Source organism: Enhydra lutris, unplaced genomic scaffold (genome assembly GCF_002288905.1).
Source record: "Enhydra lutris kenyoni isolate GAN:26980312 unplaced genomic scaffold, ASM228890v2 scaffoldscaffold1, whole genome shotgun sequence".
Classification (NCBI taxonomy): domain Eukaryota; kingdom Metazoa; phylum Chordata; class Mammalia; order Carnivora; family Mustelidae; genus Enhydra; species Enhydra lutris.
In genome coordinates this window covers 55,259,622-55,403,800 of record NW_019154085.1, presented here as the reverse complement: position 1 = coordinate 55,403,800, position 144,179 = coordinate 55,259,622, and the positions used below count along the sequence as shown (strand labels likewise).

The window sequence follows — 144,179 nt, the reverse complement described above, 5'->3', positions numbered from 1 at the left end:
TTTCCCTCAGGTGGTTCTTTGCTTAAACTTTTCCCCTCATAGCTTAGAGCTACCGTATAAGGCTCCTAAATGCAAAGCTATTGGCTTCAAGGCCAAGTGTGTCAGAACCAATTGCCTGAGGAAAAAGATATATTCAACAGACAGTTCTTGTTTTAAATGGAAGAGCAACCTGAAGATTCAGTGGGTGGCTTCTTTTTGAGAAGGAGCTATGAGACTCCAGGTGGCACTTGATCAAGTATGTCTACAGTATGCCACTAAAAAGGGCTAGCTGTCTTTTTGAAGCTGGAAAAGCACAGCCTGGAGCCAGACTGTGGGATCCTGTCCTACTATTTCCAGTTACTAGCTATGTGGCATTAGGCTGGAAGTTAAATTGCTATCTGCCTCAGTTTCCATGACATCAAGTACAGATTAAAAAATGGTATATATTGTGGACATTGCTGTTACAAACATTGGGGTGCATGTGCTCCTTCTTTTCACTACATCTGTATCTTTGGGGTAAACACCCAGCAGTGCAATTGTCCACAATAGCCAAACTGTAGAAGGAGTTGAGATGCCCTTCAACAGATGAATGAATGACAAGATGTGGTTCATACACACGACAGAATATTACTCAGCCATCAGAAAGGACGAATACCCACCATTTGCACTGACATGGAGGAACTGGAGGGGATTATGCTAGGTGAGGTGAGTCAAGCAGAGAAAGACAATTATCATATGATTTGACTCATACGTGGAACATAAGCAATAGCATGGAGAACCAAAGGGGAAAAGAGGGAAAACTGAAGGGGGAGAAATCAGAGAGGGAGACAAATCATGAGAGACTATGGACCCCAGGAAACAAACTAGGGTTTCAGAGGGGAGGGGAATGAGGAGTTGGGTAACAGGGTGACAGATATTAAGGAGGGCACGTGTTGTGATGAGCATTGGGTATTATACACAACCAATGAATCACTGAGCACTATATCAAAAACTAATTATGTACTCTATGCTGGCTAACTGAACATAATAAAAAAATAAATAAAAAGGAAAAAAAGTGGTATCTACCTTAAAGGGCTGTTATGAATTTTAAATGAAATTAAAACATGTATGGTGCACATAAAACATAATATCAAGTGTTTTTGCCACTATAGTTATTGATAACATTCCTCTTCCCTTCCTTTCTTGTTTTGAAGTCACTTCAGTAAAAGGTGAGTGATCTCTAGGAAAGGACTGCCCGCCTACCCCCAGGACTTGCATGACAGCAGATGCCACATGGGACACTCGGAAGATCCATACACTCTTCAGCTCCGCTCCTGCCCCGGGCCCAGAATTGGCAGAGACATTGTTGGACCTGCGTTCTAGTTTGACTTCTCATTCTTTTTTTTTTTTTTAGGTTTGTTTTTTTTTTTGTCAGAGAGAGAGGGAGAGAGAGCAAGCACAGGCAGACAGAATGGCAGGCAGAGACAGAGGGAGAAGCAGGCTCCCCGCCAAGCAAGGAGCCTGATGTGGGACTCGATCCCAGGACGCTGGGATCATGACCTGAGCCGAAGGCAGCTGCTTAACCAACTGAGCCACCCAGGCGTCCCTTGACTTCTCATTCTGCCTAATCCTTTTTTTTTTCTCTCTCCCACAGAAATTGATTCTCAATAAGTACTCTGCACATAAACTCCAAATCAGCAGCTGGAGAGCTAACCCTACAAAAACTGATTTCTGAAAGATGTTAGTAACATATGATAGACTTTAGAAGCACTGACAACACATGAAAAACTGGAAAAGCATATAATCTCTCAAGATTTCCATATCTCTCTCAGTTTCCATATTTTAAAAATGAAGGTAGTTAACTGTAACTTGCAGAATGTCACAAGAATTCAACGAAATAGGGGCGACTGTGTGGCTCAGTGGGTTGAGCCTCTGCCTTCACTCAGGTCATGGTCTCAGGGTCCTGGGATCGAGCCCTGCATCGGGCTCCCTGCTCAGTAGGGGAGAGCTCTCTCTCTGCTTGTCTTTCTGCTTACTCGTGATCTCTGTCTGTCAAATAAATAAATAAAATCTTAAAAAAAAAAAAAAAGAATTCAAGGAAATAGAAAGGTACCAAGCCCATAGCAGTGAGTCCTGTAAGTTAATTTGAAGGACTCTTTTTACTCTCTTGTTTTCTTCAATTTTCTTTTCCCTAACTTGGTCATAACTTTTTTGCCTCTTATTTCACAAGTTTCTTTTCCTCTTCTTTTCTCTCTCTCCGTTTGTCACCCTTTTAAAATTTTAATTTAGTCTTATAAACAATGTTAAGGTATAATTTACATACAATAAAATACACACATTTTAACTATGGAAGTGATGAGTTTTGAAATATGCATACGCATGTGAATTCACACCACATTCACAATATAGAGCATTTCCATAATCCCAAAAAATAGCCTTGTACCTCTTTCCAGTCAATCCTCACCTGCAATCCAAGCCATTGAGCTGTTTTCTGTTCCCACAGATTGGATCTGTCTTTTCTAAAGTTTCATGTGAATCTAATCCTAGTGTATGTATTCTTTTCTCTCTGGCTTGTTTCTTGAGATTTTCTGTGTTGTTGTGAGCACCAGTAGGTTGTTCCTTTTTATTGCTATGCAATATCTTATTGTATGAATGTATTACAAATTCTTAATCCATTTACCATTTGTTAGACATCTGGTTGTTTCCAAATTTTGGCTATTATAAATCAGTCTACTCTGAACATTTATGTACAAGTCTTTATGTGGGTATATGTCTTTATTTCTGCTGCAGTAGAATTGTTGAGTCAAATGTTAAGTTTATGTTTAACTTCATAAGAACATGCGAATATCCCATTGTATTCCATCTAAAAAGTATGCAAGTTTCAGTTGCCCACATTCTTTCCAACACTCTGCATTGTCAGTCTTTTATTTTAGCTATCCTAGTAGGTGTGAAATGAAAGTATTTCATTGTGATTTAATTTGCATTTCCTTGATGACTAATGATGTTAACATTGCTTCATGCTTTAAGGACCTTTTGTGTATTTTTTCCCTATGGGTTTTGTTAAAATATTTTGCCCACTTTGTTTTCTTATTACAGAGTTGTATAAGTTTGGTATGTATTTTGGATGTAATGTCTTTCTTAGATATGTGAATTTTCTCCCAATTTGTGGCTTGCTTTATATTTTCTTTAGTTCATTTTTCAAGGAGAAGTTTTAAATATTTATGAAGGTTAATTTGTTACTTTTTCTTTTATCATGCTTTCTGTGTCCTATCTAAGAAATCCTTGCCTACTCCAACATTACAAAGATTCTCATATATTTTTCCTAAGAAGTAGTATACTTTTAGTTTTTGCATTTAGGCCTATAGTCCATTTCAAATTAATTTTTTCACGTGATGTGCGGTGCAAGTCTCATTTTTATCCATAGAGATACCCAGTTCTAGTACCATCTGTCGAAAAGTCTTTCTTTTTCTCCACTGAATTACTTTAGCACCTTGGTCAAAAATCATCTGACCATATATATGTGTGTTCTATCTCTATTCCATTATCTATGTGTTCATTCTTACACCAATAGCAAGCTCTCTTGATTATTGTGGCTTTACAGTAAGTCTTAAAGTCAGGTGTATGTCAGCCTTCAAACTTTTTGGGTTTTTTCCCCCAATATAGTCTTCTGGCTACTTTAGGTCCATTGCATTTCCATATGAATTTTACAATCTGCTTGCCAATTTCTAAAAACAAAAAATGCCTGCTGTGATTTTCATTGGGATTACATTGAATCTATTTGGGGAAAATTGGCATCTTAACAATATTGAATCTTTCTATCTAAGCATGCTATATCTCTTCATTTATCTGGATCTTATTAATTTCTTTTAGTGATATAATTGAGTTTTTAGTATAGATATCATGCATAACTCCTGAAAAATTTTCTCCTAAATGTTTTAGATGTTATTTTTTTAAAGGATTTTACATCTTAATTGTTTATTGCTGGAATATAGAAATATAATTGACTTTTGTGTATTAATAATGTTTCCTGAGATGTTGCTAAATTTATTTATTACACGCAGGAGATTTTTATTACCATTCTTTTAATATGTATACATAGATAATACTATCATCTGCAAATAAAGGCAGTTTTACTTTTTCTTTTCTAATACATATGCTTTTATTTATTTTTCTTGCCTTACTGCACTGGCTAGGACCTCTAGTGTAATAATTGAACAGAATTGGTAAGAATGGTATTTGTCTTATTCCTAATCTTAGAGAGAAAGCATTCAGTCTCTTAACATTAAGTTAGCTGTAGGTTGTTTGCAAATGCCTTTTATTTAGCTCCAAAACTCCTTTCTATTTTAGATTGTTGATTTTTTATTGTGAATGGTTATTAAGATTTATCAAATGTTTGTTTTCATATCTAGTGACAAGATTGTATGTTTGTTTACTTTATTCTATTAATACAGTTATTTGTGTCAAATGTTCTGCATTTCTGAAGTGAATTTGTGTAATAATACCACTCAGTCATGGTGCATTATCCTGTTTACATATTGCTTGATTCAATTTAATAATATTTTCTGTTTAGAGAGGTTTTAAATTGGAATTCAACTTTTTAACTGATACAAGGCTAGTTTTTAAAAATTTCTTCTCGAGTTGGTTTTGGTAATTTGTGCCTTTCAAAAAAGTTTTTAAAAAATTTTAAAACATTTTATTATTTATTTATTAGAAAGGGAGAGGGAAGGCAATAAGGGAGAAGGAAAGAGAATCTTAAGCAGGTTCCACGCCCAGCACAGAGTTGCACACAGGCTCAATCTTAGGACCCTGAGATCATGATCTGAGCCAAAGTCAAGAGTCAGATGCTTAACTGACTGAACCACCCAGGTGCCCCTCAAGGATTTTTCTTAATTTCCACGAGTTTATCAAATCTATTGGCATAAGTTTTTCATAATATTCCCTTATTATCCTTTTAATGTCTGCATGATCTATCATAAAGTCCCCTTTCATTTCCAATGTTGGTAAGTTGTATCTGCTCTCTTTTTACTTGTTTGGTTTATCTAGGAGTTTATCAATTTACTGGATCATTTTAAATGACCAGCTCTTGATTTCATTGACTTTTCTTTGTTTCCTAGTTCATTGATTTCTGCTCTTAACCTTTATTATTTCCTTTCTTCTACTTAGTTTGGGATTAATTTGCTGGGGTTTTTCCTAGTTTCTTAAAGAGTACTTTTAGATAATTGATTTTGGACATTTTGTTCTCCAAAATAATTATTTAATGATTGATCATTTCCTTTAAGACAGTGCTGGGCAATAGATCTTTTTGTGATGGCAGAAATATTCTATGTACTGTTCAATAAGGTGGCCATTAGCCTCAAAAGGTTATTGAGTTTTTAAAATATGGCTACTGTAACTCAGGAAATGAATTTTTGATTAATTCTAAATAATTAAAATTAAAATGTAAATAGTTAACATGTGGCTGGTGGCCACTGTATTAGATAGCACATCTCTATATATCACCATATCTCACAGATGTTGATATATATTTTCATTTTCATTTTCATTTAATTCAAAGTATTTTTTAATTTCTTTGTGATTTCTTCTTAAATTCATAGGCTATTTATAAATGTATTGTGTAATTTCCAAATTTGGGTATTTTTATTATTGAGTTCTAATTTAATAGCGTTTAACCTAGTAGTGTCTTTATATGAAGGGGAAATTTGCTGTAGAAAGCTTATCATTGAATCTTGCCTTTTTATCCAGTCCAACAATCTCTGAATTTTAATTGTAGAGTTTAAAATATTTATACTTAGTGTATTTAATGGTAAATTTGAAGTTAAATCTAACAATTTGCAACTTGTTTTTTTTTTCTATCCTGTTATTTCTTTTCCTGTCCTGTTATTTCTTTTCCTGTCTTCTTTTAGAATTCATTATTCTTGTTCTTCCATTTTATTTTCACTAGTGACTTATTAGCTATATTTCTGTTTCATCTTTTAAAGTGTTTTCTAAGCTTTACAGTATACATTTTAAACTTAACACAGTCTATCTTCAAATTACACAATAAAATTTCACAGATAATGTAGGATGCCTTGGTGGCTCAGTCAGTTGAGTGGCGGGTTCAGATCCTGATCTCAGAGTCCTGGGATCAAGCCCTGTGTTGGGCTTTGTGCTCAGCAGGGATTCTGCTTGAGGATTCTCTTTCTGCCCTCTCTCTCTGCCCCTTCCCCTGATCATGTGTACATTCTTTTTCTTTCTCTCTAAAATAAATAAATAACTCTTAAAAAAAAAAGTCTTCATGTATAATTAATGACTTCACAATGGTATAACTCATTTCCTCTCTTCTCATTTGTGGCATCATTGTCATACATTTTTACTTCTACATATATCATAAGACTCCAAATACATTGTTTTCATTATTATTTTAAATAGCTTGAAAAAATTTTAATGAGAAAACAATATCTTTTCGATTTATCTACTCATTTACCATTTCTAGTTCTATTTATTTAAGTTGTCTTCCGGTGTAATTTTTTGTTCTGTTGGCAATGCATTCACACAGCTTTCACTTATATGTAAGTGCTTTCATTTTTAAAAGATAAATTTTTCTGGTTATAGAAGTTTAGATTGAAAATTTCCCCCAGAACTTAAATATATTATTATTTTTTAATATTTTATTTATTTATTTGATAGAGAGAGAGAAATCACAAGTAGGCAGAGAGGCAGGCAGAGAGAGAAACAGGCGGAGAGAAAGAGACAGCCTCCCCGCTGAGCAGAGAGCCTGATGCGGGGCTTGATCCCAGGACTCTAAGACCATGACCTGAGCCAAAGGTAGAGGCTTAACCCACTGAGCCACCCAGGTGCCCCTTAAATATATTATTATATTAACTTCTGGATTTCATAGTTTTTGATGAGAAACTTGCTGTAATTTTTCTTTGTTCCACTTTTTATAATTGTCTTTCCTTTTCCTCTGGCTGCCTATAATATTTTCAACTTTATCACTATTTTTTAAACACTTTTATTATGATGTGTTGTGGTTTTCCTTATGCTTGTCCTGCTTGAGGATTATTAAGCTTCTTGAGTATTGGTTTATAGATAGAGAAAGAAAGTAAGTGGAAAGTGGGAGGGGCAGACGGAGAAGGAGACAGAGAGAATCTTGAGCAGGCTCCACACCCACTACAGAGTCTGATGACATGGGGCTCAATCTCATGACACTGAGATCATGATGTGAGCCAAAATCAAGGGTCAGACACTTAACTGACTGAGCCACCCAGGAATATGATTTATAGTCTTTCTAATTCTGGAAAAATTGTTGGCCACTATATTTTCATAAGTCTTCCCTCCCTCTCTTTTGTTTCTTTTCTCTTCCTGGAATTCCAGTCACATGTATGTCATGTTAGATTCCTTGATGTTATTCTATATATCACTGAGGATCTTCTTCTTCCTCCTCCTTCTTTAATTTTCATTCTCTTTATACTTCATTTTGGCAAATTCACATTGCATTGTATTTAAGTCCATTATCTTTTTCTTTTCATTTTCTATTGTGAACTCAAAATATTCCCAGTCATGTGTAAACCCTGGAACTGTTTGCAGCTCTCTGGCAATTGTTCTCCTCTTAGAAGTGGTTCTTTGCACAGACTTGTAGAATTTCACCCTATGCTTGTCCAGATTGATATTTAGCAAAACACTAAAGGGAACCCTCTGAATATTTCTGATGCTCTTTCTTTCTCTTCATTACTCTTTCCTGAACTTGCTAACTCCCTCAGCCTCCTTGAACTCAGAACTCTGTTTCCTCTACCCGAGGAGAATGAGGGGTTCCTTCTTTTGTACTGAGTTTTGGAAATTACCTCCAGGCATAACTCCTAGGCACTCACAGGATACACCTTACTAGTTCCCTATCACTCAGCCATCACAGGCCTGTGCTACCTTTTGTTCAATGTCTGAGAATTGTTGTTTTATATATTTTTCAGTTTTCTAGTTGATTATGAACTGACAGTAAGTCTAAACTTTGTTTATTCCTTATGTATGGAAGCAGAAATCTGCATTTTAATTTTTACCCACAGTTATACATGCACAGTTTAAAGAGCCAAAAATTTTTCAGTTGCTTTTATAAAGCAAAACAAAGCAATGCCAGTTCCCTGTTCTTGACCCAGTTGTTTACTTTCAAAGGAAATTACTTTCAATCTTGCTGTTAATTGTTCATATTTACTTCTATTTTGCTATTTCCTGAGTCTTTATATTTTAAACATTGACTTTGCATGAGAGAGTACAGCAATTTGGCTTTTTATTTATTCCCCACCATTACTCTATACATAAAATTTTCCCATATTCCATCTTTCCAATATCATCATACCATAATTTTGATTCGGTAAATATTCAATAATATCCGAGTATGTGAATATTTTTAGCTGGACCATATAATATGCTATTATTATTTATTGCATGCATTTTTTTAGTTTTCTTAGAGTTCACAACTACCTTGCCTTTTTTTTTTCATCTCCAAAATAACCTCTAGTTAAGTATTTCTCTTTTTATTATGTTTGAACACTTCAGGTATTCTATCTCTACCATCTTATTGAAGAAGTTTCTAGAGCCTAGAGGATCTAATCTGGTTTTGCTACCATCTGAGGTCTGTGTGCAACCTTCTTCCTGACATCTCTTTAATCATCATCTTAGGGTTACCTTTACCTGTCTCTTAGATTAGGTTCCCTGTTTCCTGCATCCCATGTTTTCTTTTTTTCTTAGTTTACCATTTCATTTTTTGGTGGAGCAAATCCTCTGGTAATTACCTGAGAAAGGATACATGAGAGGTATTCTTGTTTTGTTTTATTATTTACTTGCTTTTTGTAAAGTTGTCTTTGATTGATAGTTTTGAAAATTATATTTTATACCATATATATTTATATATTATAATTATATTATATTTTTATAAATATATTTTTAATATATCTTATTTGTTTGACAGAAAGCGAATGAGAGAGAGAGAGAGAGAGAGAGCACAAGCAGGGCAGAGAGAGAGAGGCAGATGTGGGGCTGGATTTCCGGACCCTGGGATCATGACCTAAGCTGAAGGCAGATGCTTAACTGATTGAGCCACCCAAGTGCCCCTATTTTTATAAATATTTTTATTTGACTAATAATATTTCCTCTTTTCCTTGTTTGGTAAGTTTTTTTCATAAATGGATGTTGAATTTAATCAAATGACTTTTGGCCTCTGTTTATAGATTTAAATATTGAAAAACTGTTTTCTCAGAACTTGGAAAGCTTTGCCTCACTCTCTTCTAGCTTTCTTCTGTTTTTGTTGTTATATTGATCCTTTGCATATGACCTACTTTTTTTTCTTTCCAGAAATCTTTAGGACTTTTTTTTTAATTTCTAGAGTTCTAAAATTTCATGATGATATATCTTAGTATGTTTTATATTGGTTTCCCAGAAAGTGAACTTGAAGCAAATGCTTATTTGCAGTTATTTTACTGGTAGTACAAGTCTAGAAATCATGGTGAGAGATAAGAGGAGTGAAGGAGAAAAGAAATATGGCCAATATGAAAATAAACTACTAATGGTTTAATATCATGCAACTATCCTCTTGGATTGAATGCATCTCAGGATCATCCATTTCAGGTAAGGGAAAGGAAAAAAGTTTTCCATGAGGTCCCATTTTTTACTGGTGAAAGGCTTGCTCTGAGCTTCAAAATAAGTATATGTGTGCATGTCAAATAGAGTTTGGGGCATCTCACTCTTTAGTGCCAGTGGAAAGCCTCGGGGCAGGAGTCAAGAAGCATGCAGTGCTGGCTTGGGTGAAACATATGTGAAGCTTGTGGGATCCTGGCAGAATCTTGCTGTTACAGCAGTGACTGAAATAAGAGACAAGGGAGACCAGGAAGATTTGATGTATTACCTAAGAGATGTCTGATAGAGTGTAGGTCTTTTTGCTTCCATCATGCTGAGTTTTTCATGAGCCCATTTAGTCTGGAAAATTATGTTGTTCAGTTTTGGAAATGTTCCTCAAATTATTTTTTCATAGTTATCTCTCCTCTTTTTTATGTTTTGTATTTTGTATTTATGTTTGTTTTGTATTCCCTTCCTGGGACACCTGTTAATCAGATTTTGGACCATCTGGCTTCTCCCTGAAATCTTGTTTTCTCGCTATTTCCATATTATGTCATAATGCTTGACTTTTGGAGAAAATTTCTCAACTCTACCTTTTGACTCTTTGAACTTTTTAATTTCTTCTGTCATTTAAATTTCCAAAGAACTTGAATTGTTGTTTCTGAATATATGTATGCATGTGTATATGCACATACACATATACACACACATGTGCACACACACACACACGCATGTTCCCATTCATATTCAATGGTTGCAGCATTTGTCTTTGAATTCTCTGGATATTAATTATAGCTCATGTATTGTTTTCTTTTCATGAAAATGAATCCCTTGTTTCCTCTATGTTTTCCTTCTTCTTGTTAGTTTTGACCTCTATATTCATATTAGAGTTGTTTTCCAGGTGTTTGCTGATTATATGTAAGAGTGGAACTCTGAGAAACCAACTGAAAGTTCTCTGTGTATGGGGTGAGCCATTTAATTAAACAGCTCCCAATGTCGTTATCTTGATGACTTTTCTTTCTAGCTGGTCAGATTCCTTAGAAAAAACTCTTATAATCTTTGACCGGGAGGGGGTATGACAGGCTGCCAATACTCAGGAATCCAAATGGTACAAAAGGCTAAGAGTCACAACATTTAATATGCAATCTTTTACACATCTGTTTTTTTCCTTTTTCAGGTTAAGACACCCGTTTTTAACTGTGCCAGAGTCCCCTAGCTAGACTTCCTCTTTAACCTTCTCCAGAGAATAAACCCTTATCTTCTGCCAACAGGGAGAGGGGATCTTGGAAGTAAATTATTTCTTGAACAGAACAGGAACCAACCATTCTGATTTTAACCCCACCTGCACACTACCTTAGAGGTACCTAGTGGATAGCCCCTGAGTCTTTGGGGATTTTGTAGTTTGAAACAAGTTACTTCTCTGCTCTCCTCACTACCAGTTTAAGACTTAGCTTCTTGGGTCCACTAGGTCATCCATCTGTTTTCCACCTTCTACAAATTTGTGGGTGGACTCTCCTCTCCTGTTCTCTTTGTGGTATTCTTTTCCAAATCTCTTTCTCAAGGAAAGTAAATGTACCCCTGAAAGTCTACTTTTCCTCCCACCATAACAAATAGAAACTTTGTCCAAATTAAGTCTAGAGGCAATTCTACTGTTCATTATATCTTGGAAAATTTATGTCTTCACCACGTATTTGTAGCACAATAGAATTTGTGTTTCATCTATCAACTCTGGCTTACTGAGACATTATAAGAGGTTGTACACTTAGTACAGTATATGAAATGAGACCTCATTCATGAATTTGTACTCCATCCAGAGTATAGTAGATCTGCAAGTCCTTCAATCGATTTGACTGTTTTTCTCTACACTTAACTTCTAGGTGAGAGAAACAAATTCAAATATAACAACGCTATCAGGAATTTAGTTAAAATAAAAATAAACATAGAGATGTGGGCCCACACTCTACACTTTGTTTGTAAATGACAAACAGAATTGATATTCCAAGTGATAACCTTAAGACACCACAGTATTTTCTTTCAGATAAAAATTATGTTCTATCCTTATAAGGTGGAACTTTAGACAGTTCAGAAAAGCTTTTAATGATGAGAGTGGAGCATTAAGAGATTTCAGGTTAACTGTAAGTCATTCATCAGAATGTTTGATTCTGCAAAGTTATTCTAGCTTTATGGCACAGAAGAAAATAAATGGACAATTGCCCAGAATATTTAACTAAGGAGTGTGCTTAGTTGGAAGAAGCTGAGTCTACAGAATTGTAAGCTTGAGCCCACATCAATAGCACCAAACTATTTTTCACTCAGATTCTGTTTTAGCAATCACTTTGCAGTTGCTGCTTATAATGAAACTTCCAGAATCACAATAAATAACTAAAGCAATTTTCTATGGAAAATTAATACTTTATGTGACAATTTTAAAAATCCCAAGAAAACAATTTCGAGACAGACCTTCATCCCTGAGGTTCTCTGGGGGAACTCAAAGTAGTGTGAAATGGAGTCCTTGTCCTTAAGAATCTTAAAATTTAGTCAAAGAGAAAGACATTACATACAAATTGTGAAGTAAGAGACTACCTGCCATGTAATGGTAGGGATGTTAGTGGCTTCGGGAGTAATATAACAGAGATAGGAAAACTTCATTCAAGAGGCAGGTGAAGACACCAGACCAGAGGAGGAATTAATTAAGATGGTTCTTGCTTTTTTGTTTCTTAGCTTATGCTTAGGTCTTAGGTATAAGAAACCCAGGCGAGTAGTTTAGATACAGCAAGTTGGAAGACAGTGGCAGCTCCAATGAGCATATTTTAATATATTTATATAAAATAATTTTATATACATATTTTTATATTTATATATGTTTTATATATTATAGATGATATATTTATATTTATAGAAACATTTTTATATAAATAATTTTTATGAAATGTATTTTAGTAAAATATAATATTTATTTTAATGTATAAAATTTGAGTTTCTCAAATTTTAAGGAGATCATAGGTCATATAAATAATATATATTAAATATATGTTGTATATAATAGGTTCCTTCTGTTCACGAAAATCCATCTGAAACTATTTTAAGCAAAAAAAAAAACATTCTATTGACTAATGTGACAATGTTAGGGATAGAATGGATCAGGTATGCATGGATTTAGAAAGCTCAGATAATGTCATCAGGCATTTATCTCTTTTTGTAGGAGTTATAGTCATTAACTTGGGTCTCTTGTGGCTAGCACAGCTTTCTATTTCAGATTAGAGAACCTTCATTATTAGTACCTAGACATAAGATGTGTCTGGGAAGGACTCCATGTTCTTACTTTGTGGACCAGTCATGATGAACAGAGGGTGACTGGCTGAGTCTTAATCACATGGGAAGCAAGGCTTGAGTCTAGTGCCTTAGACCACTTGACAATTTTAAGAATCTCACTTTTAATCACATGGGCTAAAGGAAGAACAGTTTTTCAGTGAAAAGGTGCCCTGGGAAGGAAGAGTCAAGAAGTGTTGTTACAGACCTGAAATGACTCATTTTGTATTAATTTACGCCAATAAACAAATGTGGCTGTTTCTTGAATTTCAGGTTGTATATAATAAGTTGGATTTGCACTACTAGACATGAGTGAAAGAATGGACGTTACAGTTGGGGATAGTATGCATCTTAGATATGAATTATCACATCTTTTAGGTATTTACCATCATCAAAGAACCCACTCTTGAGATATGTTATTCCTTTGGGACCCAGCCCCTATCGTGACCATTAAAAAATTTGGCACTCACAAGGATAAAATGGTAATGAAAGGGGTGAACAGTATATTCAGTAGAAACTCAGAATTCTTTCTGGGATTTTTTTGTTCATGTTTCACAGCATGAGCATTTAGACTTTTTTTTTTTTTTTTTTTTTTTTTTTTGCCTGAAGAGTCAGAAGCACAGGTAATTGTGCTTACTGAAGTGCAGTGGTAAGACCTTGGTAGCTTGAGAGATTTGATTTGAAGTAGATTTGAAGAATCAAATATTCTGAATACCATGTCATGAGAAGAAAAAATACTCATGAAGAGTAGTCTCTCAGGCTAGAGACCAAGACTTTGAGATGTACAAGAACTCAAAGGGCAGGGGAAACTTCAAGGCCTGGGGCCAAGAAAGACCTTGACAAGCGTTGTAGCTTTTCAGATTCAGATTTCATTAGGTGGTTCAGGTTTGTATGAGTGAGTGGGGCAATGTCTGGGAAAACAACTTGGAAGGCAGACCAATGGGCAATTAAATCCTGGTCATTAGAAATGCTGCTTAGCGGGTACCTGGGTGGCTCAGCTGGTTAAGTGACTGCCTGGGGAGTCTGCTTCTCCCTCTGACCTACCATCTCATGCTCTCTCTCACTCTCTCTCTCTCTCAAATAAACAAATAAAATCTTTTAAAAAAATAAATGCTGCTTAGGCTCATCTGGTTATTTAGTAACAACTATCTTGAGAATGTGTTGAAGTCTCAGAAGGTACAGGGAAGAGAGCTATAATTAGTTCAAAAGATCTGCCAGGGGCTGAGTATAGTAGGAGAAGTACAGCCCTAATAATTCCCTCAAAGACATTTGGTAGGATGGTCTAAGGAAGCATCTAGAACTCAAATTGCAACGTTATTTACAATAGACAAGATATGGAAACAACCAGTGTCCATCCATAGATGAACGGATAAAGAATATGTGGCATATATACAATGGAACATTAGTCGTAAAAGAATGAAACCTTGCCATTTGCAACAACATGGATGGACCTACGGGTATAATGTTAAGTGAAATAAGTCAGTCAGAGAAAGACAAATACCATATGATTTCCCTCATGTGTGGAATTTAAGAAACAAATGGACAAAGAAAAATAGAGACAAACAACAACAACAACAACAAAACAGACTCTTAAATACGGAGAACAAACTGGTGATTACTAGAGGGGAGGTGGATGGAGTGATGGGTGACATCGATGGAAGGGATTAAGAGCACACTTATTGTGATGAGCACTGAGAAATGGATAGAATTGTTGAATCACCACATTGTACACCTGAAACAAATATGACACTCTAGGGTGATTATGTTAGAATTTAAAAAACAGACTTTTAAAAAACACTAAACACAAATATTTGGATTGCTGCATGGAATAGGAAATCAGAATTATAAAATATTTTAATCTGTCAAGTACTGTAGAAATTAAAATGAGAAATATATTAATAGATTCCTCAAGATTATTGATGGGACTGGGGTTTGCAAGAACCTATGGAGGATTATGTTGAAAAAATTATGTCAATGACTTAAAAAATCACTTGTTTTTCTAAAAGGATTTGTGCTTGGTAACCAGACAAATTCAAGGGCTATTATAGCAGACTGCTTCTTAGCAACCAACCATTGCCTAATCTTGATGTACTTGTCAATTTCAGTTTCTTCACAATCAACTTAAGGATGCTACTTTATATACAAAATAACACAAAATTTCCAAGCACCTCTAAAAGTGTTTTCATTCCTTCAGCAATCAAATATGTTTTTAGCACCTACTGTATGCCAGGTATGCTAAGCTACGGGATACATGGCTAGTTATGACACATTTCCCCTTATGTAGGCTTAGAAATATAATATTTCAGTGTAATAAATGCTAACATAACTCATAACCACAGAACTGTAAGAACAGAGGAAGCAGAGATTCATCCAGCTTTGGGATTTAGGGAATACTTTGTAAAGGAAGTGACATTTGAGACAGGCTTTTAAGAATTGACTAAATGCTGTTGGTTCCATAATTTCTCCCAAATCACCTGTGGGCTTTAACATTATTTTTTCATAATTGCTTTAATTCTGAGCTTCTTTATAGATAAAGTATGATGAGGAGTTAAACAGAGGAAGAATGAGATAAAAAAGAGAATTTGCTTATTGTAGTTTAGCAGATTACTGAACATCAAAGGATGAGACAAAGCTTTGAGTAAATGGAATTATCTAATTATATGTTGTGTGATGACAGCTTCTTTCTCTTTTTTTATTACTGTGGTAAGAACATTGAACATGAAATCTATTCTTTTAACACATTTTAAGTGTACAATACACACTTTGTAAACTATAAACACAGTTGTACAGCAGATTTCTAGAAATTACTCATTTTGCGTAACTCAACCTTTATCCCTTTGTACGACAACTCTTCCTTTTCCTCTCCCTGCAGATCCCGACAACACTATTCTACTCTCTGGTTCAATGAGTTTAACTATTTTAGATACCTCATATAAATGGAATCATGCAATAGTTGTCTTTTGGTGACTGACTTATTTCACTTAGCATAACGACCTCTAGATTCATCCATGCTATTGTATATGGCAAGATTGTCTTCTTTTTATAGGCTGGATAGTATTCTATTGTATGGATATGCCATATTTTCTTTATTTATTCATTCATCAATAAACATTTAAGTTGTTTCCGTAGCCTGGATATTGTGAATAATGGTACAATGAACATGGAAGTGCAGAATTCAATTCTTTTAAATATATATCCAGAAATGGAACTGCTGGGTTGTCTAATAGTTCTATTTTTAACTTGAGAAAACTTCATACTATTTTCCTTAGCAGCTGAGCTATTTTCCTTTCCCACCAATGTGTGCAAGGCTTTCAATTTCTCCACATCATCACCAATACTTATTAATTTTTTTTAATAATAATCCTAGTAAGTGTGAGGTGATATCTTATTGTGGCTTTTATTTGCATTTCCCCATTGATTAGTAATGCTGACTATCTTTTCATATTCCTGTTAGTCATATGTATGTCTTCTTTGGAGAAAACTGCCTTATATATTTTGGACATTAATTCCTTATCCAAAATATGATTTGCAAATATTTTCTCCCATTCTGTATGTTATTTTTCACTTTGCTGACTATTTCCTTTGCTGTACAGAAGTTTTTTAGTTTGGTGTAGTCCCACTTGTCTATTTTTGCTTTTGTTGCTTGTGCTTTTGGTATCATGTCCTGTGTGTGCTTTAGTTAAATTGCCAAATACTGACTGCATATTTAGGAAGTACAATCTGGAGATCAAATGAAGACCTGAGTGTGGAAGAAGCATATCCAATGTTTTTCAATAAAAAGACAATATTATAGTTCTTAAGTAAATTTGGATTTCTTTGGAAATGGCCATTTTTGTTGAGAGACTATATAGTAAAGTGGTAAAAAGCACAGTGCTTGAGCCAATCTACCTAGATAGACTATATCTTAGACAAGGTACTGTGTCTCAATTTTTTTCATCTGTAATATGGAATAATAATACTACCTATATTCCAGGGTTATTGTAAAGATTAAATGACTTAATGCATGCTAAGTCCTATATTCCTCACCACATGGTAAGCACTTGGTAAATGTTAACTAGCACTATTATTTTTTTGAAGACCAAGAACGAAACTGTATTAATATCATTATTCAGACTTTATTTTTTCAGATGTGATAAATTTCCAGATTCTTGTAACTTTAGGCTTCTGGTTAATCAGGTGTGAGACATGAGTGTGTGTGTGTGGGGGTAGGGGCACATGGGGTATCACGGGTGATGAGATTTGCTTATTTTGTCAATAAAATGTAATTTAAACTTTTTATTTCTCCCACCAAATGCTTTCTCTGACAACGAAGAACAATTCTTTTTCTAAAAAAATTGAGGTCTAATTAACATGTAGCAAAATGCACAGCTCTTAAATGTTCAGCTTGAAGATATTTTTAATTTTTTTTTATTTTTTAATTTTTTATTTCAGTTTTTTTAACTTAAATTCTTGTTAGTTAACATGTATGGTAAAATTGGTTTCAGGTGTAGAATTTGTGATTCATCATTTACATATAATACCCAGTGCTCATCACAACAAGTGCTCTCCTTAATCCTCATCACCCATTTAGCCCATCCCCTGTCTACCTCCCTCTATCAATCCTTAGTTTGTTCTCTATAGTTAAGAATGTCTTATGGTTATGCTTCCCTCTCTCTTTTTTCCCCATCCTTCATTTTATAATTAAGGAAATTGAAACACTAATATGATATTCAGCTTGTCAAGGTCACAAGCTAGAATTGAGCCTGCAAGTCCCTGCTTATGAGATTCACAGGGACAATTTTGTTGTTTGAGGTGTATTTTTCTCAGCAGCATTTAATATTTAGTGTCCACTGGGTTTCTCTCCTACATAGTTGTTTTTTTCCTATGCACATCATATGATGTCCATCCTGATACCATATGCTATGACGTATGCCAGGGATTGGCACAACACTCTGAAACCAAAGGCTTCTTTAATTTAGCAAAATTGTTCTTTCCTACAAGTACAAGGACAAGGTTAGCAAAAACATAGCAGGAAGAACAATAAAGAAGAAGATAACATAAACATCCTTCTGTTCACCCATTCTCCCTTTGTGTAACAAATATTGAAGAAATCTTATTACCTATCAGGCACTATACTTGGCCTTGGCCACACCAGTGAATGAGTTGCAGTTCCTGCCATTGAAGACTTCCAGTTCATGGGGAAGATGGCAAGGAAATACATGATACAGTACAGAGTGGCAAGTGCTGGTATGGAATTACATTTGTGTTCTGGAAACAGATAACAGGGGGGTCTCCAATACAGACTGTTAAGAGGGAGAAAAGTTCCTAATTTTGTCTTGACAATCTCAGAGGTCACACTCATTTCTGGAAAAATGACCATTTTTTCACTATCTCTGTTAGTAGAAGTTCTAGGTTGAGCGTGGTTGGGTCCATTGCTAAGAATCATACATGGTCTGGTGTCTGCTGGCGTGAGATACAACAAGAAGACTGCTAAGTGCCAGGCTAGGCCAGTGCCTTTTGTAGAACATGCACTTAACAAATGGTTAACTATTTATAAAGGAACATACTCAACCAAGGTTGCTTATCTCAGTGGGAAGAAAATGTAATACAATGTTTCCCAAAATTAAGGAAGTTAATGTTTTTTCATGCTTTAATATAGGGCCTATAAAATTCTTATCTGCTCAGTCTTAGGCCTTTCTTTTTCTCATACTGCAAATTCTACATGGAAATTTATTATTTCAAATACTACTTACAAGGTGATGACCATCCAGTCATATCTCCAGCCTGATCTTTTCTCATGTGTTTCATATCCAAATATGTAGCCAATTGTCTACTGGACATTTCCATTAGGATAGTCCACAACCTCTCAAGCTTAGTATATACAAAAACTTCATTCATAATTATCCCACCAGGGGCGCCTGTGTGGCTCAGTCAGTTAAATAGATGCCTTTGGCTCAGGTCATGATCCCAGGGTCCTGAGATCAAGACCCGTGTCGGGCTCCCTGCTCAGTGGGGGGTCTGCTTCTCCCTCTCCTTCTGCCTGCTGTTCTGCTTACTTCTGCTCTCTCTTTATCTCTCTGTCAAATAAATAAATAGAATCTTTAAAAAAATAATTATCCCCCAGGTCTATAATGACTTCTACGCTTCCCAATGTTGAATGTTACTACTATGAATATATTTGCGTACAGTGGAGACCAAGAGTTCATCCTTGACTCCCCCTTTCCTCTTTCTCCTTGCTACCTCCCCCAGTGGCCAAACTAATCAATTTTGAGTCCTGCAGATTCTCAGTCCCCCGTAGCTCTTCCCTCCATTCACTTCTTTCTGATATCATGGCTCTAGTTGAGGATATCATTATCCCTCATATGGATATTGTAGTAGTTGCCTCATGATTGTCCTGCTTCCAATTTTGGTATAATGTGGCTGGAATAATTCTTTTGAGACACCAATATGGCTATATCACCATTTGTCCTAAATATTTAACAGTTTCCTATTGCACTTGGATACAAACCTATCTCCTTCATATGGTTTATTTATTTTTATTTTATTTTTTCCTTCATATGGTTGATAAGTAAGCTGACCATATATCCACTTTCCTGGAATAGTCTCAGTTTATGCTTGTTATTTCAACATAATTCACAGTCCTTCCTTTCACTCACAAATGTGTTCTGCTTTGATAGATTATAAGATCACCCTGCTTATAAGACTTTTTATTATTTGGGTTTTGCATACTTTTTCATCTTATCTCTCACTACCTCCTATTTATACTCTGTTTGTCTTACTAAATGCCTTTCATTTCTTCTGACATACATGGTTTCTTTTGCTTCCATACACTACTCTCCTCCTGAGCCTCCTTGCATCTTCTTTCAACTTTTGCTAACAGCTGCTCATTCTTCAGGTCACAGTTTAACTATGTGTCTGTCCTATTACTGCTCACAGCACCAGAATTCCTGCCCTCATAGTTCTCATCCCACTGAAGCTTAATTACATATATATTTGTCTGAAGCTACCACTACACCATTAACACTGAGGGTTAGGGTTAGGTCTTCCTTGTCCACGTTTCCTTCAGGATTACTGTTATCCCAGTTACAAAATTGATGCTCTGTTAATGTTTGAAGAGTGAATGAATTTGGGCATATGAGCATGCCTACTAGAGTGTCAACACATCTAGGTTTTCAGATGTGGAGTGGGTAAGTACAAGAGTCAGCAAGACAAAGGGGAGGGCCATCTGTGTTGCTTTTATAGTCAACTTACAGCATATTGGGAATATCTTTTCTCCTCCTGGCTGCCAAAAAAGATTTTTTTAAATGTGATTTTACCCGTATCGACAAAAGGCTGGTGGTAGGGGTATGAGCTCACAGGGCATAAGATTACTTTGTCTCTTTCCTACTCTTAGGTCTCTTATTCTGCTAGGGAAAACCCGAAATGAGCATGAAGCAAGTTACACGTTAACTTGTGAAGTGGTAAGTGGTTTGGTACACTTGTATCTCCATTTCTCATGTCCTGTCTGTTTAGAGCACTAGGCTAGGCTTCTGAAGGTGATTCCAAGTTTTCTATGAGGATATTAAAACACACGGTTTTGCTTCCTGGTTACTCTCTTGTTCTCATTCTGAAATTTTTTTTTTTCTTTGCCTTGATTAGGCATGGGTAGAGCAGGGGTCCACAAACCATGGCCTGTGGGCCAAATCTGTCCTGCTGCCTGTTTTTGTAAATAAGGTGTTTTTCAAATACTTTATTAATAGCCGTGCCTACTTACTTACATACAGGCTATGGATACTTTCTTATTATAATGGCCAAGTTGAATGGTTGCTGTGAAGAGCCTGTAGTCCACAGAACCTAAAATATTTACTATCAGTCCCTTTACAATAAAATATTGCTGACCCCTGGTCTTATGTCCCAATCTAGGAGACCTTGAGAAAAGTCTAGGAACTTGCTACTCCAAGTGGGGTCTACAGGTCAGCAGTAACTGTGTCTAGGGATGTATTATAAATACAGAAAATCCTGGGCCCAACCCTAGACCTAGAAAGTTTGGTTGGTGAGCTACTTTTTATGGGTTTCAAGAGTATTACTATGCTAACAAACCAAAGGTCGTAACCCCAAGGAATAAAACCTTAACAGTGGAATCTAAGGACTAAAGAAATTAACAAGGTAAACATTTGAGGGCCAGAGAGACTCCAAGTACTCCTCAAATGATACCATTAGGCAGCTACATAGTTTGACTGTCAAGGAGGAGGCCAACCTGAGTAGGTTTTGAATCTGAGAGTGGCTATGGGGGATTATGGTTCATTGGTTGAAATAACAAAAATACCCAGTCTCTCTTTGTCCTCCTCACTGTTTCTGATTTATTTCCCTCCATGGCTGCAGTTGGTTCTAATAGCTTTGACGGAGAGAAGTTTGGTAAGTTAAAAAAAAAAAAAAGTAGTTATTTGTTTTAGTGGCTGTAAAATGGAAAAAAAAAGAGTCATGCAAAACAAGGCTATTTTTCTATTGCTCTTGAGACATCACACTGGGCACAATTCCTGGAACCCTGTAAGAATCATACTGAACAGTGGGACAACATGATAGGGACTGTTCCAACACATAAAAAAGTTGATTACTATCAAAGAGTGCTTCTATGTGGATACCAGTAAGACCTGTAGAATATTTTGGAAATAATTTAGGTAGGGAAACAATGAATGTCTCCAACAGCACATGGTGTTACTCTTTAGGGCAGGAGAGGTGTTTACCCTCCCCAACAATCCAAAATAAAATCTGGAGGACACAGAGTGCTCTCTTGTTGTGGTAAATGAGTGGCTCCAGTGTATAATCCTGGGAAATTTAATCAATATCATCAGCTTTATCACCGTAACCTTTTGTCACAGTGAGAAGCATAAAAAGTTGGTTTCTCTGTTTTTGTTGCTGTTCCTTCGCTAAGATGTTTATTTCACTCACCTTTGGCTAGAGTCCTTTATAAAGGAGGAACACTTTATACACTCTAAATTTATTGGTTTATTAATTGGATAAAAGCATACTTTGACTTTTGTGAAACCTGAATAAAGTAGTCCTAGCCACTTTCAATTCACCACCATAATAGGGGACAGAGTTGCTTTAGAAACCACTGTTTTGATGTCTCCCTTTCCTGCCCACACTCAACCCATTACTATAGCTATTAAATAATAAGAGTGATGGATTTTGATATAATTTTCTTTATCTGACCTTACCATTTTCTTGATGCTGTTGCAAATGAGTCAGTTAAAATCAAAATTGTGCCTAATAGAAAAAAAGAGAAACAAGAGAGACATGGATACTCTGAAATGGATATTTAAGCCCTTAAAAATGAAACTGGTCATACAGATTCATCAAAGTCATCTCTTAGCTGAGCTGGGTTGGGGTCGCTTGCCCAAGGGGGCTTACAGATCGAAATTTCAATTGTGCCCTTAGAACTTCTGAATGAGGCTGTGCCCCGTAGCTCAGGGTACAATTATACAGACTTAGGATTCTGGTCTATTGCAAGTTGTTCTTACCAAATCCTTTGCTGTTACTAAATACGGTGTCCATAAATAGGGAATGGAGACTACCTACAAATATTCCCCACATTGAGGGAAAGTCCACCCCCCCTTCTTGTAACAAGTTGTTCTGACCTAAACGAACTCTCTGAATGGGTGAATGCATCCTCACTCTTTGCCTATTACCTTATTTTTAAAGTATCTAAGATTCCAGTTCAACAATTAGTACCTGCTCTAGGCCAGGTCCTGTATCAGCATGGGTCCTGCAATTACCCTCTTGATTATCTTGTAAGACTCAATTTACAGATGAGAAAAGAGACTCACGATGGGTATATATTCCAAACATTACACCGTGCTGCACTGTGTTATGTGTCTGTTAAAAAGACCTCCTTATCCACTCATTACGGACAAGTAATGATTAAGGCAACTACTATAGAACCTGCCAGACACTGTACTCAGTGTCGGGGGTAAAAAGGTAAATGAGTCACTATGTTTGCCCTTATAATGCTCTATGCCAAGCTGGAAGATAAGGATTTTATTTTTCATTACCAGTTAGAGTTGCTGGTGTTTTTAAAATCTCTTTTTATTGCTTTCACTTGGCATTCGGACTGTACTTGCTATATGGCCCATGCCTAGTAAGACCTGTGTGGAGTGGCTCCGGCAGAGTCTTTGCTCTTTCAGTGTTTCTATTTCATGACAGAAATGACATGACTAAATGAGATGACTAAGTGACTCTAAGGCAATGATACATGTGCTCATTAGGGACACCAGCTCACTAATCTAAGAATTTCAAATTTAGAAAAATATCATCCATCAGTAAGTAAAAATGAACCTCTAAGTTTCCAAAATAGAAGTCACTGAGTCTATTTACTAAGCTCATGTACTTTATTTGCAGGAAAACAATTCAGGCCCTCACTTTGAGCCAATTTCCTCTAATCTTGTACAAAATTTTAACCTGATTGGATATGTTTGCAATTTACAGTAAATTTAAAAAGGAACTTATGTATCCTTGGGCATTGGAAGGACAAAAGAAGAGATTAGATTACCCCCCCAAAAACTTATTAGAATTTTACTGAGGGCTGATTTTGTCCCCCTGAACTGGGAGATACTATAGAAAATGTATTTAAACAACACAAACACAGTTGGTTGGACTTTCCCACTGAGTGTGATTGACTTTAACAGTTTGTTTTTAAAACCACTGTACTTTTTCTTGAAAATAACTCCATCCTTAACCATGTTGCTCTATCTATCATCTCTCACTGGTTGGGGGCCACTGACATGGCTCTAGGACATTGCTAATAACTCCAGTCAGGTGCTAACTACAGTGTTTATGCAAACCAAAAGAGAGTGGTTTTCAATCTTACAACCCCTGCCTCACCCCCAGTTTCACAGGGACATGGACTGGAAGTAGAAAACATCAAGCTAGTTTCACCATCTTTTGGCAAAGCAGAACTTCCTGGAGGCTCACCTAAGTTGCTGCATGTTGTCAGTCACTAGACTAGGCTTCTCCAGGGAATGGCTGCATTGATGAGAAATGAGCCCCCATGAATCAGAAGAGAACAATGGACCAGCTAAATTCAGGAGTGAAACTGCTAGCCATCTGGGCAGAAGGATTATGGATTTAGGTATTAAGAATTTCCATTTCCAGGTGTCACATGGATTAATTTATTCACGTGTCAAGAGTCTTTTTCTGTAGCAGTATGGGACTAAATGTTTCTGAGAGTGGCTTTATAAAAGGCTGGTGGCTTGGAATGGTGACTCTGTTCTTAAGAGAGAAAAAAAAAAGGAAATGGAAAAGGGTACCAGGAACACTTCCTTTTCACATTTCAAAGAACTATAATATGTTTACCTAAGAAAAAGTAGATCTTAGAATCTAAAGATGAAATATCAGGTATAAATTCTTGTTTTTCTTTGAATGATGTAGAAAAAGGATGTATTGTGCTCTTATAACTTTTAAGAATGTCATCTGTGGACACAGAACCATTCAGAATCTTGACAGAGCAAGACAAAATGGAAAGAACAAGAAAGACACTGTTGATCTCTTGTTTTGCATGCACATGTTCTACATGCTAGTCCCATGTTTTTCTAACTCATTTGGATGAGTTGGCCATTCTGCACAGATTAACATCTCATGACCAAATGACTGAGAAACAAACATCTCTTGGCCAGGATGGTGAGAGAAGCATGGTCTGATGGATACCACTGGATGAGAATAAGACAAGGAATAATAGACTTGGATCACTCTCAGTGAGCCTCTATGTCTAACAGGAAACTTACATTTGACTGTTTTTGAGTCCCTATACTTGAAATCAAATATTTAAGTTTAATGTAGTTTGGTATTTGAAGAAATTAGTATAATTGGGGATTTATCTACCCGATGATTAAGTATCTAAGGCACAAGTTGCCTTAAAAAATGATGAATATATATGATACTTATATAACAAAGTTTCTCAACTGAACTTCTCCTTTGACTAATATATATCATCATATCTTGTATTTTCTGGGATTTTATAAAACTTGTAGCTGATCCAAATATTTGTACCTTACCTTCTCTCTTAATGCTCATTCCATAGAATCCTCACCATCACCAGCAGCAACACCACCATTCTCATCTTCATCATTACCATCATGATTATTGGGAGAGGGTTTGGTTCTTGACACATATTAACTCATGGATAACTACCAATAATCCAATGCAGTGTACATTATTATCCTTGTTTTCCGGATAAGGAACTGAAACACAAAAAGTTAATAATTTGCTCAGACTTACACAACCCATACATATCACTGAGGACGGTCTTTTAAACATTATTCTATATTGCCTTAGCCCTGGTGAGACCTTAGGGAAGGTTTAATGTTAACCCTCTATTTTGTAAAATGAGGAAACTAAGGACCATAGAGAAGAACTGACTTTCCTTTGGTGCTCAGCCTGTTCTTGAGAGAGATTTGACTAGAACTCACATTCCCTGATTTCTAGTACTGTGCTTTTTCTAATATTATAATTTTCTCTTGTTTTCTAGGTAGTATAATCTTCACCAGAATGTCCATTTCATAGGATAAAAAGAAAGAAACTGAAACTCTTCATTCTTCTATAAACAAAATATTTGCTAGGGATGGAGACTTGGGCTGGGAGTATTTTTACATTCATTGCTTACAATGAAGTCCTGGACATTTCATGTATGGCATAGAATATCATTGATCTTTTTGCCTCTTAGGAAAGCCTTTTTGTCACCAACGTACTTAATCATGCAGGGTATAGTCCAGTATTCTTAAACCCATTCTCTCTCTCTCTTTTAAAGATTTATTTGTTTGAGAGAGAGAAAAAAAATAAGAGACAGAGAGAGAGAGACAATGGAGGGAGGAGGGGCAGAGGGAAAGGGAGGGAGAGAACCTCAAGCAGACTCTGTGTTGAGCATGGAGACTAACATGGGTCTCATCTCACAACCCTGAGATCATGACCTGAGCTGAAACCAAAAGTTGCTTGCTTAACTGGTTGAGCCACCAAGGCGCCCCTACACCCATTTTCTTTACTGTCATTTGTAACCGAGTCATGTTGAGCTATGGTGCAAAAGCATATGTAGTATGCATTCTTCCTATCTAAAACAATAAAGTTAAATATCCACATCCCTAGAACAAAGTGGAACAGTACTTGAGAAACTCTGGACAGAACTTGATTTGCCTCGTTGAGTCCTTGGAGGGTTTAATTCCCAGCCAGGACTAGTTCTTTAGGCATATGGAAGATAAGTGACTTTTTTTTGAAAATGGAAAACTCATTGTTGGTTAATATCTGTTAAATACAGCTAAAGATTCACGTACACTAAAGAACACGTGGAAAACGTGCTTTCTGTGCATTAATAGCTGGCATTCTAAAAAAATCTGAAAGTGAAGGTCTTCCAGCGTTTTAGAGTGCCAGTGGTTTTAATTGTGAAGTCTGTTTAACATGGGCCTTCTTATAAACTTTGTTAATTACAGAACTGAAGTTCTGTATGAAATTGAATTCATTTTAATCCTTCTTTGTGGTGGGAAATTTAGATTATAAAGTACCCAAAGGACTTCATTAGGAGGTAACTTCACTTATAAGCAGGGCATCAATCTACCCATTTTACTTTGAGCAAGATTCAAACTTATGGGTAAAACGTTCCCTTGAGGTAAGGCAGACGCCTTGAGAAGTTGCATTAACAACTATTCAGAGTAACTGCTTATGATTCATGAGCTAAGTGAGGTTATTTTCCTGTGGCTTACCAGACCATCTGTAAATTGGCCTGACACAGGGCTTCAAAAGAATAAATACATAATAAGAAATTCAGAGTTAAAGTTGAGGTTGTTTTCTTTACTTAATTTGAAACCTCACTTTCTGTTTGTTTTTTTTTTTAACCCAATCAAGTAACTTTCTAGCTTTTTACCAAATACTTCTTCTTTTAAATTAACACATAATATATTATTTGTATTGGGGCACAGGTCTGTGATTCTTCAGTCTTACACCATACCAAACACGTCATTTTATTGAGCTCTCAGATGTTGATTATAGGTTAATTTCAGCATATAAACCTTAACATATTGTAAACAAGCACATATTTCTCATTTATATGTATTTCTCAATATTTGAGTATATCAAGTAGATAAAGTAGAAACTTCATGTCTGGGAAACTCAGAGGAAAATAATAAAATAACTTAGTATTATATAACCACCAGGTCCTTGACTTCTCTATCCTCCTTTTACAAATAAGCTCTCAATGACTTGATTTGTAAGATTAACAATAAGTGGAACACATGGCTTTGTACAGTTCAAACAACACAGAAGTGAATAAAAAATTAGAGCAATTACCCACTGCCACCCCTTATTTTCTAGGTATTTAAAAAATGTAAAAGTCTAGACCCTCTTTCACAAACACACCTAGATGTGTATATACACATACATATGCCTGGTTTTTGTCTTATAAATATTGGGATCAGATTACACTGATTGTATGTGTTTTTTAATGTTAAATGTAAACATTTATAAAGACTAAATTAATGTTTTCACAGCTGCACACTATTCCATGTACCACTTATAAAATTATTTTCTTGTTGATAGATATCAAGGTCATCTTCGATATCTTTTTTTCTGTAAAAAATGCTTCCTGATGAAGACATCCTTGTGAATTTCCCAATAATATTCATCATTTCATTCTTAATAGGTATCATTTATACTTGATTCAAAATTCAAAAGATGCACCCAAGCATATGGTGAAAAATAATTTTCACTCTAGCTCCTCTATTTCCCAACCATTCAGTTTTCTTCCTGTTCCTCTGAATCCTTCCAGAGATTTTCTCTCTGTGTGTGTGTGTGTGTGTGTGTGTGTGTGTGTGTGTGTTTACGTGTCTGTGTGTCAGGAAAGGGGGAAATGTATACAAAATTTCCCCCCCACAAATATTACCATAATCTATATACTCCTCTGTATTTTGGTTTTTAATTTAATAATAGAGTTGTCTGTTTAAGCTGCTTATTTCTTTTTACTGATTCTGAAGTATTTCCTTATATGAATATAGCACAATTTATTCATCCTTTAAATATTAAATAGTCTGTTATTAAGTTGTTTTCCATCTTTGCTATTATAATGTGGTGAATATCTTTATATGCATACCATTTTCATAGGTGATCATGTATCTGTAGCACCATACTTAAGTGTGGAATTGTTGGATCAAGGAGTATGTGCAATTTTATTTTTGGAAAATTAAAAGCTTTAAGCTTCTTCTAGAGTGATATACTAATATAGTTTTCAACCAACAATGTGTAAGAAATACACATTTTCATAATTTATTTTACCTAATGCATTTTCCCTTCAATTCTGCCGAACATAATCCCCCCCCTCTCCTCTTTTATCATGGCCAAACTGGTAAATGGAAATGAAACCTCATCATAATTCTGTTTATTATTTTTTAAAAATTATCAGTGAGGCCAAACAATAGTTCATGTGTCTAAGAACCAATTTTTAAAAAATATTTTCTATTAATGTTTGACTTCTGTTTTTTTTTTTCAGTTTGGTTCTTGGACTTTTCTTACTGAGTTACATAAGTTTAAGGCTTTTGTTCTTTTATTAGTGACATTGGTTGCAAATTCCTACCCGCTCTTTCCCCAAAGTTATCATTTGTTGTTTGAGTTTTGGTCATTTTTGCAACGCAGAAAGTTCTTATTTTTACATAGGAGAATCTAACATCGATTTTTAGTGGTTTCTGAGTTTTGTTTGATATTTAGAACATTTATTTCCTCTTCCAAATTATTTGAAAAATCACTTGATCTTTTTTAGTAGTTCTATGAATTAATTTTTTATCACATTTAGATCTTACATCCATCTGGAAATTATTCTATTTCTTTTTTCTCTGTCAACTCTTCATTCCACTTTTATAGATTGAACACTCAACTTAGATGACACAAACCCCTACTTACTAGGTTTGAGGACCTCAGCCACTTCATTAGTCTCCCTCAATTGTCTTTTGGATATGCTTAAAGGCTCATTTCATGAATCATCTAAGTATGAGGCAGGATAATTCCTTGGCTATAATCAGAGCTTCTGGAGTCAGACAGATTCATTTAAATTCTGGCTCTTATAGTTACTAGCTGTGGCACTTTCAGAAAATATGAGTATATGCTAATGGTCATAAGTAGCAGTAATGCCTACATCATAAGGTCTCTGAGAGTGTTAAATGAGATGACAAATGTCATCCCTGCTACATCGTAAGTGCTTGGCAATGTTAAACATGAAAATCATCATCATCACTATTAATGTAGTTATTAATAATTAATGATTTTGTTGTTATTAATATTATGACCATTAAAATCAGTTTGTTAGGTACAGTTCCATTGAGATAGCTGCCCTTGCTGGTCTGGAAAGGAGCCTGAGTGATGACAAAGGTATATAGAGTAGGAATGGCATTATCTCAGAGGCATTATCTCAGATGTGGACATGCCATTATCCCAGAGTTAAAAGATTTTGGTGCTGGATTAGGTTAAAAGGGAGGGAAAGGGCCTGTTTCTAATTGCACATTGCCACCTGGGCCCTGAAGAGTCTTGCTTATGCTCAGTGTCTTGCCACATTTCCCTAATTATGAAATTCAAACCCAGGTCAGTAGGCCTGGTGAGTAATATATATGGGAAAATAAAAGAGAGTATATTTATGACCCTCCAGAGGAAAAACCTTCCTGGGGATTCACAAAATTCATAAATTAGGAAGGAATTCATCAACTGATTTATATATTTAAAAGTGGAGAATTTTTGTTCAGACATCAAAAGCAGAGTTAAAAAACAATTGTCAACCTGACAAAAATTTTTGCTACATGTATACACAAAAAGATATCAGCCTAAGGTTTCTAAGGTTTCATGTATCTAAGGTTTCATGCAAATTAAGAAGGAAAAAAACAACTTAATACAAATCTTATAAAGTATAAATGGTTAGTAAACATGTTAAAAATGCTCAAACGCAATTTCAAATGGAGCCATATTTTTGCCTTTCAGAAAGACAAACCCTTAGAATATTTATGAGTCAAGAGGATGGGTACATTCCACATAGAAATGTAATTTGGGAATACCAAAAAAATTATACTGTAGATACACTTTGAACAGACAAATGCCACTTCTGGATATCTTTTTTACATACATAGGTGCACTAAGACATATGATTAAGAGAATTAAAATTACCACATCAGAAAGAAAAAGTAGAAATAATCAAAATATCTATTGATAGAAGAATGGTTGATATGGAGCATTATAGAATGGTTAAACATCATGTGGTTAAGTACCGATGAAAGGTTTCTCAAACATGTTATTATATAATAATAATTATATAATATTTAACAATATTATAAGCAAGTTGCAGAATAACATGCATAGTATAATTCCATAAATGATAAGAAATCCTTCAGACAAAAGTATATATCACATATCTAACTATATAGAAAAACGTCTGGAAAAAAAGTACACCTAAATGGTAATGGAGTGCTTCTGATAATGAGAGTGGGGTCCATGGTGGGGGGAGCAGTGGGGAGGTAAGAAAGTAAGAGAGAGTTACACTTTTATTCTCTACACCTCTCTCTTGTTTATTATTTTTTTAAGATTTATTTATTTATTTGAGAGAGAGAACTGCACGAGTTGGGGGAGGGGCAGAGGGAAAGAATCCTCCAGCGGACTCCCTGCTGAGCACGGAGCCCCATATGGTAGGCTGGATTCTACCACCCCAGGAGATCACAACCCAGCTGAAACGAAGAATCAGGTGCTCAGCGGACTCAGCCACCCAGGAGCCCCCTTCTCTATTTAAATGGGTTATGACTAGAATATATTCACTTGTACTTATATAACAAAAACAAAAACAAAAACAAAACAAACAAACAAAAAAACCCCACATCAAAGTTATCCTTAGACAGTCCTGCTTGCTATGAAGTTTACCAGAATGAGTACTTTCAAAATCTCACCCAAGGTAATTTATATTTTCACAATACAATTGGAAATTCAAATACAACATCACAAATAATCGGGACGTGTAGCAGGGTGATTCATAAAGCACTAAATTCAGGACTGGCTTGGGCACAGTACATATTTTAAGTTAATGCCGAGCGCCTCATTAGAGCAGGAGCCAGTTGGGTCGAGGTGGTTTTGCGGACACACCGCGTCCAGCCCCGTCACACTGAATGTCGTACTGCAGCAAAGAGTGTGACACTCTGAGATGGACCTTTCTCCTCTGCTGCGCTCTACTGAACTTTTGCTCTTTAACATATGAGAAAAACAGTGCAGAACGAAACTTCCCTGGTATTATTAAAATTGTGAAACGGACTTCAAACAGTTGTTTGGCAAAGTCGTTGCACAAGGACGTCGTTAATCTTTCTTGAAATTTCATGAGAAAGAGATTGATGCCCTAATATCCCTCAGTGTTCTGCCTCTAAGACTGACCTCTTTGGTCTGTCATTTGTTTTCCTGCTTTTGACTGACTGGAGTCCAAAAAATATTTCACTTTCCTCTTCTCTGTACACACTAGCCATAGAAGCAAAATAAAAGCGAAAACACGGCAGTAAACAGCGGTGTTTCTCTGCAGCAGCAGGAAGCGTCAAGGCAAGAGGAGGACTGGTTCGGAATAGTAAGTGTATGTGTGCCCCATCCCAGGGGGGCAGCTCCATTCCGCTCCCACTGGTAGTTTCCCTGTTGGAATAGAAATCCAGAGCTGCAGATGTTCTCATTGTCAAAGAGAAAAAAAAAAAAATCCTGATGATATGTGATTTTTACCAATTTTTAAATATTGAGAAGTAAAAAATAGAAATATAGGACATAACATATAAAAATCATTTAGCCATAAGACACACGAAAGCCAAATTTAGTGTATGGGCTGCCACTCTGTGATTTTGGATATATGTTGTTCTGTGTTCTGAATGTGCTGCATCACAGGTTTCCAAACAAGACAGTGGGTAAGAATTACCTGCGGAAGTTACAAAAAAAAATATAGATAGCAGGCCTCATTCAGTGTGCTAGATTTGAAACTATGTTTTTAACAAGCTCCCTTGTCTTCTGTAGACAGCTAGCCCAGTAAGACCTTCTGACTAGTGGCTCATCAGCCATAACTGGAATGGCAAATGGGATCCATAATGAATGCAAATCCAATCCCTTAATGGTGCACAGTTTAGGGCAGGGATTGGAGGAGGACTGCCACATTGTGACCAGATGCAGTGGGAAAGGATTGGTGATCTTTTAGTGATGCCTCCTTTGGGCATAGTGGGAGGGAAATGAGAACATGTGCAATTTCTTTGCTGACCATGACCCATGGGGTAGGAGTTACGGTTTCTAAAATATTTAAATTCCTCCATGATGTGACCCCACCTTCTTCTCTAGTTTCCTTATCCACTATATCCTGCCTCTTACGTGAGGTTCCAGCAACATACTTTTACTTCCCTGTGGCTTTGCTTTTGTGGGTTCCCTCACCCACCTTTCCCTTGCTAGCTGACTCCTATTCTCTGTTTAGGGCTCAGCTTGGACATCTACCTTCCAGAGGTGGATTTTTCTGATCTCTTCTTTCATTTCAGAATGGATTAAGTGCCTTGTGCTTCTTTGTAAAAGCATCCCAAGACTATCTCCATCATAGTGTGTGCCTCATATTATTAAAATGATCAGTTTTGGGGCACCTGGGTTGCTCAGTGGGTTAAAGCCTCTGCCTTCGGCTCAGGTCATGATCTCAGGGTCTTGGGGTCCAGCCCTGCATTGGGCTCTCTGCTCAGTGGGGAGTCTGCTTCCCTTCCTCTCTCTCTGCCTGCCTCTCTGCCTACTTGTGATCTCTTAAATAAATAAAATCTTAAAAAAAAAAGAAAGAAAACAAAATCAGTTTACACTTGCCATTTCCTCCCTAAACTGGAAGCTTTCCCATCTTGAATATCTTCCTCATACATGTGTGACTTCACAGAGTATTATCAATTGTATATCTAAACTACATATAGCACATTTGTAGTGCTCAATTAATACTTATTAAATTGAACTTTGCCATTTGTATTATATGTATAGCCCTGTAGTATATATATTTGCATTGAAGACACTTCTTGCTGAATTATATTTTGTTTAAGGACAAGGTATCTGGAAATGCAGATGTTAAAAAAATGTTAAAGCATAAAAGTCCCTTAGAAATTATCTTATCAATATGTTTTTCATGTAATTATGTCTAAGAGGTTTCAGGAATCAGACTGTCTGGGTTCAAATTCTGACTCTGCCACTTCCTAGCCATGTGCACTTAGATATAAATTCTAAGCTTCAGATTCTGATGTGAATATGAGGCCAATAATACTACCTACCTTATAGGGATAATACGTTGGTTCAATGAGAAAACCTACTTTCAGGGCTTGATAAAATTCTTATCATGTTGCAAAGATTGAATAAATGTTAGTTGTCATAATAAATTAAGTAATTTACCCTCAAAATAAGAGTCTTAGTGGAAGAGCCAGAAAGAGAACCCAGTTTGTTATTTTAAACAGTTTGATTGGACCTTGTTCCCTGGGGGACCCCACAGGTTTGTCCCACTGAGCAGGGCTCCAGCCAGACAACATACTGGATCCTCTCACAGGGCAGAGTTTGACATTCCCCTGGATGCACAGGGGACTGTTGCTAAGTCGGGGCAGAGGACTGGACCAGGAAAGGACACCTTTGGCCCAGGGAATCCTGGCCTGCACACTGCCCACAGCATTCTCGCTCATTGCTCACTGCCAGGTTGCAGGGGGTGGGGGCTTGACCAGAAGCCCCTCCACTGGCCGCATGGGCTTGAGCAATGTGTGTGCCTTTGGGAAGCTTCTGAGCATGCCCGCTGCACCCAGGCACTGTCCAGGTCTGTGCTGGGAGAGGCCTGGGAGTTGCATTCCTGGGTGGTGGGAGCCCAGCTTGTCAGGTCTGGTGAGTAGGAGTGGCGTCCCCAGGAGGAGAGGAGTACAGAAGAGGAAACCATCATCTTGTCCTGGAGTGGATCTCAATAGAGAATATCTCCAATAGTTGGTCTTGAGTATGAAGCAGGGAGCTGTGTTACTGCAGGCAGATATTGGAAGATAAACAGAAGGGGGAGGAAGTCTCCAGGATTCTGCCCCGTGTCAGTGCAAAAACCACCCAGGCTGGAGACTAGGCACAGACTTGCAGACCAGTAGTGGTGGAGAAAGGACTTTAGGGCAGCCCCCCAGACTGATGCTGGAGCTAGTGGGGGGCAGGTGTGTGAACTGGGGGCAGCTTGCAGTTTTAGGAGCACAAAGGGCAGAGACCTGCCTGGCCCTGGGAGTGTTGCTGGGAGGTGCACCCCTCAGGATGCTGTGGGTTTTAGCACCACAGACAGAAACAGAGGCAGTGTGGCCTGGAGAGCTCAGTGAAGAGCAGACTGTGATCTCTCTGTTCTGAGACAGAGATTTGGATATGGCCACTTCTGCTCTGACTCTTGGAAGAGATACAGAAAGCTGCCAGAGAAAAGAGCCCCCACAAAACCGGTTTTCACCGAGCCCATCCCCCTCCCACAGGGGGCAGGGCAACTCTGCCTAAACAGGGTTACCTAAGTAACAGCATGGCAGTCCCCTCCCCTAGAAGACAGGCTGGAAGAACAAGAAGCTGACAACCCTAAGATCCCTATAAAACAGGTGCATTTTGCTTGGGTTGTGGTCAATAATTTGGGCTCTGCACATTTCCTCAACCACCCCTCAACAGAATGACTAAGAGGAGGAACCCCCAACAAAAGAAAGAACCAGAGAATGTGGCCTCTGCCACAGAACAAATGGATATGGATATAACCAAGATGTTAGAAATGGGCTTTAGATTAATAATTAACAAGGCAAAATCTAAGTTTGAGAAAAATATTAATGACAATATAGAATCTCTAAGGGCAGAAATGAGACCTGATCAGGCCAAACTTAAAAATGCTATGAATGAAATGCAGTCTATACTGGATACTCTGACTGCCAGAATAAGCAAGACAAAAGAATGAATAGTGAGCTAGAGGATAAGATGATAGAAAAGAAGGAAACTGAAGCAACATGGGAAAAACAAATTAAAACACAAGGAATCAAACTGAGAGAGATTAGTGACTCAATGAAACATTCTAATATCAGAATTATTGGGATCCCTGAGGAGGTGGTGAGAGAGAGAGGTCTAGAAGATATATTTGAGCAAATAGTAGCTGACAACTTCCCTAATCTGGGGAAGGAAACAAGCATTCATATCCAAGAAACAGAGAGGACCTCCTCAAGATCAAGATCAATCAGGACAGACTGACATCATGACATAATAATAGAATTTACAAATCTTATATCCAAGGAAACAATCTTGAAAGTGGCAAGGGAGAAGAGATTACTTTTTTTTTTGAAGATTTTATTTATTTATTTATTTGATAGACAGAGATCACAAGTAGGCAGAGAGGCAGGCAAAGAGAGAGGGGTGGAAGCAGGCTTCCTGCTGAGCAAAGAGCCTGATGCAGGGCTAGATCCCAGGACCCTGATCATGATCTGAGCTGAAGGTGTAGGCTTAACCCACTGAGCCACCCAGGCACCCCAGGGAAGAGATTTCTTATGTACAGAGGGAAGAATATCAGAATAACGTCAGACCTGTCCACAGAGAACTGGCAAACCAGAAAAGGCTGGCAAAACATATTCAGGGTACTAAATGAGAGGAACATGCAGCCAAAGATACTTTATCCAGCAAGGCTGTCAATCAGAATGGATGGAGAGACACTTTCCAAGACCAGCAGAAACTGAAAGAATATGTGACCACAAAGCCGGCCCTGCAAGAAATATGAAGGGGGCTTCTATAAAAGGAGAAAGATCCCAAGAGTGATATAGAACAGAAATTTACAGAGAAAAATCTGTAGAAACAAGGACTTCACAGGCAACATAATGACAATAAAATCGTAACTTCAATAATCATTCTCAATGTGAATGGCCTAAATGCTCCCATAAAATAGCATAGAGTTGCAGATTGGATAAAAAGACTTCACCCACCCATATGCTGTTTATGAGAGATCATTCTGAACCTAAAGATACTTCTGGACTGTAAGTAAAGGGATGGAGAACCATTTTTCATACCAGTGGACCTCAAAAGAAAGCTGGGGTAGCAATTCTCATATCAGACAAATTAGATTTTATGCTAAAGACTCTAGTTAGAGATACTGAAGGACACTATATCGTTCTTAAAGGACCCTATCAGACAAATTAGATTTTATGCTAAAGACTCTAGTTAGAGATATAGAAAGACACTATATCATTCTTAAAGGGTCTATCCAACAAGAGGGTCTAACAATTGTAAATATCTGTGCCCCAACACGGGAACAGCCAACTACATAAGCCAACTGTTAATCAAAATAAAGAGACATATTGATAATAAGACCTTAATAGCAGGAGACCTCAACACTCCACTCTCAGCAATAGACAAATCATCTAAGCAGGAAATAAACAAAGAAACAAGAGCTTTGAATGACACACTGGACCAGATGGACCTCATAGATATATACAGAACATTCTGCCCTAAAACAACAGAACACGCAATCCTCTTGAATGCACATGGAACTCTCTCCAGAATAGATTACATACTGGATCACAAATTAGATTGGAAACTGTTTAAAAAAATAGAAACAGAAGGAAAACTTCCAAACTCATTCTATGAGGCCAGCATTACCTTGATCTCCAAACCAGGCAAAAACCCCATCAAAAAGGAGAATTACAGCCCAATATCCCTGGTGAATATGGATGCCAAAATTCTCAACCAAAGCCTAGCTAAGAGGATCCAACAGTACATTAAAAGGATTATGTATCACGACTAGGTGGGATTTATCCCTGGGATGCAAGGATGGTTCAACATTTGCAAATCAATCAGTGTGATAGAATACATTATTAAGAGAAGTGACAAGAACCATATGGTCCTCTCAACTGGTGCAGAAAAGGCATTTGACAAAAATACAGCATCTTTTCCTGACTAAAACTCTTCAGAGTGTAGGGATAGAGGGAATATTCCTCAACTTTATTTAAAAAAAAATCTATGAAAAGCCCACAGTGAATATCATTCTCAATGGGGAAAAAGCTGAGAGCATTCCCCTTAAGATCAGGCACATAACAAGGATGCTCACTTTCACCACTATTGTTCAACATAGTACTAGAAGTCCTAGCAACAGCAATCAGACAACAAAAAGAAATAAAATGTATTCAAATTGCCAAAGAAGAAGTCAAACTCTCTCTTTTCACAGATGACATGAATTTTTACGTGGAAAACCCAAAAGACTCCACCCCCAGATTACTAGAACTCATACAGCAATTTAGTGATGTGGCAGGATATAAAATCAATGAACAGAAATCAATTGCTTTCCTATACACTAACAATGTTACTGTAGTAAGAAAAATTGGGGAATTGATTCTATTTACAATAGCACCAAAAACCATAAGGTGTCTTGGAATAAACCTAACCAAAGTGGTAAAGGATCTATACTCTAGAAACTACATAACACTTATGAAAGAAATTGAAGAAGACACAAAAAGATGGAAAAACATTCCATGCTCATGGATCAGAATAATAAACATTGTTAAAATGTTTATGCTCCTCCTAGAAATCTATACTTTCAATGACATCCCTATCAAAATACCAATGACATTTTTCAAAGTGCTGAAACAAACAATCCTAAAATTTGTATGGAACTAGAAAAGACCCCAAATTGCCAACAAAATGTTTAAAAAGAAAAACAAAGTGGGGGGCATCACATTACTTGATTCCAAGCTCTATTACAAAACTGTGATCACCAAGACAGCATGTCAGTGGTACAAAAACAGACACATTGATCAATGGAACAGAATAGAGAGCCCAGATACTGACCTTCAACTCTATCATCAAATAATCATCGACAAAGCAGAAAAAAATATCCAGTAGAAAAATGACAGTCTCTTCAATAAATGGTCCTGGGAAAATTGGATAGCTATACACAGAAGAATGAAACTTGACCATTCTCTTACACCATACACAAAGATAAACTCAAAATGGTTGACTGACCTCAATGTGAGACAACAATCCATCAAAATCCTAGAGGAGAACATGGACAGTAACCTCTTTGACATCAGCCACAGCAACTTCTTTTAAGACACGTCTCCAAAGGAAAGAGAAACAAAAGAGAAAATGATCTTTTTGGACTTCATCAAGATAAAAAGCTTCTACACAACAAAGGAAACAGTCAACAAAACAAAGAGGCCCTAAGGAATGGAAGAAGATTTTTGCAAATAACACTACAGATAAGGGGCTGGTATCCAATATCTCTAAAGAACTTCTGAACCTCAATACCCTAAAATCAAATAATCAAGTCAAAAATGGGCAGAAGATATGAGCAGACACTTCTCCAAAGAAGACATAGAGATGGCTAACAGACACATGAAAAATGTTCAACATCATTTGTCATCAAGGAAATTCAAATCAAAACCAAATTGAGATATCACCTTACACTGGTTAGAATGGCAAAAATTGACAAGGCAAGAAACAACAAATGTTGGAGAGGTTGTGGAGAAAGGGGAACCCTCTTACACTGTTGGTGGGAATGCAAGATGGTGCAGCCACTTTGGAAAACAGTGTGGATGTTCCTCAAAAAGTTAAAAATAGAGCTACCCTATGACCCAGAAATTGCATTGCTGGGTATTTACCCCCAAAGATACAGATGTAGTGAAAAGAAGGGACACATGCACCCCAATGTTCATAGCAGCAATGACCATGACAGCCAAACCATGGAAGAGCCAAGATGCCCTTCAACAGATGGATAAAGAAGATGTGGTCCATATATGCAATGGAATATTACTCAGCTGTCAGAAAAGAATATTACTCAGTCATCCAACATTTGCATCAACATGGATGGAACTGGAGGAGATTATGCTAAGTGAACTAAGTCAAGCAGACAAAGATGATTGTCATATGGTTTCACTTATTCGTGGAACATAAGGAATAGCATGGAGGACATTAAGAGAAGGAAGGGAAAAATGAAGGGGGAGGATATCAGAGGGGGAGACAAACCATGAGAGACTATGGGCTCTGGGAAACAATCTGAGGGTTTGGAGGGGAGGGGGCTGGGAGTATAGGTGAGCCTGGTCATGGGTATTAAGGAGGGCATGTATTGTATGGAGCACTGGGAGTTTTAAGCAAACAATGAATCATGGAACATTACATCAAAAACTAATGATGTACTGTATGGTGACTAACATAACATAATAAAAAAATGAAAAAAAAAAAGAAAATGCCCTTGATACCCACAAATAAATAAACAAACGGTTTGATTGATTCTCTTCTATGGCAGACTAGATGTTCCCTAGTTCTGGCATTGGCTTGCCCCCAAGCGCCTAATACCTAGCATGTTTTCTCAGATGATGGCTTTTTGCTAAGGCTTTTTACTTTGACAAGTAAATTCTAGGTACTGGGAAAGTGTTCTCTACCAAAACCAAAATGAGACCAATAAAACAATTGGGACTGAGCGAATTGACAAATTCTTTTCCTCACATGTAATGTATTATGTAAAGCATGTACATAAGCTACTAAATACATTTGAATCAAGTTTGTTTATGATCTTTTTTAAAGTCATCCATTGTGAAATGTTGAGAAACATGTCTGACTGTGTCCTCTCAATGATGTTGTGCTTATAAAATGTCTAGCATATACAAGTCCTTGCTAAAATCATGACAAGTACTTAAATCCTAATCATTGTAAATAGTGAGAATAAATTATTCTTCTAAACATTGTCTGAAGCACTTCAAATTGTTGAAGTTCTTGTTTTTAAATCAACTGTTCAAGATTCTCATTAATCTGAAGAAACCAAAGAATTTTGTACCATTGCAGTGAGGCAACCAATTGTTTATCTCTTCAGCTTCATACAGGATGTTCTGTTTGACGAAGTTTCTGGCATCAATTTCCTTGTCTTGCTTATGAAATTCTCCATCTAGGCTTCTAGACATAATTTCATATTAGCTATACTCATTGGAAACTGATTAATTTGATCATATGTGTATAAACTAATATATGATGCATATCATATATGATCAAATTAGTCAGTTTTTAATACATATTATTTTTAAATTAATCAGTTTTAATAGCTATCAAATATCTTAGGATAATTCCAGCTTTGAAGCTGACAGAAGTTATTCTGTTTTTACTGTAAAAAATAATGCTTAATTATAGATTTAGATCAATGTATGGTAGGAACCTAAATCTTTTTATTTTTTTAAAGGGCATATGTTATTTGTGCAGAGTTGAAACTGACATGGAACTTTGGTTCTTGATGACAATGTGATCTACCAAATGAACACCAAGACTGCCTGTCTCCAATTTCCTTATTAATGAATAAGAACTGGGCTATATGCCTATCACTAGACTAATCATTGGCAGAGAGAGACTTGGGCCAATGATAAATCACCCTTGGGGCTGGACACATTGAAACAAACAATTCAGAAAGAAGGGGATAATGAGTGTTGAGAAAGTAACCATCATTGGGTGCTATATCACACATAGAAACTAATTCAAAGAACAGACCCTAGTGCTACAATGAAGAACATTATCTCACACCAAGGCTGGCATTCCTAACAATCAGGCATTCATGTTCATAAACAGCTTGGAGGAAAAAAGGTATGCAAAAGCAATAATTATTATGAATTTTGTTGTGGTAATAAAATGTACACTAATCTATCTAAAGACTGCTCTAGTATCTATGCATATTGCGGTATATTTAGGAAAACTTTTGTTATTTTAGGCCCATTAACTGGTGCTACTTAATAAAGAGGTTTTAGGTAATAAATAAGATTAATGTTATACCAAAAGGGTTAGTAATCACTAGTTGTAACCCAAACTGGTTATGAATCTGAATTACCTGGGCTTTAGAAATTCCAAGGTTCTATGGGATAAATGAAGAGCATTAGTGTGAAAAGTGGAACGGTCCAAGGTATTTGTGATTTGAGCAACAAAGATATTTGTAGACATTTTGTGACCTACAGAGTTTAAAGTGACAATATATAAAATAAACATGCCTGTTCTGAGCATATTAGTATTCTTAAAGGGTGAATAAAATGTAGTTAAGTGTGAGTAGAAACCTTTGTTAAAAAAAAAAAAAAAAAAGAAACAAGCCTACTTGTGTTTGCCTCTATCCAGTGGTTTTTTAACTTTCTTGGTTTGAGGGCCTCATTGAGAATCTGAACAAGATTATGGAACATTTCCCAGAGATTCACATTTGCATATTCATGTAATGTTTTGAATATTAATAACCCCTTCTCTAATGTTCTTCTTGATCCTATTAAAAAAACTGAAGCAACATAACTAACAACTAACAATAGATACCATTAATCCGGTCCTTACCAATTTTCCATGTTCCACCTAGATCTCCTGAATTAGAAGATTTGGGAGCTCAAAAATTCACAATTTTATAAAGTTCTTTCATAGGTTCTAATGAATTCAATTGGATCCCTCTTTATTAGCCAGAAAAACAAGGGCTTTAGAGTCAGACATACTTCATTAAAAATCAAAACCTTAGACTCGGGGCGCCTGGGTGCCTCAGTGGTTTAAGCCTCTGCCTTTGGATCAGGTCATGCTCTCATGGTCTCATGGTCTCAGGGTTCTGGGATCGAGCCCCGCATGGGGCTCTCTGCTCAGTAGGGAGCCTGCTTCCCCCTCTCTCTCTGCCTGCTTCTCTGCCTACTTGTGATCTCTGTCAAATAGATAAATAAAATCTTTAAAAAACCAACCAACCAACCAACCAACAAACAAAAAAACCTTAGAATTAGACTCATTGAGCTAGGGCAAGTCACTTAAAACCTTCTGAGCCTTAATTTATCCACCAATAAAATGGGAATGGTAGCTGTCCTCTCACCAGTGTGGCAAAGAACGTATGACAGCATCAGCGCACCCCTAGCGTATAGTAAATACCATAAATATCTGTTATTTATTGTGGGTATTCATAAAGGACCTGCTTCATTTGAGGTGAAGATATGGTCTATTAATCAATTATTTGAGCTAAGAGATTCATGGCTGCAATATTTGCAAATTGTAAAATTTGTAACTGTTAAGAACAGAAATTGGGATACTAAAATAAAGATAACCATAGCAATGGCATGAGCTAGAGAAGGCTTTTATTTGAGCCACATAATGTATAAACACATCAGCAAGTCAAAGGTCTCAGAAAACAAAGCTCACTGACCCTAGAACCACATGCTTCATCTTTAACCCTAATTTTGCAAGGCTTTTGGAAGTGTTCCACATCTTAAAGCTTTAAAATGTTCATTCCTATACAGTACATTCTTGATTGTATGGAAGGAGACTCTTTCAAGCATTCAAAATAGTTCTGAATTGGGAAAAAAATAAAACAAGCCGTGTTGTATGCCTAGCAACAACAACAACAAAAGAATCTTTGAGCGTGATGCAATGAACTGCAGAGAAGAGTTGAGATTTCTAGATTTACCCTGATTTGTTGTTTAGTCAACAGAAAGGCTATTATTACAAATGCTAGCTTTTAAAAGTACAAAATAGGAAGTCTGGGTTAGGAAAGAAAACAAATAAAAGGGCAGTAAAGGTACAAGGTGAAATTACTCAGGGAATGGGAGAAAGTTGTTCTAAACAGGAGAAGCAGTGACGATTGCTGGCAATTTTGGAGAGATTTTAAAGTAATTTTGTACTGCTCAGTAACTTACCTGGGAAGTTTTCTGTCATTTCTTATGTTAATGCATCCTTGACATATCCAAGGGACTGTGGGGTGGGTTAGGCATATTCAGGTCAATGACAGAGTGTCCAGAAATAGAATCAGATCAATAAAGGAGCTTAGTGACAGTTAGTGAGCCATGAGGCCACTATTATTTTTTAGAGAAACAGCTTATAAGATAAATATATTCTCAGAACTCATGAGTGTCCTGTTGAAATGGAGACTGGGGAAGAGTGATTGTGAGTCAGTACCTTCATAAAGAACCGAGCCAACTCATGTTTGCCTTTTTGCAGTAGTCTCCACATTTTTCATTCATGGACCTTATTGAAAATCTGAAAAATGATTCTATATACCCTTCCTAAGAAATAGTTTTCATTTACATATAAGCATAGTGTTTTGTAGATTGATTACCACTTCTCTAATGTTGTAGGTCTATTTTTTTTTAAGATTTATTAATTAATTTGTTTGAGAGAGAGAAAGAGGGAGAGTATGAGCAGGGGAAGAGGCAGAGGGAGAGGAAAAGGAGCAGACTCCCCCCCCCTTAGCCCGATTGAGGACTCCATCTCATGACCCTGAGATCATGACTTGAGTCAAAATCACGAGTTGGACGCTCAACTGACTAAGCCATCCAGGTTCCCATCTGATGTTCTTGGTCTTATGGGGAAATGGGAACAGTGTAACTAAAAATGATAGCTTCAATTCATTGATTAAATTGATTGATTAAACTAATGATAACTAATAGCTACTATTAGTTAAGTCCTTACTATGTTAGAGACATTATGCTAAGCCCTGTATATGCATTATCTCATTTAATCCTTACCTTGACCCTATGAAATAAAATATATTATCAGCCTCATTTTATAGATGGGAAAACGGAGGCATAGGGAAGTTACACAGCTTGCTCAAAGCTCTCCAGCCAGAAGGGGCAGAACCTGGAATTAAACTGAGTTCTGTTTGATCCCAGAGCATATACTTTTAAGCAGTTTCTCATATTACCTCTAATTATTTATGTAATTTTTTTTCACGTACTTCAGATCCTATATTACAACCTAGATTTGGAAAGATTAGTGAATTTTTTGAATTTACATGCTACTGTGTTTGTGTGTGTGCACACACATGTGTGTGCAATATTTGTTTTGCTGGAGACCCATAGTTTTAATCAGATTCCCTTAGGATAGCTCATCTAAACAGTTAAGAGTCAGTCATCCAGCTATACTACAGTTTAGCTATGGATTAAGTTAGGCCATCACAGAGCCACATATTTGGGGCACATGGGTCATCTCCCCTCTACTTTCTCATTTCACAGAATTACTGTTATGGGTTTGGTTTTGGAATTAGGTCCTAATCTTGAATTGAAGCATACTACTAGAAATAGTGGTACAAAATCTACTATTGCATTTTATTCTAGAGATATGTTTGAATGTATTTTTAAATATATTTTTGGGAGCCCTTTAGAGAAAACCTCAAGCAATAAATTACTTTTGGAAGAAAGAAAATATCTTTCTTGTGTATAATAAAGAATGTAACAATATATCCCTTTATTCAAAAGCCGAAATTTCAGACTCAAATCTGCAATCCAACCTTAGTACTTGTGCAGGGGTCTTTGGCCTATACATTTGCATTTTACCTTTTTCCCTCAGTAATAACCATCTGCTCCAATTTGTATTTTTCTATGTTTTGAATATATAGATTTCATATGTTATTGTAAGGCGTCTCAAATTCTTCATGGAACACAGAGAAATATAAATTAAAAATTTAACTTTTGTTACTTTTGCCTTTTCTATTACTCTATGCCTAAGAAGAGGCAGAGTTTTGAAATCTTGCAGAAATTTGTTCTTTAATACCTTAACCTTCACAGACATATGAAAATGATCCTCACTTAGGAAAACATAGCAGATTAAAATAATACCAAGACCTTCAATGGCAAACACTTTCTTACTGATAAACCTAGTAGAGGATTAGATCTTTTTTCCCTCTTCCCCTACAAGTACTTCTCTCAAACAAAAAAGAAGACTTTCATCCATGATTGAATTTTACAAGAAGTAGCTCTATTGTATGTATTTTGCATTGTGAATCAAGTGAAGGCCATATGCTTTAAACCCTAGATTCAAAGGGGGCAAAGTTCTTTCAGTTGTGTACACTTGGGTACACAAATGTGAAGTCTATCCCAGTCAAAAGATCAACACACCTACACAGGAATTGGCCAATATAGTGGTATCTATGCACAGAGTCAACATTTTTCTCAAGGAAAAATTTTGGATTTTCTTTAGTTGCAGCAATTGGTTGAGAGTCCATACCTTGGTGCCATAGAGCATAGCTCTTGGAAACATATTAAGTCAGGATGAACCAATCGAACTTTGCTGGGAGTCTATAAAAAATCAGGAAAAAACTCTAGACACTTTCACTGGATGTCTCATTTAAAAACATGTATCCAGAAAACCTTATCCACAGCCTTGGTTTTAATTACCTCTTGCATACCAGGAGAACTCTCAAAGTTTTGCTTCTAACCAAGACCAATATTCTGAACCCTAAAGCTATTTTTTCTAATTACTGCCTCCTCAGCTGCACTTGGGTGTTTCACATTCATTTTAAACTCAAAGTCCTTAGTGGAATTCATACATATCCAACCTGAATCTTCATAGTGTTCCTTTTTTAGTGAATGGAATCTTTGTTCACTCAGTGCAGAGATCAGAACCTTGGGGCATGCCTAGAACATTTCTCTCTTTTCCTGCCTACTCCTTCCTCAACAAATAACCCTCCTTTCCATCTCTCCTGCCCAAGTGGGTTCTTGACAAAAATCCTTTATCACCCACATGATTGAATAATCTTCCCAACTAGTGACTGAGATTTAACTTGTGCCTAGGCACAACCCATTCTCCATACTAGTATCTGTAAGTGATATTTTAATATTTCAGACTATGGCATTCTCTTTCTTGGAGTTTTTCAGTGACTTCCCATTACCTTAAAAATTGGGACCCAAATTCTTAATGTGGCCTAAAAGACACCCACCTGATCTAAATATTTCTTCTGACTCATCTCTAGTACTTTTCCATCTTGTCACATTGGCCTTATTCAGGTCCCTTTAAAACCACATGCCTTCTTGCCCGAGTCCTTAAGATCACACTCACACACAAACAACATCTAGCTAATTTCTGTTCTACTTTCAAGCCCTGGTCGACATACTTTGTACTACAAACTTTCCTTGCTACCTCCGACAGATCAACTTTATCTTCTTGTGTTTTATAGATACACAAGGATTAGCATCTCCCACGTTGTAGGTGTTCAGTAGTATTTTTAGACAGCTATGTTGATTTACTTAGACTCTTATTAACAAAAGGAGTGGCTGGACTCTAAGTCTGTTTGACTTCTATGTCAAGAAACCATTTCCATAATGGAGTGACATAATGGTCACTCCATTTCTGAAAGAATGAGGAAAAGACAGCTATTAGCAGTAGTGCTTTGATATATACACTAAAGATGTATTAATGGTTCAGAAAACTTAAAACTTAAAACTTGGGGGCTTTGTGGAAGTAATCTTAATCAAACCTAGATAGAAAACAGCAAGTTTTCTATCTGCTTCTTTGCCATGTGTTATCAGAAACTTTGACCTCTGAGGTTTATGAAAGCATCTAAAAACATTCTTGTTCTCCATTTCAATTATCCTAAGTCCATCAGAGCTTGCTAGATGTGTCTGTGCTATAGCATGACATGTTTCAGGAACTTGAAGAGGCAGATGACAACTAGTTGTCCACTTCCCTGTCCCTATCTTACTTTCTTAAGAGATAGCTGCAACAGGGTAACAGAACTGGCCACTCTCTTCAGGGAAACTTATCTTTGGTGCTTTTGATTTCAAGCTTGACTGCCAGTCATCCCCATAGAGTTAAATCTGGTGCTGCAGAGAATTGAGACCCTTGCTACTGTGTGTGTGTATGTGTGTGTGTGTGTGTGTGTGTGTGTGTGTGTGTATTGCACTCATGCATGTGTCTCTTTGGTGCTTTTTTGCTTTGGATTCTGATATGGTTATTCTGTGAAGTGATAAAGCCATGCCTATGTGGGTGGGAGGAGAGTGTACTTTCACTTTAAAGAGTTGGATTTTCCTGGGGTCAATGATGTGGTGAAGAGGAGGATTTGTGGAAAAGAATGAACATTGAGATGGTGGGCTTAAAAGTGCAAGAGGAAATACCTGTTGCTCTCTGGGGTCAGCCTCCATCTTGTTAAAGATGGCCCCTGCCAAATAGACCACAGGAAAAGGAGCCTGGAACTGTAGGATGAGGGAGAAAGGCCTCTCTAGAGACTACAGGATAAAATATGAGCAAATGATATTTTGCGAATTATGTTGCCTAGTTGTATGGTTTTGTTTTTATCTGGTTTGTTTCCCTTTTTATTATATCTGAGCTTTAAGTGGAATTTATTTAAGTATTCCATTCCTGTCAACTCTAGTACTAGAAATTTAGAGAACAGTTGTGTTCCACATTTGAGCCAGAGTATTATAGGTGAACATTTTCTTCTACTTGACTACCTCATGTCCTCTCTTGCTGGGACCATGTAGTGGTGTCAGAATTATTAGCTATCTATCCATCTACCTGTTCCCCACCTGACAATATTCTCTCCATTGAAATCACAGAAAATATTAGACTTAATTTATTGAGTACAATTCTGGTCTCCTTAGAGGAATATCTTTAGACTCTTCTTTACAGTAACATTTCAAGTTTCTTCATAGCCCTCAGATTTCTCCTGAATCAGGTTGCCGTTCTTTGAAAGTCGTTGAAGAAAAATACAAGTACTCAGCTATAGTAGTACCTGACAGATTTTTGTTCATTCTGAATTATTATGTATTGACCAATAAACACATGATTTCATAACATTTCTTGATTCAATGAGAGGAATGGGCCAAAAATAGAATCCTTTTGTACAGGGAAGAAGGAAATAAGAGAAGCTAGAAATATCAATGGCAAGCTGGGGTTACTTTGCCTTTTTTCTTGGAGTGAGGCATATTTACTTTCAACTAGATCTAGATAAAGGGCTGTGCTCTGAGTCCTTTTGCTCTACGGGGAATGTGATAAGCGATGAGCCAACCTGGTTTTGAGTGATGGGTCAAGTACTGGGTGAGTTTTTCCCCAACCACAGGAGTGTTTCTTAGGAAGAATCCAACTCCCAGAGAATGCATAATAAATAGAAGTTTAAAATTTTACATTTCTACATGACAGGAGGAGGGAACTACCGAGAAAATAATCTACCCCACTATCCCAAATGTCATAGTTTGCTATATAGTTAAAGGTCTTGATGTAAGAGTCATCTTAAAAGAAATAGGTGTGTTGATAATGGCTTATGAATTTCTAAGAGCAGAGACACATTTAGGGGACCTTACCACAAGACAAATACCCTAGTTTGGCAACAGAATGGTAAAAGCTATTGGGTCACATAGAAAATCTAATAGGAAACAGTTTGGATCCAAACACTATAAAACCTGTTGGGTTTTATTGAGATGGCCCACCATCCTTCTCCTCAGTCTCATACCTGCGCCTCTGCAGCTTCAGACAGCAGTGTTTTCCATCCTTGTTCTCTTCAGTTTTTTATTTTTATTTTTATTTTCTATTAGGTTCTAGAAGAAGCCCTCATTTCTGAGTTTAGGGATAAGTGGCTTAGTCCAAGGGAATAGAAAGTGATTCTTTTTGGGGTGTGTGTGTGAGTGTGTGTGTGTGTGTGTGTGTGTGTGTGTGTGGCTTTTGTCATTTGCAATCCTTTTTTTATTTTTTTACATTTTATGTTTTACATTTTGTTTTGAAAAGCATGGAGAACCAAGCCCCTGCCAGACAAAGAAACAGGCAAATAGGAACAAGAATAAATACACAGTCCTTTAATTTGGAAACAGGTCACTCATGCCAACCAATATTTGTACATAAACTTCATTTACCATCAAAACAGCAATGGTAGAAAAAGATCCAGTATTTTTCAAAGAATTTTAGCTACAATGTAACTTGCAATTTTTAGAACTACATTTAAGTATTCTACTCTTTTCTTTCTAACACAAGTGATTAAAAATCTGTTCCTTGTGTTTGTCCAACTCTTTTGGGAAATTCAAAAAGACTCCACAAGATCTTATCTCATTATCAACAGTTCTATGCAGGGGAAAATATTATCCCGATTTTGTGATAATGATATTATTACCACTTTATACTTGCATAGTAGTCTAAATAAACCTTGGAGGTACTTTTCCCATTTTATATAAGAGTATAAAATGTTGTAAAGCTGTCGCTACATAAAGCTTACAGGAAAATCCTCAATTTCTGACTGTAACTTTGGAAAGCTTAGGTAACTAGCCTAAATTCTGGAAAACTGAGACTAGAACCCTGGATTTCAGGATTCTAGCTTGTCATTCATTCCTTTTGGACCACCAGCACCTTCCAGTATTGATCCAGTTTGGGGGGAATTCCTGACTTTATGAATCCTTACTCCTCTATAAAAGCCTGATGCTTGGATCCCAAACCTCATTTGAAACTCCAGTTAGGGTGAAGAAAACTGGCTAGTGTCCAGATGTAGCAGTCGGAAATGCTTTAGCTGAATCATGCACTGTCCAGCCTCAGGGTGTTAATGGTGCAAGATGTACTGTCTGTGCTTTGTGAAGGAAGGGGGGCAGAGCATCTCTGAAACCAGGTCTATGGCGGGATGGGCATGTTGTCCCTGGCCCTGTAATTTCCAAGCCTCTTCCTTTCTTTTCTTTCTCTTTTCTTTTCTCTTTTCTTTTTTTCCTTTCCCTTCCTTTTCTTTTCTTTTCCTTTCTTTCTTTTCCTCTTCTTCTGTCTTTTTCCTTCCTTCCTTCCTTCCTTCCTTCCTTCCTTCCTTCCTTCCTTCCTTCTTTTCTTCCTTCCCTCCTTCTCTTCCTTCCTCTTTCTCTCTTTCTTTCTTTCCTTTCTTAAGATTTTGTGTATTTATTTGTGAGAGAGAGAGAAAAAGAAAAACCACAAGCAGTGGGGCGGTGGGTAGAGGCAGAGAGAGAAGCTGCAAGACTCCCTGCTTATCAGGGAACCTATCACAGGGCTCAATCCCAAGACCTGGAGATCATGACCTGAGCCAAATGCAGACCCCTAACCGACTGAACCACCCAGGTGCTCCTACATGGACTTTTCTAGAGAAGGTATGAGCTATTTAATATTCTTTAATAAGCTTAATTCCTGCTTAAACTTATTAGGATAGGTTTCTTTGCTTGCAACTAAAAGCTTTGACCAATATGCAGCTCAAGTTTCTTTTGTTGGGATGACTTAGACCACAAGCCAGATAGTCTTTAGTGAGCACTCTTTTGTCCTTTTTAATGTTTACTTGCTTTTAGCTTTGGCCTTCATTCTCATTATCTGTACTTTACCCAAATCACTGTCTCTGGTTTGGCAATATGAATATAAAGGGAGCAAATCTTTCATTATAAAAATGTTGCTGTTGTTCAACTAACTCATTTATTCAACAAACAGTGTCAGTGTGAGGGGAGCAGAGGGGAAGATGGACATACTCTTGGAAAAGCAGGTTTGGGACAATACAGTTGAGGATGTTAAATGTCATTTATTCATTCAACAAGTATTTATTGAGTACTTATTATGAGCTAAGCTGATTTTGAATGCCAGTGTTAGAATTTCTGGGGTTAGAAATGGCAACGTGTCTTAGATAGCTTTCAGTGCTGTGATCACATCTGTGCTATAAAAAGATTCCTCTGGGTGAAGGGTAGTGGGAATAGATTGGAGAAGAGTGAACCTCAAGGAAGGGAGATCAGTTAGAAGGCTTTTTGACATTTCAAGTAAAAGAAGATGGTTGATCTGAGGTAGGGTGGTGGCAGTGAAGTGGGAAGAAGTAAAAAAAAAAAATTGAGAAATATTTAAAAGAGTTAGAATCCATAGAAACTACTGATTAATTTGATGTGAAGGAGGAGAGAGAGAGGAGAGCTAAGGGAAAAAAGCAAGGTATCTGACTTGAGTGGTGACAATTACCAAGATAAATAAGACAGGAAGAGTAGGTTTGGGAGCAGGTTCTGTTTTATACATGTCAGTTTTGACCACCTTTGCACTATATAGGTAGAGATGACAGTAGCATATACAAATCTGGAGTTCATGGGCAAGGTCAAGGCTAGAGACAAGGACTTGGGAGTCTTGAGCACAAAAAAACAGAAATAAACATTGAAGTCATGGGAAAGGATTAGATCAGCAAGGGAGAGTGTAGAGAAATGAGCTAGTCCATAGGTCTCAAGGTACGGTTCAGGGAGACCTGTGGGTATTCAAGACCATTCTGGAGGGTCTATAAGGTAAAAATTTTGTCTGTAAGTCATGCTAAGATGTAATTTGTCTTTTCCAGTATCATTCTGACACAAAGATACAATGGAATTTTCCAGAAGCCACAAGATATGTATGACGTTATTGCTTTGGAGGCTAATAGAACATGTGCTTGTGTATGCCTGTGTTTTAAAATTTTTTCAATTTAAATTTATAATATGATAATGTTGATAGTTATAACCCACTTAAACATAAGCTCTCTGGGGTCCTCAGAATTTTTGAAGTGTAAAGGGATCATGATAATCAAAATGTCTGAGAACCAGTAGGCTAGAGAATTTAGCCTTGATTCTGTATGCAAGGGTGATCACTAAAGATTTGAGGGCAGGGGAAAACATAATCAGAGTCATGTTAATAAAAAGTTATTCTGATGGCAGTCTTGAGGAAATATGGAGATAACATGAAGTCTTGAGGACATGATGGGGATAACATGAAGTCATGGAGGTGACTTAGTTGGTAATTACAACTCAGGTAATGAAGATGTTAGGAGCTTGAACTTCGGAAATAACAGTGTGAATGACAAGGACAACACAAAAGGAAAATAAATGTGATTTTATTATTGACTGAATGTGAGTCATGACTGAAGAATGAAATGAGTAAAAGATAGCTGGTGTTGTAACTATGTGTCTGGAAGAAAGGTCTTGTTTCTCCTACCATTTTAAGTGCAGGAAAATTGACAGTTCCTTGACATCTGATGAAGATTCTTGAGGTAAAAACTGTCTAATAAAATTAGGATGGAAGCCATACACATAATTCTAGATTTCCTACTAGCATTTACAGGCAAAAGGGGTGAAATTAATTTTAATAATATATTTCATTTAACCCAATATACAAAATACTATCATGTCAACATGTAATTAACTTGAAAAATTATTGAGACTTTGGGGGTATTAAGTCTTTGAAGTCTTGTGTATATCTTACACTCACAGTACCTATGAGATCAGACTAGTCATATTTCACGTACTCAAGAGCCACAAGTGGTTAGTGGCTGCTGCCCTCAACAGAGCAGCTTTAGATTACTCTTTTGCTTGAGTCAAGGTCATCGGAACACCAGTGTTGATTTGGCTGGGATTGAAGTAACTGTGTTTTGGGTTTTTTTTTTTGTTTGTTTTGTTTTTGTTTTTAGTTATTTACTCAGGAGGGGATGGATTTGTACTGAGTCCTATAACTCTCTCACCTCCTTGTCACCTCACTCTGGTAGAGTATAATTAGTGGTCCTTCCTAAGGAAACGCTCCAGGTAGTAGTGGTCTGCTTACTTGGAACTGAATCTTTGACCTGCATTTTACAGAGCCTGTATTGAATGCAGCTAATAAGCCCAGCACACTGACATTAATCAGTAGAAGGGAAAACTGAGACAAAGTTTGAGTTATTTGGAAAGACCATATTAATAGTGTTAGGGATATTAATAGTAACAGGGATATGAAAACTCAGGGAAGGGATGCAGCCATTTTGGAAGGTGGTGAAAAGAGATAATGTAAGTACTTAAAGACTTTAAGCTTTTAGCAGTGGCAGTGGAAGAAAGAAACTGTTTGATGCCCCACTATCATGTCCACGGAGATGCCATTATTTTTCTTCTTTATGAGACTTGAACTGTCCTTGAGGTAGATGGATTAAAGGTACATACTATAGAACCTTAATAAAGGTCCTAAAACACATGACTATTTTCATGGAATGGAATGACCAATCAAAAGGAGAAGGAGGAGAATAGAAGTGAACCCGGGTTCTTTAATAGAAAGATTTCTGGGATTACAAGATGAGAGGAGTAGAAATGAGTTTATCATAGGCTCCTTTAGGGAGAATATGAGTTTAGGGAAGGAAAAATGCAGTAAAATAAGAACAGACTAGACCTTGATAGTATATAGCAAATTATTGTAGTATGCCTCCTCACCATATGCTCATTCCATGATAAGTTCATGTTCCAAGATGAAATGAAAAATTAAGATGCATGGCATGGGAGATTCTAGAAAGGATAACAAAAAAAGAAAAATGTATGATTAAAAAAAAATCCCAAACAACCATACCCAACAAGTAGTCATTTTCAAAGTTCAATTATTATACACATTTGTTTGCCTTATTAATTCAGAAAGTTAGTTTGCAAATGTGTCGAGTCATTCCAATTTAAACTTCCTATACTTGTTTTTCTTGGTTATGTAAGATTCATTCAACCAAAGTCTATTTCACTGGTGGGTTATGAACTCCTTGATTATTGCTGTTGTTTTCTTTTGATTATGAGGATCCAGGAGTCATGATGTAATGTTGCTATGGTAATGAATATGTACAAATAGATGATTAAGGGTGGGGGGGGAGGTTAAGTCCTGAGAAACGCATTTGCATATAAATTCTTTCCAGTGAATTAAAAAAATAAGTCACACATGAGTTTTTTTCTGTTATGTACAAAAAATATAAAAGATGTGTTATATCATATCATATATTCAACAATGCATTGTGTGGCTTATGTTGAATGATAGGAGTCACTCAATATTCTCCAAAGAATATTTTCTTAATAATAGTTCACACAAGGGGTGCCTGGGTGGCTCAGTGGGTTAAGGCCTCTGACTTTAGCTCAGGTCATGATCCCAGGGTCTTGGATCGAGCCCCGCATTGGGCTCTCTGCTCAGCAGGGAGCCTGCTTCCCCCCGGCTCTTTCTGCCTGTCTCTCTGCCTACTTGTGATCTCTGTCAAATAAATAAATAAAATCTTTAAAAAAAATAATAGTTCACACAAAAAGGTATTGGATTAAGACTGTATTAATTTCTATAGGGATGTGTGTGTGTGTGCAAATAAAATATACTCTTCTAAATAAAAATTGGGACACATTATGAGGATTGAATTCTTTTCTTGGTTGCCACGAAGTTGGTGTTAAGAACACAAGCATATCAGCAATATTTATAATTATCTAAGAAAATACTTTGCCAGCTTCAATACATTTAGAATGACTAACTCCTTACTTCAAAGCCTCTATAGTATTGGTGTTGGAAGGAGAACATGCACAAGAGCACAGAGGGAAATGGTGTTCGAAGATGAAGTTAAAAATACTTCTACAAATTACGTACTTAGCTTTTGACATACTAACCTTTTTGCGTGTGTGTATGTCACAGAACTTTGTGCCAAAATTCAAAAGATCCTGATTCCTTTATTGGCTGGTCATATGTTGACTGGCAAGGCACCCAACAACTCTATTTTTTTTTTTTTTTTTTTTTAGTACTCTGCCTAAGACCTTGCCATTGATGAGGATTCATTAGATCAGCACTGCCCAATAAACACATAATACAAGCCATATGTATTTTAAAAAATTTTTAGTAGGCATGTTAAAAAGTAAAAAGAAATAGGTAAAATTAACTTTAGTAATATATTTATCCCAATACTTTCAAAATATTATCATTTCAACATAAACAATAGAGAAGCTATTAATGATATATTTTACCTTCTATTTTTATATTAAGTCTTTGAGATCCAGCATGATTTGATACTTAGAGCATGTGTCAGTTCGGATTAGACACATTTCAAGTGCTCACTACCTACACGTGGCTAGTGGTACCCTAGCATGTGGCCAGTGGAAACTATAGTGGACAGGGCACAATTAGACGCAGAAGACAGTGTTGGGTTTGTTTAGAATATTAAAGTTACTCGATATTAGACTTCTTGGGTAATAACCTTGCTTTTTTTTATGTTGCTTACTGTATTCAAGAGACAAAATAAATATTGAAAGTAAATACCTGACATTAGTATAATGCCTGATGGCTTAACAGTGCTTTCACAGTCATTCCTCTTTTCAATCCCAGTCATGGTTTCGAGAAATAGGGAGGGATGAAGTTCCATTTACTTTTGAGGAAGCAGGCACAGACACTAAATCCTGTTCTTTCAGCTCCAAATCTCATGATCCAATGGTAGATCACAATCTAGGGTTCAGTTACCAAATAATGAGCCAGCCGAGTCAGCCAAAATATAATGTGTCCTAGCATTTTCTTGTCTTTTTTTTTTTAAGCATCTGCTTTGTGGGTGTCTGGAAGGGCTCAGTCTTGTCCCACATCTCCACTTTTTTTTTTTTTTTTTGCTTGGATCCCGAATAAAATTAGATCAAAGTCTTTTTACCCTTAGGAATGTTTTGATTCATCCAAGGTGGTGATGGTGGGGGTGAGATCCTGAGGACTGTCACCAAATCCAACAAACATCCCACCCCCATTACTGTGATCTTTTGGTGGTGAAATCAATTATATACATTATTTCACCAGAGGACTTTCATAAACCTCAGAAAGAACACTCTATTTAAAGCTGAAGGGGTGAGGAAGCAAGTAATATCTCTTACTCTCAAGCAATTAATATATATGACAATCGATTTTCAAGGAGCCCCCTAACAGTGGCAATAATACCATAATACCAATATCGGCTTTTGGGCTTTGTGTGTGGTTCAGGTTAAAATAATCCCATTCACTTTAACGTATAGGCTACATATATGAATTAAATTTGGGCTTTCTGTTAATTGGTAACTATGCCCTTAAATTTTCAATCACAACCCGCATGGGAAGCTCGCCCGTTTGATGAGGGGGCTCCAGGAATTAAATTCAAACAAGTTTCCAACACATTATTTTAAATGACTCTTCACCTTGCCTTAATCCTTGTGTACGATTCCCCTCTTCCGGCCCATATTTTCACTGCTGAAATTGTTGCAAGATTATCTTCCATAGCGCATAGGACGACGGGTCTTTTGCCTCCAAATGTGTCAGATAACCACACGGCCTGGCGCTGGTGGTCCGGCTTTGGTCGCCATTCTTGGGGGGGGTGAGGGTGGTCACCGGAATGCATCGAGTAAGAAAGTTTATTAAGCCCAAACTATGGGTAGCCAAGGCAGTTGGGGAATTGGTTATTTCCAGGGCTGAACAGAGAGGGCGCCCTTCTACAGACGCGCGCACAGCCAGGACATGGTGGTGGGACGAGCCCCGCGGGAACACCTAAGGGTGTCTCAAGGCTCAGTCTACTTAGAAAACCTTTAGCCCACGGGACTACAAACAAATGTCAAGAGATCTGGACGAGTGGCTCTTCTGTAGGAGGCTGTAGAGCGACCACCAGGAAGCAATTGCGGCAGGGTTTAAGTTTTCCTAAAGCCTCGGTGGGGCTCTTCCTCGCGTCCTGACTCTTTTCCCAGCTTTCGGGTCCTGTGGGTTCCGCGCTACCCAATCCCCTCTCTTGCCCCCAGCTCTGGGCGGTCTCACTGCCCGGCCTTTGGGCTCCCTTTGCCCGCCTGGCCGGCAACGCCAGGCCCCGGGCGGCTGGAAGAGGGCGCAGGGGGCGGAGGCGCGGCGGGGGCGGGCTCTGTCCCCCCCCCCCCCGCCTTCAGCGGGCTGCTGAGGCCGGTGGCAGGAGCGCCGCGCACCGCCAGCCGCGGGGGGCAAGGGATGGGGGAGGCACGAAAGGGGGGCGCCCGCATGGATTAGAGCCAACCGCGCTCTTTAAAAAGGTGACGGGGCTGTGCTTCCATCCCGCCCGCGCCCCGGGAACTTCAAAGCGGCCCGGGCGGCTCGGACCGTCTAGCTCCGCTCTGGGACCTCGCAGCCCCGGCGCGGCCGCCTGGTGGCCATGACCCGAGCGCAGTGCGCGACGCTCCGCCAGGCTTTCCTGTTGCTCGCCACCGCCGCCGCGCTCTCGACAGGTACAACGGGCCCTCCTTCTCCAGCGCAAGCGAGGGTGGGAGTCGGGGGAGGTCTGCGGGTGGGCACGCGGGTGGGGTAGAAGGTGCTGCGAGTACATTGACTTTCCACTGGGCGGAGTGGGAAGCGCCAGTTGGATCGAGAGGGCGCGGGATAGGGCGCAGCGTGGGCACCTGACGTCTGGTAGCCATAGGATTAGACAGGTGTGTTGGGGACGAAGCCACCAGGAGGAGCGAAAAAGCGACAGGGACGTGGGGGTAGTAGGGGTGAGGTGGGTGACAAATTTGGGGGCAGTTTGCAGCGGAGGGAGTGTGTTTGTGGGTGTGCGCTGGGCTGGGGAGTTGAGTGGCACCAGGAGTTCACTCTGAAGGGGCTTCGGGCACGCTCTGTACTGGGCTCGGGAGAGCTGAGCAAAGATTGTGGCGTGGTGGTGGTGGAAAGGTGGGGAATGGTGGTGGCGATTCGGTCTGAGTTTTAAGAGGCAAGGGATCTCTCAGAAGCCGCTGGTGCCAAGCTCTGTAGGCGGGAGAGGGAGCTTAGAACTGCGTGGTTTGCAACGCACATTGCTTTCGAGGTACGATCTTTACCAAGAGTTGCAGGAGAAAAAATTCTGGCAAGCGCCCCAGCGTTTTTAACAGGTCTGTGCCTTGATAGGCTAAATAGAGCCCTCGGCCCAAGCTGGAAACCAAACATTTCTTATAACGTTTACTAGAAACTGGGGCAAATGCATCTTCGGTAAAATCATAGTGTGCTATGATGAAAAACCCTTTAGCTCTAAAACTGTTTTCGTTATAACATTATCTTAGGCTATGGAGAACAGCGGCAGATTCCTTGCTAACTCGTTCTTTAAACATTTCAATCAGACATTTGAGACATTTGCACACAAAAACCTGGTATTTTTCCATAGAGCTGTACTTTGTCCGAAGCTGATTTTTATGCATTTTTGTTTTCCCAGATGACAATCTGTTTGACATTAATAGCTATACTCCAGGGTGGGTAGTTTTCCTTTTAGTGACATGTGCAGGGGAATGTTTTGAAGAGTATGATTTCTGTCAAGTGCAGATTTCATGTTTCAGATGGCCTGAGAGAATCACTTAATACAATATTCAAATGAAAATTGATTATTGGGAGTGATTAATACAATATGAGGATTAAAGCATTTTAGTTATCTTTGGAAAAGCACAGGCTTTTAGGAAAGCTATTACTTAGAGACTGTCCAGAGAATGATGGGATAAAGTGAAATATTTGCATTCAGAGTTAGTAAATTCATCAGTGGGAAGAAAACTGACAATGGGAAAGTCTTTATGAGACATGAGCAGAAATTCCACTAACTTGGAATACTCAAAGTACTCTTGATGAATTTAACAGAATTTAAAAAAAAAGAAGAAGAAGAATTAAATAACCTTCTAGTTATCACAGTTTTGATGAGGCACCTGTGAAATTACCTCCACAGATTGTCTGTACAATACTTTTTGTTTTAGGGAGCTAATAAATTTGCCACAGACATTTAAAAAAGATACTCAATTTTTTTTAATCTAACATATATTTTGTTATATGTCAGAATCTTCAGAAAATTTTAGAGACCCTGGGCATAGCAGTATTGATAAACATGCAAGGCTATGTTCTTTAAAAGGCATGGAATCTTTTGACATTGAAATGTACGAAAAAGAAAAAAAAATAGACCATCCATTCAAATTTTATTTTTCCCTCAAAATATGAAGGCTAAGAAAAATGACCGATATGGAGATAATGTGTTAGTAAAGAAGTACATACCAAAATTAAACTTTTACAATAAACTTTTCTATGTCAAATGCAATCATTTTCAAATCTCTTGTAAGAACTTTATCTCTCTTTGTGTCCCACAGAAACAATGTCTATTGCTGTCTACTTTCTTGAATTTTACTTTTATACCCATCTTTGATTATTTGGCAGAGGTGGTCAAAGTAGTTTTTTTTTAAACTTCATCTTTTAAATTGTTTTTCTCATGTGGTTACCTGTATCATTTTTTTTTTTTTTACCTGTATCACTTTTCTATCTAGTTACTTTTATAAATTACATGGTTCGTCATAATGGTCAATTTTGAAAATGTAGAAGTTGTTGCTGACACTATAACATGGCTGGGTGGCAGAAAATCCCACCTTCCAATCTGACTCCCCTGAGCACCAGGCCTATGACTTTAAATACCTGAAGACATCGCTAAACCAATAAACTCCTTTTGCTTGGCTGTTATTCCCCAGCATCTCTGTCCCCTAAAGCATGCCATGCATTAGCAGTAGAGTAGAAACCATTGCTCCTCGATGAGACTCTCAGAGGGTAACCATTGATGGAAAAAAATGAGAAAATATTTATTGGGCTGGGCTGGCTAAAAAATTAGGCTGCTCTGAGTTACACTAATTATCTAGTGTCTGGGTTCCTTGTTATTTGGTAAGAAAGACCTGAGATGATCCCACATTTATCAGGTATACTAAACAAAATGTTGGCACAAAATATCCTGGAGTTCTAGAGTTTGAACTCTAGAACTAGAGTTTGAACTCTGTGATTGGGATATTATATGGATTTACACATTGTGCGTTCTCTACTAATTTTATGAAACTCCTTGGTCTTCTGGTTGGGAATGGATTATTAAGAGTCTGGAAAGCTACAATAAATAAGTAAGTAAGTAAGTAAGTAAAAGTTCAGGGGCTACCTAGTTGGGTTAGTCAGTTAAGTGTCTGCCTTCAGCTCGGGTTATAATTCCAGGACCCTGGGATTCAGGCCCCCTTCTCCCCTCCCCTCCCCTGCCCAGGGCTGGGCTCACTCCTGAGTGGACAGCCTGCTTCTCCCTCTCCCTCTACAGTTCTTCCTGCTTGTGTTCTCTCTCAAATAGATAAATAAAATCTTTTAAAAAATAATAAAATAAAGAGACTGGAAAGCTAGATGCAGTTGCTCTAAGAGTGAGAAGATAACTTTTCATTTAATAAACAGGATAGGGGTTTCAGATAGGGAGATGTTTCCACTGCCACATTTGTTTCCACATTTTAAGGTGTGCTGGAAGTAAAAGTGAAAGCCTTGGGCTGGTTGAGGGTACAAATGCAGAAGACTTTGCCACCTCTGCCCTTCTTTAAGCAGGGTCATTTATTGGTTGGTTGACACACATGTGACAAGACACAGATGCTTCTAAGGAAGAGACTTCTTTGGCCCAGGAGAAACTGTGCAGAAGTCCTTGGCGGCATATATCTTCATTAACTGTAGTACCTCAACTTGTTATCTAGCCTCAAGTTTACAGAAGTATCAAATAGAGCTCCTCAAATAAATGTAAGTGTAAGAGAGGAATGAGGATGATTCCAAATTTTTGATTCGTGCAGTGGAGGAGTAGTACCGCGCTGTGGGGTCAGGTTGACAACCGCAGGAGGAGCAGATCTGGCCCCAGGTGGGGGTGGGGATGATGGCCCAGAGCTGGAACTAAGTTTCGGCGTGGAGAGCTTAAAATGCCTAGTACACACCGAAGTGGAGATACCAAGTAAGCAGTTGGTTTTTTGGGGCCTGGAACAAGTCTAGACTAACGCTAAAAAATCGAGAGTCAAAATAATTGGTGTTTGATTCCGATTTAACTGAGTGTTCTGTACTTTTAATGGCAGTCCTACATGAAAGAGATAATTGCGGTGAGCTAAGCTGCTCTTGTTTCCGGTATGCCCAGATCTTAGGTTAGAAAGAGAAGCACAGACCTCTTTTCTAGTCCTTTCTCTTACCACTTGTATTCTAACTCTGCCGCCATCCCTGTATGTGTCTCTGAATGGTCACCTCCAGCACTTGTGGTCATGCGTTGCGTGGCTCTACTGTTTCGGTGAACGGAGAGACAGCCTCTCCTAACCTTACATGGGTTCTTGACCTGAAAAGGTGGTGAGAAAGTTAGAGCTCTCTAGACTCCCTGGTCAGTGAAAGCAAGTGGTTTTGCCCAACTATTTTCTGAATGTGATTGTTATTTTCAAATGCATTTTTAGAGTATTTGCCTTTTGAATAAGCATTCCTAGGTTTCTCTTTTAGGAGAACTGCTTCCAGGCAGTAGCCAAGATGCAGTTCATTGTGTTTTTCTTGACAGTACTCGTATCTCTTATTGTAAATAAGAGACGGATAAGGGGAGTGGAGAATGGGCAGAGTCAGAGCCGGGGAGGGGGTACCCTCACAGGACCTGTTCATTGGAGGCATATTGAGGTTTAAGAGCAGGTGCCTACGAGAGGGACTGCTCATCCTTTGGGGAACAGACAGGGATACATTAATTTCAACTATGGACTTTTTAATTCTTGCTCTGAGCTAAGTCTTGGCCAGCTACTAAATGATTAGTATGGGCTTCATTTTGAGATTTGTAGAGGATGGTGGCCTTTAAATGAACAACTCTATGCATGGATCATTAACAAGATTAAACGGATATGTTCACATGTATATAAAGGGTTTATTTTAATAAGATGAGAGAGTTAATTTCCAAATATAAATGGAAAACAGAACTAAACGGGGAAAAAGAGGGAAAATTCTAAGCACCAAGAGTGTCTTCTATATTGTTCCTTATCACATATCTGTGAGGCCACCTCTGGGTTTTTCATTGTTTTGGCTGTCTCTATTTTAAATTTTTGTAGCCAATTCTCAGATCTCAAGTTTTATCCTTACCTTGTTTATGAAACTGGGATAATAAAGGGATATATTTGTAAGTGAGACAGATTTTCCCCTTTTCCTAGGAGAAATAGGAATACCCAGTACTGTCCTGTTGCAGCTGTGCCTCTCCAGTCTAAGAGGGGTCATTCAGGGAGATATCCAGAAAAGAGAGGCAAAATAAAGCAAAGTAACTGTTCTTTTGGTTACCTGGTACTTTGTCCCCTAATTGCATGGCAGAACTCTAACCTACTCCTCTTTGCAAATTTTGTAACAGTTAAACAGCCTAAGGATAAAGGGGAGGAGGCTGTGGTACCTCAGAATCCTGGATCCTGACACTGACTGAAAGGCTGCGTGATGCCTGCCAAGTGAAGCAGGACGGCGGAGTGGGGACCTCTTTCTCCATTACCTCACATTAGTCCCCAGCCTTCATGGTAGCTGACAAGTTTCAGGCGATAATATCAGGGGCTACTGCTCAGGCAGGAAAAGGTGGAGAGTCTGTGGAGAGAGATGGCTGGTTCTCTTCTATTAGGAAGCAGGTCCTGCCCTTCCCACATTTGTTACCTCTGTAGAAAACGGGACTGTGGTCATGAACCTGGTGCCTTTCACATTCTTTGGAAGCTGCGTCCCTAAAGCACATGATCCTCTTTGTTCCCTGGAAGGGGGACAGTAAAACCACTACTCCTCACATTTAGGAATCCAGTAAAAAGTAAAAGGGAGGGAGGAGGTGAGTAGGAGTGTGAAGCAGGCATGAGGAGACTTCATTTCCACAGAAGCCAGCACTCCCAATTGGGAGGGGTTGCACTTTGCTTTACCACATGGCTCTTGCATTCACTTGCTCTGATTGGCCAACGAGAATCATAAGGTTCTACTCTGTCCTCATTTTTTTGCTTTTTGTCCTCCAGAGTAATTTCCCTTTTCTGTTGTTCTCTGCTGTGTTTTAGAGTATGTGAATATACTTATGTTTCTTTGGAACTGTTTTAAATTAATCCCCTCAAGAATTCATGGGTGAATCATTCAGTATGACTCAAGAGCTTGGCTTATTATTTTTTTAAACAATTTAAATTTGCCAGTGACTTAAGGATCCCAAATTAGATCTATCTACTTTTTCATTAAACTTTTCACACCAAGAAAATGATTAGGATACTTTAGTTTTGGAAGCAAGACACGTATATTTTCTTCTAATTTGTTTTAAAATCCTTATCTCATGATAAGGTACAATGATTGAGAAAAGCACCATATCTCTGTATGTGGCTTGAGTTCTTTTTAAATATTTTGTTTAACACCATGATTGACTTGGTCAAAAACAAGATGAGAAATAAATCTAACCCATTATCGTCCAGACAATGAGCATTTTAATGCAAAATGTTTAGTTTCATAAATGCATGCTTATCCAAGAGATGTTAACTCAGAGGGTGGTAATCCAGATTAACACAGCTTTAAGGAACCAGATTGTTTTAAAACAGAGCCAAAATATATTGAAGAGTATTAATGCATCACATCTCATAATTTTATCTGATGACATTTTTCTGGACTGCTCCCCTAAAAGTGTGTTTATTTCTTTTCTTCATCCCCATTATTGCTTTTCAGGAGTATAAAAATCTGCTCTGTGAATATTTGTCTGTTCTAATAACCAAAGTGAGGCTTTGTTCTCACTCAAATTCCACCTATTACCTGTAGTCTATATTTCTCGGAAATAGATAATACATTGTAAATTTGAAACACTAAATAAAGAATAAATATAAGATTAGCAGAACGTTTCTTTTTTTTTTTTAAGATTTATTTATTTATTTATTTATTTATTTGAGTGAGAGAGACACAGGGAGAGAGGGAATACAAGCAGGAGGAGTGGGAGAGGGAGAAGCAGGCTTCCGCTGAGCAGGAAGCCAGATGTGGGGCTGGATCTCAAGACCCTGGGATCATGACCTGAGCTGAAGGCAGACACTTAACAGACTGAGCCACCCAGGCACCCCTAGTAGAACATTTCTTAAAGGATAATAAATGTGTAATTAAATGAATCTCTCTTTATTTTTTAATTTTTTCCCTACAGCTGTTCTCTAGCTGTATATTAACTACATTAAAAGGTATTACTTTTTGCACAGAGGAGAAAATTGATTTCATTAAGACAAATGGACTTTAAAGAATGAGATTTATTGTGTCAAATCACATGAAGATGCTCTTTTAGAATTGTTTTTACTGAACTCTGCTTTAGATATTGTCATTATCATAAAGTTTTTCCTAAATTCCTTTATTATGTTTTTAATATCTATAGGAGTTACAGTGCTGTCTCCTCTATATTTCTGAATTGGGAATTTGAATTTTCTTTCTTTTTCCCTTGATCGGTCGGAGTTTATCAATTTTATTAAATTCTTTCAAATAAATAACTTTGGCTTTATTGGTATTCAGTTTTTTTTCTTTAGTTGTTTTCTACTCTTAATATTTCCTTCCTCTACTTACTTTGAATTTAATTTATTCTTTTTTATTCTAGCTTCTTAAGTTGGTACTTTATTTCAACAGCAGGCAAACTTCTTCTTAAAGGATCAGATAATACATATTTTAGGCTTGTGGGCCAAACAGTCTGTGTTACAATTATTTGATTCAGCCATTTTCATGTAAAATCAACAATAGACAATGCATAAACAAATAGATTTTGCTTTATTTACAAATGGGACAGCCAATGGGCCATAGTTTGATGAGCTTTTCTTAAATCATTCATTTAAGACCTTTCTTCTTTTCTAATACAGGCATTTAAGGTTTCGCGTTTCCTCCTTGGCAATTATTTCAGCTCATCCATAAATTGTGCTATGTTGTATTTTAACTCTCAGTGAGTTCAGAATATTTTCTAGTTTTCTTTATGATTCTCTGGGACTTGTGGGTTTTTTAGATGTCTTTTGTTTCATTTCTAAATATTTTGGGAATTTTCAGGTTGTTTTTTGTTATTGACTTCTGATTTAAATACACTGGGAGTGAAAGAACATAATCTGTATAATTTTAATTTTTCTGAATTTATTGATTTGTTTTAGAGCCTAACATGTGTCTGACCAGGTAAATGTATTACATGTTCTTGAAAATAACGTATATTCTGCTGTTGTTGGGTGGAGTGTTCTATATATGCTCTTTGGTCAGGTTGTTTCTCAGCGTTATTCAAGGCTTCTCTATCTTTATTGATTTTCTACCTGCTTGTTTTTCAATTACCGAGAGAGGATTGTTGATATCTCCCACATACATGTGAATTTGTCTGCTCCTCTAAAGTTTTTCTGATTTTTGCTTCATGTGTTTGAAAATTTTGTTAATAGGTACATATACCTTAAAATTGTTATGTTCTCTTAATGCATGTTTATTGTTAGGAAATCTCCCACTTTACCCCTGGTGTTATTTATTCTTATGCCATGTCTCTCTTTATCACTTGTAATCTTCGCTTTAAAGTTTACTCTGTTAATATTAATATAGCCATTCCAGCTTTTTCATGGTTAATATTTTTGTATCTCTTTTTATATAGTTACTCCTGCTTTCTTTTGCTGATTGCCTGCATATCATAGATTTCTCTTACTCTAAACTTTTATTGTATCTATGTATGTATACATATATATATGTATATGTATATATATACTTATGTGTGTGGACACACACACACACACACAAATATATATATTTAAATTGGGCTTCTAGTAGAGAGCATATGGAAAGGTCCTGCTTTTTCATTCAGGCTTACATACCTGTCTTTTAACTGGAGAATTTAGACCATACACATTTAATGTATTTATCAATATGGTTGTGTTTAAATCTGTCACCTTATTGTTTTTATGTCTCTCCCTTTATTTCTTTCTACTTTTTGCCTTTGTTTGGTTTTATTGACAAAATGTTACTATTCTGTATTATTTCCACTATTGGTTTATAAGCTACATCTCTTTGTCTTATTTTTAGTGATTGTTCCAAGTTTTATAATATCCATCATTAAATTATCATAGTTTAATCTAAGAACCTTATTATCATATTCTTTCATTTTCTTCTTCTTGTCCCTTGTGTAATTAATCTCACATGTTATTTTATAGACCTTGAAAAAATAGTTCTTATTTTGGCTTAAATACTTAGTTACCTTTATATGAATTAAAAAATGAATGTAAGATTTTGCATTTACCCACCTATTTATCATTTCTTCTCATTGCTTTCCATTATTCTGTGTAGATGTGAATTTACATCTGGTGTCTTTTTCCTTAACCTGAAGAACATTTCTTCTGACAATGAATTCTAATGCATTTTTATTTTCTGGAAAAGATTTATTTCATTTTCCTTTTCCTCATCATTTAGTTAAACTTCTCATCAATTGACTATCTCACACCAGTCAGAATGGCTAAAATTAACTCAGGAAACAGTAGATGTTGGCAAGGATGTAGAGAAAGGGGAACCATCTTACACTGCTGGTGAGAATGAAAACTGGTACAGCCACTCTGGAAAACAGTATAGAGCTTCCTCAAAGGGTAAAAATAGAACTATCCTATGAGCCAGCAATTGCACTACTAGGTATTTATCCAAAGGATACAAACGTAGTGATTTGAAAGAGCAACCACACACCAGTGTTTATAGCAGCAATGTCCACAATAACCAAATAATGGAAAGAGCCCAGATGTCTATCAACAGATGAATGTATAAAGAAGGTGAGGTATATGTTAACAATGGAATATTACTCAGCCATCAAAAATAATGAAATCTTGCCATTTGTAATGATGAGGATGGAATTAGAGGGTATTATGCTAAGCAAACCACATCAGTCAGAGAAAGACAAATACCATATGATTTCATGCATATGTGGAATTTAAGAAACAAAACAGATGAACATAGGGAAAGAGAAGAAAATATAAAATAAGATGAAAATAGAGAGGGAGGCAAACCATAAGAGACTCTTAACTATAGGAAACAAACATGGTTGCTGGAGGGGAAGTGGTTGGGGGACTGGGGTAACTGACTAATGGGCTAAGTAGTGTACTTGATGTAGTAAGTCCTGGGTATTATATTGCAACTGATGAATCACTAAATCCTATCCCTGAAACTAATGATAATAATGAAAAAGAAACTTTTTATTAACTGGAATTGAAAGAAATTTAGTTCATTGATCCATATATCCATCAACTAGATCATACCATTATGCTTGCTTTATCATATATATCCGTTTATCTATTCCTCTACTCATCAAATACGGATTATTTTTATGTATTTCTAAATAAGTTACAAATATCATTACACTACCCTCTAAATACTTCATTATGCGTTTATACAAGTACAATATTTGCTAGCATTTTCCTCTTTTAATGAAACATTTATATATATTACATATAATAACATTCTCAAAGCTTATGTGTGCATTCATGGTGTTTTGAGAATTTCATTCCCTTAATCTTTTCAAGATGTTAATAATAAACACCATCACAATAAGTTTCCTCCTGTTTCTACCCAGTCTTTCCTGAGTTTGTATTTTATCCAGCATAGATTAGTTTTTTTTTAAATATTTTATTTATTTATTTATTTATTTATTTATTTTTTATAAACATATAATATATTTTTATCCCCAGGGGTACAGGTCTGTGAATTGCTAGGTTTACACACTTCACAGCACTCACCATATCACATACCCTCCCCAATGTCCATAACCCCACCCCCCCTCTCCCAATCCCCCTCCCCCCATAGACCCTCAGTTTGTTTTGTGAGATTAAGAGTCACTTATGGTTTGTCTCCCTCCCAATCCCATCTTGTTTCATTTACTCTTCTCCTACCCCCTTAACCCCCCATGTTGCATCTCCTCTCCCTCATATCAGGGAGATCATATGATAGTTGTCTTTCTCCGATTGACTTATTTCGCTAAGCATGATACCCTCTAGTTCCATCCACGTCGTCGCAAATGGCAAGATTTCATTTCTTTTGATGGCTGCATAGTATTCCATTGTGTATATATACCACATCTTCTTTATCCATTCGTCTGTTGATGGACATCTAGGTTCTTTCCATAGTTTGGCTATTGTAGACATTGCTGCTATAAACATTCGGGTGCACGTGCCCCTTCGGATCACTACGTTTGTATCTTTAGGGTAAATACCCAGCAGTGCAATTGCTGGGTCATAGGGTAGTTCTATTTTCAACATTTTGAGGAACCTCCATGCTGTTTTCCAGAGTGGTTGCACCAGCTTGCATTCCCACCAACAGTGTAGGAGGGTTCCCCTTTCTCCGCATCCTCGCCAGCATCTGTCATTTCCTGACTTGTTAATTTTAGCCATTCTGACTGGTGTGAGGTGGTATCTCATTGTGGTTTTGATTTGTATTTCCCTGATGCCGAGTGATGTGGAGCACTTTTTCATGTGTCTGTTGGCCATCTGGATGTCTTCTTTGCAGAAATGTCTGTTCATGTCTTCTGACCATTTCTTGATTGGATTATTTGTTCTTTGGGTGTTGAGTTTGCTAAGTTCTTTATAGATTTTGGACACTAGCCCTTTATCTGATATGTCGTTTGCAAATATCTTCTCCCATTCTGTCAGTTGTCTTTTGGTTTTGTTAACTGTTTCCTTTGCTGTGCAAAAGCTTTTGATCTTGATAAAATCCCAATAGTTCATTTTTGCCCTTGCTTCCCTTGCCTTTGGCAATGTTTCTAGGAAGATGTTGCTGCAGCTGAGGTCGAAGAGGTTGCTGCCTGTGTTCTCCTCAAGGATTTTGATGGATTCCTTTCTCACATTGAGGTCCTTCATCCATTTTGAGTCTATTTTCGTGTGTGGTGTAAGGAAATGGTCCAATTTCATTTTTCTGCATGTGGCTGTCCAATTTTCCCAACAGCATTTATTGAAGAGGCTGTCTTTTTTCCATTGGACATTCTTTCCTGCTTTGTCAAAGATTAGTTGACCATAGAGTTGAGGGTCTATTTCTGGGCTCTCTATTCTGTTCCACTGATCTATGTGTCTGTTTTTGTGCCAGTACCATGCTGTCTTGATGATGACAGCTTTGTAATAGAGCTTGAAGTCCGGGATTGTGATGCCACCAACTTTGGCTTTCTTTTTCAATATTCCTTTGGCTATTCGAGGTCTTTTCTGGTTCCATATAAATTTTAGGATTATTTGTTCCATTTCTTTGAAAAAAATGGATGGTACTTTAATAGGAATTGCATTAAATGTGTAGATTGCTTTAGGTAGCATAGACATTTTCACAATATTTATTCTTCCAATCCAGGAGCATGGAACATTTTTCCATTTCTTTGTGTCTTCCTCAATTTCTTTCATGAGTACTTTATAGTTTTCTGTGTATAGATTCTTAGTCTCTTTGGTTAGATTTATTCCTAGGTATCTTATAGTTTTGGGTGCAATTGTAAATGGGATGGACTCCTTAATTTCTCTTTCTTCTGTCTTGTTGTTGGTGTAGAGAAATGCAACTGATTTCTGTGCATTGATTTTATATCCTGACACTTTACTGAATTCCTGTACAAGTTCTAGCAGTTTTGGAGTGGAGTCTTTTGGGTTTTCCACATATAGTATCATATCATCTGCAAAGAGTGATAGTTTGACTTCTTCTTTGCCAATTTGGATGCCTTTAGTTTCCTTTTGTTGTCTGATTGCTGAGGCTAGGACTTCAAGTACTATGTTGAATAGCAGTGGTGATAACGGACATCCCTGTCGTGTTCCTGACCTTAGCGGAAAAGCTTTCAGTTTTTCTCCATTGAGAATGATATTTGCGGTGGGTTTTTCATAGATGGCTTTGATAATATTGAGGTATGTGCCCTCTATCCCTACACTTTGAAGAGTTTTGATCCGGAAGGGATGCTGTACTTTGTCAAATGCTTTTTCAGCATCTATGGAGAGTATCATATGGTTCTTGTTCTTTCTTTTATTAATGTGTTGTATCACATTGATTGATTTGCGGATGTTGAACCAACCTTGCAGCCCTGGAATAAATCCCACTTGGTCGTGGTGAATAATCCTTTTAATGTACTGTTGAATCCTATTGGCTAGTATTTTGGCGAGAATTTTTGCATCTGTGTTCATCAAGGATATTGGTCTGTAGTTCTCTTTTTTGATGGGATCCTTGTCTGGTTTTGGGATCAAGGTGATGCTGGCCTCATAAAATGAGTTTGGAAGTTTTCCTTCCATTTCTATTTTTTGGAACAGTTTCAGGAGAATAGGAATTAGTTCTTCTTTAAATGTTTGGTAGAATTCCCCCGGGAAGCCGTCTGGCCCTGGGCTTTTGTTTGTTTGGAGATTTTTGATGACTGTTTCAATCTCCTTACTGGTTATGGGTCTGTTCAGGCTTTCTATTTCTTCCTGGTTCAGTTGTGGTAGTTTATATGTCTCTAGGAATGCATCCATTTCTTCCAGATTGTCAAATTTGTTGGTGTAGAGTTGCTCATAGTATGCTCTTATAATTGTCTGTATTTCTTTGGTGTTAGTTGTGATCTCTCCTCTTTCATTCGTGATTTTATTTATTAGGGTCCTTTCTCTTTTCTTTTTGATAAGTCTGGCCAGGGGTTTATCAATCTTATTAATTCTTTCAAAGAACCAGCTCCTAGTTTCATTGATTTGTTCTATTTTTTTTTTGTTTTCTGTTTCTTTTTCATTGATTTCTGCTCTGATCTTTATGATTTCTCTTCTCCTGCTGGGTTTAGGGTTTCTTTGTTGTTCTTTCTCCAGCTCCTTTAGGTGTAGGGTTAGGTTGTGTACCTGAGACCTTTCTTGTTTCTTGAAAAAGGCTTGTACCGCTATATATTTTCCTCTCAGGACTGCCTTTGTTGTGTCCCACAGATTCTGAACCATTGTGTTTTCATTATCATTTGTTTCCATGAATTTTTTCAATTCTTCTTTAATTTCCTGGTTGACCCATTCATTCTTTAGAAGGATGCTGTTTAGTCTCCATGTATTTGGGTTCTTTCCAAATTTCCTCTTGTGATTTAGTTCTAGCTTCAGAGCATTGTGGTCTGAAAATATGCAGGGAATGATTCCAATCTTTTGATAACGGTTGAGACCTGATTTAGGACCAAGAATGTGATCTATTCTGGAGAATGTTCCATGTGCACTAGAGAAGAATGTGAGTTCTGTTGCTTTGGGATGAAATGTTCTGAATATATCTGTGATGTCCATCTGGTCCAGTGTGTCATTTAAGGCCTTGATTTCCTTGTTGATCTTTTGCTTGGATGATCTGTCCATTTCAGTGAGGGGAGTGTTAAAGTCCCCTACTATTATTGTATTATTGTCGATGTGTTTCTTTGATTTTGTTATTAATTGGTTTATATAGTTGGCTGCTCCCATGTTAGGGGCATAGATATTTAAAATTGTTAGATCTTCTTGTTGGACAGTTCCTTTGAGTATGATATAGTGTCCTTCCTCATCTCTTATTATAGTCTTTGGCTTAAAATCTAATTGATCTGATATAAGGATTGCCACTCCTGCTTTCTTCTGATTTCCATTAGCATGGTAAATTCTTTTCCACCCCCTCACTTTAAATCTGGAGGTGTCTTCAGGTTTAAGATGAGTTTCTTGTAGGCAACATATAGATGGGTTTTGTTTTTTTATCCATTCTGATACCCTGTGTCTTTTGATTGGGGCATTTAGCCCATTCACATTCAGGGTAAGTATTGAGAGATATGAATTTAGTGCCGTTGTATTGCCTGTAAGGTGACTGTTATTGTATATTGTCTCTGTTTCTTTCTGATCTACTACTTTTAGGGTCTCTCTTTGCTTAGAGGACCCCTTTCAATATTTCCTGTAGAGCTGGTTTGGTATTTGCAAATTCTTTTAGTTTTTGTTTGTCCTGGAAGCTTTTAATCTCTCCTTCTATTTTCAATGATAGCCTAGCTGGATATAGTATTCTTGGCTGCATGTTTTTCTCGTTTAGTACTCTGAATATATCATGCCAGCTCTTTCTGGCCTGCCAGGTCTCTGTGGATAAGTCTGCTGCCAATCTAATATTTTTACCATTGTATGTTACAGACTTCTTTTCCCGGGCTGCTTTCAGGATCTTCTCTTTGTCACTAAGACTTGTAAATTTTACTATTAGGTGATGGGGTGTGGACCTATTCTTATTGATTTTGAGGGGGGTTCTCTGAACCTCCTGGATTTTGATGCTTGTTCCCTTTGCCATATTGGGGAAATTCTCTCCAATAATTCTCTCCAATATACCTTCTGCTCCCCTCTCTGTTTCCTCTTCTTCTGGAATCCCAATTATTCTAATGTTGTTTCATCTTATGGTGTCACTTATCTCTCGAATTCTCCCCTCGTGGTCCAGTAGCTGTTTGTCCCTCTTTTGCTCAGCTTCTTTATTCTCTGTCATTTGGTCTTCTAGATCGCTAATTCTTTCTTCTGCTTTATTTATCCTAGCAGTGAGAGCCTCCATTTTTGATTGCACCTCATTAATAGCTTTTTTGATTTCAACTTGGTTAGATTTTAGTTCTTTTATTTCTCCAGAAAGGGCTTTTATATCTCCCGAGAGGGTTTCTCTAATATCTTCCATGCTTTTTTTGAGCCCGGCTAGAACCTTGAGAATCGTCATTCTGAACTCTAGATCTGACATATTACCAATGTCTGTATTGATTAGGTCCCTAGCCTTTGGTACTGCCTCTTGTTTTTTTTTTTTTTTTGTGGTGAATTTTTCCGCCTTTTCATTTTGTCCAGATAAGAGTATATGAAGGAGCAAGAAAAATACTAAAAGGGTGGCAACAACCCCAGGAAAATATGCTTTAGCCAAATCAGAAGAGATCCCAAATCGTGAGGGGGGAGAAAGGGGATAAAAAGAGGTTCAGAAAGAAAGAAAAAAAAAAAAAAGAAACAATTAAAAAAAGAAAACCAATAAAGAAAAAAATATAAAAAGGAAAAAAATATATATATATTAGATAAACTAGTTAAAAAACGTTAAAAATGAAAAGGGTAAAAGTTAAAAAAATTTAGAAGAAGAGAAAAAAAAATTGAAAAAGAAAAAAAAATTAAATTAACTGCAAGGCTAAAGAATCATGGGGAGAAAGCCATGAGTTCCGTGCTTTGCTTTCTCCTCCTCTGGAATTGCGCTGCTCTCCTTGGTATTGAAACTGCACTCCTTGGTAGGTGAACTTGGTCCTGGCTGGGTTTCTTGTTGATCTTCTGGGGGAGGGGCCTGTTGTAGTGATTCTCAAGTGTCTTTGCCCCAGGCGGAGTTGCACCGCCCTTACTCAGGGCCAGTCTGAGTAATCCTATCAGGTTTGCTTTCGGGAGCTTTTGTTCCCTGAGCGCTTTCCGTAGAGTTCCAGAGGGCGGGAATGAAGATGGCGGCCTCCCGGTCTCCGGCCTGGAGGAGCCATTAGCCCGGGGCCGCACTCCTCAGTGCGCCCTCAGAGAACAGCATCCAATTACTCTCTTCACCCTGGCCTCAGGCCGCGCTCCGAGCTGACCGAGCCTGCGATCAGTTCAAGGTAACCCCGAGCTTAGAGCTCACTCCTCGGCTCTGTCTCTGTAGCCGGCTTCCTCGTTCTAATACCTGTAAGCTCTGCGACCCTCAGACACCCCTGATCCTTCTGTGACCCTGCGGGACCTGAGGCCATGCTGACCCCGTGTGGGCTTCACCCCGGTTAAGCCTCTGGATCGATGTCCCTCAGCGGAACAGACTTTGAAAAGTCCTGATTTTTTGCTCCCTTGCTCCGCCGCTTGCCGGGAGCCGGCCCCTCCCCCCGCGGTCTATCTTCCCATCGCTTTGGATTCACTTCTCCGCCAGTCCTACCTTTCAGAAAGTGGTTGATTTTCTTTCTAGAGTTGCTGTTCTTCTTCTCTTCAATCTCCCATTGGATTTGTAGGTGTTTGCAATCTTTAGATAAGCTATCTAGCTGATATCCTGCTACCTGAAGTAGTCTCAGCCTGCTACTTCTCCGCTATCTTGACTCCTCCCCCCAGCATAGATTAGTTTTAACTGTTGAGTGTATTGCTTTGTAAATGCCAATTAGGTAAAGTTTGTTGATAATATTGTTCACATCATCTATATTTTTACTGAGAGGGGTATTGAAAATATCCAACTATACTTGTGGATTTAGCTTTCTCTCCCTTTAGTTCTGTCAGTTTTTATTTCATATATTTTGAAACTCTCTTACTAGGTACATACACATTTACAGTGGTCATGTCTTCCTGATGCAATGACCAATTATTATTAAATATTCCACTTCATCTCACTAATACTTTTGTCTTCATATCTACTCTGTGCAAAATTGTATATAACTATGCCAACATTTTTATGCTTCATATTTGCATGTTTGTTTTTCCCATACTTTTACTTACACCCCGTCTGTGTCTTTATCTTGGATGTGCAACTTTTGTACATGGCATATAGTTGGTTCTTGATTTTTATCCTTTAACTATATTACAATATCTGCCTTTAATTCAAGTGGTTAGATCATTAACATTTAGTATAATTATTGGTATGGATTCATGCCTACCCTGTTGCTATTTGTTTCTCTTTTTATTATTTCTCTGTCTCATTTTTTTGCCTTTTTTGGGGGGCTAGTCACTTTTTTTTGAGTATTCCATTTCATTTCCTTTATTGATTTCTTAAAACTCTCTTTTAATTATTTATTTTTTTATTTTTAAAAGATTTTGTTTATTTATTTGACAGATAGAAATCACAAGTAGACAAGAGAGGCAGGAGGAAGCAGGCTCCCTGCTGAGCAGAGAGCCTGATGCGGGGCTCAATCCCAGGACCCTGGGATCATGACCTGAGCCGAAGGCAGAGGCTTTAACCCACTGAGCCACCCAGGTGCCCCTCTTTTAATTATTTTTTTTAGTAGTTTTTCTAAGCTAACATGTATTTTTTCTTAATTTAATGTTCCTTTCGAGTCAATATTGTACTATATCATACATCACTCTTCACACTTAACGCTTCATTTTGCCAACTTCACGTCCCTTTTTATCCCATGACACCTCCTTTACACCTTCAGTGTAAAGACCTTTATAATTCTATGATTACATTTAACAGTTTTGTAATTATGTTGACATCAACCAAACATAATGAGACATTCAAATAATCAAGGAACTACCTTTCTCATAAGAGACAGGGCACTCATGATTTAGGTATGATGCAAATATTGGAACTTTCATATAGGAATTTAAAATAATTGTGATTAAAAACTGTAGTAGAAAAGGTGGAACATACACATGAAAATATGTGGCATATTAGAAAATATGTGGAATATTAGAAAATGTCAAATGGAAATGCTAGATATGAAAGCATGAGATGAAGAATACTCTTGATATGCTCATCAGTAGACTCAGCACAGCCAAAGAAAGAAATCATGTACTTGAAGATAGACAAACAGAAATTACCTTGTAATTATGTAATTATGGTATTACAAGATGATTACACTAAAATGGGAGGTGTCAGGAGATAAAAAGAAAAAGAGTGAAAAGGCCCAAAACAGAGCATCCAAGAAGTGTGAGAAAATATAAAGTGGTATAACATATGTGTAAATGGAATTATATATACAAAGGGACAGAATGGTATAGAAGAGATGCTTTTTTAAAGATTTTTATTTATTTATTTGACAGGGACAGAGACACAGCAAGAGGGGGAACAGATGCAGGGGGAGTGGGAGAGGGATAAGCGGGCTTCCTGTAGAGCAGAAGCCTGATGCAAGGCTCAATTCCAGGACCCTGGCTGGGATCATGACCTGAGCTGAAAGCAGATGCTTAATGACTGAGCCACCCAGGTGCCCCCAGAAGAAATATTTTAAGAGATATATTGGTTAACCATTTTCCAAATACAATGAAAGACATCAAATTACCAATCATAGAGGCTCAGAGAAGCCCAAGCAGGATAAATATCTCTTTTCCCAAACCCCACACTATTAGACACATCATATATGAACTGATAAAATTCAGAAGCAAACGAGTAAATGTTGAAGGCAGTCCAAATAAAATAGACCTATTACAGAGGAATAAAGTTAAGAATTACAGCAGACTTCTTATCAGAAACTGTGCAAACAAGAAAACAGTAAGGTGATAACTTTAAAGAGCAGAAGTGGAAAGCAACCAAGTGTTTCATACCACATGAAATTATCTTTTATTTTTTATAAAGATTTTATTTATTTATTTATTTATTTATTGAGAGAGTGCACAAGTGGGGGAGAGGCAGAGGGAGAGGGAGAAGCAGACTCCCTGCTTAGCAGGGAGTCAGATGTGGGGCTCAATCTCAGGACCCTGAGATAATAACCTAAGGTAAAGGCAGACATTTAACAGATTGAGCCACCCAAGCAGCCCTGACATTATCTTTTAAAATAAAAGGGGAAATGACATTTTTAATACATAAAAACTGAGAATTCATTACTTCTTGACCTGTACAGCAAAAAAATATTAAAGGAATGTTTTCAGACAGAAAATGTACAGTATCATAGACTTGAATACACACAGAGAAATAAATATCTCTGGAAATGGCTAAAATGAAGATAAATATAAAATATATTTTCCTTAATTTTAATCACCCTGAAGTATCATCAACTTTCTTTTTTCTTTTTTCTTTTTAAGATTTTATTTATTTATTTGACAGAGATCACAAGTAGACAGAGAGGCAAGCAGAGAGAGATGGAGAAGCAGGCTCCCCGCTGAGCAGAGAGCTGGATGTGCAGCTTGATCCCAGGACCCTGGGATCATGACCTGAGCCGAAGGCAGAGGCTTTAACCCACTGAGCCACCCAGGTGCCCTATCATCGACTTTCTTTCTTTTTTTTAAGATTTATTTATTTATTTATTTGACAGAGAGAGATCACAAGTAGGCAGAGAGGCAGGCAGAGAGAGGGGAAGGGAAGCAGGCTCCCTGCCGAGCAGAGAGCCCAATGCGGGGCTCCATCCCAGGATCCCGGGATCATGACCTGAGCCGAAGGCAGAGGCCCAACCCACTTAAGCAAAAATACTAACAGTGCTCTTTGAATGTATAGCATAGATATAGATAAAATATATGACAGCCTTAGCAAAAAGGATAGGAAGGAGGAATTGAGAATATACAATTGTTTAGTTTTTTATATTTTATGTGAAGGATTACAGTATTACTTGAAGTTATATTATGATTAAAGATGTATAATGTACAACCAAGAACAACCCTTGAACTATTGAGTTATAAATGCATAAATAAGAATATAATAAAGTACATGAAATGAAATAAAAATTTTGAATCCAAAAACATGATAAAATAACAAAGGTGTGGGGCACCTTGGTGGCTCAGTTGTTAAATGTCTGCCTTTGGCTAGGGTCATGATCCCAGGGTCCTGGGATGGAGCCCCACATCGGGCTCCCTGCTCAGCAGGAAGGCTGCTTCTCCCTCTCCCACTTCCCCTGCTTGTGTTCTCTCTCTCACTGTATCACTGTCTGTCAAATAAATAAATAAAATCTTTAAAAACAAATAGCAAACAAATACCAAACAGAGGTGAAACAAATAGAAAGGAACCAGTAAAATGGCAGATTTTAATTCAGCCATATCAATAATTACATTAAATGTGAGTCATTTAAATATACTAATTTAAAAACTGAGATTATAGCTCTAACTATATGCTGGCTCTAAGAAACACACTTGCAATATAAGAGATGCACTTTAACTATAAAGGCACAAATAGACTAAAACTAAAGTTAAGAGAAAAAGTTACTGATCATAAGAAACCTGGAGTGACTAGATTAATAACAGACAAAGTAGACTTCAGAAAATAGAATATTGCAGAGGATATTCCATAATGATAAAGGGCTCACTTCACCAAGAAGATGTGATAATCTTAAATGTTCAGGTACTTAATCATAGAGCTTCAAATGCATGAAACAGCGATTGATAGAACTGGAAGGACAAACAGACAAGTATATATTATATTTTGAGTCTCCAACACTACTCTTTCATAACTGATAGAATAAGTGGGCCAAAAATTAGTAAGGATATATAAGATATGAGAAACACTTTAAATCAGCTTGACTTAATTGACATTTATGTAACATTCCAACGACAACAGGATATACATTATTTTAAAGCACATGTAGTATGTTAAGATAAACCATAATGTGGGTCATAGAACAAACCTAATACATATAAAAATTTTTAAAGTAAACAGTGTATTTTCTCTGAACATATTGGAAATAAAGTAGAAATCAACAGGAGCTTATCTGGAAAATCACGATATTTCAAAATTAAGCAACAAATGTCTAAATACTCATGGATTAAAATAGAAGTATATATTACTTTTAAGGAAAGGAAAATGAAACTACAACAAAACAAAAATTGTGGAATACATCAAAAACAGTAATTAGAATGAAATTTATAGGAATAGCAAATGAACTCAAAGCAAATAGATGGAGTTAAATAATAAACTTAAGAAGAGAAATCAGTGAAGTTGAAAATAGGAAAACATTAAAGAATACCAAGATATTTTTTTAAGATCAATAAAATTGACTCACCTTTAGCTAGATTTACCAAGGAAAAGAGGAACAACCTGAAATACCAATGTCAACAGTCAAAGAGGGGATGTCATTGCACATACTACATATACAAAAATTAAAAATTAGGAAAACTTTCAAAATATCTTTATGCCCACAGTGAGAAAACTTAGGAAATGATCAAATTCCTTGAAAAGTATAAACCACCAAAGGCCCCTCAAGAAGTAATAAATAACATGGAAAATCTCTGTTAAAGAAGAATCCAATCCCAGATGGCTTTACTGGTGAATTCTGTCAAAAAATTTAGAAAGGGGGCACCTGGCTGGTACAACTAGTAGAGCAGGTGTCTCCTAATCTCAGGGTCATAAATTCAAGTCCCACATTGGCATATAGATTACTTTAAAAGAATTAGGAAGGAATAATATTTAGTCTACACAAACTCTTTCAGAATATGGAACTGGAGGGGATACTTATCATCTCATTTTATAAGATCAGCATTACCCTGAGACCAAAACTAGAAAAAGACATCTTAGTGAAAGAAAACTACAGACTAATATTTTCATGAAGATGCAAAAATCTGTAATAAAATACTATCAAATCAAATCTAAGAGTATAAACAGGATATTACAGGATTATACATCGTGATCAAGTGGAGTTTATTTTGGGGAATGCAAGACTGGCTCAACATTCAAAAATCTAATATTCCAATTTACCATTTCAGCAGACTAAAGAAGAAAAAAACATATGATAGTATCAATAGATGCATAAAAACCAGATGTCAGTACTCAATATCTTTGATAAAAATTCACTAAACTAAGAATGGAAGTGAACTTCTTTAACATGATAAAGAGCTTCTTCAGAAAACTTATAGCTAACACTACACTTACTTATGAAAGAGTGGCTGTTTCTCGCTACAGTTGAAAACAAGGCAAAGATGTCTGTTCTTACCAATTGTTATCAGTGCTGCATTGAAAGTCCTAGCCAATGCATTAAGATAAGAGAAATGTATAAAAGGCATATGGATTGGATAAGAATAACTAAAGTTTTCTCTATTCACAGATTATTTGGTTTTATGTAGAGAAAATGCCAAAGAATTTCCAAAAAAGGAATTAGAACTGAAATTCTAGTTCAAATTCAAGGTTGCAAGATACACATTAATACACAAAATCAATTGTATTTTTATATATACTAGCAACAGAAAATTAGAAATTAGGAAAAAAAGGAGCCATTTACAATAACACCTAAAAACCCATGAAATATGAAGGTGAAAAATCTAACAGGATGTATGGAAGGTCTGTATTGAAAGGAAGGATGTATTGAAAGCTCTAAAACACATTTGAAAGAGTTTAGACAAGACCTGAATAAATGGAACAGTGTACTATATTCACAGTATCAAAGTCACAATGTTGTTAATATGGCAGTTATCCCCCAATTTAGTTTATAGAGTTAGTTTGATACCAATCAATGTTCCAGTTAAAATTCCAGCAGGATTTTTGCAGAATTCACCAAGCTGTTTTTCAGATTTATGTGGAAAGGTAAAGGAACTAGAATAACCAAATCAATTTTGAAAAAAAAGATCAAAGTTGTCATATTTACAGTAACTTAAATTTGAAGTCTTATAAATCTACAGTAATTAAGATTGTGTTATTGGTAAAAGGAGTTGCACATTAATTAATGGAATAGAATAGAGAGAGCAGAAATAGACCTGTACATATATTGCCAGTTTTGTTTTTTTTTTTTTTAACTAAGGTACAAAGACAATGCTATGGTGAAAGGATAGTCTTTTCAAAAAACGATGATGCAGTGATTAGACATTGATACTCAAAAAAAAAAGAAAGAAAGAAAAGTACCTCAAAACATGCTTTGCCTGTGTGCAAGTATTAAAATAAATCATAGACCTAGATCATAGACCTGAAAATAAAATCTAAAACTTTAAAAAAACTTATTAAAGAAAACATAGAAGAAAATCTTTTGGTCTTGGGTTGAGCAATATTTCTTAAATGTGACCACCAAAAACACAATCCATAAAGGAAAATATTGATAAATTGGGTTTCATCAAAATTGAAAACTTAACATTTTTTTGAAAGATGTTGTTAAGAGAATTGAAAAGACAAGCCACAGCCTGGAAGAGATAGTGTTTGCATGACACATATTTAATAAAACACTTGAATCAGAGTATGTAAAGAATTCTCAAAACTCAATAACAAGAAAACAACCCAATAAGAAGTAGGCAAAAGAGTTGAATAGGTATAAAGAACATATATGAATGGAAATAAACACACCAAAACTGCCCTGTGTCATTAGTCATTGAGGAAATCCTTATTAAACCACAGGCAACTTTCCACTGCATATCTATTTGCATGACTAAAACAAACAACAACCAAAAAAAAGCTCAAGGAAACAAAGATGACAATACCAGTGTTGGTAGGAATCCTAAGTAACCAGAATTCTCATCCATTACCAGTCAATATTCAGTGGGATAGCCACTTTAGACAAAACACTTTGGCAATTTTATATAGATTTAAACATACATTTAATATAAAATATAATAATTTCACTCTAGACAGTTAGCAAAGAGAAATAAAACTGATTTCCAGCAAAGATCTGTATATTAATGTATATTGCAAGCTTATTCCTAATCGGCAAAAACTGGGGGAAAAAAACCCACATGGCTTTTAACTTGTGAATGGATAAACTGTTTTATGTCCATTTAATGAACACTGATGTATGCAACAACATGAATGAAGGCCTTAAGAAGTCAATGAAAGAAATCAGAATCAAAAGGCTGCATTCATTTTGACATTCTGGAGAAGGCAAACATCAGAAACACAAAGTATCATTGCTTGCCAGGGACTGGAGTGGCAGGAGGAGTTGTCTAAAAGAGAGCCTGAGAAAATCTGGGAAGAGGGGTAATTGAACTCAGTTGTCTAAACCCATAAAACTGTACACTAATAAGAATGAATGTTACTATATGTAAATTCAATCTTAATAAACCTGATCCTCCTCCCCAGTTTGGAGAGTATGTATGAGAACTAACAAATCTTGTATAAATCAAGAAGTTAGCCAATAATGTTTCAAATTGGTTAATTAAGAACAGCAGTGTATTTTTAGAGTTAATGTCCTATGATAATGTCCGAGAGAAAAACAACAAAAATCATTAAAAGTGCCTTTGTGAAGTGAGACTGGGGAGGAGTAGATAGAAGTGGGGTAGATGCTTTCTATTTTAATTCTTCCTATACTAATTTTTTTTTTTTTTTACCATATGCACTGATAGGGTTGGTTATAAAAACAAAAACTATTTTAAACTATTTTAAAATTACAAATAATTGACTTGTTTTCCCTATACAAATACGGGATTTCTGTTAAAATGTTTTTTTGTGTATATCTTCAGTCTGTAACATGGCATAAAGTAGAAAGAAATGAAATGAAGTTAGGATAAATTAGGCTGTGTTTAATTCATTAACCTGGAGTAGTAGTGATTACTTCTCTGGGCAAAGGAAACTGCAACTAAGGTACATCATCCATAGGTAGATAAAGCCCATTGTAAATGCAGCATTCCTCACCTGCTCTTTTAGGTGAAAGCATTTGGTTCGACTTGAAAGGTCATTTATCACCTACAAGGGAGCACTTACTGGCTGCTTGGCCTCTTTTTGTTGGTTTCGTAGAGCGTTAAACTTGCTTATGGAGAATTTTGCTTGCACCAGCAGTCTATACATGGGCTTATTAATGCATTAACAAACTTCATTTTGCTGAGCTAAATTAGAGGTAACCCTCGTTCAGTACAGTGTCATGCACACAGTGGGCAGTCAGCATTTTCTTGATTGTTCTCTACACAGTTAGGGAAAGTCACTATGGGTGTTTTGACCCTCTTCCAAGACAGACTTAAAGATGAGAGGTTAAGATTATGGAAGGATCATCAGGCTAGTGAGTCCATTGGTTTCCATTTCAGGATCAGGTAAATTTCCAGGGTTGAGTGGGAGTCATTGTATAATACTCATGCACCTGAATTTTCAGGGACAACGCTGCTTTCAAATATGCTAGCCTATTTTCAGATCACAAATTCCAATTTTTGGTCTGGAAAATAGAGTTGCTGTAAGCTGTGGGGTAACATGGCAGCGGGAATGTGGGTGTTCACCAGACTCCAGTATCAGTGTTCTTTTAAAGACCTATGCAGAATTGCTGACTGAAGATATCACTTTGATTCCCAAAACAAATCCCTGTGAATGAAATACTTCTACACAGTAAGACATGATTTTAACAAAATATGATGACTTGGGGCCCCTGGGTGGCTCAGTGGGTTAAAGCCTCTGCCTTCCGCTCAGGTCATGATCCCAGGGTCCTGGGATCGAACCCCGAATTGGGCTCTCTGCTCAGCAGGGAGCCTGCTTCCTCCTCTCTCTCTGCCTGCCTCTATGCTTACTTGTGATCTCTATCAATTAAATAAATAAAATCTTTAAATTAAAAAAAAATGATGACTTTAGTATCATAGTATTAATATGTGTTCTTTGTAGATTAGAGAAAAGTGTTGAAAATTGTAAATACATCTTTAGTTTTTAGTTCAGAGGAAACCACTATTAATATTTCGTTGTATTTCCTTCTAGTCTTACTTTCTATGCACATATATATGTAAATTGAAATCATATCCTATATAATTCTACTTTTCATTTAATAGCCACAGTGAGCCATTTCTATTCCCTTTAAATATTATTAAAAACAGGACATTATGCCATCATATGTTTTGTCAAAATTTACTCACCCGTTCTGATTTAGGGATATTTTGATTATTTCCAATTTTTATTTTTGTAAATAATAACTGCAATGGAAATTTAAAATAAATTTTATTTTCCTTTTATTTTATAAAGAGGAAGTGGAAATACAACCACAAAGAATATATTTTTAGGACTCCTAAGACAAACATTTCAGATTGTATTCCCAAAAGTTTGTACCAAACAATGTTCTACCAACTATGAATAAAGATGAAATTTCACTGATAACCCCTTGCCAATTCTGGGTGTTGTAATTTATGAAATCATTTCTTATTTGGCAAATGGAAATAATGTATTACCATTTACTCTGTTCATTTTTCCACGGACAACATAGTAACCAATATGAGAATTAACATTCTAGATACTTCCACTCTTTGATCATGCCCAGATGCTAAAGGCTTGGTTTTTTTTTTTAAAGAAAAATTTTCTATTTGTTTTGGAGCTGCCAATGTTATCACTTGAAGTGGCAATGTTACTACCAAAGGGAAGGTTAAAGCCAGAAATGGTTATCAGAAAACACTGAGAGTTGGTTTTAGGGAGTGTGGTTTGGGCCTTGAATGTTGAGCTGTCCATATAGCTTATAATTTGTAATAGCGGGAGCTTAATTTTTCGTTTTTGTTTTTAAACATCTGCTGTGCATGAAATGTTTTATCTAAAATATCTCTTAATTTCATAAAACCCTGTGAGATAGGGATTATTATCCATGTTTCAGTAGTGTGTAGTCATGTTTGGAGAGGTGTTACAACTCTGCAGGCCCTGAGGCTGTACCAGTGGGGACTCTGGATTTCAGCTACAGGCAGAGAGTCCTTGGATACACAGGATCCTTCCCCAACACCTTGCTGAAGTCTTATAACAGTAAACTCAAATGAAAAGAACTACAAAGATACAGTTTTTCTTTGTTTCTTTCCTGTGGTTTTATGTTGTTGTATTGTTTTATACTTGCTTAACATAAGAGAAGCAGCAAAATTGAGGCAAAACAATGTGTCTTAGACTTCCCTTTTGTTCTGGCTAGTATGAGTTCTTTGAGACTTCTCTGAGGTCCTCTAATTTCTTTTACTATTGCTTCACTTCTATGTCTTGAAATATATTAGTATAGCTGCAATAAAAACAGTTATTTTGTTTAATAATGCTTTGATAAACAAAAGAAAATGTAATTCCAGAGAAAGCCGTATGACCGACCTTCCAAACCAGCTATGATAATCCCAAGAAATCTGAGGTTTAGGTATATATTTTTAAATTACAGATTTAAAAATTTCATTTCCCATTGCTCAGCTCTTCCTCCCAGGTACCTTCTATGGATAGAGGGGCAGACGATGCTGCCTGTCTTATGCTTGCATAATACAAGTTTTCTTACTATCTAAGCCAATCCTTTGAGTTTTAGGGTCAGTGTCAGAAAGAGGACCAATTAGGATCAGCCTTTAAAAAAAAAAAAAAAAAGCTTTCCTTCTAAATTACTTGCCCTCCTTTTCCCCTTTCAACTCTTCACTTACCAATCTATTTTTAGTTAGATCATCTTACTTTGGATAGTTTTATTTCTAGATTGAGAATTATCTATTCCTTACCATATCTGATCATATAAATGAATAACTGTGGATCATGATAAAAATTTCTGACAAGTGAACCCCTGAGAACTCAAGGACTTTAACTTTTTAATTTTCTTTTCTACTTTCATTCCAAACTTCAGATAGTTTTGTCTCTTTTTCTTTCTGCGTGTTCTTTTAGCCCAATAGTTCCACTATTAACAATTGATTACTTGTTTCTTTACTGATTACTTAATTGCCTCCCTTAATCAACTCAGAGCTTCCTTAGCTTTAAAAACTTGTTTTTATCATTAACTTTTTGTGTTTTATTTCATCTCTCCGAAATAGATTGACCATGTTACGTGCTCCTGTTTTCCTTACATCACCAAGTTCTTTGTGATCCTCTCCCATTTGTTTTCCGTCTTTTCTACCTCATGGAGATTGGAAACACAAAACTAGATTTCTATGAATGAATGGACCCCCAACGTAGGAACTCAAGATTATTGACTTCTGTCCTTATCAGAATGAAAGAGTATTTTCCTGAACTATTTTCTTTGTGATCTCTGATTCCAGGACAACAACTTCTTTGTTCCCTGGATATCAAACACTCATATTGCTCTTTCTAATACGACATAGCAGCCCTTGATGCATTCATTTCTTTGGGTCATACAACTTTAGAACAATTGGTGATCATCAAATTGACTTCCTTCTTGGACAGATCAGTTGAGGACATAGATGTCCCAAAGGCCACATTAATAGAATCAGGATTAGAACTTCAGGTCTTTTAACTTGGACCCCAAATGCCCTAGACTGGATTAGAACTACTGCACTGTTCTTCTCTTTACCCAGGTTCATTTCGCCATGCAAAACGATAGCAATTTCTGCATATCAGTACAAGATGTTGCTGAAAATTGTATTTTATGAGATTTGGTTGTAATTAGTCACAATTTCTCATGAGAACAATACTAAAAATGGTATACTCCTGATCAAGACTGATGATGAAGTAAATCATAGATTTGACAAGCAGTATATTGAACACAGGTCTGTAATGATTCAAAAATTATATGTCATCCTCCAAGTCTTGTAAAATAGATCCTAATGTGTAGGCTGATTAAATATAGTGCTAAGCTCTGTGCCCCAGTACTGACGGAGGCATTGCCTAGAGTGAACTCGTTGAATTGAGGCCAAAAGACCCAGTAGCCCATTCACTAAACAAGTCCCTTATTAGCTAGACCACAGATCTGGGACTATTAGGTTTCTTGGTAGCTTGGGATGGGTGGCTGTTATTCAGCTTTTTCGGTTTTCCAGAATATCCATACTGAATAAAAATAGCACTGTGGAATGTTGCCTTTTCCATTCTAGAGAACATTCCTATATGGGTTGTGGCCGTTGATTGTGAACAAAACGAAGTACAGGAATAGGTTGGGCACTCCAGATTGACAATTTGTTTTGGAAAAAGACAAAAGAAATGTAACACTATGTGAAGTAATTATATTTTTCAACATTTGAAAATTTAAAAAAGTATCTGTGATCTTGGCAAAGTCAGCCTCTAGTTCCTTTATGTTCTTCCTTACTTGGTTGGTATTATTATAACCTTTCTTTTTTGAAATGATGATAATAGAGGGTGCTTCCCCTGGTCCCCAGTGTTCTCCCTTGGGGAAGGCAAAAATTTAATGCAACCCTGGTTGCGTCCTGAAACTATTTTTGAAATTTAACTGGTTGGTGAAATCCCCAAATCTGGTAACTACTGTTAAATATGATTTTGTGTGAATATCAACAACTATATGGCCAGAAGCTAGGTCTAGAATGCATTCATGCCAGTGCTTGGCTGAAAGCCTGAGGATCCCTGGTAACCCCAGCAGGGATTGGCACACAGGTCAGATGAAGAGGAAGTAGAAGCCCCGTGGCCCTATCTTGGGGAGGACTCTGAGCCTTATCCTGCAACTCCAGGGAAGGCTGGGCTTTTCCAACCAGCAGCTGAGTCCAGGGGCCCTATGAGGCTGTTCCTGGAATACTGATGCCTTTTGGGACTGTGGATGGAATTTCACGTGGGGGTGTGTTTAACAAGAACACATTGACAAAGTGGGAACAGGTTAAATCCTGTACATTTTAGCCCCACAACAGGAGACATTTCCCACCATATATTGGTTGAGGACTGCCTCAGTTTATCCAGGCTGGTGGGAGCTGGCTGGAGGATCTTTGATGACTGCTGAGAGGGTAGGATGGGACTATGGAGGAGGAGAATGGGTTGGGGATAGTGAGGAACAACTGTGTTCCTCAGGACTCACCTCAAAGAAAATTACCTGCCCGCTCCTGCCCCCTTTCCCCCAGGTTGGATTAAGCAGTTCTCAACCTTTGTTCCCTAACACATTGTGCATGCAACACTGACTGTCTTATCATGCTATCATAATGTGCTTTAACTCTGTAATTCCTTTAAGGAATGGTCTTTTTTTTCTTTTCTTTCCTTAGCTCTTACCATGATATTTGACATACAGTAAAAACATTTGTGAAGGTGAATTTTATATGTCAACTTGGTTAGGCCATAGTACCTGAATATTTGGTCAAACACCAGTCTGGATGTTGTTGTGAAGGTATTTTTTAGATGAGTTTAATATTTAAAGCAGTAGACTTTCAGTGACGCAGATTACCCTCCATAGTTGCCTGGGCCTCATCAAATCAGTTGAAAGCTTTAAGAGAAAACAAACTGAGGTTCCCAGAAGAAGAGAGAATTGTGCCTCCAGTCTTCAGACTTGAACTGCGATATCAACTCTACCCTGGAAATTTTTGAATTGTCAGGCTCCACAGTCCAGTAAGCCAGTTCCTTAAAATAAATTCTCAGTGTCTCTCTCTCTCTCTCTCTCTTCCCGTGTGCGTGTGTGTGTGTGGGTGTGTGTGTGTGTGTGTGTGTGCATGAATATATACATATACATCCTACTGGTTCTATTTTCTCTGGAGAACCATGGCTAATACAATATTCTTTAAATAATAATTTAAGGAAATTTTTAACATCCAGAAACTTACCGTAGAGCAATTCACTTATCACCTGCCAAAGAGATTTATTTATTAGATTTATTTATTATGTAACACCACCATCAAATTCACATAAATTTAGGGATTAGATGTATTAAAAAAGTCATAAACTGGATGGGGGATTTCCTAAGCTTGAAAGCAAAGGAAGGAGGTGCCAAGGAAAAGATTGATTGATTGATTGATACTATTTCCATCTGTCACATTAGTTTTTTTGATAGCTATAGTAAAGCTCCATAGAAAGGTATTTGGAGAGGATGTTAACATTAGTCATTTTGGTGATATGGGATTAGGAGTAATTAATTTTATTTTACTTCTTTATATTACATGTATTACTTGACTTCTTTTGACAAGAGCCAAGTATTTTTTTTTTTCAAAAACAATGAAGATGATACATTAGGAAGAAGCAAATAAATGTAAAAGTGGGAAAAATTTTATGTAACTATATGGCAAAGGATTTCTGTTCTTTATAATGAGCTCTTTGAAATTGAGAAGAAATTTAATACTTATCAAAGAGCTAAATGGCATGGACAAAAAATTCACCCAAGAGGAAATCCAGAGGAAATATTTGAAAAAGAAAAGTTCAACCCCAATCGTAGGGAAGTGCAAATTAAAATAGATGCAACGCCCATCCATCATTTTATTAAGATTTTAGTGAGAATATCTATTGCTGATAAGTGTATGTGAAATGGGTTCTTTCATATAGGGCCAATGGAAATCTTAATTGGTACAACTTTTCTGGAAAACTATTTGACAGTGTTTATCGAGAAAGTCTGGTGTTGTGATTCCACTTCTGGGACTCTAGCCTAGGAAACTAAATTTGGTTAAAGATGGATTAATCCACAGAAATATTCAACACAGTGTTATTTAATTGCAAAAATTGGAAACTTTTAAAAAGCCTGCCATACCTAAATGTTCTATAGCAAATATACTTCAAGATGAGCTTTAAAAAAAAAAAAAAGATTTCTACTGAGTGAATCAGGAACCATAAACTCTATAAAGGATTCTCATTGTACTTGTGATTGATAATTTACCCATTTATTTAGTCATTTATCCAATAAACATTTTTCAAATTCTATTTAAAAAAATGGAAACAAGAGAAATGCCTAAAAACAAGAAAATGCTGGATGTCATTCATTTACACTAATGGAGGGCCTATAAATGCCATTAAGTGACTATGAACAGGTGATTATAAAAGCTCATGATATAATACTGACAGAATAAAAAGGAAGCACATAAAGTTGTGTTTATAGGTAGATTTCTACTATGTAGAATATTTACTATGTAAAAACCTATATAGAAAAAAAGACTGGAAAATAATATACCACAGTGAGAATAGTTACAGGGTTGTGAGTCTTTTCATGTGTTTGATCATTTTCCATTCTTCCATATAGTTTTTTTAAAGATTTTATTTATTTATTTGACAGAGAGTGTGAGCGAGAGAGGGAACATAAGCAGGGGGAGTGGGAGAGGGAGAAGCAGACTCCCCGCTGGGCAGGGAGCCTGATATGTGGCTCATTCCCAGGACCCTGGGATCATGACCTGAGCCAAAGGCAGATGCTTAATGACTGAGCCACCCAGGTGCCCCCATATAGTTTTTTTTAATACTTTTTAATTTAATACATGTTTCTTAGTTTTTTAATTATCTGCCATACCCTATTGTAGGTATTGGGGATGCGATGATAGATGAGGCAGAAAGGGTCCCTGCCTTCATGTACTTTTCATTCTAGTGGGCCTGATACAATAAATTAGCTAACTGCAGATAGCAGTATATAGCGGAAAGGATGGGGAGAAGATCACTTATGGCGAGGAGTCTGAAGATTTCCCTGCAGTGGTGACATTTGAGCTAAGGCCCAAAAATTAGAAGGAGAGGAAGCACACTCCACACAAAGGGAGCAGCCAGGGGGGTTGAGGGGGTGGGAGAGAAAAAAAAAAAAAACACCTGTTAGGTGGGAAAAAACTTGTTATCTAGAGTTCTGAAAAGGAGACCAGTATGTCTGAAGGGCTGTGTGATAAGAAATGAGGTTCAAGAAGTGGGAAGGACCCAAGTTGGAGCAACTAGATTCCATTGAATTTAGCTCTCTTCTTAACTAGAAGACAAATAAAAAAAAAAAAAATCCCAAGACTGAGAGAACAGTTTGATGAGAAACCATTTAGGCTGGCAGCCCAAGAATAGAACTTCTTAAATTAAAGGAGAATGACATGGGAGGGTGGCAGAGGAAATGTGTCTTGTGATTAGGAACACCGTTCTTCTTTGACATGATGTTTTGATATGGGAGATCCCAAATGAGGTCCTTTTCTTCTGTCCACGGCTACCAAGTCTAAAGCTGGCCAGAGAGCTGCAGGAAGTGTGCCCTCCCTAAGGACACAAGCATATACTTGAAGGGATGTCACGCTAGTCCCAAAAGCAGTCATGAAACTGCCGCCCCTACCAGCCTGTTGCCAACTACTGCCTTGACTTCCAGAGGCAGGAAGGACAAGGCTGTCCTCCCCCCAGCTCAGAATTCTTCTGCATTTTCATGCTGTCACAGGAATATTTTAAGAGAATCCGCACAAATAATACCATCATCCCCCCTTTTTAGATCAGTTTAGATTAGTTTTTTAGATTAGATTAATTTAGATTAGATAACCTTTAAGTGTTGTCTTATTTTTGTATCATACTGCATGAGCTTAGGGGCTAATGTTATTAGTAGTAATTTTGGAAAAGCCCTTCTTTGACAAATGAACTTTTCAGTAACTATGTGGAGAAGCAAAAATGTTAAACTGATCATTTTTCTGTTAAGAAGTTTTTGAATTGCACAAATAGCTTTTCGAGATTATGCCATAGGACATGTCCTTTCTGTATCTAGTCCCCGTTTTGAGGCTATAAGTAAAGAAATAACTTAATCCTGGTCAGTTTTAAACTCCACTCTTTTTTTGTCAGCCATTTAAACATTACTGGGAAATGTTTTCACTTCTATTTAGTAGAATCAGATTTTGCTGTGGTGTGGTACTCTTGAATAGCTTTTGGTCTCACGTGCCATTTCTGTGTTGGTGTATATATCTGTGATTGAAGGATTAGGCAAGACTTTGAGTGTCTGGCCCAATTCAGAGAGGTGATGAACTTCCCCGTCTCCCTAAAAATATTGTGCCGATATTGGAAAAAGCTTTAGATTCTCATATGATACAGAACACGGTTAATAATCTTCAATGTTAACTGGAGAAATTTTGTTGGATTATAAAGTAGTAGGAGCCATTCATCCACTAAAATATCATTTTGGGAATTTGGGGGCATAAACCTATCCTTTGGGTGCTCTCTCTTTTCATTTATCATACCTAAGATAACCCCTGTAGTTAGTTGTACTGAGAATTGGGACATGGGCTCAGAGCAGGAAAAGACTATAAAACTGGGGTCTTTAAAAATCTTTTTATCTGCTTCCTGACCTTATATTTCAGGTGAGGCATCTAAGATGCAGCGATGTTGTAGTGTTGGGTGGTTTGCGGTGGAGATGGGCAGACACGTCCGGTTTCATCTAGTGTTGCCTGGGGAATGAGGATATTCAAAATGGCTAGTCCTATTATTCAAAATGTGCTGGACTCTTCCTAATCTGAGCCCTGCAGCTGGAAGTGAAAACAATTCCCTTGGATGGAATCCCTCCTGTGAGAGTGGTTCCTTTCTGAATGTCCTTGGATCAGCCTGGTAAACAGAATTTCTAAAAGTTGTATCTCTATTGAGAGCTCCTTTGGCCAAAAAGTTTACCCTCATACTGTCCGTATTTTAGTAATTCTGCTTTCTTTTTCTATCATATTTTTCCCTAACATGAAGGAAGAGAAATGATTTGAAATGACTCCATGATAAGAAAATCAAATGTTGAAAAGGAATAGAAGGGAAGCTCGGTCTTTGCCTGATTTCTTTTGACCTCTGTCTGGCTTTCCTTCACACACACTAGTGCTAGCTGTCCTGGTGTTCTTTTTATATTTAGCACATGGATGAGCTTGAATTGTTCCTTTGTTAACTCAGAAGTCTGCAAATGATGAAAAGATTATATATTCAGCAGGTCAAATTTGAGACCGTTTTCTGAATTTAAAAAAAAAAAAAATGTGTTCAGTAGCCTGCTCTAAAATTAGGGAAATTGAATCAACTGATGTCTGGAGAAGAGGAAAGGTAATATGTCAGAAATTTGTGTAAGGCACTGGTCAATGGATATTTTAGCATATAAAATGTAGGTAACCGATTTATTGCAAGTAGTATCTAATTCAAAACAACTAATATTTCCCAAGCAAATAGTTGGCTTTTTAACTCTTGTTAGCACATAAATACAAATTGATAAATTTGGTTATTTTTCTGCTGTCTGATGGATTTTACATTTCTGGACACCAGGGTTTGCTTGCCATCACATGAAAATATGGATGAAATTTTATTTTCTGGTTGATTAGGAATGTGCACATCCTTTGGTTTCATGTGGGTAACAGATGTCTTATGAGTAACAGATGTCTTGGCTTTTACACACTAATTGGCAAAAAGGGGGGAAAGGGGCTAATTAAAAGGGTGGGAGGAGATACAAGAAAAGTGCAATCTTTCTTGTGGGGAAACTCTAATAGACCTCCTTATTCTGGGTAATTACCTCCTTCTTCAACTTCATTTGCTATCCCTTTCCATATGACTCAAGTACATTATAATGGGAAAGTACAAAATAAAGAAACATAAGGCTGGACGACTGTCTGCTAACAGCCAGATTTATCCTGTCATGGAATATTCTAGTATAATTGACTCAATTAACATCAGTCTTTTAAAAAACAAAATATGAAAGCATAAGTCTAATCACTAAGGGCAACTTATGTTTTAATTGGCAGCACAAGGGCTCTATGTTGGGGGTGGTTGATATAAATATAATTTAATTATATACCAAATGTGACCATATAGTGGCTTGATGGGAAGTGAAAAATGCAAGACTGAATATGTTGCATGTTAGCTATACATCTTAGGTTCCTTTTAGTTTGCTGTTTGTTCTCCAGCAGGGCTATAGTACTGACAGTTGACCTGGAATAAATGAGAACATTTAAGCAGATGTTTGAAGCAATTATCAACACGTTCTCAGTTTTGTCACTGTTTTCCATTGTGTACCATGTAAAGCAAGGTGGCATTTACTGTGCCTTAACTATGTCACCTCGGACTGAATTAATCTTCTGATTGGTACCTTTTACTTAAAATAAAAGGAAATCTTTATAGCTCATTAAACATTCAGTGAGTATCCACATTATTCCTTGATAAGAGCAATTATATAGTCATTTTTATAAGGAGCTAGTAATATTTCCAAGAAAAAGTATCAGGTTAGATACTTAGAGGTTCACACTTAATACACAACTTAGACAACCTGAAAGGTAAGGTTATTTATGTAGATGCACACACATGATAATTTACTTTTATTTAACTACCTGTCTTCTCAGAAAATAAGTAGGTTTTTAAAAATATCAACTGTGTTTTGAAAGATAATTAGGATAATACAGATCAAAATCTCAATTGTCAATTATTAACTTCTTTCTGCTGTATTAGAGTTATATTTTATTCAATTGCTAGAAACTGGTGAGATAGGAAAATGTTTTATGGACTTGTCTTTTAAAAAAATAAAAAATATATATATCAGTTTTGGTAGGGTAGCAACATTGCTTGAGTAGTCTAATAACTTCTACATTAATTCAGTCACTTGATTTTTTTTTTGAATATTATTTCATTATCTATAAAATGGAGATAGGGACACCTAACTCCCACACTCGCACTGGGAATTATACATAAGTAATGATAAATACACATGAAACTAACATACGTTTAACTGTTGAGTGCTTTATGCTTGTCTTCCTTCAGTGGACCCATGTTCCATAGTTAGTTGCCTTGATTTCTAGGCTGGGCTTCTCTTGGAAATAGAAAATTCATGGAGACTTTGATGAGGTGTCTAGTAACAACTGGTTTGAGACTGTGTGTCAAAAGACTTATTCTTCCCAACTTCAGCCCCTTAAAATATGAGGGTAAAGAATAACCACAGTGGATTAAGTTTCTTCAGTGGTTTTCTGTATTTTGTAATTGTAAATTTCCATGAGTTATAAAATCATGGACTATTAAATGGTGGCACTCTATGAGGTTTCAGGATTTGGGGATCCACTGCCCTGACCCTGGTTTATTTCCCATTTTCAGAAGAAGCCACAGAGCCCCTGTAAGGTTAAATGTCTTCTCTAAAGTCAATGAACAAGTTAGTGACAGAGGTAGGACTGAGACCTCCTTTTCCTGAGGTCCTTATTTGGACCATGGCCAGACGCCACCCTGCTGTGTGACTATCTAGGTTCTAAACTGGTCTGTTAAAAGAAGGGGAGCACTCAACTCACTCCACAGGTAGAAAGGAATGAATTTCTTTGTTATGCTTATGTTGGACAGTGCCCCTTGGTCACTGTGTTACTGTATCCCAGCATTTCACCAGAGCTGTTGATTTAGGAATAGGCCAGTTGAATTTAAAAAGGTGGGGCTTAGACCATGGCTAAGAAAATTGCTTTAAAATACAGTAGCAACTGAATAAATTCACAAAAATACAAGCAATAGTAAATGAAGATTGGGCCACCGATTTAATAAAACCGGTGACTGAGGGGTAACAGAGAGCAGGAGCATATATTTATCCAGTGCTGTTCATTTAAACCCTTCCTCAATTTTCATTAAGATTGAATTCTTCTATTCAAGTATTAGGAAATGAATTTGCATGATATCTTATCATCTATATATCTATATCTATATATCTATATCTTAAAGCTTTCCGCCTTACACGTTCCAGGATTGAAGTGTGTATGTCTTCTGTGTGACTCTTCAAACTTTACCTGCCAAACTGAAGGAGCATGCTGGGCTTCAGTTATGTTGGCCAATGGAAAAGAGCAGGTGATCAAGTCCTGTGTCTCTCTCCCAGAACTGAACGCTCAAGTCTTCTGCCATAGTTCCAACAATGTTACCAAAACCGAATGCTGCTTCACAGACTTTTGCAACAACATAACACTGCACCTTCCAATGGGTAAGGCATTCCTCTTTGTTCATTCCACATTTAATTTTGCTAGGGGGAAATTATATAAGCATGCTAGAAATCAAGGTGTTGGTTGTTATCGTACATAGGAAAATCCGTTTTACAGTTCTCTCCGTTTTTTGACTGGTGGCATTCTCTAGAGCCTAGGTGAGGCTGATTTTTTGTTTTAATCACACAGGACTGTCAAAACATTGACAGCAGCATAATAATTGTGAAGACATTTGTCCATGTGAATTGTATTTTTTGAAGTGATTAATGGACCCAAAGTAAAATGCCAATGTGTATGGATTCTTGTAAAGGAAAGAAATTGAAATGTATACCAAGGGGAAAAAAAAAAGAGACTAAAGAGCAGAACTAAAAATAGTAGATTGCCACTTTTATGGAGACAAAACCTTTTTTTCATGGGCACCTTCTGGATAACTTCTTTGCCTCCCTGTGTAAGCCCTCAGGAGCAGAAAGATGGAAAATGGAGTGTAACTCTTCATTATTGTGCAGATAAATTCCTGCCTTGCCCCCAATTTCATGGTGTTTTATCCTAATTTACAAGACACTGAAAAGCTTAATCTCATTTTTTTATCAGTAATTTGGAATCTGAAACTTTGGGGGCAAGTAATTAAAATCACAAGCTGATTTATGACAAGAAATATTTTCTTTAACGTGTATTAATTTAGTAATAATTCAGTGCTTATTGCTATGTTACTATCTGCACACCGATACATAGTCTTCCTTACAAAGTAACATTTTAAGTTAGCGTTATCATCTCAGCTGCTCCCCTATCACCATATCGATATTCTACTGTAGTACTTTTAACCTATTATCTTTTCTGTAAATTCACTGTCCCCCTTTTTTCTGAAGAACATTTATTTTATGCAGAAACTGGGCATCACTACCACAAATGAAAAACCAGTTTACTTACCATAAGTAGAAGATGACTGTGTGCTTAAACAAACATAGCTACTGCATTCCAGTTAAGTATTTTATATTTTCTTTTTGTTTAAAAGACAGAAGAATGTGATGTTTAAGACATACTAGCACAAAATAAGGCTTTTTGGTTATCAGAGAAACTAAGAGAACTAGAAAAATAGTTATTATGTAATTCAATGTTATTTAAATCATGTTTGTTGACCATTCCAAATCATCTCAGGAACACTTCAAATCATTTTATGTGTCACCACTGAGACTTGTCCCAATCTTTGGGACATTACACTACCCATTGCAAACTCAGAAGTCATATCTGGCATATTTCATCCCCCAAGGTTACTTGCAGTTGTGGATGTTAGACCATACTTATGCTCTGTGTCTCAGATTCCATAGGCTTCCTTGGTTTGGTGCTGATCTGGCATTTATTCTGGATACTGTATTTTCTCCCATGGTTATCCGAAATAGCCTGAAGTGAAGCCTCCCTATATCTAATATTGGTCTTCCCATGACCAAGATCCAAAAATTAAGGAGGGGGAGATAGGTCTGCATTAGCCTGTGGCCATGACATCTTTGAGGTGGCTTCCTACATGCTGCCAGTCAGTATGGACACAAGATAGTGCTTTGACAGCAACAAAACGTCTTGGAGGGCAAAATGGTTCATATGCAGTTGGGCAAATTAAAGATACTTAGTGCAGCTAGACGGTGGGTCCTTTCCAGCCTAACTATACACTCTGAGAAGCTTATATTTTACCCTGAAGTCCACGTAGGAACCAGTCTTTTTTTAAAAATCAATTTTATTGAGGTGTAATTTAGCTATAATAAAATGCACACATTTTGAGTATATGGTTTGATAATTTTTGACACACACATACCCGGTGTAACCACCACCACTTTTCCATTGCCTCAGAATGTTCTCCTCAATCTATCTCCAGTCTGACCAGGGCTCGACCGATCTATTTTTCTGTCACTGTGGACTAGATTTACTTTCACAACATGGAGTTCTTATGGAAGATGTTATTTTGCATTTGACTTCTTCCAGTCAGGGTTTTTTGAGATTTATGCATGTTGTGGGTGTGGTAGTAGTTTGTTCCTTTCTTACTGCATGGTAGTGTCCCATTATATGGATATACTACAGCTGTTGCTGTTACCCATTCACCCACTGATGAGTCCTCACGTTGTTTCCATGTGAGGGCTCTTAACAAAGGTGCTATGAATGTCTATGTACAAGTTTTTGGATATATGTTTTTGTGTGTGTGTAAGAAAAATACCCAAGAGTGGAATTATAGGATCATATGATAAGTATCTATTTATTTTACAAATATAATCTCCCAAGTAATTTTCAAACTATACTGTTTTATATCCCCAACAGAAATGTATGATAGTCCCAGTTGGTCCATATTTTTATAGTCACCTTGTATAATCAGTTGTTTTTTTTTTTAATTGTAGCCATTCAAGTGATTATGTAATGGTATTTCATTATGGCTTTAGTTTGCATTTCCTTAATGATTAATGATGTCCAATTATTTTTATGTGCATATTGGACAGTGGTGTGTCTTGCTTTGTAAAGTGTCAAATCTTTTCACATTAAAAAAATTGAATTTAAAACTTCTTTATGTATTCTGAAGACAAGTCCTTTATCAGGTATGTGTATTATATTTTCTCCCATTCTGTAGATTGCCATTTTGTTTTCTTGAATGTGTCTTTTGCAGAGTAGATTAAAATTTGTGAAGTATGTATTTTTATTATTTTTTTAATGTGTCATGTCTTAACTGAGGAAGTCTTTATCTACAAAGGCCATAAATACTCTTATATTTTCTCCCAGAAATTTTAACATTTCAGCATTTCCATTTAGACCTATATTCAGTTTAAACTTAATTTTTGTTACTATGTGAGGTTTAGGTGAAATTTTATTTTGTATATGGATCTGAAGTTGTTCCAACATCATTTGTTGAAAAATCTATCCTTTCAATTACCTTGCCACTTTGACTGAACGCAAAGTGACCAAAAATATATGTGTGTATATTTCTGACCTCATAATTCTTTTTAAGTGTTCTGTATGTCTATATTAATGTCACTATACAACTTTCTTTATTATTGTAGCTTTATAGTAAGTATTAAAATCAGGTCATGTGACCTCTCCAACTTTGTTCTTTTTTAAAATTGTTTTGATTATTGTGAGGCCTTTGCATTTCTATTTAAATTTTAGAATTAGTTCAGCAGTTTTTGCAAAAACATGAGATTTTTTTGAGATTTTTGTTAGCTTGAGTTGAATATATAAACTATTTGAAGAAAATGGTCATTTTAACATTTTAGTATAGAATATAGTGTGTTTTCCCATTTATTTTTCTTCAGTTACTCTTAGCAATGTTTTGTAGTTGTCAGAGAACAGGTTTCATATGTATTTCCTGGAGTGTTTCTCTAAGTATTACCTGTTTTGGGATATTGTGAATGGTATTTTTAATTGGTCAACATTAATTGTTAGTATATGAAAATAAAATTAATTTTGTATAGTGACCTTATTTCCTACAAGCTTGCCAAAATCAATTTATTAGTTCTGTAGCTCTTTTAAAATTTTTTTGTCATTTTCTATATACACAATCATCTTATCTGTGAATACAGGCTATTTTATGTCTTCTATTCTGGTCTGTATATATTTTATTTCTTCTTGCATTTTGCACTGGCTGGGATTGCTAATACGATGATAAGTAGGAGTGGTAAGAGTGAAGATCCTTGCCTTTTTCCTGGTCCAAGAAGTGAGTGAATGCGCTCCCTCTTTTACCATTAAATATGATTTTAAGTCTAGTTTTTTATAGATTCCTGGTATCAATTGGTGAGATTTGCTTTTATTCCTAGTTGGGGGAAGGGTTTTTTTTTTTAATCCTATATGAATATTAAATTTTTTCAATTCTTTTCATGAATGTATTGAGATTATAGAATGCTTTTTCTTCTTCAGTCTATTGATATGATAGATTACAGTAATTGGTTTTCAAATATTACTTATAACAGGGAAGATATGTATTGTCTCGTCAGTAATCGCTATGTCTGCAGAAAATGCTATGGGACATTGAATTCAAATGTCTTTACTTGAACTAAGAATTTTTGTCCTTTAGTGACATTGTGTGGTCAGCTGACATGAAATTGAACAGGATTGCATGTGTAGTCATTTTGTGTCGGGTTGTTCTGTCTGTGAGGCAGTGCTTAATGGTTATTAGCTGTATTTGGAAGAGCAGCTGTTTGGGAAGGAACTCCAGGCTGAGCACTGACACAGTCGGAGCCAAGAACTCCACTGTTTTTGTGTCATCAGTGAGTGTGATCGCTATCCATTCCCTGCTCTGCCTAGTGGAGATTTATTCATTTCAAGTGTGGTTACATATATATGAAATCTATAAAAGCTCTCTGCAGAGTAAGCAGTGTGACATGTCTACAGTGTTAATGCTCTGCAATCACACTGATGGGCAGAATAGAGAAGAAAAGGGAGGGAGGTCACCAGAAGAGACTGGAGAAAATCTGGACTTCCCTTTTTGGTTCCTCTGAAAGCCAAGTAGACCCTGGGTCTTCGGCTTTTTCACCCACCACCCCAGACTGTGGGGCCGTGTCTGGGTAGTGACTTGATGGAAGTGGAGTAACCAAGGCTTGGGATGTGTTAGCTGACCCTCTTTGGTTCATAAGTCCTACGTGTAATGATTGGGCTCTTGCTTTGTTTCTTTGTGACAAAATTTCTACCTTGAGTACAGCTTGGGACTTTTTCTCTCCCTTCCTCTCTCTGCTAGTGCAATTGTAACTCAGCAATTGGATACTGTAGGCCCTCCCTCTTTCCCTCCTATAAATTCTTTTAAGTGTTTGGCTGTAATTCCTAAAGACTTAGACTAGTGGCTTTTATACAGATTTCCACTGAGACACACAGAAGAAGTACATTTTATACAATATCCCTCAACCTGCATGCATGCACAACTGAAATAATTGAATTTTTACAAAACATTCATACCCTTAAAATGTGCGAGACACCATATGAATTTTCCTTAATTAGGAATGCTGATTAGACCCCATTAATAGGTTGTTCACAGTTTGAGAAACCCTACTTTAGTCGATATTTAAAATGTGGTAATTTAAAATGGAGTAAGGACACTTATTATTTTAATTTACTGCACAAAACTCTGGTAAGACTCTAGTTACCATTTTAATCTGAAATGTTTTCTTTCTAAACAACCTTTAAAACCTTTTACCCATTCAGTTTTAATACTAAGTTGCATTAGATTTAAGTTGAATTAATTCAGATATTTGTAAGCAAGATTTGATTTAGATCACATTAAATTCAGTAATTTGCCCTTAAAAAAACATACTTTCTTCTTTGACATTGCACATGAGTTTAATTTTTAGGAGTTAATAATTTTTTGGATAGGAGCAATTTTATAGTTTGATAGAGATATAATATTAGAAAACTTGCTTCCTCCCCTGAAGCTTATTAAAGTTGGTATCTTTGTTGTCACTGGAATGACCTTCCAAGTTCAAGTATTATCACAAATATTTAGAAGTTTATTTTTCTTATGTAAAACTTGAAAGGCAATATCCATTTCCAAAAACAGCCATTTATTTGACTAGTACTTTGAGTTCACATTTCTACTAATAGCAAATATGTTACTATTTTCACACAACAAGTGTAGTACTGAATATTTAAAAATTGAATATAGACAATGCAAATCAGTTAAACAAGATAAACATATACTGTATGTAGTGTACCCTGTCTAATATATTCTTCCTGTTTATTTTTAGATCCTCAATTCCAAACATATCTGCCTTCCTTTCTGGGTGCTACTTTTCTTGCTCTGACTCCAGTCAGATTCCAGTTCTGACTTTAGTACTCCCAGGCTTAAGGAAACTACCTATGCAGTAACTCCTTCAGATTGCCCACTCTCAGCTTTCTTTGAATTTATGAGAGAAACCACTGAGTGGGAAAAATTTACCTTTAAAAGTAAATGATTAATTCTTAGCTCTTGAAGAATATTTCCATTTCAAAAAGAAAAGACTTACTTGCACAAATTGGTGTGCACTTGGTGGGGGGCTCAGGGATCAGGTAGGGTTAACAATAATAGGTCTTCACATTGGAAAGTATTTAGATGTGTCTCTATGACCGGTTCTGTCTGCGAGCTTTCTTTCTTTCTATTTTTTTAAATTTAATTTTATTTTTTCAGTGTTCAAGATTCATTGTTTATGCACCATACCCAGTGCTCCATGCAGTACATGCCCTCCTTAATACTCGCCACCGGGCTTACCCATCCCCCCAACTCCCTCCCTTCCAGAACCCTCAGTTTGTTTCTCAAAGTCCACAGTCTCTCGTGGTTTGTCTTCCCCTCCGATTTTCCCCAGGTCACTTTTCCTTTCCTTCTCCTAATGTCCTCCTTGTTATCCCTTATGTTCCACAAGTAAGTGAAACCATATGATAATTGACTTTCTCTGCTTGACTTATTTCACTCAGCATAATCTCCTCCAGTCCCGTCCATGTTGATACAAAAGTTGGGTATTCATCCTTTCTGATGGAGGCGTAATATTCTATTGTATATATGAACCATGTCTTCTTTATCCATTCATCCGTTGAAGGGCATCTTGGTTCTTTCCACATTTTGGTGATTGTGGCCATTGCTGCTATGAACATTGGGGTCCATATGGCCCTTCTTTTCACCGCATCTGTATCTTTGGGGTAAATACCCAGTAGTGCAATTGCAGAGTCATAAGGTAGCTCTATTTTTAATTTCTTAAGGAATATCCACACTGTTTTCCAAAGTATCTGCACCAACTTGCATCCCCACCAACAGTGTAAGAGGGTTCCCATTTCTACACATCCTCTCCAACACTACTTGTTTCTTATCTTGTTAATTTTGGCCGTTCTAAGTGGTATCTCAATGTGGTTTTGATTTGAATATCCCTGATGCCTAATGATGAACATTTTTTCATGTGTCTGTTAGCCATTTTTATGTCTTCTTTGGAGAAGTGTCTCTTCATGTCTTCTGCCCCATTTTTGTTGTGATTATCTGTTTTTTGGGTGTTGAGTTTGAGGAGTCTTTATAGATCTTAGATATCAGCTGTTTGTCTGTAGTGTCATTTGTGAATGTCTTCTCCCATTCTGTGGGTTGCCTCTTTGTTTTGTTGACATTTCCTTTACTGTGCAGAAGATTTTTATCTTGATGAAGTCCCAAAAGTTCATTTTCACTTTTGTTTCCTTGGCCTTTGGAGACACGTCTTGAAAGAAGTTGCTGTGGCCGATGTTGAAGAGGTTACTGTCTATGTTCTCTTCTAGGATTTTGGTAGATTCCTGCCTCACATTGAGGTCTTTTATCCATTTCAAGTTGTCTGTGAGCCTTCTAATAGGTTCTTGTTGGTTCTCACAATGCCTTCACTGAGTTTGTGCAAGCTGGGCCTTTGGCGTCTATTCTCTATATCTCTTAAAATCTTTCCTCCATATTTTCTAATGTTTGAATCTCTGATAATATTAATATCTACAGTTTATTTAAGTTTGAATGTGCTGTTTTTTATTTTGCTAACTCATATTTTCGTGGCTACCTACCTTGTGTTTTGTAATTTTTTAATGTGAGCTCATGTTTTTGGGAACTGTATCTGGAGGACACTTTTGAGACCAGTATTTAAAATATGTTCCTTCAGAGAAGATTTACTTTAGCTTCTGCTAAGTATCTGCTAAGTATCTGAAACCCATTCAGTGTTTTGATTAGCTTTATTTTGGCCAACATATAATGCAAATTCAGGCTCTAAGCCTGCCTATCGTATGCACTGGGGTGAGCAAGTCTTGAGGATTTTTTTTTTTTTTTGCTATATCAAAGTCAAGGTTGAGACAGACAAATAGACAAGTATATACCCTGTCTCTCTGTACAGAACATTTTCTGTTTTATTTTCAGTGTAATTCCACTCACAGTTGCCTGATTTAGATGAGGGTCTCTGATCTGGCCTTGCATTGTCTTAGGAACCATATTTTATCTCCTGATTTTGTGCTGAGGTCTGGTAAGCTAAGTGTGTAACCACCTGGAGCTGGCAGATGCCTCCAGGGTAAATAGCAGCCCCAGTGCTCAAGCACCTCTCTGGATTTTCACTTTATTTGTTGCTCCAAGCAATTCATTTCTTTTCCCACTAGCTTAATCATGTAATAGAAAAAAAAGTTTTTCATTTATATTTTATTCAGCATTTTTGCGTGTGCTGTACCAAGAAGGGCTTCTGTGGACATCTAAATTATAACTTGGCAGAAATGGAAATTCCAGGATAGTTTATTTTTGAAATGATGCTGGCATAATTATCTATCCATCTGGAAGAAAACAGGGCTGTACCACAGTGTCATACCATATACAAAAATAAATTACAGCTTGATTAAATATCTAATTGTGAAATATAAAACAATTTAAATGTCAGAGGAAAATTTAGAAAAAAAGATTTTTATGACTTTATAGTATGGAAGCTGTTTTTAAATAAGACAGGAAATCCAACTGTTATAAAAGGAAAAGAGATATAATTGCATGCAAACTAAAATAAAAATGAGTAATGAAAGATAACATAAATAAAACCAAAGATAAGTTAAATATGGGATAGAAATATTTGCAGCATGTGTGACTAGAGAAAAGTTAACTATGAGAAGGTAAGGAGCATCTTGCGTGTGTATGCTGCATGTATGTATGTATGCATGGCAAGAGAATGGAAAGAGAAGGAGAGGGGATGCTCAGTGAAAAAGTGGGCAAGAGACACAAACAGGAATTTTACGGAAGAGAATATTCTTTTTTTTAATTTATTCATTTTGGAAAGAGAGAGCACAAGCAGGGGGAAGGGGCAGAGAGAGAGAGAGAGAGAAGTAGACTCCCTGCTGAACAGGGAGCCTGATGTGTGACTCAGTCCCAGGACCCTGAGATCATGACCTGAGCTAAAGGCAGACGCTTAACTGACTGAGCTACCCAGGCACCCGGAAGAGAATATTCTATATGGCCAGAGTATTGAAAAGATGTTAAATATCACTAATAGCTGGAAGAATGCGAATTAAAACAACCATTTTTCTTTTCCACCCATTAGCTTTGCATATGTTAGAAGAGTGATGTATAGGTCAAGATATTTTCAAATAAAAGTATCAAAAACTTAGATAATAATGTCTTAATAAGGGAGTTCACTAACTCAACATGATTAGGAATCTGGAAGTAGATTCGTTCCATGATTTATTAACAAAGAGACTCAACAATATCACCAGGCTATTTCCAGAATTCTCATTACATGAATCGGTAAACACCCTTATTATTAAGATATTATTATGTAACTTTCTGGTACTTTTAGCTAAGACTCTTTTCCTCATGTGTGTCTGCTTTTTCTAATATGGAAAATGTTGGGTTTTATTATTAGGGATCTCAAGGTTGAAGGATGACGAAGGTCAAGAAACATGATTTGCTCAAATTGGATTGTCTAATAGAAGGCACCATGTTGAGCAGAGATATCAAAGGTCTCTTTGCATATTGCAAGCTTAAACAAGATACAAACCCATCTCCTTTTAACCCCAGGAAGGAGGTTTGGCCTTCTCACTAGGCAGAGAGGGAAAATGAAAGACAAACAAAAAACCTGTCCCTGAGAAGCTACGAATATAGCCTGGACAGGCCTATGTTCCCATTGCCTAAGTGGTACAAGGACTCTCCAGGGAACAAATGTTTTTTAAGGTAGTCCCAGACTGTTAGGCCCCCAAGTCTGCCAGAAGAAAGTACCAGCTCTCTAGAGGAAGGGACTTTAATGTTAGGTCTCAAGCAGATAAATCAGATGCTTATTCAAGGACGTGAGCAGTACATAGTGAAGAATAAGCTCCCAAGCACACAGGGGTGCAGGGCAGCATGCATGAGCCAGCAGAATAGAGCACAAAGGTTTCATATATCAGAATTATCAGAAAATAATTGTAGACCAACTATTATAAGTTTAAAAAAAATAAGGCAAATTTGGAAAATCTTTGTTTTTATTAATGTATAATGTATTATTTCTGGAGTACAGTCTGTGATTCACCAGTCTTACACAATTTACAGCACTCACCATAGCACATACTCTCCCCCATGTCCTCACCCAACCACCCCATACCTTTCACTCCCTTCCTCTCCAGCAGCCCTCAGTTTGTTTCCTGAGATCGAGAGTCTCTTATGGTTTGTCTCCCTCTCTGGTTTCTTCTTGTTTCATTTTTCCCTCCCTTCCCCTATAATCCTCTGTCTTGTTTCTCAAATTCCTCATATCAATGAGATCATATGATAATTATCTTTCTCTGATTGACTTAGTTTACTTAACATAGTACCCTCTAGTTCCATAGATGTTGTTGCAAATGGCAAGATTTTGGGTTTTTGATGGCTTCATAGTATTCCATTATATATATATATATCCTTTATCCATTCATCTGTTGATAGACATCTAGGTTCTTTCCATAGTTTGGCTATTGTGGACATTGCTGCTATAAACATTTGGGTACACGTGCCCCTTCGGATCACGACATTTGTATCTTTAGTGTAAATACCCAGTAGTGCGATTGTTGGGTCGTAGGGTAGCTCTATTTTCTACTTTTTGAGGAACCTCCATGCTGTTTTCCAGAGTGGCTGCACCAGCTTGCATTCCCACCAACAGTGTAGGAGGGTTCCCCTTTCTCTGCATCCTCGCCAACACCTGTCCTTTCCTGACTTGTTAATTTTAGCTATTCTGACTGGTGTGAGGTGGTATCTCATTGAGGTTTTGATTCATATTTCCCTGATGCCAAGTGATGTTGAGCACTTTTTCATGGGTCTGTTGGCAATTTGGTTGTCTTCTTTGCAGAGATGTCTGGAAATACTTTTAAAGAAGATATTATGAAAAAGTGACCTACCAGATTTGAACAGTAACAGAATAAAACTTTTTAAAAATTAAAAATATAATAACAAAAATTGAAAACTTAACAGATAGGTTTAATAGCAATTAGTATAAGGAGAGAATGAGGGATCTGAAATACAGGTCAGAAGTTTTTTTGTGTGGAGTAAGACAGAGAATACGTAATGGAAAATATAGAAGAGAGGATGACAAATAGAGGAACACATAAAAAGGTTTAACATGTGCTTTTACACAGTGGTCCATAGGAGAGGAGAGAAAGATTTGGGCCAAAGCAGACTCTGCAGAAGTAATAGCTCAGAATTTTCCAGAATTGATGAACACCAATCTAGAAATTCAATCAATATTAAGAGGAGAAATAAAAAGATAGCTAAACCTTTACATAGCACTGTAAAATTGCAGAACACCAAAAACAAAGTGAAACACTAAAAGCTGACAGACAAAAGGGTAAATGAAATTCAAAGGAATTACACAACAACTGACATTGTCTTTTCAATAACAAAAAGCAAAAAGAGAAAAGGTGGAATTACATCTTCAATATTCTAAAAGGAATTAACTGGTAACCCAGAATTCTACCCAGCAAAAATACCTTTAAAGAATGAGGTTAAGTAAAAGACATTGTCAAAGTAACACAAATAAGGGAGTTTCACATTATCAAAGTCTTTGATAAAGGTAATTCTAAAGATGTACTTCAGGCAAAACAAACAAGCAAAAAACAACAACAACAAAAAGCTATACCAAAGTTCTGGCATGCAAGGAGGAATGAAAAGAAAAAGAAGAGAGAGAGAGAGAGAGAAATATGTGACTAATTCTAAAGAATATTAATCTACAACAACAGCAATGTCTTATGGAGTTAAAAAAAGATAAAATGGTCATTCAGTATAAAAATAACATACTATACATGTCAAGAGAGGCATAAATGGAATTAAACTTTTCTAGGGGCCTTGTTTTGTCTAGGAGGAGGATAAAAATATTGTTAATCCTTATGCTTTCAAGTGTCCCTGTTGTCATATCTGAATTACTTCTAAAAGAGTGGTGACTATGTTCCTTCTCATCTACAGTTGGAAAAAATAGAATGATAAAAACTATCCAAAAAAAGTAAAAAAAAAAAGAAAAGGAGAGATAGAGTGAGAGAGAGGAAAAAGAAGCAAACAACAGACGTGACAAGAAGAAAATATCCAAATGTCAGTAATAATTAAACAAAAATAATTTAATGTAAATAGACTAAACAAAGATTACCAGATTGGAGAAAACAAATCCAATTAAATGTTGCTTTAAAAATGTCTTAAAAATGAAAGTTTACAGAAATGTTGAAGTGGTTTTTGATGGAAAAGATATACCATACATATTTTATTTTATTTTTTTAAAGATTTTATTTATTTATTTGACAGAGAGAGATCACAAGTAGGCAGAGAGGCAGGCAGAGAGAGAGGAGGAAGCAGGCTCCCTGCCAAGCAGAGAGCCTGATGCAGTACTCAATCCCAGGGCGCTGAGATCATAACCTGATCCAAAGGCAGAGGCTTAACCCACTGAGCAACCCAGGCGCCCCAACCATACATATTTTACAACAAAACAAAACAAAACAAGTCAGTTTATATTTAGAGCAGACAAAATTAACTTTGAGACAAAAAAAAATTCCTAGAGTTAAGAAGGGTCATTTTAGGGTGCCTGGGTGGCTCAGTGGGTTAAAGCCTCTGCCTTCAGCTCAGGTCATGATCCCAGGGTCCTGGGATAGAGACCCGCATCGGGCTCTCTGCTCAGCAGGGAGCCTGCTTCCTCCTCTCTCTCTGCCTGCCTCTCTGCCTGCTTGTGATCTCTGTCTGTCGAATAAATAAATAAATAAAATCTTAAAAAAAAAAAAAAAAAAAGAAGAAGGGTCATTTTATAATGATTAAAGTTTCAATTTACCAGGAATTTTTTTTTAAGGAATTCTTAATACATTTAAATTCCTGTATACTTAAGAATGGGACTCAAAAATAAAGAAAATATTTGAGATCTGTAAGGAGAAATACAGAAGTCCACAATCTCAGGGGGGAGATTTTAGTATCCACAATCTTGCTAACTGATAGAACAAGTGGATAAATAATTAGTGAAACTGTATAAGGTTGAAACCAGATGGCTTACAATCGAATTTTGTAGAAGATTGTAATTTACTAAATCTGAGTAGTATTATGATAATAAAGAATCTGAATCAGTAGTTTGAAAAAGGTAGGAAAAGTATATCCAGAAAGAAAATTTCAAAGCCCATTGAGGGCTATCAGAAAATTTTGATAAACTTCTAGGAACAGATAAATCTCACACAATCTCACACAAATCTCTGCCAAAATGCAGACAAAGAGGAAACACTCCTTCACTGATTTTATACATACTCTTGATACCAAAACCCAACAAAGATAGTATGAGAAAAGGAAATTACAAGCCACTCATATTTATGAACATGTATGCAAATATGCCAACTTGAACCTGGAACCATATAAGAAAAGGGATTCTGTGAACCACAGTACAAGGGTAAGGAAATCATTATTCCGCAAATCAGGATAAGTGTTACCCTTGGTTAAGAAATTAGGTTGTGACCATTTGGGGGTATCTCAGAGTAGGGGAGAAGGGGGAAGGGGGACAGGGAGAGGAGATGCATGGGAGTTTATCATTCTTTTTGTACTCAACCTATATAATCTGTGTACTTTTCTGTATATTCACTATATTTCACAACAAAAGAAGAACAAAACATCAAGTTTCAGGGTAATATTTGGGTTGAGGTTACACATTCTATGAACATCTGAGTTGGTGTTGGAGTGCTGAACAGTTGAGGACATTAGGTAACTCCTTTCTTATCAATTCTCGTACACTACTGTCTGATTTGTTTCTTCACACATATGTGCTTTTTCTAATGAGAAAATCTAATAGATTAAAGTTTATTATGCCTATAAATAAGTGTTTCAAAGACATATTGTTTCCTCCAAAACCGACTTTGTAGCAGGACCTAGCCTTTTGCTGATAATATAGCTGTCCCCCTAACAGACAATGTTTTCAGCTACCCTTACAGGTAAGTGTGGCCATGTGACTAGGTTCTGGCAAATGAGATGAATGTGAGTGTTTTGGAGTCCATTAGAACTGGCACATCCATCCCGATGCCTGGATGTGAAGGTGGTTTTAGTGGCTGCCTGTGGACCGTGAGGAGGCACCATGGGGGTGGCGATATGGGAACTGACAGGAGCCTGACTGAAAACTTCATGGACTCACCAGCTCACATTGGACTACTCATCTTCAAGTGTCGTTTCCATGACTGAGGAAACTTCTGTCCGGTTTCCTCTGTTATTTGTAGCTAAACCCAATTCTAATTATATAGAAACAACAAAACTTGTCATCCAGAGTTCTACCTGCTTATGGGTTATATCTGGTTCACAGGTTTTGTTTTGACCTATGGTTTCTGGAAAAGGAAAGAAACGGGAATTTCTTTACATTGTTAAAAATTCAGAGTCTTCATATGAAACTTCTCCATATCTGGCTTGTTTTGAAAAATCAGGGATGGCACCCTTGATGTCTTCCTTATTTATCTTTTCGTGGAAGCTGAGAAGTAATTCATTCTTCCTTAGTGGACACAGGCTTTCCCTGTTTATTCATTCAGGCAGTATCTCTAGCAAGCTTTTTTTTTTTTCTTTAAATATTTTATTTATTTATTTATCTATTTGAGAGAGAGAAAACAAGTGGGGGGAGGAGCAGAGGGAGGAGCAGAGGGAGAGGGATGAGCAGACTCCCCACTGAGTACAGAGCCCATTGGGGCTGGTTGTGGGACTGGGTGCAGGGCTTGATCTCAGGACCCCAAGACCATGACCTGAGCCAAAGGCAGAAGCTTAGCCACCTGAGCCACCCAGGATCCCTACTGGGTTAATTTTGATAGGAATTGCTATTTAGTTCAGGCTTGCACTAATTACCACCTTTCATATGGAAATCGGCTATTCAACAAAAACATCCAAGTTCCAGGTATCTTTGTTCCCATTTTGCTATCAAAACATACAGCGCTTGAAAAGGTAAATGTACTAATAATTTCCTTTCAGATTTCATACGCTATTTTAATAATGCTATTATATTTTGTGCTTTCCAAATAATTGGTTTTAGTAAAGAAAAGACATGCACAACATGAAAATATTGGGTGCTTTATTAACCTCAGTACAATTTCCACCTTCCTGTTCTGTTCTCAGTTGTGTAAAGAAAAAAAGGGAAAGTGATTATTTATATCAGTCAGGGTAGGTAAACAATGCATATTGATTAGGTACATGTCTAAATTAGACTTTCATTTAAACCAAACTGAAGGATTACATCTGAAGGAAGATAAACTGCCAAAACTTTACAATTAGATTTATCAAAAATTAATAATTTCAAAGGATGCTATAATTAGAAAAATTGCAGACTCTGATCGTATTATTCTTTTGGGACTTTAAATGTCTTGTGATCTACAATCCTTTAAAAAATTCATTGTTGTTTTCAAACTTTCTTATGGTTTTCTATTTTAAACCAATTCATTGCTCCAGTCAGTGTACGGTGACATCTACCTGCTGAGAAATACTCACGGGACCCCTTGTGGAATTATTCTGCCATCACAGGAGCAAATCCATTTATAGCTTATCCTCTGAGGATTCAGTGCACACCTGACAGGTGTGCCAGACAGGGCTCTTTTTTTCCCCTCCGTAAACTGCAAGGTGCTATGATTTTTATATTTGAGAAAATGCTATGAAATATAAGCATACAAAGAAGTCAAAAATGTGCCTTAAAGTCTAATATAGGAAGCATTTCCTATCTCGGGAAAGAAGTACACTGATTTCAATTACGAAATTTTGTTCAGAGGGATGTAATGGGAAATTGGAAGTAAAATTTATAACCAATTCTAAATTGAGGATTTCACACAATGTGAGCCTCTACTCTCTCAGTTATGTAAATACTATTACCTGTTTGCTGAAATACTTTTTGGGTGATTATCCTGTACGGGACATTAGGTTGGGTCAAAATAGGATGGCCTCACATCAGTCTTTTTTCCAAGTGAAAAACCTGCTTTGTGTGAGTATGTTTGCTGTGGGAGAATTTATAGTAGCAGGAATTTCAGGACAGAGAAGTGTAACTTCTTTCTCTTGGTCAATGTTTTGGTGTTTTTGTTTGTTTATTTGTTTTTAAATCTATTTGTCAGAGAGAGAGAGAGCGCACAAGCAGGCAGAGTGGCAGGCAGAGGCAGAGGGAGAAGTAGGGTTCCTGCTGAGCAAGGATACTGATGTGGGACTCAAGCCCGGGACCCAGGGATCATGACCCAAGCCGAAGGCAGCAGCTTAACCAACTGAGCCACCCTGGCACCCCATGGTCAATGTTTTTAAATGGCTTCCCTGAACAAGGCTTTGTTATGAGAGGGGAAACAGTGATAGGAGAGACTGGTGCTACTTCCAAAGGTCTTTCATTTTTTCCATGTAAAAGGTTGGCTTAAGAAAAAAAAAAGCAACAACACTGAAATATTCTTTGAGTAATTACTACCTAATTTCTATACAAATATGTATTATATCATATCATATGTGTTTTGATGATAGATAATAAACTAATCTCTGGGTGCATGCACTGAAGTAAAGAACAACTTTGGAGCTGATTTAAATCCTCCTTCTTACATTTTATTAGTTGCGGGGCTTGATCCCAGGACCCTGAGATCATGACCTGAGCCCAAGGTAGAGGCTTAACCCATTGAGCCACCCAGGGGCCCCTCCTTCTTACATTTTATTAATCTTATCTCCCCTGAAGTCAAAGTTCCACAGACCACATGCCAAAGTTGATATTCTTCAACTTCACATTCCTAATTCCTTAACATATTAAAACAATTTTATTCTAAATTCAGACAAAAGTGGACAAGAGAAGATTTGAAGATACCCAGTGTTCCTCACATATTCCCGGAAGCCCAGCAACACAAAGAGAACTTCCAGGAAATATGTTTATGTGTGGTGCGATCAGCATGCCATAAAATCATGAAATAATTCCAGGGGAAGATGGTGGATGGAAACAGCCATACGTAGACTGAGCACTGAACAATGGAATGGCCCCATCAATAGCTCATTGGATTCAGTTAAAAGGCAGAAATACTTCTCACGTTATTTCTGTCACCTTCATTGCTCTGCTGAATCTCCAGATTAGATGATATTCTCCCCTTGTTCTGTCCTTGAGGTTCCTGTTGATCATAAATAACCTGTTTAACATGATTATTCTTACTCCATGGAGAAGGGTGGCCATTTGCTGTTCCTTGTATTGGAGTAAGTTGGAGGGATCTAACTGAATTCACTTCTCATTGGATTATTCCTGATGACATTTATAAGGGTCACTGTGAAGAAGTAGGAAGCTATAAAAAGCTCCAGAGAGTGGGGAGCTGCCTGCAATTCGTGAATGTGGAATAATGTAAGAGTGTTAGACAAATAAAACCAGTATCTTTGACTTAGCAACAGAGACCCATTCACTTCCCACGTGTAAGTGCAGTTCCGTGTGGTTTTATATTGCACTGATCATGAATGGAATTCTTCATCATGATCTTTTTCTTATGTCCCACTTGCCTTGCTCTTATGTAAAGTTGTCTTTGTATTTTTACTGTAGAAATTGTTTTGGAATTTTTCCCTAGGCGGATCATATATTCCTTAGTAGAATTTAAGTTCCCTAAGGATGTGGACTGTGCCTCATTTTTGGGCATCTGCCCTAGAGAGTTGTTCTCAGTGCAGCGTTACACAAAGCAATCCATTTGGATCCAGTCTTTCAGTAGAGCAACAAGAAACCAATTCAAAATGTCTTTTCATTACCATCAAGCAGATGTTTGAAATGATGGTATCCACATTTAAGGATGATTTGAAATGGCAGGTTCAAAGAGGTTCATCATGAAGACTTGGGAGACTTCTCAGTGCTTTACATGTCTTTCTCTTTTTGGCAAAAGATATTATTCCTGTTGAGCTAATTAACAAGGTAGCTTTGAACATCTTAGAGGCAATGTATTCTCTTGTTTCAGCTACAGATATTACTTCCACGATTTCCCCCAGAACCCTATGAACTAAACTAAACAAAGACCCTTTCATTAATGTCACAGCCTGTGTCATAGAGGGTTTATAGGGTAGGTGGATGGATCACAGCATTCATTTGACCCTGGTGGCATTTCTTCGACATGCCAGGGCAGAAGCACACTCTTCAAAAGGCATCTCAAGCAGCATTGTCTGTTTCCGTTGGCTTACTACCTGAGAACGTGCTCCAAACTGGAAAAATAAATGCTTCCTCTTATGGGGAGAAGGGGAGGGGAGGCAATTGAAGACTTGATATTTATACATTCATGGTTACAATCTTGCAAGGTGGTATCTTTTCACTTGGGGCAAAACTTTTAATAAAAGGAATGTGAGTGGTTTTAATATTAAATTAGTCCGTGGTTTCTTTAGGGGTGTTTTGGATCCTCTTCAATTTCTATAGGTTATTTCCTATAACAGCTTTGGGAAGGAAGCACTAACCCTGCAAAGTTTTGTAAAAAATCATTTTGGATGGAGACCTCTGTTTTCTTTGGATTTGTTTTTCACCAGCTGTCTGGCCAGTACGTATGTCTTTAGTCATTCTCTGCTCAAAGAGTTTCTTTTTTCTTTTCTTTCTTTCTTTTTTTTTTTTTTTTTTAAAAGAGAGAGGGGAAGGAGGGGCAGAGGGAGAGGGAGAGAAAGAATCTTAAGCAGGCTCCATACCCAGCACAGAGCCCAACAGGGGAGTCCATCTCACAATTCTGAGACCATGACCTGAGCTGAAACCAAGAACTGGATGCTTAACTGACTGAGCCACCCAGATGTCCCTTCTCAGAGTTGCTATTCCTGACTCCATTGTAATGTCTTAGTTTGTAATCAGTTGAAAGGTGCTTAAATATAATGAAATGTGTCTTTACATGGAACATAGACATTTTCAAGATTTCCATACCAATAATCAATATGGGCTATTTGAAGCTATTGATCTAGTCCAGAGCTCCACTTAGTTCTGTCATCCTACTAATAGCATAAACTAAGGAGATATAAATTAATTAATTTAAAGGTCATATACATCTTGCAAACGTCAGTAATTATAAAAATGATTTTTAATGAGGAAAGAGAAGAGGTCAGCAGGGGAGGAAACATGGGGGTCATGGCCGTATTACCTTTTTCTTTTCATCTTCAGGATTGCTTCCCTAAAGCTGAAAGTAGGGAGTGGCAAGGAGGCGCTATCCTAGAAGAAGTTGAGGCATTGAAAATCGTTCTGAAATTTGAGCAGTGGCAATGATCATTGACTTTCACCATCAACAGTTCTACTTAGGTCTCTAGTGGAAGTTGCAAAGTTCACACACACACACACAAAACATTTTTTTAAAAAATTTACTCCTTTCTCCCTCCCTCCCTTCTTCCTTCCTTTCTTCCTTCCTCCCTTTTTTCCTTTTTGGTTCTTATTGTTTTGTCTTATCTTACTTTCTTACATTTGTCTGCCTTTCACATGACTCTCTTCAGCTGTCCAGAATCTTCCACCCCATTTGGGTCAGTGTGTCCTTCTCCCTGCCTCGTTAATACTTCCTTTCCTTGTGTTTTGTTTTTTTTTTTTTTTAAGATTTTATTTATTTATTTGACAGAGAGAGATCACAAGTAGAGAGGCAGGCAGAGAGAGAGAGGGAAGCAGGCTCCCTGCTGAGCAGAGAGCCCAATGCGGGACTCGATCCCAGGACCCTGAGATCATGACCTGAGCCAAAGGCAGCGGCTTAACCCACTGAGCCACCCAGGCGCCCTCCTTGTGTTGTTTTGGTTCAATGAGCTTATATAGGGGAGATCCTTGTGACCTAGGCTCTCACCTAGAGCTTTTCTCTGCCCCCTCCCCCCATCTATTTTGTTTAATTGCTGGAGAGTGAAATTACATGAATGAACAATGCAGCATTCCCCAGACCTCACTTTTGGGATTAACACATTCTCCCATGGAGCTGCTTATAATATGGAGGGTGCATTTCATTTGGCACAGGCAATCTCAGATTGAAAATTATTGAATAATGAGAGTTCTATGATGGAGAATGTAAAACCTGCTAGAAAAAATAATACATTCATCAAAGGTAACTTATTAAAATGTATTCTTAGCTGCACTGCTATCTCCTTTGCTATGACTCATTGGGTGGAGACTACAGTTTTTCTTCGTTTATCTCCTATAGAGATTACAATCAACATTTGGTTTAGAAGATAGTTTTACAAATGTTTGCTTTAAAAATTGCTCAGTGTGTAAGGAGCTCTTTCTGGATGTTGTTGCTAGCCTTTTTCTAGCTGAGTAATCTTTTTTTTATTACTAACTCCCATCAGTAAATTTGTTCACAAAAGTAGAAAAATTGCTCATCTGTAATAAATATCTCTGAGAGCAGTAACCTTCACTAGAGCAGTACAATTTTATAGAGAATATTCTATTTTCAGGGTTACTGACCTTTTGCCTCTTTATTGGTTGCCATAGTGATGATCTGAGCTCTGCTTAATAGAGCTACTAAAATGAAGACAATCAATAAGCTTTTTAACTCTAATGTTTATACTGGTAGCTCCTGATAACGTATATTGAAATAAGATATAGCCATATAAATGGATCTAATAGTGGAATTTTGTTTTTTAAATTTTATTTTTGTTTTAAAAACATATTTAAGTGTGGGGCACCTGGGTGGCTCAGTGGGTTGAGCCTCTGCCTTTGGCTCAGGTCATGATCTCGGGGTCCTGGGATCGAGTCCCACATCGGGATCTCTGCTCTGCGGGGAGCCTGCTTCCTCCTCTGTCTCTCTCTGCTTGCCTCTCTGGCCGCTTGTGATCTCTCTCTGTCAAGTGAATAAAATCTTTAAAAAAAAAAAAATTTCAAGTGAGATGTTTATGTAGGTTGCAAAAGATTAAGTGCTTTCTGTGGCTTTCATAGAATTCCTAGAATACCATCGTGAGGAGCTAGAGATACAGATACAACTTGAAGTGTGTGTTTGAAAGATCATTGTGAAATGAATAATAAAACCCTTTTATAATAGCAAATGGTAGAAGTTGCAGGTACTATGGTTAATGATTTCTAAAGCGAAGTCAAGTCAAAGACCTCTTTTAGCACCTTGTCATGAAAACATTCAAGGCCAAGTTCTTCTCATATGCACCTGGACACCTCCTGATGACTTTAGCGGAATCCTGAAAACACTCTGGAGAAGGAAAGTTGGTGATCTGCCAGAATTCCCAGGGCAAAGTAGAAGAGCATGGATAATGTTTGTTTCCAGAGTTCTCTTAACAGCTTTAATTCTTTTATTTATCAGTTTAAAAAAACAACAACTATTTTTAGGATTATAGTGATACTCGTATGAACACGTTTTTGAAGAATTCGATTCCTTTTCCTTGAGAATTAAATATTTGTTTTGCCTTTATACTTATATATTCCGGTTGACATATTGTAAGTAAAATGTAAATGCATTTAATCTAAGGAACTCTTCAGGATTGTCATTGAAAAGAAGGAAGTCTGAGGAATGGCTTAATTCACAAGGTCCATTATCACCGTCCTTTGTTTAGATTCTAAGGGGTAGTTGTTGTGCTGTTGCTTTCCATGCACATCTGCAACCCTCTCTCTGGGTATGCCTCGTCAGCTCAGGAAGGGTGTAGTGTGCTCAAGGCATTATAGCCACAGATGGAGAAAATGTCTGCTTACTTTTGCTTCTCTTTCTCCAAAGCCTGCGTTCTTCTATTTCTCCTTGATGTCTGAGAAGCTGAGACGCCAGAGTTCTGTTCCTATATCCTATCAAATACTTCCTAGAGTTTATTAAAAGCAAAAAATCATGATCCCTAATGATAGGATATGGGGATAAAATTAAATTGATGCTGAGGATGTCTAGTGAACGAAGGAAAAATGAACTATGTGCTCATTTCAAGTGTCAAAATAATTTCTTTGAAAAATACAGAAAATATCTGCCATCGTAGATTTTTCATGGATCACTATTTTCCCTAACTTAAAAAGATTTCTCAGGTGCAAGGACAGCTTTGGAAAAAAGTGGCTATCTGTGTTTTAATATTAGAGTCACAAATTATATCCTTATGTTACTTGGTTTCAATTATTAGGTTTATTTTTCCAAAACTAAAAATCTTATCCCTTACCTATTAAGAACAAAACTAGAAGAATTTTTAGTGGTTCTGCTATTCAAGAACTATTAATCATCTCCAGTTGTAAACACTGGGGATATAGTTGTGAAAAACAGGCAAAGTTCTTTCTCTCACCAAGCACACCTTCTTTGGAGGGAATCCAATAATAGATAAATAAATACATGAATATATGATGTGTCAGACAGTGATACAACCCAGGAATGAAAACAAAACAGTAAAGGGGTGTAGAGAATGAATGGGGACTGAGAAGGAAGTGTTCCTATTTCAGATTGAGTTCAGCCAAGACCATCCTGTCCCCTCCTGCCTGGATGATCTCATGGGTCTCTTCACTTTTACTCCTGTGCCCCTCTGCAGCCCTGCAGAATGGAAGTGAGATCACGTGGTTAGTCCGCCCGCTCCAAGTCCTGAGACAGCATCTGCTTGAAATAGAAGACACAGTCCTTCACTTAGCCTACCATAGCCCGCATGCTCTTTCCCTTGGTTGCCTCCTACTGTCTTCTGCCTTTCTCCTTGCTTACTGCACTCTAGGCAGAGATTGTTCCTGAGCAGCCCGAGTGGGCCTCATCTTGGGGTGTACACTTGCTTTCGTGTTGCCCAGAGCACACCTCCTTGGGCTCTTCCTGCTGTTCTCCCTAACCCCTCCCAGAGTAGCCTTTGGGAGCACTCTGTCTTAAGGGGCATCCCGGCGTCCTGCGCTTTCCCCTCTGCTTCATCATAACGCTGAGGGCCTCCTGCTTGGGTATCACATATCCATCTGCTTAGTGGGTGTATGAGAACATAAGCACCACGAGAGCAAGGATTTGGCTGTCATCCCCACTGTATCTCCAGCACCTGGAATAGTGGTGACATATTGCCGGAGCTCAGTAATTATTTGTGGCGTGAATGAATGAATGTGCTCTCAGGATGGACTGCTGAAAAATGGGAAGAAGATAGTAGGAAAATGTCAAATACCTTGGAGGATTTAAAAAGGATCCCACGCACTAGTGCTTTCTATGACCCTCATTCTGGCTCCCATCTTCACCTGGCATAATTATTCTGGGTGCATCCTGACCTCAACTCCCTTTCCCCATCTTTGCTTATCCCCCAGAGAATCTTTACCAACTCACCTAAGTGCATAGGGTGTAGTTCCACATCAAAGATGTGAGATTTTGGTGATCACATTTCCAATTTCCAGAGTACCTTAAATGGGTTGATGTATGGTCATGTTCTTTTTTTTTTTTTTTAACTGAAGCATCTCCAAATGCCCCCAAACTTGGACCCATGGAGTTGACCATTGTCATTACTGTGCCAGTCTGCCTCCTGTTCTTGGCCACAGTTCTGACCATCTGGGCATGCCAAGGTCGACCGTGCACAAACAGGAAGAAAAAGAGACAAAATGTGGAGGAACCCCTCTCCGAGTACAATCTGGTAAATGCTGGAAAAACTCTCAAAGATCTGATTTATGATGTGACTGCCTCTGGATCTGGCTCTGGTATGTGCCTGTTGTCCATTTTGTAGTAAGAAAACTCTTACTTAAAAAAGAAATAAAAACAATTTCTAACAAAAAGGGCCCCAATATTTTGAACTGGGTCATTTAGAATGCTTGATGTGGTACGGGTAAGTTCTGATATTAAAACTTGTTTTTGGATTTGATGAAGAGGGCCATCAGCTGTGGCCGAAAGAATTAAGTCCTCTCAGTTGCCTTTTCTGTCCTTAGGTATTCAGATTCTCATTTTTATATTCTTTCAGAATGTACTTCTGAATCGATAAAGAGTTTCTCTTCTCTCCCTCCACCCCCCACCATTATGGTTAGTAATAATCATTGTTGCTCTCTTTGTAATGTTTCATGGGCACAAAAGTTACTGTATTTGAGGAGCTGAGTTCTGAGGAGGATGTTAGTTGAGCGAAGTGGTATTCTTAGAGTGTCTTTGCTTGTGGTAATGGAAGTCTTTAGAATCCGAAGCACCCCCTGGGATGTGTGTGTGTGTGAAGTCAACGGGGAGCTGACCTAAAATTAAAATCAAGAATGTATTCTTAAAGCACAGAAACAGAGATGATAGGGAGTAGCGCAGCCCTCCTGTGCTTACTTTTGCTAAGGTAGTATGGTAAGTCTATTCCTCTTTAATGGAACTCCCCAACCCCTGGTGAAGCAGTTCAAAAGACCAGGCAGGCTGTTTTGTGGCCTAAATGAGCCTTTTTCATCGCACAAACCATATGAGGCCATTTTGGGTTTCTGGCGACCAAGCAGATTTCTCTGTAATAATAAACTTTCTAAAATGACCTTTCCTCATGTATATGTCCAGAAATCCTGCCGGCGTGCAGTACTGAAATGTGAACTAGGGTAAGCCTATGTGGGTCACTTTAGGAGCCCCCGGGACCCCTCTTGCTTTGGAAGGATCATTTAGGATGATTACCTCAAACAGACTTCGAGAAACTCCCCAGCCCACGGCCTTTACGTGCATCCAGGCAGGCACAGTGAACAAGGGCAGATGCCGGAGGGACAGTAGCATCTGTATGAGTGTCTGTATTTAACAGGAAGTAGCTTTAGAGTCCCCTAAGAATCCAGGAAAGAGAGGCCTAATCAGGCCATCCACAGAGTCCAGAGAGTTTGTTGTTTTGGGGGGCAAGTTCCCCTGCTATGTCATGGACCAAGGTCTCAATGTGTGTGCCATCACTGCACAAATTAGGTGGCATGTTTTCAAAGGAGGCATCCCAGAAAAAATTGTCTCCAGACTGCAAAGTTTATAAAACTAAAATCCAAATTAAATTATTGCATAGAAAACTGATGTTCTTCCTTTAAAAGTAAAGCTGTTCAGATTCAGTACTCATCCTTCCTTGACTGTTACATCCTGGGACCCACCGGGTGCTAATTTCCTGGACACTGGTGGCATTCTAGGCACAAAATATGAGCAGAGAGCGCTCTGATTTGTGCCCAATTCCTTGAAACCTCATATAATTTCTTGAAAAATTTCAAGTGATTAAATAACTATTTAATATTCCCCCCAAGCATTTCAGTTCATCTGAAGACGTTAAGTAGCTCCTCCTTGAATATATTTAAGATGACTAAGAATTTCCCTCTCAAATAAAAATAATAGAGACTTTATAACTGGAGAATGGATATTTAGTTTAAGAAAGTAGTCATGAGCCAAGACATGAAATTTAAAAAATTAACCTTAAGATATTTTGGTGTTTTTGTGCATCTTTAAACCTAAATCTGGGCTTATTGACTGCTGAACTCTCATCTTTAGATTATTCTAAGATCTTTCTTAAAAAGAAAGCCGTACATGTACCCAAGCACAGATGATTTTAATGACCAGTTTGAAAGAGTTTTAGACACTTTTTCTTAGAGTCAGCTATATCCATTTAGCAGTGAGCACTGGCTAAAAGTACCTGATGACAACAGTGCCTTTGGTAATCGGAGAGAATGGGTCTAAGCGGCAACAAGTTTTCCATCATGAAAGCTCGTTCATTGGGAGGAAATCAGGTGCTTCTGCTTCCCCTTTGTTTCTCTTAATTGGCCAGCAAAGTTTAGGCAAAGGCAATTTTGTTAGATGTTGAAAAACAAAAATTGTGAGGCTTATCCCTGACCAGGTCATTTCAAAGAGATAAAATACCTGCAAGAAAGGCAAGTGAACAGATCTGCTGCTGGACTGTTTCTGAGAATGGCTCACGTCTCAGGTGACTTCTGAGAAACTGAGTGAATGGCTGCTTTCCTGTCCCAATATAACACTTCTGATGGGTGGTGACATTACTGGAAGATGCCTTCCCATCAGACAGGCATCAGCTTCTGCAACTGCTGGTAAAAAGTGAAAAAAGAAAAAAGAAAAAAAATTTAAAAAAGTAAAATGAACCTACAGGGAGAAGCAAAGTCTATGTATCTTCAAATGAAATCTCTAAGTGTATAAACAAGAACTAGATCATTTGGAGTTGTTGCCTTGAAAGATACCGAAGCAACTTTCCCTGAGTTTTAGTGTCTCAGCTTAATTGCTGTGCTCAGTACCTTTGTTGATGTTGTGTTCCTCTGTTCCTGGTCTGTGGCATCGGTCCTGTGTTTGATCAATTTGCAGTTTGAAAACAGAGGCTAACCGAGTTCTCTAGTCAGTTACTGGTGGTAGTGGTTGTTGATGGTGGTGTTCTGGTGAGTGTGTGCGTGCGAGATCAGGGAGGGAGGAGGGAGATTGAGATTGTAATTTGTCCTGATGATTGTTAGTACAACTTTTCCTGTATGGTCAAGTAGTGAACTTGGCCATAGCCTGAAGAAATAGCCCTTAGAGTTTGCTGCTGGACGTCTTCCCAACAGGGGAAGACTGCGGGCATATCCACTGAATGGTGAAAGCAAGAGTTGTTTTGTTTTGTTTTAATTATTTTTATTAACATATAATGTATTATTTGCCCCAGGGATACAGGTCTGTGAATCTTCAGGCTTACACATTTCACAGCACTCACTACAGCCCATACCCTCCCCGATGTCCATAACCCAGTCACCCTCTCCCTACCCCCACGTCCCCCAGCAACCCTCAGTTTGTTTTGTGAGATTAAGAGTCCCTTATGTTTTGTCTCCCTCGAGGGAGAGCAAGAGTTTGGACTGAACACCAGCATTTCAGCTGTAGGTTGGCCTCCCACTAGAGCCCATTTCTGAGCCCATTTGATTACTGCAGGGCCCCGATTTTCTCATCCCTAAAATGATAAAGTTGAACTAGACAATCTCAGAACTTCCTGGCGATGGGGCGCTATGACTAATTGTTGAGATCCATAATAGCAACCTTATAGTCTGTGCTTATTTAGCCACAGTGGGTGGTTCTTAGGAAGAGGAGAATCTGAATAAACCATGGCTCATTTCAGGAGCAGAGGCCGAACCCTGGAGAGCTTAGAGGGCTGTAGCAATGAGAGTCTCCAAGCCATCTGAGCACATGGATAATAACTAAACATGACTTCCCAGAGTAAACTTAGACTGTAAGCTCTTTACCTATTTTTCTCTAATTATAAGAGTGGTAGGTACCTATTGTGGAAATTAAGAAAATGTATATTAGAAGAATATCACAGTTCATCCTGATTCCACTAAATAGGCAGAACCATCATAACATTTGGCAAATTTCCTTTACAGGCTTTTTCCTGTGCATATTTTGAATAGCTAGGTATACTTATTTAGATGAGTTGAATTTACTGTGTTATTTTCATTTAACATTATAGAAAAAGTATTTTCCCATGTCATTAAGAAATACCTCCTCATAAGCAGCATTATTATCATTTGCTGTAAGTAATCTGTTCTAAGATAGAATATTAAGGGCTGACCATTACTGAGCATGTAATATACCAGATACTGTCCCAGGTGCTTAACATGCTAATTCATTCTTATGTTACCCCTATGAGATAGGTACTGTTAATATCCCCTATTTTTTAGATGAGGAAGTTGAAGCTCAGAGAAGTTCCGATACTTGCCCATGGTTACCATGTGGCACGGCTGAAATTGGAACTGAGGTCTTTAAATTTATCTGTTCTCTTAATCACAGCACTATGTTTAACAATTTTTCTATTTTCCAATACTTTTCCTTCTATTTCCTGTAAATAATAAGGTATTAAATATTTTGACATAATGTTTCTGCATTTTGCATTAAATATTTAGGATAGAATTCTAGAGGTGGGGTTATTGGTTCAAAGAATCTAAACTTTTAACATACACTTGGAATATACTTTCTTTGAATTTTTTTTTATTTCACAAAGAATGTCCATTTGGTGTTTTCTATGACGATGCCTTGCTTTTTTTAGCGTAACATGATTATCTCACTTGGTTATTGAATCTGATTCTTCACTTTGCTATTTTAATTTTGGGGTTTTTTTAAAGATTTTATTTATTAATTTGACAGACAGAGATCACAAGTAGGCAGAGAGGCAGGCAGAGAGAGAGAGGAGGAAGCAGACTCCCCGTGGAGCAGAGAACCCGATGCGGGGCTCAATCCCAGGACTCCGGGATCACGACCCAAGCCGAAGGCAGAGGCCTCAACCCACTGAGACACCCAGGCAGCCCTTTAATTTGGTTTTTGAAAAAATTCACAAGGAATTCTTCTGCTTCCCCAGTTGTACTAGAAACAATGCATTTTGTTTTAGAGGCTGATGACTTTTTTTTTTTTTTAACTTTTGTGTATTGAGTGACCTGACTGGCTTTCGTGGGCAAATCAGGGAGATTTCCAGCAATTCTGAAAATCAGATATCTGTAGCAGCAGGCTATGTTCAAGAAATCTTTATTTGGGAGTGTGAGAAGAGAAATTCATATGAAGAATTTGGAGTGGGTTTTTTTTGAGAAAGGTTTGACCTAAAAGTTTGATACAATGGTCCTTATTTCTTCAAAATTGGTAAAATTATGAAAGCGCTTCAATGTTTGCCTTTTTGTGTGAAAATAATAATCATTATGATAATTCTTTCCTGATACTTCCTTGTTTGTACTCATCAATTCCATCTTTTCTTTGGTTAGGTCTACCTCTGTTGGTTCAAAGAACAATTGCAAGGACAATCGTACTTCAGGAGATAGTGGGAAAAGGTAGATTTGGTGAGGTCTGGCATGGAAGATGGTGTGGGGAAGATGTGGCTGTAAAAATCTTCTCCTCCAGAGATGAAAGATCTTGGTTTCGGGAGGCAGAAATTTATCAGACGGTTATGCTGCGACATGAAAACATACTTGGTTTCATTGCTGCTGACAACAAAGGTATTTTCTATCTAATTGGGTTCAGCAAGTAAACATGTCATGTCCATCGTTAGATCACCATAAATAATTTGTTTTAATAAAATACATAAAAGTCTAATTTCTTTATTGAGGATAGAAGATGCTTTTCCTCTTCTCCACAGATAAATGTACAGAACCATACAATAAAGACAGGGCAAACGACTGACATGAAATCATGATGATGCCATAGCCAGGTTGACACTCAAAATATTTGGTGACTGGTATGGCACAGGAATCATCCAATCAGAACAGAAGCTTCAGCTGGTCCAGAGTCCTGGGAGAACCGTGCCATGCTAGTTTTTATCGCTTACTTGCTGGTTCGTGAAGAGATGGAGAGGCATCTTGTGGGGGTGGAGTGGGAGTTGGGGGAGGTTGCTTTGGGTGTCTAGGGCAAAGGAATGACATTGGAATTTTGAATAGCAGCTGTTTGCCAATGAGGACAGAAATATTTCAATATTTTAACTGGGACAGGCATACCAGTGAATGCTAGTTGAATATTTACCTTTGCTAGGACTGTACTTCTCATCTATATAAATAGGCTTCAACTCCAAGACTCAAATTCTCTATGAACATTACCAGAATGGCAGCAAGCAAATCAATTTTAGTGAAATTTTCTATTAATGTACTTTGAGTATAAATTACATTGAGACTTAACATCAACAACCTCAAATAGTATGACTTTTTGAGATTTGTGGAGCAAGACAGAGCATCAATGTTTTGGTATTGAAATCAATTTTCATAAAATATTGTATAAATCCCTGAGTAAGCAGGGACTGGGTATAATTTGCGGATTACTTACGCTTTCTTTCTTCTTTTTGCATGGCTTTTACTTACTTAATTGAACATTTGTTCCCATAACAAAGGGAAACAGGACACAATGATGAGCAAAACATGACCCAGTCAATTTTTTAAAATTCGAATCAGCAATACACATGAAGAACTTTGGTGAGGTAGAGACTGTAACCTTTATCTAAAAAACAAATCACCTGTGGATATCAGAGACCCACCATTGCCCATGGAAATTAAAATCTGTGGTTATTTTTATCTATCATAAGCTTGATTATTACTAACTAGATGACAAAAGAGAGGCTTAGAATTATTGTACATTTTGGCCATAATTATGTTTGCAGATGGTGTGTGTTTTCTGATTTCCCAGGTATAAACTGGATAAAGATAAGCTATAAACAAAAAAGGTTCTTTCCAAATTCTTAACTCTATGTACTTTGAAAAAATATCCAGACGACTGAAAATGAGACCTTTCTTAGTAAACTAAGAACTTTTCCTTTTCCTTCCTAAGATTGAGCTAAGGTGTACCTACTGATCAGATTAATTAGCATTGTTGTCAAAGCAGTAATGACTTTAGGTATATGGATCATTTTGATGAGGCTAATTTAATCATGTTGTTTATTTGATTATAAAACAATAGGCCCAAGGGAGATCATCCTTGATTGTCTCTTCTTCAGTTTAACTGGTCTACCTCTGTAACTGGTTAATAGTGGCTTTGTGCATGGTTTCAAATGATCTCCAACATTGCTTTCATCCTCATTTCTAAATCTTTTGTGGCATTTATAGTTCCATTGGTTAGTCAACAGTCTGACAGAGACGTTGCTATGAGAGGGCAAGATAACCACTGGTGTTGAGCAGCGAAAGAGTCAGAATAAGGATTAGTTTAATATATGGTTAGTTTATTACTGAACTTTATCATGTTATGTTGATTTTTATATTCCTGGGAAATTTTATCACTACCCGGATTTGAAAAGTAAATATTTGGATTAGGAGTAGCTCTTGTACATAAAGCATTTAATAGAAAAAGTCCTTAGCAAATGTTCATTATGGCTTCCTTTCTCTGAGTGTTAGAACAGGTCAGGACTGTTCAGAGCTGCTCTAGATACTATTCCAAAAGCTAAAGCTAACTCCAGGGACTCTAATACCTGAAGAAGTTGTAGGCTAATTTCTGTTCTGCTAAAAATATTTTATAAGCTGGATTAGCTTTTGGTTGAATGAAGTAAATTACTTGAAAATGTCTAGTAACTGTATTTGGCTCTTAACCTTAACTTTTGGGGAAAATCATCAACTTCGTATTTTGAAAGGTGAAGAACATGAACGTTCTTAGAATTTTAGAGTCTTTATTACATTAATAACACTTTGTGTAAATTTGTTGCATTTCTGGTTTGTACTGGAACAATCTTTCTTGAAAGCTCAGAGTAATTTTAGCACGACACTGAGCCTAAGTATATCTGTCAGTAACTTCTCCTATAATGTGGTGCCATCAGTATAAAAAGAGCGGAAGAAAGGAGTTGTTCACTTAATCAGAATCACTCTCACAGCTTCCTGTAGGTCTGGCGGATACATGCAACAGGTTCTAGTATATCAGTATCTTCAGAGATACAGTGAGAAATTTTACTTTGCTCATTTGGACCATCGGCATCCTCACTAAAGGAATTAGCTTTGCTTTGTGAACCGTACAGCTTTACTTTAAATACTGACATTTGGTAAAAGCTTTTGGTTTCTTTCTCAACATATATTTATAACAATAAAATGACTTTTTCACATTTAGATAATGGAACTTGGACTCAACTTTGGCTTGTCTCTGAATATCATGAACTGGGTTCCTTATATGACTATTTGAATAGAAACATAGTGACCGTGGCTGGCATGATCAAACTGGCCCTTTCAATAGCTAGTGGCCTGGCCCACCTACATATGGAGATCGTTGGTACACAAGGTACGTGTTTTCTTTCTAAGTTTTGTTCAGAATAATGCTGAATAAAACACACATTACTGTGCTTGCCTGGCTCAGGGCAGTCAAGCTGAGCCCCTCTAGTGGAGGAGGATGGATGGCCAGAACTGTGTGAAACGCAATGCTTGTTTATGAGGATAGAAACACCAAGTTGTGTTTTAGTGTTTAATTGCATTTTAGTTTATTACAAACAATTACCAAATGTAAAGAAACACTAAGATACTTTATAAAGCTGAGGATATTATAATATAGCCAACTCTCATCTACACACTTTTTGCATATTAGCCACAATAATATTTTTACACCTAGTGGCTCCAACTTTGCCATTTAGCACATACACCTGGGAGATCGTGCTTTGGTGGCAAATGCTCTATGTTCAGAGAATATAACTAATTTAAAATATTTACTTTTGATAGCTAAAATAATTGGAGATGGAAATATAATCTTGAAAAAAATATTTACATGTAAAGTACTTAAAGGTCAAATGATTCCCACGGTCTTTTCTATTTATTGAGCTAATAGTGAATTTGCTCTAGAAAGTCATTAGTTCAGTCAGGGCAGTGGTTCCCAAATTTGGATTTGTGATCCCTTAAACTCTTAAAAATTATTGAGGACCCCAGCGGTTTTTGTGTATTTTCATTCTATTAATATTTACTATTTTAAAAACTAAAATTGAAAAAAATGTTAAAGTATTTATTAATTTACTTAATAATTATTAAACAAGTTTCAAAAATTTTTATTTTTTCAATAATACAAAAACCAATCTAGTGAAAATATGGTTTCGTTTTTACATTTTTGCAAATCTCTTTAATGCCTGACTTAATGCATAGATTTTCATGCATGCTCTTCATTCAGTTGTTCCTTTATGTTTTGGTTGAAATATGTGCAGAAAAGTTAATATCCCACAGCTATGTATTTGGAAAAGAGTATCAAAGACTCCCAGGGATTTGGGGGTCACTTCTGAGAACTGCTAGTCTAAGGTAGTAGAAGTTTGAGACTTGTTTTATAAGAGAATATTTGCTATGTTCTTATGTGGATGTAGCAATGCTAATTCTTTCCCTGTTCATTCAACAAAAATGTACTAGTGGCTACTAAGTGCCACCTAGTGTACTAAGCATCAGTGACATGCTGAAGGCTGATGAATAACACACAGGCACTGCCCTTAGGGAGCTTACAGTCTAGCTGGGAGAGACGGATAATCAAACACACATGTGAATGAACAGTATAGTTTAGGGAATAATAAGTGTTATGAAGAAGGCAAAATGGCATACTCTGTGGAGACTGACAGGGGATGTGGAATGTGTGGTCAGGGAAGACCTGTTTTTGGAGGCGACTTTTGAGCCAGGTGTTCAATGTGATTCCTTTTAGGGAGAGTCAGCCTTTGGTAACAACAACAACAACAAAAAAGAAAAAAATTTGTATTCTTTTCTTATGCTTCATAGGTAAACCTGCTATTGCTCATCGAGATATAAAATCAAAGAATATCTTAGTGAAAAAATGCGAAACATGTGCCATAGCAGACTTAGGGCTGGCTGTGAAGCATGATTCAGTACTGAACACAATTGACATACCTCAGAATCCTAAAGTGGGAACCAAAAGGTAAGAGCACTAACTTTGGTGGCACACTCAGACATATGACCACCCCATAAACATGAAATCCTGGGGTGAGTGTGTGGGTGTTTTGAGGGTGAAGGTGGGAATCCAAATGGAAAATCATTAGGCCGAGGAAAGCAAGGAGTCTTCTCTGGGCCATTGAGAAGTCAGTGACAGAATGGTTATAAAGCGAGGACAGTTGGCATTTTAGTCATACAGAGAGTAGCTATCTGGGTGGGGAATCCAGTAGAGATGGATGGTGGAAGAGACAGTGATATATTATTTTGAGTGGGCCAGTTTCTGGAAATACATTTTCCCATGGCTAGGAGGGGAAAAACATGTCATCAGTATATAGCTCCCCCAAAGCCTTTATCCTCGTAAGTGAACTGAAACTCAGGGCTAGTTCTTTTTGTTCAATGTTCTAAACAATAGATACAGTCAATGTGTTGAGCAAGATAAGCGAGGGACTCTACATAAATACATACATGTGCTACTGTACTCCCTTCATATTGAAGAATATGTAACAGTTTTTGTATTTACTATAATTGTACTTATTCTTAAGTCTCCCAAATTGATGTATATTGAGGTAGTAGGAGTTTGGACGCAAGTCCCACATTCAAGGAACAGAATTTTTGAGGGTTCAGAACAAATATGAGAGAAACAGAACATATGACATATATATTACTACAGGCCCATTAGTAATGGGATTTCTGGCGGTTTCTTGTTCTGACCAGCCTGTGGTCCTATGGCCAGTGTACTTCCATTTCCTTTTATTTGAATATCAAGCTCATGCTACTTTGACATAATTCCTGGGTTCTTGACCTTGAAATCAGAAAACATGAAAACATTTTCCTGGAGTTGTCAAAGGCTCTTTGGAATAGGGGATTTCTGGTATAGTTGACCTCCAAGCCATGTTTGAGATTCCAAGCCCAAACCTCTGAGTCCTTCCCTTGGTTCCCTAGGACAATTTAATGACACCCCAGGAACACTTCAGGGCAGTTTATTCAAGCCGGGCAGCCCTATGGGACTTCTCTTCTTTCCCCTATAAAAAGTAAACTTCAGCTTGCCCATCGGAATGTCTCCCCATCACAGACACCCCTCACCTCCCACCCCTGGACTCCTTCAGAGGTTCTAAAACTTTTAAGAGTTTGGGAGGGTTTTGCATCCTCATCTTAATACTCTGGGAAATTGTAGAATTCTCCTAGGACAGCTAGACTCCAGCAGGTCCCATGGGCTGTGAATATCTTTGGTTTAGTCTTATTTGAACAAGGCTGTCATTTTCTTGTAGCCGCTATATAAGGAATATATATTTCTGGAAGCCAATTTATAGTAGAATTAGAATTATTCATTCAGAGAAGGTGTTTATGGAATGCTGCTAAGCACTGTGTTAGAGTCCTGGGCCCACCATGATGATTAAGAGATGCTCTTCGCCCTAAGGGCTCTTCCATGGCAATGTTTGTTGGTGGAGGTTGAGTTCCATCTCTCCTAATGAATGCTTTGCTTACTGAATTTCCCTCTAGCTTGTCCTTTGCAAGTATTTGGCTCCTGGCACCTGTGCTTTGATACACTGAGTAGAATGACCTCTAGTTTTATTTAAAATGTTTTTAAAATTATAGTTCAGTCAATAGCTATATTACATAAATTTAATTTATTACAGTGGCTTGGATCTACTTTTAAAATTGGTGTAAGCTATTAATTTATATTTTATGTGGGGATTTATTAAGGTATATTTTACTGGATTGCTATAAAGTCATATGGAGGATCCGGAATGTGCATGTTTTTTTAAGGTATATGGCTCCTGAAATGCTGGATGATACAATGAATGTGAATATCTTTGAGTCTTTCAAACGAGCTGACATCTACTCTCTTGGTCTGGTTTATTGGGAAATAGCCCGAAGGTGTTCAGTTGGAGGTAAGATGTTGGAGATACTCTTCGTATCTGTCTTTTCTCAATGCTCTGAATACAAGATATTTTTTTCTATGTATTTTTTCTAAGCATTATATTGAATCATTTTTTTAATATTTAAGAGAATGCCCTTTGGTGTTATCTTTCCAGTGGCAAGAGTGGAGCACCCTACATATAATGATGATTTTGTATTATGATTACTGCTCAGGTGGGGGTGACAGTTCTCCTGATAATTCTGATTTTCTTAATGATACTTTGTGAAGCACTTGAAAATTTTCTTGAGTTTGTATGCAGTTAGCTGTATCCCTACTTTCTACCAGAAATTGAACCCAAAGATGTTAAATGATTTACCAAAAGCCACAGGACTTGATGTCTTCTAGTTTTCAGGTTTTTCACGTTTTTGTTTGTATGCTTTTTTTTTTTTAAGATTTTATTTATTTATCTGACAGAGATCACAAGTAGGCAGAGAGGCAAGCAGAGAGAGAGAGAGGAGGAAGCAGGCTCCCTGCCGAGCAGAGAGCCCGATGCGGGACTCGATCCCAGGACCCTGAGATCATGACCTGAGGCGAAGGCAGAGGCTTAACCCACTGAGCCACCCAGGCGCCCTATTTGTATGCTTTTTGTTACTGTTGTTGCTTTTTCCTTATGATAATGAATGTGGAAGGGAGAAAGTGGAGGGCAGAGGTGGAGAGGAAGACTAACTTCCTGACTCTACTGTTCCTAGCTGTTTAGAGATTAATAATGAGAGGAGGAAGAGTTTGAAAGGATGAAACCCAACAAATGCAGTCTATGAAGTTGTGGCATCTGTGGAGAAAAGTTAACTCCTGGTTGAAAACTGTTTAGGGTTTTCACTTTCCAGTGAGACCGACATAACACTAAGCCATGGTTTGGCAAATTCCTGAATGTCTGACTTTAGGCAAGTTACCTGGTCTCATTTCCCTCATCTGTAAAATGAGTGATAAAACTGATCCCTTGGGTTTTGAGGATTTAACGGATTCATTTGATTAATTAATTAGTACAGAGCATAGGACAGAGTAAATGTTCACTAAAAGAGCTGTCATTATCAGACAACTGTCAGTTTTTGTATTTTGCATCGATACAATTTTCCCTTATACCAATTTTATTTTTTTTTTTAAATGGGTAAAAAAAGTTTTTAAACTTACAAGGGTAAAATTCTTTTGAATGAGAAAACATACTTTTCCCCTTTTTATTCACAAATAAGTTAGTAAACCATTCAGGAAAATGAAGCTGTTTATAGCAGCAATAAAGTTATAGTGGAATCCTCGAGCCTGGGATCGAGTTCCAGACCTGCCACTTACTAGCTCTTTGACCTTGAGCAAACTGATGACTCTTTGTGCCTCAGTTTCCTCATTCTGTAAAGTAGGGATAACATGCTACCTCTTTTAGTCAGTGGTTTTGAGGAATAATTAAAACATGTAAAGGGTTTAAGACAGTGCATGGTGAATAGCAAGATTGAAACAGGTTTGTAATAAATTTTTTAAATTTCATATTAATATTCTTCTAGATCTGCTTTTTGGTCATTGTCCTTACATTTTCTTTAACTGTCGAAATAGTTAACATAATATTAGTTTAATTTAAGTATTTTAATTAATTTAATTAAAATTAAATATTTTAAATTGAAAGGACTGTTAATTAAAACAATTTTATGAAGACATTCTCAAGTCCAGGTAATATTCTGATAATTAAGTTCAGATCTTTCTTTTTGAGACTCTTTAATATGAACCTTCATGTTGAACTGTCCATCTTCAGTACCTTTGCTGCTTCTTTGGCACATTCTCTGGTACAGTACTTCCAAAATCCAAATGTAAGAAACTCAACTTTTGAAAGATTGCCTATCAATTTTCAAAAAGCAAAAACTATCCTGTTTTGAAAAGGTTATTTAATGGAGAAACATACTTCATTCCCAAATGGGACCATGCTATAAATTTTGCAATTAGGCATTACTTTTGAATTGTACAATGGTATTTTATATAAATCAGTATTCACATAATTTTTATAATATACAATTATATTTTATATAATTATTAAAATTATATACATACAACTTGTTTATACAAAATTGTATAATTTTACGTAATTGCATAAATTATATTTTTGTAAAATGGATATAATTTTATGTTTTATATAAAATTTATATAATTTTCAAGATTATGTAAACTTTCATAATATATATTTTAGAATGTATACAGTAATTATTCATCTGAGTGCTTTATTTATATCCTTAGTCTTATAGTGATATAGAACTTTCATAAACCTGACTTTCCAGTTTCTCAGAGTGCCACTTGTGCCTGGAGGACTTAATTGGTATTCTTTTTGAAATAAGCATCTTTGTTTATTATTCACACTGGGAAATTTATTGTGCAAACTTCTTATAGGAATTGTTGAGGAGTACCAGTTGCCTTATTATGACATGGTGCCTTCAGATCCTTCAATAGAGGAAATGAGGAAGGTTGTTTGTGACCAGAAGTTTCGGCCAAGTATCCCAAACCAGTGGCAAAGCTGTGAAGTAAGTCTGTGTTCCTTTTTGGCTGGGAATGGAGTGGAGCAGGGTTTCGGGAAAGGGGCAGAGGGAGAGGGACAGAGAGAATCTCAAGCAGGCTCCATGCCCAGTGTGGAGCCCAGTGCAAGGTTTGATGTCTTGACCCTGAGATCATGACCTGAGTGAAAATCAAGAGTCGGACACTTAACTGAGCCACCTAGCACCCCAGGTGCCCCAGGCTATGTTCTTACATATGTTTTATCTGTTATAATTTTGAGGTAAATATCGGGGACGATTTTCAGAGACCATACAGTTCTACTGTCTTCATCTAGGCATCCAGTTCATTCCACATGTATAAGTACATGTCCTTGTATCAGTCTTCAAAAAGATTTTATTCCTTTCAGCCATACGTACACAGAACACCAAGATAAGTGGCAGCAACACGTATCGCAGTGACTTTACACAAGACTGTTTCTTGCTATGGACAGTCCCCTATGGGTCAGGCAGCTGTGCTCTCTGTGGTGATTCAGTGCTCCAGGTAACTTTGATCTCGGGGTGCTGCTATCTCAACACAGTTTCCAAGTGTCTAGGTCAGGAAAAGAGAGGAGATGGAGGGTCACCCATGGCTTTTAATGCTTTGGCTTCCGGTGACTCACTTCACTTCCACTCATGATTCACAGACCAGAGTCAGTCACACGGCCCGATCTGCCTGCAAGGAGGCTGGTAACTGTAGGAGCACAGACAGGTTTGGTCGTCAGGGTCCATGCAAGGCAGAGTGTTGCAATTTCGATCATCTTTACAGTCTGTACATTTGCCAAAGTTTGAGCTTCTGTTTTTAAATCAGAAAAGCTTCCTCATGGCAGAGACCACTGTTCTCTCCTCATCTCCAACAGTGCATCCAGTAAGCATCATGTCATAGGCATAGATTGTGGTTATCCCAGTGCTTGTTCTGCCTTACGTGAAGCGAGAGACTTTTCTAGTTCCCACAGGGAGAAGGAGGGGAAGAAGAGGGAAAGACTGCAAACCATCTGACTAATTCCACAACTGTTTTATGGCTTTACTCTCCCTCAACCCCATTATTACTGTTATATTCTACCATATGTAATTGTAATATTTCAGGTCTTTTTATAGTGACATTTTTTAGCTGGACTTCATCATAAGGGTTATTTCATACAATAGTTTTTCTCCTCATTTCCCCTCTCCTTCATGTTTCATTCAATTCTTTTTCTATTTAAGGGAAGAATTATGTCTTGATGTTTCTATTTTGTATAGATATCCTACCTACATACTTATTTTAGAAGCAGAATTTGAAATATTTATAACCAAATTAAAATTAAATTAAATTATTTCTATTGTTAATAATTTTATGTATATGAAAGAATATGTAACATATATATAAAATTTAAGCATAATAATAAAGTGGCAGCCAGTGAATTCACTACTAAGTTTAAAAAATAGAACAAAGATCCCATACTGCTCTGAGAGATTACTATAGTGATTATTTATTATTGCCTTGCTTTTCTTTAGGAGAAAAAATATATATATATTTATGTATAAATATGTATATATAAATATACATATATACTCATGCTAAAATATATTGTTTACTTTTTTGTAATTGTGAAACATACTATTTTTTTTTAGATTTTTTTAAAAATTTATTTATTTGAGAGAGAGAAAGAGAATGAGAGAGAGCATGAGAAGGAGGAAGGTCAGAGGGAGAAGCAGACTCCCTGCTGAGCAGGGAGCCCGATGTAGGACTTGATCCCAGGACTCCAAGATCATGACTTGAGCCGAAGGCAGTCACTTAACCAACTGAGCACCCAGGCGCCCTGTGAAACATATTATTAAAACTTACTGTAGATATTCTTCTTAATTTCTATTCACTTTGATTTATATATGTAGCTATAATCTGTTCATGCTCATATCAGTGCAGTAGTCCATTATATGGGTAGAATACAATTTTTCTTCTTATTGTTGATTGTCTTATGTGTGATCTTAATATTTTTTAAACAATGCTGATATATGTATACATATATGTATATATATATATATGCATGTGTGGGGGGAAAATGTCTTAGAGTATAAAACTGTAGATTCTTTTGGGGTGTCCACATAGATGATCATATCTCCAAATAATGAGAGTTCTGGGACGAATTCTTAAGCCTTTTCTTTACTTCTTCTTGAGTTTCTAGGACTTCCAGTATAGTGTTGCTTAAAAATTGGTGATGGATATCCATGTTTTACTCCTTAAAATTTTGTACATTTCTCCTTTGAGTATGCTGTTTGTTGTAGGTTTTGTTTGTCAAAACTTTAATCACGTTAAATTAAAAACTGACTTTGTTTGATAAAAGCTTTTTTCCTACCTATGAGGTAATGATATAGCCTTTCTAGTTTTGTCTCTTAATGTGATAAATTGCGTTTATAAATTTTCCACTGTTAAACCAATCATACATTCCTAGAATAGAACTAACATAGTCATTTTTTATGTGATCGATTTTGTACATTGCTGATAAAAGCAATTTTTGTCCATTTTAATCCAATATTTTAGTTCTGTTTTATTCTGTATTAATCCTACGTATTAGATACTAGTGCAATTTTATACCACTATTACTTACTTAAACTTAAGAAGATATTTATCATTTTCTTTGTTCAACATTCCTTTTTGCCTCTCAGAGCTTCCTTCTAAGATCATTTTCTGATTTCCTAATGTGCATTCTTTAAATGTATTTTATTTAAATTGATTTTTTAGAAGGACCTAGAAGTGATGAGTAGTGATGTTGAGCATCTCTTCATGTGTCATTCTAGGACATTAATTCTTCTAGGGCATCAATTCTAGCATCTAATGTTTTGATGGATTTGATTTTACTGTTTGCTGTTTCAATTGATTCTTGCTTATGATACTTTATTTTCTACTGTCTTGTGACTTTTTGTTTTGAGCTTAGGCTTATTGTAGAATTTTAAGGCCTGGGCTTGATTTTTTTTCTTACCAAGAGTCAAGATTTAGATAATATTCTTTACAAAATTCCTTATAAGACTGATTCATCTGTATATTCAGGACTTTGGAAACATCTTGACCTGATACTTCCTGTGTGTTTTGGCTGTGTTTCCTGTCTTTCCCATGTTGTTTATCAATTCTGAAATTCTAGACTGTGAGATCAGCAGATGTTACCAGAGTGGACGCCTGGTTCAGTGATTTCTTCCATCTCTGGATTCCTGTGTTCTCTGATTGTTTTCCACTCTGAGTATTTATCTTATTTATTTAGCAGCTCACTTATACTATTTTTTGATTCAAATTTTTGATATTTACACCCAGGTCATTATTTTATTATGGCATAAATTAAATGTTCAAATGCACAAATCTTAATATGCAGCTCAATGAATAACAAAAAGAGTATGCGTGTATGTACTTAATATCCAGATCAAGGAATTTGCAACTCATCCTGTATGCCTTTTTGTCTTTCATGTCCCTTCTCAGAAGATTTTAAAAGAGAGCTACTCTACCATATTCCCAGAAATCAGTGGATTGAATTTTCAATTAAAAGTTAGTCTCCATAAGGTTAATGTGTGTGTGTTGACTGGATTTTTAAAGAGGTTTGGTCCTGATCTTCTGATACCGTTTTAAATTTACTATTTCTTCATCAGAGCTTAGCATCAATTCCTGGGTTTGTGGTTATGCTTCTCTTGGACTGTGTTTGTGTGACTAGCTAAAGTGTTTGATATTTTTCTCTCTTAAAGGCCCTCCGAGTCATGGGGAGAATAATGCGGGAATGTTGGTATGCCAATGGGGCAGCCCGCCTAACTGCCCTTCGTATTAAGAAGACTGTCTCTCAACTTTGTGGCAAAGAAGACTGCAAAGCCTAATGATGATGATTCTGTTAAAAAGAAATCTCTTACAGCTTTTTTTTTTTTTTCTCATTTTCCCTCTTTATGTGAATGTTTTTGCCTTTTTTTTGGTGGTTGTTCTACCTCAAAGATAATGCAGTACAGTATTTAAGGGCCCAAAGGCAGCATGGAAAAAATAACTCTGAAGTCAAGCATGGGCAGGAATTGACTTCATCCCATCTCTGTGTTGTCTTTAATTTTCTTTTGAAAAGCATCACATCAGTTCATCTTTTTATTTAATAAGAAAGATATTGCAAAAATATAAAATAAGCTATATAAAACTAATACAAGTCATTAAGATTTTATTTTACTTGAATCAAGAACACATGAATGAAGAAAAGGAAATGTAAAAGCTTTTTTTTTCTGAGATGAAAACACCTTCATTAAAAGTGTGAACTAGAGCACGTTATATCTCAGCAGAAGTTTAGATTATATAATCTGCGGTTTTCTTTTCTTTTTTTTTTTAATTTAAGAAGGGTCTTTGAAAAAAATTACATATTGCCCTGAACTTCAGTGTCTAAAACACTTAAAAGGGGAGCCGTTCAGTTGGAAGATAGAACTGAGGTCCCAGTAGCCACTGGCTTGGCCTCCTTTCTACCTGCTATCCTGTTCTTCATAACCCGCTACCACAGCAGCCCCCAAAGCAGTATGAAAGCCACTACGATTGCTACTTCCTCCTATTTACAAATGAGACATCGGACAGCTTGGACATTGAGACTTCCTGAAAGTCACATAACCAGTGGTGGAACTGGCACTAGGTCCAAATCTTGTGATAACCCACAGTGTAGACTTAGCTAACTTCCTGCTTTCCCATTAATTCCCATATAGTACTTTTCTCCTTATGCAGAAACAACAGCTTTCATGATGGTATTCATGGTTTAGTCAAACAGAAGACCAACTGGGTCATTCTGCACAATCATAATGGGCCTGCATGAACTCTGAGGACAATATCCCTTGACGTTTTCCTCATAGAAATTTCATAGTCTGACTATTTGTGAGATAAATATTAACGTTTTCTGAATACTTCCAGAGATTAATCAGGTATAAAGATGCATTGTTAGGAGGGGTCTTTAAGATTTATTTCAGAGGTTCCCACTACTTTTGTACATACACACTTAGAAAGAATATATAGGAAGTAGAGGGAGGAGGAAGTAGAAAATATTTTGAGAAAAAATAAGAGAACTTTTCAGTAACTATAAATAGCTATTTCCCTACCTTTTCAAAATGAGCAGGTCGATGCAAAAGAAGGCTCATGGTACTCTTGCTTTTATTTTACTTCCTGTGGAGACAGAAGTGATGAATTCTGAATAATACTTGGAACACTGAATCTTTCTTTCAAATCTGTAATTCTACTTGGGTAAAGGAGATTTAACATGGTATCTTTTGTTGTTCTACAACACTGTTTTCTAAGCTCTTATCCTTAGAACATTCTTCTGTTGAGACGTTCCAAGACCAAAAGCATTCTTTGATAGGTTCTTAAACAGTGATAGTATACATTAGCATATCATGTACTTTGAGGAATCTAGCAATAAAGAAATGTTGTGGGAGCTTCTTTTAATTAGATTTCCCAAATTATTTGATCATGGAATCCTTTTATTAAGAGGAGGGAAAACCTTTTTACTATCCCACATTTTGGTGTTCTACAAAACATAGCTTAGGTAACAGTGTTCAAAAGGATATAGCTATGTATTTTCGTGCAGAGCACAATCTAGTGATTATAGTTCATTTCACTATGGAAATATGTTACTGAACCCACCTTCATTTGATTGGAATGAGATAATCAAGGGCAAGTATCTGACAGCTGTGATACTCTCTTTCAGGCAGTCATCCATTCATTAAATAAGATAGGGGACCCCATATCTTCATTGCCATAATATTGGGGTCAGTAGAGAACAGATGCATCATAGGTTCTGCCCTCAGGGATTTTAGAGACTCATTTGGAAATGGGAATAACGATGTAGGTATTGGTTTGTGAGAAGGAAATAAATTGACAATGTAGGAAGTCTTGAGTTCCATATGATAGTGGGTTCTGGAAATTATTTTCAATTTGCAAAACATTTACAAGGTATATCTATTGGGCCAGTGCAGACAATCTAATTATATAATCAGTTTTTTAAAATGCGTATGGGAAGGGATTTTAAAAAGAGCTTATGTGAAGGGGTGATCTGATTTCTTATAGGTTGTATTTGAATGTATGAAAATGAAATTATTTATTTACTATGGTTGTATTATAGTTAAATGGCTGTTGAAATAAATAAGAATAATATTTCCTGTTTTATTCACTTATGTTGGGTGAATATACTTATTTCAGTGTTTAGAGAATGTTTTAACATTTCCATTTTCCTCTACATTATGTTTTATAATTTATTTGGGTGTGTCCAAATAGAACTCCATATTTTTATTGGTTCAACTTTTACTCTAGAGAAATTTGTACATTTTGAGATGTTTTTCTTGTTTTCATGTTAGTTTACTGTAGCTTCTAACTGACTGGTCTTACAACTTAATTACCAAACACACTTCTTAAGAAAAGAGTTAGGTTAACAAAAATGATAAAAAAGATAAAAGTTCTAATTTTTCTTAACTCTCAACATGATTATAAATAGAAAATGCTCACAAGAACAGGATAAAGTTTAGAGCATAAATTTATTGTATATACCTATCCTGTTAAACTTCATATTATTTGTTTTTGATGGAGTGTCATTGTGTAATATTTATTTCTTTTGAATTGTGTGATAAGCAAAAAATATTCTTAGGCTCAATGTGTCAGTGTTCTTTGCTCCTTTCAAATATTTTGACTTTGGGTATAATATAAAGCTTGGGAAATTGCTATTTATGAAATGCCAGTACTGTATAAAGTGGTGATGGGGTTTCTATGCAGCATCACTTTTTAAAATAAGGGAAACATTATGTGTTGTCAATATTACAGCATGAACTTGTTGCCTTCAAGCTACACGTTTAAGTGTGTAATTGGTACGAATTCTGTTGTGTGCTTTCTTCTTTGTCTAAAATATTTGGCATGTCACATCTAGAATTCTTAATTTATGTTCTGACTTGAAAGTTAAGTGAAACATGACTGTGTCGTGCACTATTTTAGGCATAGCACTTGCTTTTCATCTTTATACTTTCAATTAACTTTGCATTTTAAATTTCCATGATTGTATGAAAATAGTAACCTGGTTGCAGTGTCTGAAGACTTCAAAATCAGCTTTTATTTTAAAATGAATATCTACAATAGATTCATTGGGTTACAAGTTCCATAAGAATTTATTATTCTTAATACTTCTACTTTAGTAGAATTATTAAACAAAACTACTACTGTGCTGAAATTTTGCCACCATGTGACTTACTGGGGCAGAGAAAACTCAGGGCTGTCTTAGAGTTTACGCAAAAATACCAGGGAACCTACTGAGAAATCATCTGAAAGCAGGAAGCCCACGTTTGCCATTATATCAACTTCAACTTAAAATTTCTTAGCAGGGAATATTTTTTGATTACTTATTTAAAATATATATAGAGGGTTTTTTTTTTTAAAGATTTTATTTATTCATTTGAGAGAGAGAGAAAGCACTAGCTGAGGGGAGAGGCAGAGGGAGAATCAGACTCCTTGCTGAGCAGGAAGCTCAATGTGGGGATCGATCCCAGAACCTTGAGATCATGACCTGGGCCAAAGGCAGATGCTTAACCATCTGAGCCACCCAGGGACCCTGGAGATGTTTTTTGTTTCAATAAATTTATTTAAAGTATGGACATTTTATTTCCCATCAGGAAATTGAGAAAGTAACAGTAACAAGTGAGTCAAGTTGATGGTGGGTGATTATTTCAATAAGCATCACTTTAAGTAAATTTACAAATATAGCATTTTAAATCACTTGAAAATATTTAAGAATTCATATCTTAAAATGGTGTCATTGTGGTTTTTGAAGATATTCTAAATACCTTCTTTCATGAAACATGCTCCTGCTGTGTTTGACACTGCTCTCTATTAGCTCCCTCCATAAGGTAATACCTACAGGGACTTTGTGTACTATTTAGTGATGACAGTCATCCCTTTGCTTCTGACAGCTTCTTCTAAACAGAAGAAAAAATGTTGGTTGCAATATAAAAGTTTCATTAAAAATGTTAATATTAAATAGAATTTCCATAATAGGCAGTTTTTCAAAGTATGTCAATGCAAATTTTCAATATTTGACACTCTTTTTTTCTCCTAGCTTTGCGTTTATGTTTTGTTATTTTTCCCGCCTCCTTTTAAAATATTCCCTACTGTTTTCCAAAATTATATTTAGTCCCTAATTTAAAAAGCAACTAGACATCATTTAGCTTAATCACTCTAATATTTAGCCTTCTAATGAAAGGGAATCCTTTGGTGGTCTAAGTTATTTCAGATGTGTCACAGACAAAAACAAAAACCACAACTTGGAAATTATAAAGAATGTAAGAGGTTTTATAATTTAATTTCCATATATTATAGATAGAGACACCAAGGATCAAAGGTTACGTGACTGCTTGTTATTAGCAAACTGATTGGGAAACGCAGTGGTGACTCCCACCCCAGGACCCTACTACAGTCAACATTTGCTAATTAAAAAATGATTAGCATGCCTCTAAACCTACCTTGAATGTACACTGATAGAATGCATCATTTAATGGTGTTGATCAAATCTCACTTCTCTCTCTCTCTCTCTCTTTTTTTTTTTTTCCTGCTAAATATTTTGCTCACTCCTAGTGGGGTCAATGAGAAGAGCTAAAACAGACCAGGGAAAAGTTGTAAAGTAATTGTCAAGCTAGGTAGGCAACCACTGAAGTACTGAATAAAATTTAGGAATTGGGAGAACATAGTATTTCTTTGTGCAAGTAGCAAGTAATGATGAGACACTTCATGCCTCTGTTTCTCCCTTTTCGGTAACGATTGTTCTTTTTATGCCTGGGAATGGGAGCGAGAGACGATTAGCCTTTGAATCTCAGACCATGGCTAGTAGCATATTTTCTTTTCTCTTCTCAGTTTCTCATTACTTTTTCTTCTGCATTCATTTTCTTTAGATACATTAAAAAAATCTTTGCCGGATACCATCAGTTCCAGTCACTCTGTAATTTCTGTTCTTCTAGCCCATGTTCACATTCGCTCCACATTGAACTTCCTGGCAGGACTGTAATTTGCCATAACCATGTATGAGAGGTTTCGTCTTGTGCCTTTTCCAGTGGTTTTTCATTTGGGCACAATGAAGAGAGGATTTGTTAATGGCAGAGAAAATTTTCTTTCACATTTTAAAAAGACTTCCAGTCAAATTACATTCTAGCTTTTAGCTAACATACAAGGAATGTCTACTTTTGCCTTAATGCCAAATTCCGCTTCAAAGATGATGACTTTGGACAGAAAATGTGAAATTTTTGTCTCCTAATGCAATTGCTAAATTTATTTCTGCTGCTTCATACAATCGCTTTGTTTTGCTTTGGCCATCTTTTAAATTAAGCTGTTATGGCATATGGTTTGTAACATAAGATTGTATGGAAATTAATCATCCCCATTTTAAACTCCCTTGATTAAAAGCTTCCCGTACTTCTTAATTCAGATATAGATTAACACAACATTTGGGAGGATAGGCACACTGTCTCATCTTAGATTTTAATATATTCTGATATGACTGTATTTACTTACCGCTGGTCCCCGTTATTGTGCAAGAAAGTTTTCTCTGCAGATCTAACAGTTTTAACTGCAAGATTTGTACATGGGCTACATGAACCTGAATGTCAACAGTGCCACTGAGAATCTGAATGTATTAGGAAATTGGCCTTCTACTGAGTGTCGCCAGATTGAGCAGGCTATATAGTGTCCTGCATGAGTCCTCTCCTTTGAGGGGCAGATTGGAGCTGAAATCTAACCCGCAGTTCACTCCTCAACTCAAATATTTTTATATTTTTCAGAAAAATATCTTACATGCTGTGTATCTTCAGAAAAAGGGTCCCACTTCTACAACCTCAGAAATGATCATTAAATATTCCAAAATGCTTCTTGACATCTGCAAATTGACTAGAGAACCTAGGGGGAAAAATTCTGTAGATTTTCATCCTAGTATTTCTAAAAGAGTGAAAGAGACTGTGTGTTCAATCTGTCGATTTAATTTTTCAACCCAGATAATCTGAAGCAAGACATGTGGGCCCTCATTTAATATCTCTGTTGAGTTTTCTTTCCATGTGCAAACTTGTTCATTGACTTTGCTTGTGAAGAGGTAACTACATGCCTAAATTCTGTCTAACTAAGGCAGGTATAAAATGAAATTTACCAGTATCTCCATTTCCTTCAGTAGGCTAAAGACAAGTAATTAAATATTTTCCAGAATCCAACTCTTTTTTTCCTATTTATATAAGGTGTGTTTGACCCAAAATATTAAATTCTAGTTTGTTTCCACAATCACTAGTGTCAAGCTCTTATACTCTTCTGAACCTAGGCTGGTGAATATTATTCACACTTGATCTGTATTTGAGGCTTTAAAATGTCCTAAATACAGAAAATTAGATTCATATCTCCAAAAAAAAAAGGGGGGGAATTTTGGATTGACTATCAAAGTACTAATACTAATTATACTTTTCTTTTGGTAGTGTGACTCTTCTTATACCTAAGAACATATTACAAATGTCAAAACCATTGCATTTTGACATTGCAAAACATGCCTTGAACTCTTGAACTACTGTGAAAAGAATCACTGTTGTAAAGACTTATTGTAAGCTGGCTGATATTCATAGATATGTAAAAAGATATTACCCTTCAACAGACAGGCCCAAATGAATGTACATAAGGGATATGAAGAAATAAATTAGGTTTTAAAATGAGAATTGGGCAATAAATTGTATAAAAAATGCAGATGGTGATTTTAGAAGTTATGATTTTAATTGTTGAAGCTGAAGAGAATTCCAAATTCCAAAGAGAAATGAATGATATTCATATGTTTCATTAGCTTCTAGTTTATGGAAATATGCATTTTGTAGTAATATGTATAGTTATTTTCTTTAGAAAAATAGTATTTTAGAATTTAGTAAGAACTCAGTGATAGCCTTCATACCAAAATGTTTAAATTTACTAACGGCAAGTCATAAAGTATTTATTTTAAAGCTTTTTAAATATTATTGCATAACTTTCAGCTGCCTCCAATGTAAATACTTATCTGCCTAAATGTTATATTTTTATGTATGCATTTCTGGAAATGTATTATTTTGTAAAGTGGCAAAGTTAATAAATCAATCACTCCTTGCACTTGTTTCTGTGAAGCATATAGAGCTCTATTTTAAATAAAAAGAAAATGTGTCATATTTTGGTTTCTATGTTCTATTATTTTAAAATTATCTTTATATTTGCCTGCAGTAAATGGAGGGGTTTTGGAAATTTAAATGTTTTTTGCAAATAGACTTTTCCTTCCTCCCTTCTTTCCTTCCTTCCCTCCTTTCTTCCCGGAAGAGGAACTTGCTTCTTCAATAACCATTTCTCTATGTGAAAGCTAGCACAATAGTTTTTGTCTTATTTTTCCTGTAGAGTAACAATTCCTTGTACTTATTTAGGCATTTATTGAAAGACTTTTGGGTAGGCCTACTCTCAAACAGAACATAGCTTCCTTCACATTTAGATAAAATCCTGAACACTCATGTGGTCTATAAGCACCTTCAGGTTATGGAACCGGACAACTTCTCTGCCTTCATTTCTGGTATCCCCCCACCTCCAGGCTGCTCTGCAGTCTTCTGCTCCTTGATGTTCCTTGAACTTGCAATACACCTGCCTGTCCCAGGGGATTCATTCTACTCCCTCTGGCTGGACTATCCTTCCTGCAGATAGTTGTAAGTATAGGTCTCTGTTAGTATACCATCACACCAAATGGGCTTTTTATGCCATGCTTTCCAGAGTAGCACCCTTTATCATTCACTTTCTACTTCGCCTGCTTTCTTTTTCTTTATAGTACTTTACATTAACTGGCATTATATTATATCACATACCTTGATCTCTGATATTAGGGATCCTTGCACTTAAGTTTGAGGATGTAGTTTTAAACATTTTTTTTTAAGATTTTATGGATTTATTTGGCAGACAGAGAGATCATAAGTAGGCAGGCAGGCAGAGAGAGAGGAAGCAGGCTTCCCGCTGAGCAGACAGACCAAGGTGGGGCTTGATCCCAGGACCCTAAGATCATGACCTAAGCTGAAGTCAGAGGCTTAACCCACTGAGCCACCCAAGTACCCCTTGAGGATGTAGTTTTAAAACATGAAGAATTATATATTGCACACAGTAAGAAGTACTCTGTGGCAGTCATTATTTACCCATTTCCTCCCCCATGTCTAATAAACCTTAAAGGATAGTTACAAACTCAATCAAGAATAGTTTATCCAAATTCATAGTGGCTGTTGCAGAATGACATGAAAAAATTAGGTTGTGTAACCACATTCAATTCAAATATACATTCAATTCAAATATACATTCAAATGTACAATTCAAATATACATTCAGTCCTACAAAGGTGGATTTTTTCCGGGCATTAGCGTAGATAGGCAAAACACTGCATTGGTTTTACTTTTGGTATCGGTTCTTCTGTTCTTCCACTTCGTTTTCTTTTTCTACGTTGAGGGCAATCTTATTCATGTGTCCTCGTTGCATTAAATAGGTACTAACCAGATTCACACTCAAATATTCTTCCCCAACAGTCATTAAATCAGGTTCTCATTTGGCTTCATGATTAGATTTTTCTTGGAGTTGTAGGGAAAAGCAAAAATATTATCTTTGTCAATCTGGATTGTGAAACCATGCCTGAAATAAGACAAATACTTTTGTTTCAGCAGGCCTGGTAGTAGTTATTTTTTTCAGTTGTAACTTTGTAATAACCTCTCAGCATTTTTATTTTTTAACACTAATGTGAGCAAAAGTTGAATAACATTCACAATGATGAAATAATTTACTTAATGAGTGAACTTAAAAGTGGATAGTCAACTTTTGTTCCCTTAGGATAGATTCTTTGAGTTTGGGGGATGACTAAATCCAGGCTGTTTTACGGGGTGTTCTGCAGGTGCAATTTTAAGGAAATGTTCAATGACTTTGAGCATATGCTGTGGTTAAATAGAGTATTTGAACTTTGAATAGTTTCTTTAAAATCTGTTTAATGAGAAAAACTCTTCTTTTTTTTTTTTTAAAGATTTTTATTTATTTATT

The 144,179-nt window shown here is 36.9% G+C and overlaps 1 protein-coding gene across 2 annotated transcripts; it reads left to right on the top strand.

Annotated features, from left to right (window-relative positions):
• The first annotated feature begins 56,350 nt into the window (after positions 1-56,350).
• LOC111143078 (activin A receptor type 1C) lies at positions 56,351-134,977 on the top strand. Of its 2 annotated transcripts, XM_022496540.1 has the most exons (9): positions 56,351-56,423; positions 93,530-93,760; positions 116,909-117,148; positions 122,126-122,356; positions 124,932-125,099; positions 126,557-126,713; positions 128,495-128,619; positions 131,010-131,140; positions 134,852-134,977. In XM_022496540.1, exons 1-9 carry the CDS (start codon positions 56,351-56,353, stop codon positions 134,975-134,977), a joined length of 1,482 nt encoding a protein of 493 aa, XP_022352248.1. The 2 variants fall into 2 exon arrangements, with proteins under 2 accessions (XP_022352248.1, XP_022352254.1); XM_022496546.1 differs by lacking the exons at positions 56,351-56,423; positions 116,909-117,148; positions 122,126-122,356 and having other exon boundaries at positions 93,532-93,760.
• The last annotated feature ends 9,202 nt before the right edge of the window (positions 134,978-144,179 follow it).

Coding starts and splice junctions, on each gene's coding strand:
- LOC111143078 (XM_022496540.1), top strand. CDS start 56,351: ATGACCCGAGCGCAGTGCGCGACGCTCCGCCAGGCTTTCCTGTTGCTC. Junction 117,149..122,125: donor TGCCTCTGGATCTGGCTCTG/GTATGTGCCTGT, acceptor TTCTTTGGTTAG/GTCTACCTCTGTTGGTTCAA. Junction 126,714..128,494: donor CCTAAAGTGGGAACCAAAAG/GTAAGAGCACTA, acceptor TGTTTTTTTAAG/GTATATGGCTCCTGAAATGC.